Source organism: Equus caballus, chromosome 27 (assembly GCF_041296265.1).
Source record: "Equus caballus isolate H_3958 breed thoroughbred chromosome 27, TB-T2T, whole genome shotgun sequence".
NCBI lineage: Eukaryota > Metazoa > Chordata > Mammalia > Perissodactyla > Equidae > Equus > Equus caballus.
The window spans coordinates 20426696-20529880 of record NC_091710.1 but is presented as its reverse complement, the minus strand read 5'-3'; the positions used below and the strand labels follow the sequence as shown (position 1 = coordinate 20529880).

The window sequence follows — 103185 nt, the reverse complement described above, 5'->3', positions numbered from 1 at the left end:
ACCTTGGGAACATTTCCACGAAGCCTCCCCAGGATACTAGGAAGCCCTCTTTGATCTCTTTTTCTTTAACTCTATAGTTTTTGTGGTTTCTACTGCACAGCCTAGAGCTTAGTTATATATGGTTTGATGTTATCCATTGAAGGCATCTGTAACCATAGACATATCCCCAACTGGATTGCAAGCTCTTCTAGGAATTTCTGTGGCCTCTCAGTGCCCACCATACCAGAGTCTGTGGTAGAAATTCATTAAAATCTTATCTTATTGATTTCTACCTTCTAAGGAGATAATTAGCTAATTATGCTAAACTAACTCCTGCTACCGAGGAAACTGTCCCTACCAAGTTTACTCTTCATGATCCCTTTTCACTGCACATCCCCCTTCCCCTGGCAACCCTACCGTGTTTTAGTAACTCTGGTAGGAGTTTCAGACTGGGTAGGAGAAGGTGTTGCAAAAAGGGGAAGACGTTTGGGCCTCCTTTCCTTCCTACCTGGCTAAGGTTGGAAGTTGACAGAGGAACACTCTCACAGTCCCATGGGAAGTGGCTGGGGCTTTGCTCTTTTGGCCTCCTGTCCAAACTTCTCACTGAAAGAGAAGCCAAACGTGTATGTGGACAGGGAGGAATGGTAGCAGAATCAACTTGTGGGCAAAGGATTTGTGGTATCTCCCCACTCCTTTCTGTGTCTCTTCACCCCGTTCTTATCTTTCCGAGCTGATGTTCGAGTTATTACTCATGGCTGCTTAGGTTAAGACTCAGGATTGTAACAACTGGGGATTTTTGTGGTTATAAAATATAATGCTCCTACATTTCTGATGGTACTGGCAACACCGGTTGCTGTCAGATACTCTTGCATCAGCAGAATATATAAACTTTTCAGGACCAGTACCCCCTTTCCAAGTCTGTAGACACAGTATGGGAAACGCTTTCAGAAACCACTTGGTTAGAACTTTAGGGCTAAGCTAGGCAAGATGTGGACATTAAAATGACTCTTTCCTATAACTGCCTGTATTAGGTAACCACTCTTGAATACTGAGCCCACCAAAGCATAATTGAGAGGGTAGCAGTTAATGTCGATGCCTGCCTTCAAATCTTCACTAAATCACATGTGCTAATTAAGATGCTTGTAATTCTAAGTCTTTATGGAATGAACCCTTGACTTGGAGTCAGGAGACTCGGAACCTGATCCATGCTTTGCCACCGACCAGTAAGTCACTTCACCTCCCTAGTCCCTTTTTCTAAAATGTGGATAATCGCATCTGCTTTACCTGCCTCCCAGGTTTGCTGTGAGGATGAGCCTGAGTATATGGTAGTGTGCCCTCCCCCCATTGAAAAGACCTCTTAGAACCATCTGGCTGTTTTCATCTTGTGAAGGAGCTCCTCACCTTCTTCTGGTCTGCATCATTATCACAAGAATGGCTGGAGGAGAGTGCCACGGTGAACTCAGTAGGAAGAGGAGGTGGGCCAAAGGCCAGCCTGCACCCTGGCACTCCCTTCTTTCCTGATCGCCTCAAATTTGCAGGCTTTCCTTTCTAGTCATGGTTCCCCCAGATCCCCCTGGAGAGTTGGAGACTTAGCACCTGATGGATACTGACTGTTAGCAGGCAACATCCCATGTTTTCAGGGTGGCAGAGCGATGTGGAGCAACGCCCATCCTGAGAATCTACCCCCCAGCATCCCCTGCACCTTCCCAGGCAGCCTGGCGCTTCCATTTGACTCTGCGCAGCCAGGCTGGTTCACATGGGCTTCCAGGCTCCCCAAAAGGTTGAGGCTTCTTCCCACCCCAGGCTCTCCCACGGCATTGCCCGCCAGCCTGGCTGGGATCCTGCATTGTGGGAGCAAGGAACTAAGTGTTGGTGGGAAATATTATGCAATTCCTAGGCATTATGGTAATATGTATTCATCCTCAATTTAATCACAAGTAGAGACAGTTAAACACTAGATTATAGGCATCAGAAGTTGTTGATTATTTACTAAAAATCAAGAGGGGCAGTCCAGTGCGATCCAACAGTACATATTCATTAAGGGAGAAAAAGGAAGTGCTTTCAAACGTCCCCATTGCATATAATTTACTCTGATGAATACCCACAGAGTATGTGTTTCATGTCAAATACAAGTTAATTTTCCCTCTGGCTCTTTCCCATGAACTTGCCACTAGGCCATAACTACTTAATCTCGCTAGCACTGGAGTCCCAGAAAATCCTCACTAAATTATAGTGCAGGAACAATGCCCTCTCACCCTGTCCCTCCCCTCGTTCTGTCAGCTCCGGGTGAACATCACTGTGGCTCTGTTAGACCCTGTCTTCCCTGGGGTCCCACACACGGGACAACCTCAGTCATCTCTCTGTGCTGTTACGTCCTCAACCACCTTCTTCCACGGGTCCTTTGACCTCCAGGGAACCCATTCTCATTTCCACATCATAGAAAAGCAAGAAAAAAACCCCAGCAATGAACCCAGATATGTTTGCTTAAATGCTTTTGCACACAACTTTGGGGGTTTACCATTAAAGTCTATTCTTCAATATTTGCCTGTTGCGTGGGGTCCCTCTGATTTACATCTTAGACGAGAGTCACCACCTTTCAGTGGGCATTCTAAGTCTCATCAACAGATGAGTGATGTCTGCTCTGAAAGAGTACAGAACTGCTCATTTTAGGCAGAGAAATTAAAATTCAGGGTGTTTAACTGAATTATTAAAATATAATGAGATGACACTGATGCTGGAAAACCGTTACCTGATTATATAGTTGAGGAGGAGGGGGTCCCTGTTCTACCCAAGGCCAGCCCCTCCTGCCACATGTGCTCTGGATCCTTCTTGCCTTCTCGAAATCTTCACTCTTGCAGTTTCCACTCTCTATTTTGCAGCATCATCTTCTCTCCCTCTCTTGGATCATATACAAAACCAAACAAACGTGCTGAAGTATCTCTCACCTTTAAAAAAGCAAAAGCGCCCCTGACTCCAGGACCCCTCCAGCTGTTGTTCCCTATTTCCTCTTGATGGTTTGTCTTTAGCCACTTCCTATTCTCTCCTTAAACTGCTCCACTTGGGCGATGGAAAATGTAGTCTCCGGCGGGGTGCCCGTGTGCCTGGCTAAAGGGCGAAGTGGGGGACCTGATACTACGAGAAGGGGAGGGCACGTGCGGGGGACAGTTAGCAGTCTGCCACATCATACTTCTCCAGAATACTAACTACAAGGGCCTTGGAATTCTTTAATTTGAGTTAGGGTAAAATTGCTTTTTTTCCTAAACTGTCCTTGTTTTTGAATGAAAGGATGTCTAGGTTACCTGGGTTGACAGTTATTTTTTTCATACTTGAAAAATATTATTCTTCTGCCTCATTGTTGCGAATAAGAAGTCTGCTGACAGTATAAATGTTCTTCCTTTGTACGTAAACTGTCTTGTCTCCTGGCTAAGATCTTCTCTTTGTCTTTGGTGATCTGCAGTTTCACAATTATGTGGCTTGGGGTTTATTTCCTGTTATTTAGCTTGGGATTCATTTAATTCCTAAATCTGGGGATTTGTATCTCTCACCAACCCTAGAAAATTTCCAGCTTTTTAATGTTTGAGAATTCTTTTTCCTTTTATGGAATTCCAATTCACTGTGCTGTAAACCTTCTTACCCTCTCTTCACCATGTCTCTGTCCTTCTCTTCCATATATTTCATTTCTTTGTCTCTCTGTGCTGCAGTCTGGGTAAGATCTTTGGGTATTTTTCTGTTCATAATTCTTCCAGCCTCTTATGTTTACAGCAACATTAAAAATTCTATTAAAGCACGGTAAAGTCTTACTTAAAATTTTACACACACACACACATACACAAATACTGATGCGCTGGAGCGGATTTCAGCATTAAACAGCTGTACACATCCAGTTTCAGATCTTTATTTATTAATAAGGTAAATCCCAAAAGATATACCAGAATGATTTTGTGCACTTAGGGGAAAATATCATCTCCTGTCTAAGTAGAAAATTGTGTGGACAGATTCTGAAAACCCTCCTTCTAAGTAGCTTTACAAAAGGAAATTTTTCATTTAGAAATCGGAGCCCTCCTTCATTTTGCTGCAAGCTATGGGCAGTGAGAAGAATTTCTGCTAGTCATGGAAACTTTAAGGCTAGGATTTATTCCTTCTGTCCTGCTTGACAAAAGGATTGAATGTTCCTTCTGTCCCACGTGACGCGCAGCGCTGCTCCGGTACTCCAGCTCCAAGAGGAGCCAGAGCGAGTCGGATACTCACGGCCTGATCGTAGCAAAGACACAGAACTGGATTTTCCAGGGCCAAGAATTGAGGGTCTCTTCCAATTCTTTCAGCTGTGTCTAGTCTGCCTTTTAACCTATCCACTGAGTTTCAATTTCCATTATTATTATTATCATTATTTTATTTTATTTTTAGAAGTGTTATGTTTCTTTTTTTCACATCTGCCTGGTCTTTACGATAGTATCTTATTTCTAGCTTCTGTTTTTGACTCCCTCTCTTATTCCTTTATGCCCTGTAAAAATGCTCATTTCAGATCCTATAGGGGATAATTCCGACGTCTGACGTCCTTGGGGGACCTCGCTCTGCTGGCGCCATTTCCGCTGACTCCTGCTCAAGTACCTTGTTTATTCGTGTTTTGTGGTTGGGCTTGTGAGCGCATGTCCTGCTTTTTGGGCTGTATTTGTGGAATCTTGGGAAGCTTTGGTTGAGTGTGCAAACCTCCAACAAGGTTTTATCTTTAACTGCCAGGGGCCCTCAACCCAAGACCAGTCTAAGTTAAAGTTCTCAGCTCTGGGTTTCTGGACAACCCAGGTAAGGTAAATTCATTCCCCAAATCCATATGAGGGAAGGCCATGGTTATACATTTTCAGGGGATTTTTTTCCACATCTAGAGTCAAGGTCAAAGCCGATAAGTTTCTTTGTCACTTCTTTGCGGGCGTGCAGTTTTTCAGGTGAGGATGTCTTATATATGTGAGGGGTCTTATTTCCAGCTTCCCAACCGGTACGGACCCACAGCCTTGTCTCCATACTCCATGAGGCCTTTAAAACCCACTGGTCTTGGAAAATGAGATTGGCAAACTCCTTCTTGGAGGGTCTCTGCATAGACGCTGCCAGAACCTGAATACCACTGTGGTTTCCTGGTCTGTCTTTAATTTTGACTCCTCAGAATTTCCCCTGTTTTCTTGAAAGTGCAGTCCCATATATTTTTAAAAGCTTTTAAAATTATCACATCCAATATTTTTAGTTGTTTTACTTATCATTGTTTTTGCAGATATTTACTCCACCATATTGCTGGAAAAGGAAGTTTCCTCCCATATTCAAAATAACTTACCTTTAGGAAAAAAAATCTTTTGCAGAAAAAGAAATATTACTATAACCAGAAAAAAAAAAAGCCTAGAAGTCAATGTGCCTTGATGTCTGAATGTTGCTTACATCTTGCATTGGGCTACAAACCCAGACATGGTGACAAGGGAATGCCTAAAGTAGGCTGCACTCTAGTTAGCCAACTGTATCTTATATAATTTCATTTAAATTATATACCTTTGTCTCCCTAACATGCATTCCTTTCTAGCGTTAGTGTAGTTATAAGAGCCAAATGGAAGACTGGTTAAGAAATATGCAAGACAGTAGATGAAAAATGATATTGCTAAGTAAGAGAATGAGTTGTGTTGGGTGGCTCAGAAATCTTTGGTACATTTACTGTCACTCATTTGTGGGGAATGGGCATCTGGATACTGGATGCTAACCAGATCAAACCCACTCTTAGCCTAATTTAGTTGACACCTAGAAGAATGATGTGTGTGGTGCCACTTGCAATTGCTGGTGCATGATTGTCCTACTACAACTAAGATCCTGTGGTTGCCTGGGCATAGAGAGCTACGCTGGCGAGCACAGCTCTCAATTTCCAGAGCACGCATATGCTTAAACAGCTAGCTCCCCAAACCTGATCTGTTGACCTTGCAAAACAGAAACTGCTTCAAGCGTGGGAGCAACAATGGGGTTCTTTAGAACAGCTCTAATTACCTGATGGAAAACTTCTTTATCTAGTCTGGTGAGAGCACAGGCTTAGATGCCATCTCAAGGTTGTGGGGAATGTGTTCAGCATTTGTGGTTCATTGGATCTGCTCCCTTCGATCCTGAGTGGTTCAACTGGTATATGTGTGTGTGTGTGTGTGTTTGCCATTGCCATAACTTCCCTCTGCCACCTAGGCAATGGTCTTGGGAGGCGGCAGAAAGTAATAGTTGGGCTTTGATGTCACACAGTGTAAGTTAAAATCCCGGTGCTGACACTTACCCTCTATGTGAACTTGGAAAATTACTTATGTCTCTGAGCTCAGCTCCCTCAAATGAAAATGGGATAATAATAGTGCATATCTCATATGAGGACTGAAAAAGAAAAGGCAAAGCCTTTCACACATTTCTTGGCACACATTAAGTGCTTGAGAAATGTAAGCTCCTAATCCTATGGTGGTGGTGTGAGTAAGGGTGGAACAGCTGTGGAAAAAGTGAGCAAGAGAAGATGCCTCGGGCTCTGGTTTCACCTGACCTGGCACTGGCTGGTTCTTTTCTTCCTCCTAATTAATTCCTTGCCCATAGCACAGGACGTGGAGCTGTCTTGTTTCCTGCTTATATCCTGGTCCTGCCCTTTACTAGTTAAGTGAACTTAGAAAAGCATAGTACTTAGAATGGGTCCTAGAGTAACACATCTCTGGGCTTGACATGTAAAAGTTTATTTTTCGCTCATGCAAGGCTGGCTGTGGGTCCTGGAAGCTGTCCTCTCTACAGCGGCTGGGCAGTACAGGCTGTGCACATTTCGAGCCTCCCAACAGCAAGTCTCCCGGTTGTCCTGGCAGAGGAAGAGGGTGCTCGGGAGCCCGCTCCCTCTCCTGAGCGCCCTCCCGTGCGGCTTCCAGCAGCCCAGAGGCCAGAACTCGTCCCACAGCCTTTCCTATTGCCGGGCACTGGGATGGAAATGGAGGGGGCATGATAACTGATAACCATTGCTGTTCCTGCCACTGCAAGTCTTTTAGCCTCTCTGTGCCTCATTTTCCTTACCTACAAAATGGAAATAATACCTCCCAGAGCTGTCATGAGGATTAATAGTACATAAAGAGAATTCATAGTAACTTTGTTATAGTCCTGGCAGGAAACAGACCACACACTGACAAGAACTTATTGTTCCCAGAAGACAATGAGCGACAGGATTGGGTACAGAGGTGCGGGCAGGGTTAAGGGAACCGTTAAGGGATGATGTCTGCGGCCCAATTCCTTAGAAGGAAGTCAAGCCCAGCTCTAAACCAGCCCCCGGGCACAGACAGGACAGATCTGAGAGGGGGTTAGCAAATAGAGAGTAACTCGCACAGTACATAATAAATATTCGTTAAATCTAAAACACCCAACCCACATCACCATTCACCTGGGCTTGTAGAGTGCTGTGACTTACCCTACCCCACGTTGGTCTGGCTTCCTTCTCTAGTCTTTGTCTCCCCCTTCACTGAAGCATCTAGAAGAACGGGTTGAGATGGCAGACCCAGATTATAACACAAATCCAGAGGAACGTGTGTCAGTGACATCTGTCACAGTCGCCACACATGGGAGGCCCTTGGATGGCGCTTGAGTCCAGTGTTCTTGGTATAGATAGAGATGTTGTACCTCCATCTAATACTCTGGGCTCCCTGAAACTCACCTGGGAAGAATGAGGAATGACTAGGAACCCTAGGAATTCAGTCACCATGGTTCAGGGCCTCATCTCCTCTCCCCCGGACTCTTGCAGTAGCCTCCCAGCTGGCCTCCTCGCTCTGTGCTGCCTCCGTCCTGACAGCACTCCTTCTGCTTTAAAAACATTCAATGCTCCCTCTTTCACAGAGGGCGAAGTCTGAACTCCTCAGCCTGCTATCCAGGCTGCTGTTCCTTCTCACCTCCCACCACCTCCTCCACCTAAGCACTACTCCAGCCACACCTAAATAACCATGGTTTCCTTCATTTCCCCTCCTTGGATCGTGGCTCCAGATGGAATGCCCCTCCCACACCATGGTCACTTACTGAGGTTGTACCCTTCCTCTAAGGTTCAAGTCAATACCAACCTCTGTCAAACTCTGTCGGCTGATCCGCCTAGAAAGAAATGTCCCTTTGTATCCTCCATGTTCTTGTATGACTGTTGTCTGCCTGATGCTTGTAATTTATGTATGTGTTTGTGTCCTTTACTAGGTTAGAAGTTCACTGACATCATCCTTTCTGTATCCCTCATGATGTTTGGCGTGGTGTTTTACATGCAGTAGATACTTATAAGCGCTGGTCGAATTGTAGCAAATGCTTTTTGAATCTTTTTCAAAAGTAACTCCCCTAACAGCTGGAGAAAGAGAAGCTCCATTGGCAGCCCGTGATTTAGATAAATCTCCTTTTTTCTATTTCAAAACCTCAAATGTCTACCAATAGAGGGCTATGGAGGCATAGGAGACATGACCTGGGGTTGGGTGGCAGGGTTTGGTTTCGGAGGCCTGCAGGTCTTTCCCCTGCTCCCAGGAGAATGGGGACAGAGTGTGAAGGACGCTGGGCTGCTTTAGTTTGCGCTAGAGTCAGGGTTCTGGGTGGTGGCCCCCCCGGCCTTCTGCTTTGCACAGCAAAGACAGGAGAGTCTAGTTCCTGTGTGGCTTGCGCCCTTCCACATGTAAATCAGTGTGGGCACGGAGACAGAAGGCCTGGCTCTCCCCAAGGTGCCTGTCAAGGTGGACTCAGAGATTCTCTTCGGGGAGTTTGCATACACAGGGCTCCCAGGAGGGAAGCACGCGCTGCCAGAATCCCTGCTCCCTTCTGCAAGCCTCTAGCCAACGATTTGTTTGCCAGAATGTCTTCATCTTTATAACTGGATTGCCAAGGAGGCTTTGCTTTCTTCCACCACAGGCTGGAAAATGTGGGCAGCCTCCTTCACCGAGATGGCTCAAAGCCTCATCTCCCCGCTGCCCGGCTCTCTCCAGCACTCTGGGAAGCCGCTGGTCATCTCCTGTTTCCCTGACCTGCCCCCTGCCGCTGCCCCGGGACTGTAGGAGATGGCTCCTCCCTGTCTCTCCTTCTTTAAGCAGCAGCTTAGAAGCAATATCCTGTGTTTGTGTAGTGGGTTCCAGCCAAGCCTTCCAAAGCCCTTTGCAAACATCAGCTGTCGTGACCACATCTCTCCCTCCTCTCACCATGTCATGGCAAGGAGACCACTGAAAGGGCACAATGCTTTGTGGAATGGGGAAAACAGCACTGGGGATAGAAAATAGGAGGTTAGAAGATGGAAAAGGTCAGAAAGCCTCAACTCCTGGTTTCAGAATAAAATTCACTTTGGTTCTAATCAAAATTTTCCCTTCTTTTAGATTCCAACCACCTGCCTGCTTTCCTGGTGACATTTCAGTATGGTGCAACCCTTTTGGGGGAGGGCAGGCTCACTGTGTGTTGATAGCCTGACGACATCAGTGAAAACACGACTTGATTTTGTGTAGAACAGACTCTATGCATTTGTGAAGCGTGTTCTAATTCTGGCTCAGCTGGTAGGAAGTAAGCACATACTATGTTTATATATTATATAGATATATAGTATATATATACCATGTTTATATATATATGTTAATTTGTTGATCTTCCTAATAAACTCTCCACTTTATGGATGAAAAACTGAGTTCTCAGAGATGAGCCAGATCCCCTACTCCGCACGCAGCTTGTTCCGCTGGACCACAGCTCCACGTTCTGCTGAATTTGATGGGACCCGTGAAACCTAGGATTTGCAGACCACGAAGCTGTCCATCCGCCTCTCCCCTCGATTGCTCATCTCTGGGCCTGTGAACAGTTGGTCGGACTTCTCCAGCTTCTAGCTGCGTTGCTTTCTACCTTGGCCCTGGCACTTCGAGTGTCTCTGAAGGTCAATCCCAAAACTTTATTCTCTCCCTCGTCTCTCCCTCAGCCTTTGCTCCCTCATCCTCTCTTAGAACTCAGACTTGGAAGTTCACCTGCCTCTTCTTGCAAACTCCATCTGTCCTGCCCAGCACAGCCAGGTAAGGCCTGTTATAAGACTAAGCTCAGATCACCATACATACCTGCCAAAAGCAGGGGCCTGGTGCCCTCCCACAACCTACCAAATAAGAAACGTCTTCCCTTTCAGCACTCCGTAACAGAACCTCTGTCTGCCCAAAGCCTCGTTCCCACGGTTCCTTTGTACATAGCCCGCGCTCACACTCCAGCCGGGCGTCTTGCTGGTACGTGAGACACACCAAACCCTGCCTGACCTCGAGTTAGCATTCACGTGCACTATTTCCTCTCCCTGGAACGTCCTTCCTAACCCTCAGTGCCCCCAGCCAAATCCTAGTCTTTCTTCAAGGCCTATTTCAAGTGCCACCTCCTTGATGATGCCTCCCCTGAAGCCGCAATTCTACATGCCTCCTTTGACTCCCCAAACACTATATTTCTCTCATACGATTCATCATATGGTGTCCTGTAGCATAATTCCTGTTGTTTTATCCAAATGCTACTTGTATTGTAAATTCTGAAAACAAGTCTGAGTCTCCTTTCTTTTTGGTATTTCCACAGTACACAGTGTGATCCTTGACGTAATAGGTGCTAAGTAAATGCTTGTTGATTATGTGGACGAGTGCTTGCACCAGGAGGTGCGCAGCAAATATCTGTTGAAACTGATTTCCCAATGATCCCCACTCTCCTTCTGCAGCATCTATACTCCAGGTTTGCATTCTAGTTGCCTTCAAGAATGTATCCGGTAATGTCATACCTTTACCCGAAACACAGCACATCAAAACCTGGACCACCTGTTCCCCTAACTGCCCACCCCCAGCTTCATTACTTTTGTCTTTTTGCCTCACGAATGCTCCCAGCTCCTACTTCTGTAAGAATTGCTTCCTATGGGGCTGGATCAGCATCAGAAGCTGTTCCAGTAGCCAAGTTCTCAGCACCCGGTATCTGTGGATTAATCAGAATCACAAGATGATAGAATGTCAGAGCTGGCAGTGACCTTGGCCAAACCCCTTCACTGCAGATGAAGAAACCAAACCCCCAAAGGGATTTGCAAGAACTAGAGGCAGAACCATCACAAGACTCCCATCTTCTCGCTCTTGGCCTAGTCTCCGTCCTCGTGAGATTTGGCATGACCTTCCTAAGCTCCTCTGCTTTTCCAGGAGCTTCAGGTGGTTACTTTTCAAGTGACTGCATGTTTCAGCAGCTCTTTTTCTCTGACTCCCACGGGTGAGATTGGACGATCCAGGTCTTTAGAATCTGCGGCACAGGGCTTGAGCCAAGCTTCTGCCTCTCTCAGAACATCCTGCCATAATGTTAAGCTCATGAACTCAGCCCCAGTGTGTGGTGAGCCTGTTTCTCAAGGAATTTCCTAGCAATTAGCTGGTAGAACTAAATTCCGCTCTAACCAAACAGCAAACTCAAATTCTCTCCATTTTATCTAACATCCCCTACAAGGCTAAAGATAACCCAGGATGCATTAGGACTTTGCATAGTTAATCAGTTCAAAAAGAGTTATTTAGAGCATGATTAGAAATGACCAGAAGTCCACAGAATACAGTTTGAATCAGACAATATGCACTTGGGCTCAATCATCTAAACTCACAGACAGCCTCAGAGTGACACTGATTGGAAATTACTCATGCACATCTGCTCTGCTGAGCCAAACAGGCCAGCGAGCTCTTCCAGCTGGCCCTGCTCTCTCCCAGGCAGGGAGATGGGAGACAAATGCCGCTTCTGAGCACTCGCTATGCACTTTACATATGCGATCTCTTTGAATTTGATCCTCTCAATAACCCTGGTGGTAGTGTCCTCATTTTACAAATAAGAGAACTGACGCAATAAAAAGTGTGGTCACTTAGGCTGAAGAAAGTAGAAGCAGCGTCAGCTGTGTCTCTGTCTCCAAAGACCAAGCTTTTTCTGTATCACCGGTGAGCTCCTTCCTTCCTTCCTTCCTTCTTTCTCCCCCTTTCAGCCTTCTCCCTTTTCTTCCCTCCTCCCTTCCCCCCACTCTCCCTTTCCTTCCTTCCCTTTTTCAAGCCAAACGCTTTTTTCAACTGAAATGATACACAAACCCGAGTATATGAAACATATAAGAGCCAAGCCGCTTTGCTTTCTCACAATTAACAAGACTGGAAACACCTCAAATGATCATCAGCAGGTGACTAGATCAGCAGACTGATCTACCCAGTGGACTACAACTCAGCAATAAAAAGAGATGAAGCACTGAGATCCCCAGACCATGGATGAATCTCACAACAGTTGTGCTGCGTGAAGGACGGCAGGTACAAGAGTGCACACTGTCTGACCCCACTTACACGGTAGTTTAAAAAAAGCAGAGCCGATCTACGCCGCTGGAGAGCAAATCAGTGGCCGCCTGGGTCAGCGGCCGGAAGGCTTGTAGCAAAGTGGCTGAGGGAACTTTGGTCCACTTTGGGGGTAATGAAATGGTTCTGTATGTTGGTTGTGGTGGTGGTGTATATATTTGTCAAAACTGTTTGAACTTCACACTGAAAGGGGTACAATTTAGTGTGTGTAAATTATACCTCAATAACATAGGTTTGTTTTTTGTTTGTTTTGTTTTGTTTTTTAAAGCAGACATGCTTTAGCTGAGGAAGGGACGCCCAATCCCTCAGTGAGCCTGTGACCCCCAAAGGGTCCCTGGGAGTGCCCTGTGGAAATTCACCTCTTCAGGAAGCTGTCTGCCACACCAAGCTGCCTCACGCAGCCGTAAATATTGCTCAGGCAGTCAAGGCCTTGTAAGGGCATAAGATCTGTTCATTCTCGAGTAAACCACTCAGCATTCTTTCTGAGGGCCGCACAGTTCCAACAAAATCCGTGACAAGCCCCATCCCCAGCAAGAAAGAGGCTTCTGGTCTAGTTGTATTCTCTGTGCTATAAAAAGAATGATAATGCAGAATTGGGAGTTAATAAATGAAACTAAGGAGTTTTATGAGCGTGAGTATGTGTGTGGTGTGTAATGGGTATAAATTTGCTTCCCACCACTTAGACTCAGGAAATGTTGTGTTTTATTTTCCTAAATCAAATTACATCTGGCTCCCAGTCTCCACGGACCAGAGCGATGGGATGCACAGTGTCAGTTTTCACCGCCTCAGGGCCATGCAGGAGTCCTGGAGGGAGTATCAGTCCAGAGGATTTGAGGAAGTAGCTCCGTCCTTGAGTCCACCCTGGTCCCAGTAAGGCATCCAGTACCCAACCTCTAGTGGTCCATTTCAAAGGTCAGCGCCTTGGATCCCTGACTGGGGGGGGACCTTGCACCAGGCCCCCCAGTGGACATGCCTAGTATAGCGCCTCCTCAGCCCTCTTGAAATCAGACCCCTTGGAGCGCTGGGCACAGGAGGGCATGGTCACTGCTCCCTCCAGGCCCCCAAACCCCTCCCTTCTCTCAGGACTGAAGGTGAGGATCTCCCTTCTCCACTTTCCTCCCTCCCCCAGGCTGCTGTGATCTCCTCCGCTCCTTGGATCCTTCTCCAGGACTATTCACCTTAATCTACCTATTGGGTCTGAAACCAAAGCTAGCAATGGTGGGCTGAGGCAGTGGAGGGGAAAAGTGGGGGAGAGGGCAGCAAAATCCGTCATTCCTTCCTATGGTCAGAGCTGGTAAAGGAGGTCTTTACCCCGCCTTGGTGAATCCACAGCAGGAAAAGAAAGCTGAGATGGGAGTTAGTTTCTTTATTAATAACTCAACCAATTGCATATGAGAGTTTGTATGCGTATTTATGTAACATCCATGAGTTAAAGAACAGTGTTTTACTCATCATAATTGTATCCCGTGCACTCAGCTTGAGACTATATAGGTGATGGACAAATATTGGGTATTCATGAATGAGTGAATGAATGGGAAATGGCGCGGAAGGACACACCCCACACTAGAATCCGTTACCCTTGGGAAGTGGAATTCTGCAGCAGACTATCAATTACTACTATTTATACTTTTGTACTGTTTGCATTGCATGAAATTGTGTTTAGCGACGTTATAATGTTTATACAGTTTGTATTAAAAACCTTTCAGACTGTAAGTAATGAGCACACACAAAAGTATTGTTATAATCTTGCTGGAAGAAGGAAGCCACCCAGCAGCCACCCTTCACATTGAGTAGGGTTATGTTACTGGATAAGGAAATGTTAAGATTATCAACATTAGGCCAGATTCAGAAAGGTCAGAGTGTTTGGTTAACTGTCACTAGATGTGGAGTGACAGTGGAGTGGGGGACTGAAGTTAAACAAAAAAATTCAACTGAGTAATTTAAAAGATTAAATCGGCTTTATTGAATGATTCATGAATTGGGCCACATCCCATCTAGCAAATAGAAAGGAGCTCCACTGAGCTGCAGAAAAGGAGAGGTTTTTAAAGGGAGAGAGAGAGGAGAAAAAAGGAAATTATTAGCAAAGCATGCATTGGTTTAGGCAAGGCTGCCCTCCTAAGGGGAACAAAAGGGGTCTATCAGGGGATAACCTTGTAGGGCTAACCAGGAAATTCCAGGTTCACTGGTTAAAAGTCACATTCCTGGGGAAGGTTGAAACTGTCTTTAGATTATGTATTAAGTCTTGGTTTGCTGGGCCTAACACAAGTGACTCCATTTTGGGCCTGGTCATCTCCTTTTTAACACTGGTTTCTCAGAACACATCTTAATATTTCTAAATTTAATGAGAAAGTTATTTAAGCATTTTATCAGGAATAAATGATATCCCCAGTGAATTTTGCCTCTTCCAGACTAGGTTATGAACAATCATTCTTTTATGTTTTTGAGGTGTTAGTCATCCTGTGGGAGCCCAGAAGAGAAAGAAAATGAACATGCAAGCTAAAATCAACACAAATCAAAGGAGCCTCCCTAAAAGCTATGGGTGTTGGAATGGCATTGCCATGAAAGCATTTTATTTCCTCTTAACTGATTAGACTATTGTTGGGGAAGATCTTTGGTTTCTCTGAAATGCCCAGAGAAAATGATGCTGAAGGGTTGGTGCCAAGGTGGCAGCACAGGCCAACTCTGAACTCACCTCCTCCTGTGGACACAACCAATTTACAACTACTCTTGGAACAATTACACCTGAGAGAGAACTGAAAACTGGACGAGAAGAACCCTGCAACAAGGGACAGTCCTGCCTGATGTGGAGAGACGGAAATTCCTTTCTGAAGAGAAAAAAGCCACCTTGAGTTGCAGCACTTCATGGCAGGCGGGGAGCAGGAACCTGAGCAGGGGAGCATTACTGCTATAAGCAGCTTCTGGGCTCAGCACAACTGAGACGAGTGTCACAACATCAGGCTTTGCTGGTTACTAACTACAACAGAGAATACTCCTAGAAAAGCTATCAGACATTAAGGGGAAAAAAGCCAGCTCTTAAAGGGCCCATGCACACATTCAACCATTTCAGAAAGCAACCTAAAGTCACAAAGTCTTTTGTGTGCAAAAGACCTAAAGGTGCACAGTCCTTTGGTGAAAAGAGACTCACCTGATAGGCTCTGGGTGCATCTTGGTGAGAGGTGAGACCTCTCTGGGGACTGAGACATTGGCAGCAGCCATTATTGTGACCAAGTACAGGTGTGCTGACACAGACACTGGCAAACGCCATTGGAGTTCTTCCCCTGGCCTGTTAGTCCAGGGTCCACCCCACTCAGTAGAGTACTGATTTAATCCAGCTCAGCCAGGGCAGGCAGCCCACCCTAGGGACTGGCCCCACCCAATGGCAAGCCCTTGGGTGACTTGTGGGCCTGCATAGGCTGGGTGCGTGGGTCCTCAGTAGCTGGGTGAGAGGGTCCACCTTCAGAGTGTGGGTGTGCATGAGGAGAGGGTGGAGTGTGTGGGTCCTCTGCAGTGGGGTGACTGGGTCTGCTTCAGGGGTTGGGGCATGCGTATAGGGCAGGACTGTGTTGATGGTGTGTGGGCAGTGGAGCTTGTCAGCTGCAGAAGACTTGTGCTTCTCAAACAGCCACATAGGGGATCAGCACCTCCTTCCAAAGCCTGAAACTACTGAATGCTCCCATGCCTGGGGCCAGCCACACTCAGCTGCAGTTTTGAGAGAGCTGATAAGAGCCTTGCAGGCTGGAAGCCTACAGCAACTGTAAGCTTCTGAGCCTACCAACTAGCCATGCTGTGGGCCTACTCACTTAACAGAAAAACTGCAACAGGAATGTGCTATTAGTCCTTGCATCCAACTGTGCTGGGGCTCGCCAAACATGATAAAGTGATTGAAGGGTCCATAGCAGCCACACGCAGCTAAGAATTACAACCAGCTGGACAGGGGGACAGCCTACCCTCCCTGGGCACCTGCAGCAAGAGCAACCAGGTCACAATAGAAGGACACATGTAGCCCACACAGGGGCACACCTGAACATTTGGAACTGGTGACAAGAGGGAAGCTACCTAAGGCATCTCTTACATAAGACCATCTCTCCAAGATCAGGAGACATAGCTAACCTATGCACAGAGAAAGAGGCAAAGTGAGGAGGCAAAGAAATACATTCCAAGTAATGGAACAGGACAAAACCTGAGAAAAAGAACTAAACAAAACAGAAATAATCTATGTGACAAAAAGTTCAAACAAAAAGTCATAAGGATGCTCACTGATCTTGGGAGAAGAATGGATGAACCCAGTGAGAACTTCAACAAAGAATTGGAAAATATAAAAAAGAACCAATCAGAAACGAAGAATACAATACTGGAAATGAAAAATTCACTAGAGGGACTCAATAGCAGAGTAGATGATACAGAAGAATGGATCAGTGTGCTGAAAGAAAGACTAGAGGAAATCACCCAAGCTGAACAGATAAAGGAAAAAGAATTAAAAAGAATGAGGACAGTCTAAGAGAACTCTGGGACAATATCAAGCACACTAACATTCATATTAGAGGTGCCCCAAAAGGAGAAGAGAGAGACAAAGGGGCAGAAAATCTATTTGAAGAAATAATAGCTGAAAACTGTCCTAACCTAAGGAAGGAAACAGACATCCAGGTATAAGAAGCACAGAGTGCACCAAACAAGATAAACTCAAAGAGGCCCACACCAAGACACATTATAATTAAAATGTCAAGAATTAAAGACAAAGAGAGAATCCTAAAAGCCACAAGAGAAAGGCAACAAGTTACCTGCAAAGGAAACCTCATAAGGCTATCAGCTGACTTCTCAGCAGAAACCTTACAGTCTAGAAGGAAATGGTACAATATATTTAAAGTGCTGAAGAAAAAAACCTACAGCCAAGAATACTCTACCTGGCAAGGTTATCATTCAGAATGGAAGGAGAGATAAAGAGTTTCCCAGACAAGCAAAAATTAAAGGAGTTTATCACCAAGAAACCAGTCTTACAAGAAATGCTAAAGAGACTTATTTAAGTGGGAAAAAGAAGACCACAAATAGGAATAAGAAAATTATCAAAAAAAAAAAAAACGCAATAAAAACACTGGTAAAGGCAAAAAATACAGTAAAGGTAGCAGATCAACCACCCATAAAGCTAACGTGAAGGTCAAAAGACCAAAGTACTAAAATTACCTATTTCCATGATAAGAGGGTGACAGATACACACACAAAAACAGGTTAGATATGATATGAAAAATATAAAATGTGGGAGGAGGAGAGTGAAAGAATAGAGCTTTTAGAAAGAGGTTGAACTAAAGAGATCATCAACTTAATATAGATTGCCATATACTTAGGTTATTATATATGAACTTCATGGTAATCACAAACCAGAAAACTATAATAAATACACAAAAAATTAAGAGAAAGGAACCCAAACATAATACTAAAGCAAGACATATGCCACAAGGGAAAAGAGCAAGAGAAAAAGAAAGGATCAGAGAAGACCTCCTAAAACAGCCAGAAAAAAAGCAACAAAATGGCAGTAAATACATACTGATCAATAGCTACTTTAAATGTCAGTGGACTAAATACTCCAATCAAAAGGCATAGGGTGGCTGATTGGATAAAAAAAAAAAAAAAACAAGACTCATATATATGCTGCATACAAGAGACACATTTCAGACATAAAGACCCTTACAAACAGAAAGTGAAGGGATGGAAAAAGATATTCCATGCAAATGGCAATGAAAAGAAAGATGGGGTAGCAATGTTTATATCAGACAAAATAGATTTTAAAACAAAAACTGTAACAAGAAACAAAGAAGGGCACTACAAAATGATAAAGGGAACAATCCAACAAAAGGATATAACACTTGCAAATATCTATGTACCCAACATAGGAGCACCTAAATATATAAAGCAATTATTAACAGACATAAAAGGAGAAATAGACAGTAACACAATAATAGTAGGGGACTTTAACTCCACTTACACCAATGGATAGATCATCCAAACAGAGGATCAATAAGGAAACATTGACCTTAAATGACACATTAGACCAGATGGACTTAGTAGATACACACAGAACATTAGATCCAAAAACTGCAGAATATAGATTCTTTTCAAATGAACATGGAACATTCTCCAGGACTGATCACATATTAGGCCACAAAACAAGTCTCAATAAATTTAAGAAGATCAAAATAATACCAAGCATCTTTTCTGACCACAACGGGATGAAACTAGAAATCAATACAGGAAGAAAACCAGAGAAGTCACAAAAATGTGGAGATTAAACAAAATGCTACTGAACAACGATTGGGTCAATGAAGAAATCAAAGGAGGATTCAAAAAATACCCAGAGACAAAGAGAATGAAAATACAACATGCCAAAAGTTATGGGACACAGCAAAAGTGGTTCTAAGAGGGAAGTTTATAGCAATACAGGTCTACCTCAACAAACAAGAAAAATCTCAAATAAAAAAATCTAACAGTGCACCTAAGGAACTGGAAAAAGAAGAATAAACAAAGCCCAAAATCAATAGAAGGAAGGAAATAATAAAAATCAGAGCAGAAATAAATGAAATAGAGACTAAAAAAAAAACAATTAAAAAAATCAATGAAAGCAAGAGCTGGTTCTTTGAAAAGATAAACAAAATTGACAAACCTTTAACTAGACTCACCAAGAAAAAATGAGACGCCTCAAATAAATAAAATCAGAAAAGAAAGAGGAGAAATTTCAATGGACTACAAAAGACTATAAGAGAATGCTACAAAAACTATACTCCAACAAATTGGATAATCTAGAAGAATTGGATAAATTCTTAGGATAATACAACCTTCCAAAAATGAATCAAGAAGAAATAGAGAATTTGAATAGACCAATCACCAGTAAGGAGCTTGAAACAGTAATCAAAACCTCCCCAAAAATAAAAGTCCAGGACCAGATGGCTTCCCTGGTGAATTCTACCAAACATTCAAAGAAGTCTTAATACCTATCCTTCTCAAACTCTTCCAAAATTGAAGAGGAGAGGAAGCTTCCTAACTCATTCTACAAAGCCAGCATTACCCTGATACCAAAAGCAGACAAGGACAACACAAAAAAACAAAATTACAGGCCAACATCACTGATGAACATCAATCCAAAAATCGTCAACAAAAGACTAGCAAATCAAATACAATACATTAAAAAGATCATACACCATGATCAAGTGAGATTTATTCCAGAGATGCAGGGATGGTTCAATATCTGCAAATTAATCAATGTGATACACCACATTAACAAAATGAAGAATAAAAATCACAGGATCATCTCAATAGATGCAAAGAAAGCATTTAACAAGATACAGCATCCATTTATGATAAAAACTGAATAAAATGGATATAGAAGGAAAGTACTTCAACATAAGAAAGGCCATATATGACAAACCCACAGCTAATATCATTCTCAATGGAGAGAAACTGAAAGTTGTCTCTTCAAGAACAAGAACCAGACAAGGATGCCCACTTTCATCACTCTTTTTTTTTTTTTTTTTTTTTTTTTTGAGGAAGATTAGCCCTGAGCTAACTACTGCCAATTCTCTTTTTGCTGAGGAAGACTGGCCCTGAGCAGACATCCATGCCCATCTTCCTCTACTTTATATATGGGACGCCTACCACAGCATGGCTTTTTTGCCAAGTGGTGCCATGTCCACACCTGGGATCCAAAACAGTGAACCCTGGACTGCCAAGAAGCAGAATGTATGAACTCAACTGCTGCACCACCGGGGTGGCCCCACACCACTCTTATTTAACATAGTGTTGGAAGTCTTAGGCAGAGCAATCAGGCAAGAAAAAGAAATAAAAGGGATCCAAAAGGAAGAAGTGAAACTGTCACTATTTGCAGATGACATGATTTTACATACAGAAAATCCTAAAGAACTCACCAAAAAACTTTTAGAAAGAATAAATGAATATGCATAGTTGCAGGATACAAAATCAGTTGCGTCTGTATATACTGACAACAAAGTAGCAGAAGGAGAAATTAAGAATACAATCCCATTTACAATTGTAACAAAAAGAATAAAGTACCTAGGAGTACACTTTCCCAAAGAGGTGAAAGATCTGTACATCGGAAACTATAAAACATTGTGGAAAGAAATTGAAGAAGACACAAAGAAATGGAAAGATGTTCCGTGCTTTTGGATTGGAAGAATTAAAATAGTTAAAAATGTCCATAATTCCTATAGCAATCTACAGATTCAGTGCAATCCCTATCAAAGTTCCAACAACATTTTTCACAGAAATAGAACAAAGAATCCTAAAATTTATGTGGAACAACAAAAGACTCTGAATAGCCAAGGAATCCTGAGAAGAAAGAACAAAACTGGTATCCTACTCCCTGATTTCAAAATATACTATAAAGCTATATTAACCAAAACAGCTTGGTACTGGCACAAAAACAGACACACAGATCAGTGAAACAGAATCGAGAGCCCAGAAATAAAGCCACACATCTACGGACAGCTAATTTTCAACAAGGGAGCCAAGAACATACAGTGGAGAAAGGACAGTCTCTTCAATAAATGGTGTTGGGAAAACTGGACAGCCACATGCAAAAGAAGGAAAGTAGACCACTATCTTATATCATACACAAAAATTAACTCAAAATGGATTAAAGACTTGAATGTAAGACCTGAAACCAGGAAACTTCTAGAAGAAAACACAGGTAGTACGCTCTTCAACATCAGTCTTAGCAGCATATTTTCAAGTCCCATGTCTGATCAGGCAAAGGAAACAATAGAAAAAAATAAACAAACGGGACTACATCAAACTAAAAACCTTCTGCATAGCAAAAATCAACAAGATGAAAAGACAACTGGGAGAAGACATTTGTAAACCATATAGCTGATAAGGGGTTAACAACCAAAATATGGAAAAAACTCATACATGTCAACCACAAAAAAGCTAACAATCCAATTAAAAAATGGGCAAAAGATCTGAACAGACCTTTCTCCAAAGATGATATACAGATGGCCAACAGGCACTGAAAAGACGTTCAAGATCATTAACTATCAGGGAAATGCAAATCAAAACTAAAATGAGATATCACCTCATGTCTGTCAGAATGGCTATAATCAACAAGACAGGAAATAAGTGTTGGAGAGGATGTGGAGAGAAGGGAACTCTCATACACTGCTGGTGGGAGTGCAGACTGGTGCAGCCACTATGGAAAACAGCATGGAGCTTCCTCAAAAAAATAAGACTAGAACTACCATACGATCCAGCTATTCCACTGCTGGGTATTTATCCAAAGAACATGAAAACACAAATGTGTAAAGATACACGCACCCCTCTGTTCATCGCAGCACTATTCACAACAGGAAAGACTTGGAAGCAACCTAGGTGCCCATCAAGGGACGAATGGATAAAGAAGATGTGGTATTTATACACAATGGAATGCTACTCAGCCATAAGAAATGACGAAATCCTGCCATTTGGGACAACATGGATGGACCTTGAGGGTATTATGCTGAGTGAAATAAGTCAGCTGGAGAAAGTCAAATACCATATGATCTCACTCATAAATAGAAGATAAAAACAATGACAAACAAACATATAGCATTGGAGATTGGATTGGTGGTTACCGGAGGGGGTGGGATGACAGAGGGGAGGGAAAGGGGTGATCAGGCACATGAGTGTGGTGATGGATTGTAATTAATCTTCTGGTGATGAACATGATGCATTCCACACAGAAACTGAAATATAATGATGTACAGCTGAAGTTTATATAATGTTATAAACCAATGTTACCACAATAAAAAATAAATTAAAATAAATAAATGAAGTAATTAAATACATATAAATATACATGTAATATTAAAAAAAAAGAAAAGAAAAATGATGCTGGAGAACCAGGAATAGAGATGCAGCCGATCCAAGGAGAGCAGCAGAGAGCAGCAGGGGTCCCGGAGCCTCCCGGGCCTCCCTGGGGGACTCACTCAGTGCGTCAGGGCTCTGACTCAGCCTCGGGGACTCTCTGGGTGGCTCCAAGCATCCCACCAAGAGGAGCCGCGCTTCTCAGAGGCCAGCATGCGTCAGAATCACCTGCAGGTTTTTTTTTTTTTTATTTTTTAAAGATTGGCATCTAAGCTAACAAAGGTTGCCAACCTTTTTTTTTTCTTCTGCTTTTTCTCCCCAAATGCCCCCAGTACATAGTTGTATATTTTAGTTGTGGGTCCTTCTAGTTGTGGCACGCAGGGTGCCACCTCAGCGCCGCCTGACCAGCGGTGCCACGTCCTGGCCCGGGATCCCAACCAGCGAAACCCTGAACCACGGAAGAGGAACGGTGAACTTCCCACTCGGCCACGGAGGCCCCTGCAGGGCTTTTCAAACACGTAGTGCTGAGCCGCTCCCAGAGTTTCTGATTCAGCAGGTCTGGGGTGGGGCCTGAGAACGGGCATTTCTAAGTTCCCAGGTGCTGCTGATCTGGAAGTTTCTCTCCTTGGGCTGGCACATTGGAATCGCTTGGGCACTTGTTTAAGTTATAGACGCTGACTTAGAACTAAAATTGAAAATGGGATGTGACATGATTCGTTTACACCAAGAGGGATCTTTACTGAACTTGAACTGGACTGCAGGACAAAAAAGAAAAGCTTATCCTGTGTTACTCATGATTGCTTATTGCACATCGAACACGGCAGAATCTTTACGGAAAGAAAGGGTGCAGGCAGGGGAGAAGGAGAGTGTGGTCCAAGGACAGAATTAGCAGGGGAGTCTGGGCAGGTGGACATGTCGTGGGCCACAGTCTCTGTGGCCGGAAGAGGAAGCTAAAGCTTCTGCACGCTCGCAGAGTGAGACGGCTGCTTGGTTGATGTCGCCCGTCATCTGAGCACTACTTACGGCAGAACGAGCAGGGCCAGGACCGGGCAAGGCAAGCGAGGCACTTACATAGGGCTCAAAACCGAAATGGGTGCCAAAAAATTCAGTAATTTATACAAATAGTTATTTTTTTAATTTTTAAATAAACTCACAAGAAGTTGCAACAACAGTATACCCAGCTTCCCCCAGTGTGGACATCTTATGTAGCTACAGTGCAATACCGCAACCAGGAAACTGACATCAGAACCTTCTTGCTAACTAATCTACAGGTGGCCATTTTTTTTTTTTATTAAGATTATGATAGATTACAACCTTGTGAGATTTCAGTTGTACATTATTGTTAGTAATGTTGTGGGTACACCACTTCAGCCTTTGTGCCCTCCCCCCACCCCCCCCCCCCCCCTTTTCCCTGGTAACCACCGATCGGTTCTCCATGTCTATATGTTAACTTCCACCTATAAGTGGGGTCATATAGAGTTCGTCTTTCTCTGTCTGGCTTATTTCGCTTAACATAATACTACAGGTGGCCATTTTTAAAGGCTGTGTTCATGTGTAACGTGTTCACGTGCACTCAGCTATAATGCAATTTAAAATGAATAATATTTTAATGCAATAATTCTAAAGCTCAAAATTAATGACAAAAATCCATGATGAGCAAAATATCCAAATTTTAAAATAAAGATTAGTAAAAGCTCTGCTAACCACATTGGAGCCTGAGGCAAAAGGAAAAATTAGTAACGTCTTGTTCATGGTGGATTTTTTTCCGTTAATTTTGATTGTTTAAAATATTGCATCACAAGATTCGTTGTCTTGACCGCTGAGTTTTCTGGGCCCCTTGGGTCCTGCGCCTCCGGAGCGTGGGCGCCGCGGGCCTGCGGAAGGCGGGCTGGGAGCCGGGCGGGCTCTTCGCCGCCGGCTGCTCTGCCTTCGGGGCGGGGCAGGGTGGCACTGGCACTGGGACTCAGCTTAACTACATGCTGCAAGACGGAGGGCTTCCTTCTTGAGGCCAGAGACGCAGGGAGCCAGCGGCTCTGCCCCTCCCTCCGGCCTCTGCGCCCAGCTCAGCCGCCACCCTCGATCCAGACCCCTCCCCGACCCCTGCTTCTCCTCCCGGACGCTAACCGAAATCGCAGACCGTCCCTCCCCGCCCCCCCCGCCCCTGTCCTCCCCGGAGAGCAGCCTGCCACCTACTTTAGCGTGGGGCTGGGAGTGAAAGCGGGTCTTGACTCTGAGGGGAGGCTGAAGGGTTTGGTAGACGCGTTCGGCTGAGCGTGCTCCTTCCCGGGACCCTGCAGTGACACGGAGCTGTGCATCTAAGAGAGAGCAGAGGAGTCAGGGGTCTGCGACATTCCATCCATGGCCAGGGACAACTGCCTTCAGCGGACACGTTTAAAAGGACAATGGGAGAGAAAACCAAGTGTGTTTTGAACACATCACGTGTCAGCAGTTAACAAAAGGTTTTAATGTAATGGTGTTAATAGCGAAAGACCAAAACACAAGTACTACGGAAGTACCTTTTATCAACATAAGGCATTTACTGAGTGCTTGCAAAGCACTGTCCTGGGACTACAAATATTTATACCTGTCGTCTTTGACCCCTGGGGCTGGCAACCTAAAGAAGGCAGACCAACGCAAACTCGAGTAACTCTAACCCGGGTTGACCAGGCGGACAGCTGTCCGTCAAGGTACACACTTCCTGCGACGGAGAGCGACGACAGCAAGGCTGCACTCCGACAGGGGCGGGTCGCAGCCGGGGAACCAGGCGCTCACGCTTCTTTCAGCTATGTGTTTTCCATCCTGATATTCGCAGGTACCTATACTTGTGTTTATTTTATCGCTTGCTGTTGTTTCCCAAATAGAAAGCCAAGTTCCTATTCTTCTGAACAGGCCTTTTGCGAGCTCATCAAGAAGAAATTAAAATCTTCTGGAGGCTCAGAGTAATTCCGAGAAGATCATTGTTAGGTAGCCCCAACATTTTTGAGACACAATTTATTTTTAAATCCAAATGACACAGAACATGGGAAGAGGGATCCGAAGGGAAAGGATTGATACTTACACAGTTACTGTCTTCCCACAAGAGTTTGGCTAAGTCTCCGGACCCACCTTCGCCTAGTAGAGGCAAGAAAGAGGGAGGCAACCTCCTTACTCTCTATTCACCCTGTCCTGACCACGCCCAGCCACGCTCTCTCCAGGACCCCAGCTCTCCTGAACAGCATCCATCGCATGCTTAGACCACATGAGACCAGTACACGAGGGTATGGGCAGGACCCCCGAATTCTGAGCGAAATAAAGAACAATCTAAATGCAATGGGTGAGGTTCCATCTGAAAAACCCTGGAGACGGTGTGCTCTGGGCATGTGTGACTGTGGAGGGTTACTGAAAGCACATCAATTATTGAGGAAAGACAGAATGAGCAGGAGGGATGGGTCATCCTGAAGTCCCTGAAAAGGGGCTGAGGCCCCAGCTCTGTGCAGGGAGAAGGTGCCATAATCAGCCAACAGGAGCAGTATGTGGCTTTGGTGGGTACAACCCCGTAATGAAGCCGCCTCGTTGCGCTTTCACAACAAGAACCACAAGCCAGTCACACTGAGCAGATTCGCCTTCCCCTGTGTGAGCTTCCTGCGGCTGCTCTAACAGATTAGCAGAAACTGGGGAGCTAAAACCAACAGAAATTTATTCTCTCACCGTTCCGGAGGCTAGAAGTCCAGACTCGAGGTGTCGGCAGGGCTGTGCTTCCTCCGGGGCCTCCAGGAGAGAGCCCTTCCCAGCCTCCTCCAGCATCTGTGGCTCTGGGCCTTCCTGGGCTTGCAGGGGCATCGCTCCACTCTCTGCCTCCGTCTTCACACGGCCTTCTTCTCTGTGTCCGTTTGTCTTCTGTCTGTCTGTGGCCTCTCCCCTTCACATAAAGACACAAATGTTGGGTTTAGGGCCCATCCTAATCCAGTAGGACCTCATTTTAACTTAACCAATGACATCTGCAAAGACTCTTTCTAAATAAGGTCACATTCTGAGGTTCTGGGCAGACAGGAATTTTGGGGACACGGCTTACCGTGACTCTCCATTTACCGAGCAACATTCTGATCTTGTTTTGCAGAGCTGACTGCACTGATCGGTCACCTGGCAGTTATGATTCCCGACACAAACGTAAAGCATCATCCGGCTTCGTACTGCGGATGTGTCTTACTGAACCTCACGGCCACGTTCCCAGGAGGGAAATCCTGGTGTTCCTCAGATGGGAATTTTGACCCATTGCACTTATCCTTCCCCTGGCAGCACTAACAAGAGCTTCATGAAGACAAGTGTCCCGTGTCAGTTTATCTGCAGATGTGTGTCCACACACCAGCACAGTGCCTGCTACACAGCAGCTGTTCAATCATTCTGTTGAATAAATTAATTAAAACACTTAACATTTGATTGAGCACTGTGCTTAATGTATTCACAAATGATCAGTTTGATTATGATAGTGGCCTTTTGAGATAAGTATTGCTTTCCAAATCATTTGAAAATAGGGAGGGGCCACCCCGTGGCTGAGTGGTTAAGTTCACGCACTCCACTGCGGCCACCTAGGGTTTCACTGGTTTGGATCCTGGGCGCAGATCCAGCACCGCTCATCAGGCCATGCTGTGGCGGCGTCCCACATGCCACAACTAGAAGGACCCACAACTAAAATATATAACTATATACTGGGGGGATTCAGGGAGAAAAAGAAGGGGGGAACAAAAGGAAGTTTGGCAACAGTTGTTAGCTCAGGTGCCAATCTTTTAAAAAAAAAAAAAGAAAGAAAGAAAATAGGGAAACTGAAGCTTGAGAAAGCTGAGTGGCTTCCGAAGCTCTGGAAACAGGACTCAGGCCCAGGGAGGGGCCACGCGGGTTAGCGTAAGACACGCGCTCTCAGCCGCGTCAGTTCCGGTCACTGACAAACTGACTTCTAAAACAGGGCTGAGTTCGGAGCCCTTCACCTCCAGGAGCCACAGGGAGATGCTGTCTGTGAGGCACCAGAGACCAGCCTGTTCAATCTCTCCACAGCTACAACACTACTTTCTGAGACTGAGTCGGCTAGGAAGATTCTTTGTATTTTCTTCCCCTGAACATTTCTCTGTATATTCTCTTCTCTTTGCCTTTTTTTCCACAAAAAGAAATACTTCCCCGTCTCTGCAACTTTTGATCCCTTCTAACCCCTCACTGTGCTCCATCAATTATTTCCTCTTCCTCCCCCTTCAGTTTCTCCCTCGCTGCAGTCCGCAAACATGCTCAAGTCTTCCCACCCTAAAAGGAATTCTTTCCTTGATCTTGCCACTCTCTCAAGATGTCATTCCTTCTTTCCTCTTCTTGACAAGAAGAGTGCTGTGCTGCTGTCAGCAGGAGGCAGCCCTGGTCTGTTGTGAGACATCATCTGTGGGGCAGGAGAAGGGATGGGGAAGACAGAGCCCGGAGAGGGAACGCCCAGAGGGCAAGAACACTCATTTAACTCCTACCTTCTGACTCCACCTGTATGTGGCTTTGACCCTTACCCCTTTTTCTCAGTGGGTGGGGGGGAGGTCTCCTAGAAGCTAACATTTACCACCCACTCATTCCTTTAGAGTCTGGCTTCTGCCCATGCCAGTCTTTCATTGGTGTCATTACTCTCATAAACATCAGCACAGGTCTGTTGGAACCATTATGCAATATTGCTTCTCCAAGTAATTCATGATTTGGTAGGGAGAAGACACTAGAACAGTTGGGAGTTCATCTCATTCCAAGTGATAGAGTACTTGACTTAACAATGTCTTCAATATAAGAACATATATTGTTACTTAACAAGTATAGAGGTAGGCTGTTTAGGACTTGTTGAGCAATTCAGCAACATCATCAAGGATCCAGGCACTTTCAAACACTCTCAGTATGTTGACTTTCTGTTCTCATGCTTGTTGGATACCAGTCACAAAATGGCTGCAGTTGCACCAGGTATCATAGCCTCACACTGCATTCAAAAGTAGGAAGCAGCAAGGAAGGAGGTGGGCAGAAAAGAACTTTCCTTTTAGTAGGCAGAAAAACATCTTCACAGAAGTCCCTCAGTAGTTTCATTAGACAGAACTGAGACATGGCTACTGGCCTTGGCTTCACCTTTTTCTTTGGCCTCCTAAACATGAACATTTCTTCAGGCAAACTTAAAAGGTCTTCTGTGTATCCATTGTACTTCTTGTGTATCTTGATTACAGAACTTAATGCTTTCATATCTTTCAGTGCCTTTCTTCCTTAATAAAACCCACCTTTCATCTTTTCATCCCCAGGTTCTGAGATCTTATGAGTACTTACCTCATATATTTTTGAATGAGTGAGTAGATGAAGGAAGGAAGGAAGAGACTCTCTCTTAAGTCCTTGTCTTTTTCTTTTCTGCCTGTGCTTTTTCTGCTGGTCACGTCAGCTACTTCCACAGCTTCCACCCTGATATGTCTTCCACCCTGAAGCCTTGTCTTTTCAACTCCTGCTTGGAACTGGGAATCTCAAACTCAACACATGTAGGATGGGACTTATCATCTTCCATCAAAAAAAATCTTCTGAAATGGAGATAACATTTTTGGAAATATGTCAGTTGCTTTTCTCTATTACAATCCTTTCTGTGTGGTTTCTGACCGTTCATTTGCCTCCAGGAAAGTTAGGATGGTTGTAGGAGGAATGCAAAGAGGAGGAGGGTAATATTCAGCTTTTGATGTCCAGCGTGGGCTTTCAAAAACAATAATTTATTCTGGAAAATTCCAAACATGTGCAAAGTAGACAGAAGAGCATAAGACTCCCTGTGTGCTCGCTGCCCGGCGCCAACAGTTCTCAATCCATCAACAGTCGTGTTTCGTCTATGCCCCACTTACTACCACCCCCCAAATCATTAAATAGCCAGTCGGTAGTCAAGTTCTCCTAATTGTCCTTGGTTGTTTTACGGTTTGTTTGAATCATGATCCAGTTAAGATCCATTCATTGCAACTGGTTGATAAGTCTCCTATTTTAAAAAATTTACTGATTCCCCTCAACACCTTTTTTCCCCTTGTGATGTATTTGTTGAAAAAATCTGAAGCTTCTGGTTTTGCTGATCACGCCTCTAAGGGGTGCTTTGACATGTTCTTCTGTCCTCCATATCTCCTGTAAGTTGGTGGTTAAATCTGGGGCTTGTTCGGGTTCGGGTTGGACTTCCTGGCGAGGACACACGCTCTTCTGGTGACATCAGCAGATGTCGATGACCATTGCCCAGAACCATTAATTAGGTGTTGCAAAATTATGACTTTCTATTATTCCTTCTTCATTTGTTAGCTAGACTACTTCAAAGAGAAACTTCCCCTCCTCAACTAGTAGCTTATGATGAGGTACAATTTGATTAGGAAAGGCTGGAGAAATGAATTCTGCCCCTGGTTCCTTTCAGTTGGAAATGGTATTTAAATACCACACCCTGGGCGCTTGGAGTGCTCAATCTTAGTGGAACGATCGTTGTTTCTAGGTCTTTTCAATGGACAGAATAAATAAATATTTTTTGAAAAGACAAAATACATGATGAATTCATATTTATGTATCCAAATTAAATTCAAGACCACATTTTTTTTTTTTACCAGTCTTATATCTATAACTCCTCTTCCCATGCCCAAATCCTGGTTCTCAGTGACACCACTATAATTACTGGTTTGCGTCATCTCATAATCCATATACAACAATCTCAAAATAATAATACTAACACTATCATCAACAATACAATTACTGAAAGCAGGGTTTTTTTCCTTTTGGTATTTCTTTGTCCTTAGGATCCATCTGACTATAGATATACGGTCAAATTACTATGAGTTAAAGTCCCATGAGGGGCTGGCCCAGTGGTGCAGCAGTTAAGTGCATACGTTACGCTTCGGTGGCCTAGGGTTCGCTGGTTCGGATCCCAGGTGCGGACATGGCACTGCTTGGCACGCCATGCTGTGGGTAGGTGTCCCACATATAAAGTAGAGGGAGATGGGCATGATGTTAGCTCAGGGCCAGTCTTCCTCAGCAAAAAGAAGAGGATTGGAAGCAGATGTTAGCTCAGGGCTAATCTTCCTCAAAATAAATAAATAAATAAATAATAAAGTCCAGTGAAATATCTCACCTGTGTGCACTGTGTCACTGGCTCAATAGACAGATTCATTTGTTTCATGGCTTTCAATTTTTAGGAATTTCATCTTCACTTTTTAAATTTAATTTTTAAAAATAATTGTACAAAATAGTCACCTGGTTTCAAAATCAAATCTACCAGACAAGGTACGGTCAGAGAAGACCAGCTTCTATACCTATTCCCTCAACCCTATTCCCTTTTTTCTCCCTATCAGTAACCTTTCCTCTCTTTATGGTTTATTTTTCCATTTAAAAAATACAAGTTTAGATATATTCATAGAAAAATATATATGTGTGTAGGTATATATATGTATATTCACATCCCTCCTCTTTATCACGTAAATGGTATATTAACATTTCTCCACTTGCATTTTCCACTTATCGATATAATCCAGACATAACTATGTAGTAGTAGTATATAGCAATATTTCCTTTTCCTTTTCTCTCAGTTGAATACCTCTCCATTGTAAATGGAAGTAATTCAATGAGATCCCTACTGGTGGACGGTCGGCTTTTTGCCAATCTTTTGTTAAGTAGAGCTGCAAGGATAGCCTTGTGCATGTGTCTTTTCATATTTTTGCCACACTATCTTCGGGATAGATACCTAAAAGCAGGGAAGCCAGTTCAGTGAGTAAATGCACATGTAATTTGCTAGATATTGCCAAAGTCCCCTCCAAGGAATTATACCTTTTTGCAGTCCCACCAGCACCATGTAAGAACGCCCACTTCCCCCAGGCTCAGCCAACAGAATAAACAGAATATGTCGTCAAACATCTTGGCTTTTGTCAGTCTGCTATGTGAGAAATAGCATCTTGCTGAGTTTTAACTTGCGTTTTTCTCATTATATGCAAGGTTGAGAATCTTTTTTAAATGGTTAGGGGCCATCTGGATTTATTTCATTTTCTGTGACTTTTCTGTTTCTATCTCTAGTCCATGTTTCTACAGATTTGTGGCCTTTTTCTTCTTTAATTTAGAAGCTATGTATATATTAGGGATAATAATACTTTATCTATAATATTTTTCCCCAGTTTGTTATATTGTGTTCATGGTATTTTTGGCTGTGCAAACTTTTTTCATGTAATTAGACTTATTAATCTTTTCTCTCATTGCTTCTGGATTTTAAACTTTAGGAAAGTTTTCTTATTACATAATTTACAGAGGAATTCACCCATGTTTTCTTCTCGCAGTTGTAGGGCTTAATTTTTCACATTTAAGTCCATTTGGAATTTATCTCAGTGCACCATATAAAGAATGGATCCAATTGTATCTTCTTCCGCACGGCTGCCCAGGTACCCTAAAACAACCTAAGACATCTATCTTTCCCCTGCTCATCTGAGATGCCTCCTTTTCATAGACTAAGTTGCCATACGCAATTGGGTCTTTGTCTAGATTTTTGAGTCTGTTGCTTGGTCTGTGTATCTATTTATGTGCCAATACCACACTGATTTAGGCAGAGAGGTTTTATAATATTTTCCTCTTTCCCTTACCTCTGTTGGTTTTTTCCAGGGACTTCCTGGCTATTCTTGCTTTTATGTTCCATTAAATAAACAAGCAATTCATTTTTTTATAGTTTATACAATTACAAACTTTATAATCAACTTTACCTCCATGAGATCAAGACCCCAGGCATTCCAGCTGGTTCCAATGGCCGACCCACATCAGACGCCTCTTGGAGAAAAGGCAGCTGGGGTGGGTGGTGGAAACTAAGCATTCACTCAAGAGATCAAATCATCCAAAAGAGACTGAGGTGCCACTCTTTGGCAAGCTTAAATTTCAAGTGTACTTTCCTGTTACCGAGAAGGTGAGGTCTCACGTGAAAATTCAGACTGGTTATGGAGAAATAAAGAGATGAATTTTCTTTACACGTTGCCACAGGAGCGCGAGTCAGTTGGTGATGCTGCTCCTCTTTCTCTTGATTGTCTTATTTCTCTTAATAGCATAAGCATTCTCCTTCTCATCCTCAGATGGAAAACCTCAGGGTTATCTCTGCACCTGCTCCTTCATGCTCCTCACCCAGTCAGCCATCAAGCCTGAGGTCCCACCTTCACCCCGTCTCCGTGTTCTCCAGGATAATAGATCAGCGGGCTCCCAAGGCTTTGACCATGTTGTCCCACAGGAACCCAGCTGTAATTTTCAAAAGAAACACAATCTTTCCAGAGCCAGCTCCATGTACACACACATGGATTCTCTTCTAACCAATTAAATTTAACCAATTAACTTTAGGGGGCAAAGTACACCAACTCCCATCACGGTCTCCTCTGTTCGTGATGCAGCATAAATATGGATGTTGTTCATCACGTGATTTGAGAACAAAACAGCGTGTCTTCTCCAGACTGGGGCCAGTCACAATGAAAAACACTCTGTGGGCTGCAGCTAGATCTCTCTTTAATAAATATCTGTATAAACACCGAGAGATAAAAACTAGTGTATTTTATCTACGAATATTTTTAGAATCTAAAAATACTATCAGATTCTACTCCTGGATGTACAGCAAGAGTAATAAGCACACATGTCCGCCAGAAAATACGTACAAGAATGTTCATAGCAGTCTTAGTCATCACAACTCCAAATTGTAAATAACCCAAATGTCCATCACTGAGAGAACGGATAAATAATTTGGAATGTGTTCTTTAGTGGAATGCTACGTGGCAATAAAGAGATCAGGCTGCTGCTGAGTGCGTCGATCTGGATGATGGGCAGACAGAAACATGAGACAAAGGAAGACGAAAAAGAGCACATACTAGATCATTCCATTTTTATGAGGTTCAAGACAAGTAAAACCAACTTATGATAAAGTCAGAAGAATGCCCATGGGAGGGGGTATGGTCTGGGAATTGCTCTAGGAAATGGAACTTTCTGGAGGGTTGGAGAGATTCTATATATTCATCTAGGTGGTGGTTACCTGAGTGTATAGCTATGCAAAAGTTCATTAAGTTGTATATTTAAGATTTGTGCACTTTCCTTGATGTATGTACTTTAATAAAAAAAAATCTCAAAGAATCTCGCCTCGTGAATCCCCAAAGACAGCAAACTTCTCTAAAATTCCCTGATTCCCATGTATCTGACACAAGAAAAGCCATGTTCTCACCCAGCACCAGAGTCACAGATCTAGGTGTATTCTATGTAATGGTGCCCCCTGGAGCACGAGACAGATCTGCATTTTACATTCCAGTTGAAATGGAATTTCTCACCCTTTTATTTCCCATCTACCCCAACCACTATGTGAATGAAGGAAATCTGGCTCAGTTTTTGGATCAGAAACATGACAGCGTGACACTGGAACTCCCATATGGGAAAGCAGAAGTTCTCAGGGCAAGCACATAGCTGGCTTCCCAGGCAGTCATAAATTCCTTGAGGGTGGGGAATCATCATCCTGGCTATTGTTTTATCCTCTGAGCCTTTAGCATTGTGCCTTTCCTGAACTGAGTAGAAAGTCAGAACAAATGAGTAAATGAATGGATGGATGGACGGATGGATGGATGAATGGACAGATGGCACCTATGTCCTCAGCAAAACAGTTTACTTATCATTCTTAAATGCATGTTTTCTCTGTGGTCAGTCCTCCTCAGGGCTCCATGATTAGAACAAGCCTCTCTCATCTCCTCCCCTCCAATTCTATTGTGTCTTTGATGAAATATAATTATATCTAAGTGGTATTTTTCTCAGTGTCGCTCCCTGTTGAAATATGTCCTGTTCTCATGATTTGTGTCCCATGGTGAAATTTTCCAGTGATAAGAGCTGGCTTACAATCTCACATTTTCTTCTCATGGGAATTGGCAACATTAATAATTAGAGTCAATTTGGTTTAAAACACACAAAATGTATGGATATTGGGATTTCTCAGCAAAGGCTTAATGTAGAAATCAAATTGTCAAGCACTTCCGCCAGAGAAGAGTGAGTCTCTCTTCGAGGGCCAGCCTCGCCAGTCTGGGAGCAGGGCAAGTGAAGGCCCTGGGGCCAGGGCACGAGCCAGATAAAAGGTGCAGGTAGACTGGGATGGCGTTGCAGCCTGGTGGGGGCTTAGCCTGGGACTGCCGAAGGGAATTGTTTGGCCCAAGGCTGCTGCTGCGTTTCTGGAGTTTGTTAGATCAGGAGTGTTTTGAAGATGCCTTTTTCTATCCCCACTTAAATGTCACTGATGGCCTTGGGCCGCAGGCTGAGGGAGGAAGGTCCTTGGGTGCACTCTCTTTGCCCTCCTAGAACATCCACAGCAGTCTTTCCACTTTATCCCACACCTGTCCTTAACCCTCCAGAGAACTGGACTCCTACTCCATGCTGGATTAGAACCAAGACTTAACCTTAGCACACTGACATTTTGGGCAAGATAATGCTTTGTTGTGGGGTTCTCCTCTGCACTGTAGGGTGTTTAGCAGCATGCCTGGTGTCTACCCATAGAATGCCAGTAGCACCCCTCTTGCCAGTGTGACAACCAAAATGTCTCCAGACCTTGTTAACTGTCCCCTGAGGGGCAAAATGGCCCCCAGTTGAGAAGCACTGGATTAAACTGATTAGATATGAGGGCCAACATTCAAAACCCAGGAACCCAACTCCCACTTGTCTCTGCCCGCCACAACTTCCAACACTTCCCTAGTGATAAAGTCTGGGAAGGGAGCAGTAAAACATTAACTCAAGGACTCCACAATAGCCATCCGGTGGGGTGGGAGTAGGGGCTATCAAATATAAGAAAGAGAAGTAACAAAATACAAATTTATGACAATATTTGGGGTATCCAGGACATCTTCTGCCCAGAGGCAGACCAGAGAGGACTCACATAGGACTGCAGAGTTGGTGAGATCAAGGAGTATGTTTAATAAACCTTTTAAAATAAAATCTATGAACTACAGTATCTCCTTTGTGGTCATTCTGATGCAGAAACAAGGAACCTGTGAGCTCCCTAACTAAATGTTTCCTGTGATTCCAAGACTCGCCAGTGTTTCTGCGATGCTTGAGTAGCCAAAGAGCCACAGTGGGGTGTGGTCACCACGAGCAGGCCACACAGGCTAGAAGATGACCCCAGCCTTGTATCAATTGCACACTTCCTTGGCCCATGATGGCATGCTCTTGCCACTGCTTCATGTCCATGAGTCTGATCTCGCCAGAATGACTATGTAGTGACTTGATTTTGTCTGACACCAAATCTTTTCTCCTTCTCATAAAGGACCCTACCTAGTACCCTTGCTATAGAGCTGGGCACAGGACCCAGGCTGGGTCCATCATAATACTTCATCCCTGGCCACAGTGACCAATGGCCAAATTTCTTTTGCGACATTTTCAAAGTTGGGAGAGAAACCTCCTTTCCTCTCTGGTCAGGGACCTGTCAGAAGGCACACGGGAGGCTGGATGTGCAGGAGCCACATTGCCTATCACATGGAGAAACCCATCTTCAGCCGGAGAGGCTAAAGCGACACCTGGGAGGAAGTCCTGGAGGCTTGAGTCCCTGGTCCTGGTCTGCCTGGTGCCCAGAGGGTCCCAGTTCCCAGCTTCCTGAGCCTGCATATTAAGGTCCTCATTTGACTCCACAAGCCCCCCTAGAATGCCTCCAATAAGTCCCCCCTCCAACTTTTTATTCTAAGCAAATGTGAGTTGGAGTTTTGTCCGTTGTAACCAAGAAAGCGCTGGCAGTTACACACTGTAAATTCATCGTGGTCAAGATTCTGTCTCGCCATTTTTGTGCATCACTCACAGTTTTATCACAGATGACCTCAAAGCTGGTTTTCAAGAGATATTTGTTGATTAATTGTGAATATTGAAGCCTGAACAGCAGCAGTTCTTAAACAACAGCTTTCACGTTGTTGAACAGGCCAGAAATGTACCTGCTTTATTCTCCCCAAACCTACATACCTTCATCTTGCCTGTGAGGGACTGTGCTGACATAAACAACTTTCACATTTAAGAATGACCTGTCTGTGTCATGTCACCCTGCTCATCTCCACGGTAGTTTGGCTCATTTCTCAGGGCCATGGTGTCATTCCTCCCTTCACCAGTGTCACTCCTGGGGCTGTTTAGTCAAAGAGGATAATCTGAGGCATAGAAGGAGTGTTCTATCTCGGGTACATCTGTCTGGAACAACTTGCCAGAGCCTATATTAGGTGGATAATATTACCTTCTTGACCCCTATATTGGTATTTAATTAACAGTTAATAATTGCATATGTATGCATATAATTATATCAGTAGATGCCACAGGGAAGTTGAGAACTCATTCCACAACTCTCAAATTCCAATTATTTGAATGGTCCTCATATTATTCATGGGGGCCAAAAAGCACGGGTGGGTGGGTGTCTCTGATCTGGCTTCCTCATCTGATGTGGCTCCTCTAGGCACGTCCTTTTGTCCACTGTTGTGATTTTTGCCTCGAACCCTTAAGGGACAGAAAATTCAACATTCTCAGTCTCATTCTCAGTGGTCAGTTGGGTCCTCTGGATATCTCCAAAACCCATAACTCACAAAACCCTCTATTAACTGTGAGGACAAAGGACAACCTTTGTTTCCTTTTCTGTGGGCCACTATCTTTGTTTTTCTGATATTTACATCTTACCTTCTTCTTGCTTAATGCAAAGAAGCAGCAATTCTAATATCTGTGGCTCGGACCTGTCTCTTCAGCCCGTTTATCTGCAGGCCATACTGGATTTCCTGTGTGATCCCACCAATCTCTCCTCCTAGTGACACAGGCCAGGATCCAAAACTCTAAAGTTGTGTGCCGTTAATGCATCTGCCATACCTTGATCATTTAGCCTAATATCCCAATAAGAGGTGTGTTTAGTTAGTACTACTTGTGTTTAATGGATCTGTGGTGGATCTCAGCAATAACTGTTAACTATGTGTCTAGTAAGCCATTTTGTTCGGGATTGGTATCAAATTTATAGGTCTGAAGTTTCTAGAATACATTCTGTCCTTTCTTTTTGAAATATTTCAGCCTGGAATCATTTGTTAAAAACCCATAATCCCCCCAAATTGGAGTAAAGGTCACAAATTTGCTGAAGGGTTAATTGCTTGATTTTCAATACAATTTCTGTGGTTCCAGATGTCTTCACAGAGCCCTCGTCTCGGCCCACCCAGGCCTCCTTGGGCATGCAGGAGGGACTGCGACCCTGCACCGTCACTCAGAACTAGCGTTTGACACATTTATCCTTCTCAAGGAGGGGGACACACGGCATTCGCAAAATTTGTAGAGGGCCTTCCTGATGGACACACCCAAGCTCATTTCTGCATTGGCCCTGTGACACCTGCTCATGCAGGGAGCCACAGATGCTGCGTCTCTCTGAGTCACTCCCCTCGTGAGCGTCAGCCCCAAGTGACCATGGGGATGTGCTCACCCAGTCACTGTGATTACAGGGGAGTGCGGCTGGCCCAGCCCTGCTCTCTTTGTGCCCTGGAGCCTCAAGGAGGAATGTAGTGTCAAGTAATGTCTTAGTACAGGGGGAGAAAACAGACAGACGGAAGCACTAACAAACTCAGGAGAGAGAGCCAGCTGAGGGGGGAGGGAAAAGGGGAAGAAACAGAAGAAAAAAAAAATTTCTGTGGGTCCAGCCATGGCCAACGAGAAGCAGCAAGCGAGACCATACTTGGTTATTCTGTGCCATCTTTCCTAAGAAGAGCCCTTTTCTTGGCCAACACACCTGAAGTTTTATGCTTGCCAGGTAGTATTGCTTCAGGTAAGAACTCAGTAAACAAGAACGAAACCAAAATAAAGCTTATCACAAGCTGGAAGGGTGATACCTTCAACAACAACGAAAGGAAGAGAATGACTTACTTTCCAACGTTGGAAAACTGCCCAGGGAACTGAAAATCATCTCTAATTGGTCTCTGATGAGCTGTTAAGAGGAACACACCTAACTTCAATTTATAAAACCTAAACGCTGCTTTCCTTAACACAGGGAGCTAACTGAGGGCCGGGGGAAAAAGCAAGAAAAAAAGGCCCTCTGAGAATTCAGGAATCCTCTCAGGATGTCTGTTTTCCTCCAGGATCAAGTCCCGCATCATGGTGACTACAACCCAGTTTCCCACAGCAAGGGTTCTACAGCAGAGCAGAAAGTTTGCCAATTGAGTCAAGAGACCTGAGGAACCAAAATTGAGGGGAGCTCAGGGGCAGCAAAGGCTGGCTCCCCAGGCCCCCCTTACTCCCAGGCCAGGCTCCCCCAAGGCAGGAGCAGTAAAACAACGTGAGGCTTGCTCAGTACTTTCCCAGCCATTAAAGAAAGGGAGTGAAATGGAAAGTCCGTGATGAACAGAAGTGCCCTTCTGTCTCAACCTCTCTGACCGGGAATTTGGATAAAGGGCACAGTGGCCTCAGGATGGACTCAAGCAGGGCAGTTTTATAGTATCAGAACCACATCCTAATAGGAAATCATACAGGTTCAGTTCTTTTAGGCAACCCTTATCAATAAAAAGGCGTTCACATCCCCAGGCACTCAAAAAGCTGAACTGAAAAGCAGGTATAAAGCAGGCTTAGGTTTGCGCCATCCTCATTCAACAAACATTTTGAGAGTTTTCCATGAGCCAGACAAGCTTCTTCCAAGAGGAGTAAGATACAGCCTTCGAGGAACTCACGGTGCACCGGGAACTTAAAGCCGACTGGAAATCTGGGAGTCAAACCAAAACAGAGAGCCAGAGGATCGGCGTATCCACCCTCACGCCTCGGACGAGGGCAGGAGGAGCAGCTGGGGTGCACGAGGACCAGGTGTCGTGGACTTTGAGTGCCGAACTTGCAGCGGGGGACGGAGTTCTGTCACGTTACTTACGGGCCGTGTTAAGGGCCGGCTCAGGCCCTGGACTAACTGGAGGCCTAATTTTTGCTGCTCAGGGGTTCCTGCTAGTTCAGGGATAGAAGGACCAAAACAGGAGACTGAGGTTTATGCTAGTGGCAACCACACAAACAAAAGCAAAGCACACACCTTTATGGAAAGGCCCTGGCAGATCTGCATTCAAACAACAGTCACTTGGATAAGAGAAAGTATTCAGATAGTTCTCAGCAGATGCAAAGAAAAAAAGTAACACCTTGGACTCCCATATATCATGCCTGCTGCAACTTTTATAAACCAAAGAACAATCACTTTGTCATTTTGGAAAAAGATGGGTGTATTTTAAGAAGCACCCAAGAACTCACCCAAAATTCCACTGCTTAAAATCTGATGGAGAATTTAGTTCATTCTGCCTCTTGGCTCAGAAAGATTCCAGTAGTTCTGAACAGAAACAGCTTGTCACGTGGGCAAGATGATCATCTATATGATGGGGGGTTGGATAAGAGCTAACGAGGAATGCACAGAGATGGGAGCAAAATTAAAAAAAAAAGTAAGAACGGAGAGTAATGGTAAAGGGAACGGACAGCAGAAGTCTCAGTGAAACACAGGTCAGAAGATTTCTGTTTCAAAGTACATTTATCTTCTCTCCCCCATTAAGTTCCCCCTAAGGATTTTTAAATACTACAATTTCACAATTTTCCTTAATTGTGTAGCTTAAAAGCCCACAGCCCAGCATGGCTGCTATCAAACAACCCAGAAAATAACAAGTGTTGGTGAGGAATCGGAGAAATGGGAGCCCTTGTGCACTGCTGGTGGGGATGTGAGGTGGTGCAGACACTATGGAACACAGAACGGAGGTCCCTCAAAAACTGAAAACAGAACTACCATAGGATCCAGCAACGTCACTTCTAGGTATAAATCCCTAAAAATTGAAAGCTGAATCTCCAAGAGATATTTGTACACCTGTGTTCATAGCAGCATTATTCACAATAGCTAAAACATGGAAGCAACCCAAGTGTCCATCAACAGAGGAATGGATAAGCAAAATGTGGTATATCCATACAACGGAATATTATTCGGCTTTAAAAAGGAAGGAAATTCTGACACATGCTACAACATGGATGAATCTGGAGGACACTGTGTTCAGTGAAATAAGCCAGACACAAAAAGACAAACACAAGTATAACTGTATGATTCCACCTATAAGAGACACTCAGAGTGATCAGATTCAGAGACAAAGGTGAATAGTGGGTGCCAGGGACTGGGAGGAGGAGGGGTGGCGAGTTATGTTTAATGGGGACAGAATTTTGGTTTTGCAAGCTGAAAAGAGTTCTGGAGATGGATGGTGCTGACAGTTGCATAACAATGTGAATGTACTTATCACTATTATTAAAAATGGTTAAGATGGTAAATTTTGTTATATGTATTTTACGACAATTAAAAAAAAATAAAGCTCATAGCCCAAGAGTCATGTTCCTGTCCTGGAGCCCAATGTCCCACCCTGCCAGCTCTCCACGCATTGCTCTGGAATGCAATGCATGACACCTGGGACCTTGCTGGAAACGCCAATTATCAGTCCCACCCCAGACCTCCGGAATGAGAAATTCTGGGCCCTGGAATTAGAGTTTTAACAGGCCGGCCAGGAGATGCGGCTGCCCCTCCAGTCTGGGAGCCACCGCGCTCAGGTAGAAGTTGGGGCACTTAGAGCGGCTATGTTTTCAAGATGGACAAAAAATGGCTTGGTCGGGGACTGGATGCAGGGTGGAGAATGAGAAGAATCAATACGCAGACGTTAGACAGACACCTGTTGAATGAATGAATGTCTTTTAAAACTGTTCTGCTCTTAATGTTTCTTTGTTTTACTAGAGTTAGAAAGGAAAGAAAAGGCATACTTCTGAATGCATCAGGTTGGAGAACGGGAAACAGGCTAGGATGTTGATATATAACTGGAAACAGGCTAGGATGGTTGATATATAATCTTTAGAAATCCATGCAAGGTAGGCGTTTCCCAAATGTGTACTTAACTAGGCACATGGCAACTATGTAGCAAGTGAATAGCAGAGTCATAAATTTGCTTCCCGACAGGCCTGGTGAAGTCACACACAGAAACACACACCTCAGGGAGTTCTGAGCATGCTCTCTTCTTTCTTTTTGTACTGATGTCGGAGAGGAATGATGTGGAATGTGACCCAAGACTGAAGGGGCTTCTGGGAGAAGGGACTTTCAGTTTTAAAACTGGCACAATCCTGGACAAACTGGGATGGTTGACCACCCTAGCTGTAACACAGACTCATCAAATTTTCAAACCCAAAGGAAGCATCGAGTTCACCTAGTCTGTGGTTCGACACTCTGGCTACAGATTAATTTTAGAATTACCCAGAGCTTAAAAAACACATGATCCCGGGGCCCCACAGTGGACCAGTCACAGTTGGCATCTCGGGGTGCAAAACTCAGGCTTCAGTATTTTTTGAGAGCTCCCAAAGGGAGCATCGGGAACAACTGATCTAATCCAGCTTCTTTACCCCATAGATGAGGAATCTGATGCCACAAAAGGTCACTTGTCCAAGGTCACAATTAGTCAGGGTCAAAACTTAGGTTTCCAGACTCTAGACCAGTGCTCTTCCCGCCCACCACAATCCTTTTATAGATAATTACTGATTAGTTACCTGCAATCAACCCTCTGCCCAGCGCTGTTAATTAGGGTAAAGCCCACACACCACCTGTCTGGCCCGCAACAAAACAAACCTTGGAGCTTCCCGCTGTGCATGCACGGTTGAAACCCAGGACTCACTTTCGCGCTCCCTTCCAACTTCCCCCTTCCACCTCCTCTGTTCCTAAGTGCCCGCAGCTCCCGTGGGACTCAGATTCAGCCTCTATTCCTGGCCCAGGGCTCCTCTCTGCTCCTGGTTGCGGATCTGGCCTCCACTGTTTTGACCCCAGGACGCTCTCCCCTCACCTTCTGGCAGTCCCTTAGCGCAGGTGCTGCGGGCACCTGGGGGCGCCCACCTGGGTCCAGCAGCCCGCCTCGGCAGCAGCACCCTCACCAGGCGGGGGTAAGACAAACCTGCTTTAACTGCAGGTAAACTCCACAGCGGCCTGCGACGGCAGCGCCGCTCCCCGATGTCCTGCGGGGCGAGCCTGGCTGCAGAGGTAGCGTCGCCAGGGAAAGAACTCGCCTCTGGAAGCTTGGGGCTGGAAACCCAACCCTCGGGCCTGGCAGGTCTGACCGGGACCCGCTCCACTGTTGCTCTGCAAGATGATGGTGGTGATGGTGACGATGGTGAAGGCAGGGTGCGCCATTCAAATGGATGAAGTAAAGCCTCAGAAAAGAAAGAGAAAGAACGAGTGAAGAATGACACGAGGGGCGCCGTGAGAAACCCCTCCTCAGCCGGTCCGCGTGCTGGACTCCCGCCGCCCTCCCTCCCAGGATCACGACGTCTTCCTTGTGACACCGGGGTCTAGGGCCTTCTGCGGCTTTGGGCCCTCGTGGTCATGGGCGCCCGCGGGCCCCCTCCTCCTTGTTGGCCATGGTTTAATGTGGTGTGCTCCCCTGTCATCCAGCGTTTTCTCTCCGCCCTTGTGGCGGCTTAACTTGGAACAGGATGAGAGGCAGGGACGTGTGGTCTGTAAACTTGGCTGCTCGACAGAACCACGAGGGCCCCGTTCCAGACCCACGGAACCAGAATTCCTGGGGAAAGCATCTGGGAATCCGTTTCTCAAACGCTCCCCAGATGATCGGGAAGCACGGGGAGGTTCGGGAAAGCGCACGGTAAGCTTGGAGACGGCTTCCCTCGGCTCGGCCCTCCTTCCTGCAGCACGCGCCAGGCCCCGTGACCCGCCCGGTCCCGCCCAGTCGTGGGCACCCACTCACGCACCTGAGTAAGTTCCCCAGGCTGTGAGGCTGGGGCTCCTCTCCATCTGCAGCCCCGCCTGAGGGCTGTGCGTGGGCAGACGGAGTCACCCCAACAGCCCCCTGCCTTCTAGTACTACGTTTTGGATTTAGGCAAGCTGTTTATCTATCTATCGCGTATGTATCTATGTATCCATGTATGTATTTATCTATATCGTCATCACCACCACGATCTATCTAGTTTAGTTTAAAATTCAAGGAACAAAATCTAAAGCGCACATCCTTTAAGGAGCCTGTCGGCACAAGTCTGCAGTACGAGCTAGCGACCACCAGGGGGCGCCCAAGTCCCACGCGGCACCGTCCGCGTCGCGGGTCCCAGTCACCTGAGGCCAAACCCGGGGAAATCGCGAAGCATTCCCAGGAGCCCTTGGCTTCTATGGTTTGATCTCAGGAAAGAATTTGACACTCACTTAAAAGCCACGACTTCCAAATCTCTGGAGATCATGCGAAATGTTACTGTTGGGAGGATGGTACGCTTGTGAACAGCGCAGGGGAAGAGAAAGGGTTTGAGACATTTCAGATTAAAATGCTCTCCTTCCCAAGGTCTCTGGATTTAACAAGTTTTAAGCCAAAAGGTTATCTTGAGCGTGAAATGTAGCCATCAAAGGCTGCGCGATTATTTTGGAGGGCAGGGAGACTTTCAAATTCAGACCCTATGACGTTCCAGACCTTCTGACTCCCGGGAACATTAACACTCACCCCGGAGCCCTCCCACAAACGTGCCCGTCGGCGGTCAGAAGACGACGTGAGTATCTGAAGGCCTAGTAACGCTGGCCGCCGCGGGGGCAGACGAGCTGCAGCAGGCATGCGGGGTGAGGCATCGGGGGGCCCGGAGGAGCGAGTGTGCACATCCTCGACGCGGCCTGAAGAGAGAGTTTCCGCCCTTCGGAAGGCGGTGCGAGTTCTCCCCACTGTGGTTCCCCTTTGCACCGAAGCGCTGCGGTGAAGGGGGTAACTCAGCCAGGGGCCTGCTGTGTGGTTCAGGCCCGGATTCTGCCGCCATCTAGCTGTGTGACGCCACTAGACGGTTCCACCTGGCACTGAGCCCACTTCCCTGGGCTCCAGTGTCCTCACCTGTAAGATGCGGTTGGCGTGGAGAGGTTAACTGTCTCGGGTAAACTTCTCATAGCAAAAGGACAGTTTCCTAAGACTTCTTGTTTTCTAATCTGAGCCCCTTGCTCTCTAATCATCTCTCATAAAGCCACCTTTGTACACCCCCGGTCTCTTGACTCCCCCTGGATGAGCATCTTTAGCTTTCTTAAAACATGGCTCTAGACGTCGACCCGTGGCCGAGTGGTTAAGTTCGCGCGCTCTGCTTCGGTGGCCCAGGGTTTCGCAGGTTGGAATCCTGGGCGTGGACATGGCACCGCTCATCAGGCCATGCTGAGGTGGCATCCCACATGCCACAGCTGGAAGGACCCACAGCTAAAGGTACACAACTACATACCGGGGGGCTTTGGGGAGAAAAAGGAAAAATAAAATCTTAAAAAAAAAGCACACACAAAAACATGCTGTACTAAACGAAGACTGTTCCAGACAGCCCTGGCACGGGAGAGCCGCTGCTCTGGACACCATCCTTACGGTGACCAAGATACTCTCAGTGTCATGTGATCGTATTATTTGCAATAGAGGCAATTAATTAGATGAAGACCTCAATATGATTTAGTTTTTCTAACTTTGTAAGATTTTTTTGTAGAAATAAAATCATAAATAAGAGGATGTATTTCATCCCAGTGCACACAGACAAGGTGGCTCTAAGCTCTTCTACCCTCTTGGGATGGGCCCCATGTCTCAGCCTTTTGGAGCTGTTCTGGACCTTGATTCTGTCGCACACAGTGGATGACAAGGTTGTGCAGTTCAGTATAGGAAGCGACCTCAGCAGTCAAGTTGATCCCCTTATTTTGTGTGTTTGCAAATCTGATAAGCATATCTTCCATGACTTTAAGAAAGCACGAGAGAGAGAGAGAGAGAGAGAGAGAGAGAGAGAGAGAGATGTTAAATGAGTCACAGCCGCGCTGCCGTAGGGGAGAACGCCACTTAGAGACCTTATTCTGGTGGCTGCTCAACCAGCTCTGAATCCACTCAGTTGTCCTATGGAACCATCCCCAATTTTGCCTTTTGTCTCCCTAGAGATCATGAAATAACTTAAAGTTTCTTCTTTTCTCAAAATTGATGTCAAAACATTCTCCTTTTTGGTGGTGGTGTTTTATGTTATAAATAGTAACAGTTTAGTTGAAAGATAAACTTGTATGAACGCTAGATAAAAGCTATACGATTTTGTGTGTGTGCGTTTGTGCTTCTGAGTGTATGCACAGGAGCACAAGAAGGCATGTGTGTGTGGTAGGAAACAGACCAAGATTGTGATGGAGGGTAGACTAGGAAGATGGATTACGAGTGTTTTTAAATTTACTGTTACGATTATACTCCTTTCACAATTTAAAAAGTGCTCAACATGATTTCTACGTCTTCACTTGGAAGTGCATCTATTTTCTCTCACCTCCGGTTTGTTTTTGTCGCTCTCAGGAGTTCATGTGAAGTCGTCTGGGCAGCATTCCGCAGCTGTGGGAACGAGAGCTCACTCTCCCTCCCACCAGCGCTAGGACACTGATGACGAGCAGGGGTTTGCTCGGGGGTCCTTGCAGGCAAGCTTAGCCTCCGTTGATAATGGAGCCCTTCTGATTATTTCTGCTTTGATGGATACAACCACACCCCAGGCAGCTGCCCAGCTGATGTTTATCACCTGGTTATGGAACAGGTGATGCATAAATGAAAAGCAGTACTATTTACTGGAGTACACGAGGGAGCCATTTAGTGTAAAACTAATTCAGCCTGGCCTTGTTTTTCCAAAAGGGCCTGACGTGGCCTGTTGAGCATGCACTGTATATCTGCTTTAAACATTCACAATGTCTCAGAGACAAGAATGATGCCCTTAAAGATAGGGATGTGGTTTCCTGCCACATCGACATTTCCTTAAGGATAAGCATCTCTTCCTAGAAACTAAGGATTAATTATTAACCTGCTGTGCTCACCTTATGACCACTGACCTGCTGACCACTGAGCTGCTGTGCCAGCTCAGCACCTCGTGACAGTAGTAAAAGAGACATTCCTGTCACATGTGATCTAGGCTCTTTGTTCTAAGATGGTATGTAACCTCTCTGTCCACCCCACTTCTTGGGTGTGCTTCATTCCTTGGAGAAGAAAGGCCCCCAGGCTATAGGCCTCAGCTCTGGTTCATAATAAACTCACCCCAAATTTTGATTTATGGATTGATTACGAATTATTTGCATCCATACAGGGGAGGGTGAAAGCGCACACTGGCTCAGAGCAGGATGATTTTTTGAGATAAGAATTTGTATTTTCTTCTTTGTGTGGTTTTTTTCCCCTCCATTTTCCAAGAAAGGAGCTAGCCTCCTTAAGTTTATAGAGACCAAAAGCAGAAGCTGCTTAAAGACGTCTCTCCCTGCTTGTTCAACGTCTGCCTTCACGAAAGTCAAAACTCACTGACAAGATTATTTGAGGTCTGCAGAGGGGGGAGACGAGGTGAGTGTCTTTTGGGGGAGAAAGGAGGCTATAAAGAGAGATGGGGAGAAGCTCCCAGAGGCTGGCTGGTCCCTCTGGCAGCCAGGGCCGTGCTGCGGCGGCAGCACCGTGTGGAAGTGGCTATGCTCGGAGGCAGCGGCTCAGTGGAAGCTCAGAGGGGGATCCTGCCGCCCAGACTTCCAGTCCTGGCCAAGGCCTGGGCGTTTGGCCAGGCAGTGGGTAGCAGAGCTGTCGCTTCCAAGGGGCCACGTGGCTGGCCGCTGACCCCTCTGCTGTGGTCCAGATGGACTGGAGATTACAGGGTCTTCCGTGTGCTTGGAGGACCACCAAAGCCTTCCCGATTCTTTCCCCACTCTGGGGAAGGGGATGGAGCTCCTGAAATGACTGAGAGTGAATGTCCTGCCAGCTCAGTGGAATGGCAAGCTTCATTTTACTTGATTTATTGAAAATAATGAAAGGCGCTCCTTCCTGCCCCCCTGGGTTAGTGGCTGATTTATTCCTGGGACAGTTGTCAACTCGCTGTGGGCCTGGAACACAATTCACTGGGATAGGCAATCAGTGTCTCATTGTTTCCTTCCTTCTTTCATTCAAGCAACGTTCTTAAGAATTTGCAGTGATAGGCACTGATGAAACAGGGATGAGAGAACACAGTGTCCTCATCCTTCCTCGGGAGCCCTCGGTCTAGTATGGGAGACAGGCAGGCGGGTAAGCAGCCACGTGGTGTGAGGGGTTCTCTGAGCAGCACAGAGAGGTGGGGCATGAGGAAGGGACAGTCCTGCCTCCTAGGCTGGGGCTCTTTTCATTATATGTTGGTACTTTACTCAGCACCAGCTGGTGCTTGGAAAGTTGGTACACAGTGGGGCCTTAATGAGATGTCACTGAGAAGTGTTAAAATTGGTTAAATCAGTGTTGCTCAAGTCAAGTTCAACAGTGCCCTCGTCCCCGTCCAGGTAACCCTGCTCCCACCTGGCCTCTCCTCAGCCCTAACTTACACTTGCCCGTTCATTTGATGTGCATTTATTAGGGGCCCTCTGGGTGTGGACAGCGCTGAGCGAGATGAGAATCTGATCCACTGTGAAGAAAGTGCATCAAAGAAAGAATGTCATTATCAGTCCCCAAGTCCCATAAGTGACACAAAACAAGACTAACCCCCCATCCTTTCTCATATAGGAAGGGTAAGGTGGACCCGGTGGGCTCAAGGGAACCACAGAGGATGCTCTGACGTTAAAATATGGGAGAACCATTAGATGAGAGAGCTAAAGGACATGTTCATTATCCTCTTTTTTTTTTTAGTGAGATATAATTGATGTATAGCATTCTATTAGTTTTAGATGTACCACATGTAATTCGATATTTGTATATATTGTGAAATCCTCACCACAATAAGTCTAGTTAACATCCATCGCCATGCATCATTACAAAATTATTTTTTCCTGGGGCCTACCCCGTGGCTGAGTGGTTAAGTTCGTGTACTCTGCTTTGGCGGCCCAGGGTTTCGCCAGGTTCGGATCCTGGGTGCGGACATGGCACCACTCATCAGGCCATGCTGAGGCGGCGTCCCACATGCCACAACCAGAAGGACCTACAACTGGAGTATACAACGGTGCACTGGGAGACTTTTGGGGAGAAGAAGGGAAAAAAAAAAGATTGGCAACAGATGTTAGCTCAGGCGCCAATCTTTAAAAATAAATAAATAATTTTTTCTTGTGATGAGAACTTTTAAGATCTACTCTTTTAGCAACTTTCAAACATACAATACAGTATTATTAACTGTCGTCACCATGCTGTACATTACATCTCATGACTTATTTCTTTTATAGCTGGAAGTTTGCACATTCATATTCATTATTCTTAAGCTCCAAGTCCAAAATGAAAAGATAATAGAGGAATAATGTGTATGAGAAAATGATGCATGTCCTAAAATGCAGTTTTTCTTCTTTACGCAGATCTCCAACCGTAAGAAAAATACCACAGAACATTCGGAAGTTGTCTAGCTTCATCCTTTCTCTGTTGCTCTGCATCTCTTTGCAAGAGAGTAAATTAATAAGTCAGGAGTTAGGACCCAGAGATATTTCTTGGACTTACACGATCTGACAGCTGACTGGAAATCAATGAAGTGTACTTGAAGCAGCACCGCACTCGGGCGAGATGGTCTGAGACGATTTTCTCCCACTTCAGGTGTCTACGTTCCCCTTGCCTTCTACTTCGGACTTTGAAACACTGCATTTTCTTTTCAAAGCCCCCCTTTCCAATGGAAAGACTCCGTTGTTAGAAAAAGGAAGAAACCGTCTCTCTAAAACTGACATCATGACGCTGGCAGACTTCATCCTGGTGCTCATTGTCCTTGGTGCCACCCCCCCAGGTAAGCCCAGATTAAATTAAATTAAAACTTTGTAATTGTAGAATTATTTAAGCAAGAGAGGTGAAACTCTGGTGTTGATAAAGTTAGAATTACAAAATGTAATATTTAGGTATCTTAAGTTAACCTTTGAAATGTGGCTCCAATGAGTAATTCTCTGAAATCTATATATTGCTAAAGAAAGCATATCTATGAATTCCATAACGTTTATGCTTTTGTCATTGATTGTGTTATTCCTTTTGAATCATATGAGCTTGGTAGGAAGATATAAAAGCAGGAAAAGTGTTACCAAATGCACTGAATCTTACTCAGAGAATTGTTAAATTATTTGACATAGAAATTTACTATATCAACATTTTTGTCATATCTGCTAATAATCATTAAATCTGTGTGTAGATATTTAATTTTGTCCAATGTATCCTGTAGATCTATATAAATACTTTCATAAATTTGTGTATGTAGGTAGATTTAGTATGTTTGTATATCACAATTAAACAAAAATATATATCAAATGTCTATGAACATGTGTGAGTTTTATGTGACTATTATCCAATGGAAAATAGAGGAATTCTTAATAAAGAAACAAGACAAATAACAGGAGAGAGATGGAGAGAGCAGGAGAGGGAACAAAGGGAAAGGGAAAAAGGAAGAAAAATCCAAAAAGTTTAGGAAAAAGTGGTCATTTACACCTGAAAGTTTTCTGGGTTTGGGAATCATTTCACTTTTTTTGTAACTTGAGAATAGAAAGCTCTTCTCTTTGCACCAGAAACCATCTAGAGCCAGGAGCCAGAGCGTGAGAAAGCAGTGTTGTTCCATTAGCAACTGCATTTGTTTCTCACTAGTGTTTTTGCCACATGTAATTGTTGGAACTTTCAGATGGAGAACCAGAGGCACTAAGATATTTGCCCAAGCCCTGAAATAAATCCTGGATCACAAGTCGCAGGGCCTAATGTTCCCCTCCTGAACATTATCATGTATTAAACATGTAGCCTTTGCTCGTTCCAAACACTCGAAAACAAACAGAAGTTTCTAAGTGCACAGAGCATCGAACCCACTTTCAAATACCACAAGACTGGATCTCTGCAAAGTCTTCGATGCAATTTGGCAATGATGAAAATAAAAATCAACTTCTGTGTTTTAGCGTACGATTAATGTACATGTGTCTAATGTCTTTCTGCCTTAATTTGCTAGAATATTCTATTTACCATGAGAGAATTAATTCTTACTGTTCTTTCCCCAGAGAAATCATCTCCCTGGCTGGCAGGGGGAGTTAGCTTAAACCCTCTTGGTTCACCTTTCATCCTCCTCTGCGCACGGTAGCGGATATGTGAGAAAGTTGGAATTAGAGAGAGCCTGGTCCTTGTTATCCACTGTGTAGGCTGCAGGAGTTTGGGAATGTGTACTGAGCTGTACACATCTGCCACAGATCTGGAATAAATCTATGGGGTAACTCACATTTGTGAATATTTCTAGATCCATTGGAGTTTATTTCTGTTTTCAGATCTTACCACTTTTCCTTAAGTTCTTTAACTTTACTACTCATTGCAAAGAAAGTAGTTTCTTTTCGTTATACGAAACTATCTTTTTCAAACTGCTGGGGGCAACTGCTCATTTTTATGTTTTTGCGTTGGTGAAAAGGATAATTGTGTATGGCCGTGCGACAGCTCTTATATTGCTAATTCATGCTCTCTGTGTTTGTGTCTGCTCCCAGAAATAGGGACTGTGTCTTATTCATCTTCCCATCACTCTTACCACATGATGACGCGTGTTTATTCATTCAGTAAATATTTATTGAGGACCTCCCGTATCCTAGGAATGGTTCCAGCGTGTGGGAAACAAGAGGGAATTTAAAAAGTCGTCCTAATAAACTCTCTAGCAAGAATCCAGTAAATATTTATTATTTGATTTCACCCTGAGGGCTCACTCTATGTGTTGACAGAAGAGGCTACCATATCTGTGGTATGATTTTTTTTGGACAGGTGGTGATAATGGAAGGCAAAACCAAAACATACCACAAGGTGTCAAAACAAAAAATATGCCTCTCCCAAACATACTTGCTGAGGTTTGAAATTCTTCAATTATTTCTTTCCTCTCCTGGCTGAGGATACCCAATGGTGCTGTCTTCAATAAAACCATAAATAATCATGGGAAATTTCATCTAGTAAGTCTTCTCAGTTATTTATACCTCGGTGTGAGTGAGTTTGTCAAAATTTTCCTGAAAGTGGGTGTTGCTATGGGGGTAGAAGAGAGTAGAGGTCTGAGAGCCTGAAGAAAGGAAAGGAAGCATGATCTAGAAGGTCAAGTCATAGGTGCCAAAGAAAAATTCCCTTGTCTCAAGCTCATGCTGGGCACCTCATCCGAGTCTCTCATGATCCCACTTCCTGGGGTTGAGTGAGCCCCACCCTCCTCACAGGGAGGGAGTCCCGTCCAGTCCCCGGATGGCTTTATTCCCCTTTACCTGGACGCTTTCTCTGTTGCAGTAAATGGCAGCCAGGAGAGAGGGCTGTTCTGCAATCAATGGCGCATCTTAAACTTGGGCTGTCTTTTGTATCTTTGAAACAGCGAATATCTGGCACAAGTAGTTCACATTTTGTGGCTGTTTCATGGACGTAAAGATCATGGACGCACGGGACGTATGAGTTGCTAGGAGCCTTAGCAATCATCCCCTCCCGATTTTTTGGGGAGAGGTTAAATGCCTTGCTTAAGATTACACAGCTTGGAATCAGGACCAGAACTCATGTCTCTAGACCTGACCCCACTGCCTCTCAATGTTAAATAAATATTTGTTGGGTTCTCGTTCTAACAAGTGACATGTTTGGCAAGAGACCCAGCACTCTGAGCCCAGAGCAGTGTGCCCTCTGGAGCACTTTCCCAGCCTGGGTCCCTCGTGGAGGAAATAACTAGAATCAGCAGAGTGCTCACCATCTCTGTGTATGTGTCTGTCTGTCGGAATCACTTGCGTGTGCTCTCCAGCTGGTTTTTCCTTTTCTTGCTCTCTGCCTGTGGAGTTGCTTGTCTAGTCCTAAGGGAAAGATTTTGACAAAGAAACCTGAGACGAAGATTAAGTAGAGAGAGGAGAACTGGGGTTTATGGAAGGAAAAAAATTCCTTCTTTACTAAAAGAGATGGCGAAAAGCTTTGATAGGTAGCACACATCCTCTGAAGATAGGCACTAGACTGAGTGTGTTGCAAAGCAGGACCCAAAACAAGAGAACATGGGAGTCCTTGGTCAGTTCTGAAGCAGGACCGCTCCCTCAGCAAAGCACTGGGTGTCCACCTCCAAGGAGAGTGACCCGGGGGGGCCCAGTCAAGGGGCCCCTGGGCAAAGCAGTCTGCTGGATGCCAGCTGCACACAGCGAGATTCGAGTAGGGTTACAGAGCACTGTCGCACTGTGGAGTGTCCCCCTACGACCAAACAAAGATGACCTGGTTTAGGATTCTTCCGGGTAGCAGATTGCTTTAAACAACAGTGAAGAATTTGGGAAAATGTAATGCTAACAACAACACAGCAACGAAAACAGCAATAACAACAGACATATGTTCAGAGAAGAGAGTTGCTGGAAGAGTTTTTATGAGGCAGGAAAGAGATCATAGTGGAGGCAACAGTCTTTTGCGTCTTCAATCCTCAAAGAACCTCATGGGCTGGTGGAAAGGTGGCTGACCAGAGGGTCAGAAGACCACACCTGCTGCTCATTCGCTGGGTGATCCTGGGCAAGCCACTTCCCCTCTGCGTACCCCAGGATCTTCCCTTGTAAAAGGAGGGGCTTAGATAATCTTGGAGGTCCTTTCCAGCTCTCTTGCCTTCACTTCTTTGTCATTTCACATTTCCTTTCTCTTTAATTAATGCTGAAATTATTTACGAATACAAATGATCTCCCATCCCTCCCTCGGGAAGCTGACTTTGAAAACTCCAAGCGCCCACGGCAGGGGGTCGCTCATCTTCCAAAAGCAGCTTCTTGACTTGGCAACGAGTCGCTGAGACGTATCTTGATATGTTGGCCTTGCCTAATGAATTTTAAATATAAGTCCATTTGCAAAAACTTAGTTTACACACAATTTTTCGGGAATTTATTTATTCTTTAAAACACAGACCATGTGTCCTGGAAACCCTGAACGTATCTGTGACTCTGTGTCCTCTAGAACAGTGGGCCCGGCCTCTGCCTCCTTCCCCTGTGCACAGAGGTGCCTTTTGTGGCCTTTTGAGCGTTTATTCCTTCATCTGTGCACTCAGCAAACATCGTCACATATTTAAGGAGCCCCTGGCCGCAATGAGCCGGTGCAAGCCCTTGCCTTTCCTCCTCATGCTCTATTTTACAAGAAGGACGCCAGAAACATCTCCAGGCCTGTCGTCTGTGTCTGCTCCAATGGCTCAGAGACTTCAGCTTCTGCTTTGGGAAGATTCAGGAAGCTTGGAGATATTAGGCAGAAAGTGTTAAACCTTTGGCCTTTTTATTTATTCACTTTTGGTAAGGTCAGTTTAGGTCAATACAGATTTGTGCTAGTCAGCTTGGGCTGTCATAGCAAAATGCCGCTGACTGACTGGCTTAACAGCAATTTATTTTCTCACAGTTTTGGGGGCTAGAAATCCGTGATAAAGATGCTGGTAAATTCAGTTTCTGGTGAGGACTCTCTTCCCGGCTCGTGAACAGCAGCTTTCTTGCTGTGCCCTCACGTGGTCTTCCTCAGTGTTTGCATGGTGACGGAGAGAGAAGTGTCTCTGGCCTCTTTTCCTCTTCTCATGAGTTCCGTGGGATGATGGCCCCACCCTGATGACCTCAGTTAACCTTCGTTACCTCCCTACAGGCCCGTCTCCAAATACAGTCACCTTGGAGGTTAGGCTGCCACATGGGAATCTGAAGGGAAACAAACCTTCAGTTGGTAACGGAACAGATTTGTGCTTTTCCCCCTCGATTCAGGCATCTCACCCTCTGACACTGGCGACACAGGTTGAAAAATACACAGGTCCCTGCAAGAGCGGACCTGCTTGTTTCCTTTGGATCCTGGGAAAGGGTGTGGCTTTGTGGGTGACAGATCTGGGGAATGTCCGGGTTATCATTTTAGAAGATCCCTGCCAACGTGCAACTCCACTTCCCTTCAAAGTGACAGGAAAACTTCCAAGTTCGAGGGTGCAGTCTCCACCCTCGGTAGGCTCCCTCACATAGGTCCAAAATTATAAGGTCGCAGGGTTGTCTGAGCTCGGAAGCGTGTGTGTGTGGATTGGCTCAGACGTTATTCAGTTGGTCTCAGCCTTCCTGGGGTGTCTCCATCTGTTGTGAGATGGTGTCTTCAGTATTTGTACCCGCTGGGTTAACAGAGACACAAGGTCTCTTGGGGAAGGTCAGGACTCTGGCGCTCTCAGAAGCTGGGACTGGCCTCAGACACAGGTAACAGTGGCTACAGTGGCTTAGTCAAAAGAGGCGAGTGTTTTCTCACCCATCAAGAAATTTGGAAGCGGGCAGTCCAGGGCTGGCATGGCAGTCACCATGCTAACAGGGATGCAGTCTCCACCTGTCTATCTATTCGGCCACCTTATGTGTGTAGCCTTCACCAGGCGTGCAAAATGCTCAGGTGGCCAAATCTCTAGACAACATGTCCCAGTTCCGGGCAAGAGAAGTAGAAAGGAAAAGGGTATAAGCGGAAGTACATGTTGGGTTGAGTCCATCCTATTCAACAATGTTTCCTGTAAACCTCACCCAGTGGCTTCTGTTAATACCCTCCTTGGCCACACATGTGTCATACAGCCATCCCTAGCTGTGAGGGAGCCTGAGAGGGGAGCATTTTAAGCTGGCATTGTGCACTCCTGAATAAATTTAGCCTCTGTTACCAGGAAGAAAGGGCAATGGCTGTTGGCCGGTAACTAGTGTGTCTGCCGCAGTGCCCCCAACAGCATTCTTCTCTTTGGAGGAGGGGCTGCCTGGGTGAGGCAGGCTGGAGAAGGACAGCTGTGGCCTCCTCACTTCTCTTTTCTCCAGAGCAATTCATCTCTGGCCCAAACCCTCCAAACACCACTCAGCAAACAAAAGCCAGGCAGCTGACTGCACTGTTACCCAAGTGTCGTTCGCTCAGCAGCCATTGGCTCAGCAGCCACACCTGCCAGGCACTGCCCCAGGAACTGGGGGACAGCAGTGTGGCGGACAAGGCCCCTGCTTCCTGGAGCTGCATTTTCTAGCAGGGCAGACAGACAATAAACGTATAATAAGATCAAGTGCTCTGATGGAAGATAAAGTATCATAAGGGGACAGAATATCATAAGCGGATTTTTAGATGGAGTAACCTGGAATGACCTCTTCAAGGAGATGACATTGGAGCAAAGATGGGACAAAGGAAAGGAGCAGGGATCTTTAGGGCAAGAGCCTCCCCAGAACAGAAGCTTACTGGAATGTTCTGGAAAGAGCAGATAGGCCTGCAGCACTGGGAGATGGGTTGAGGGCAGAGTGGGAGAGGGTAGGAGCCACGTAGGGCCCGGGAGACCATGGTAAGAACTGGGGGTGTTTTTTCTAAGTTTGGTGGGAAGCATTTGGTGGATTTGAGCAGGGAACTGACATAATTGTCCTCTGTTTTTAAGAGATGGCTCTAGCTGCTGGGCAGAAAATGGACTGTCAAAGGGCGGGAGTGGAAGCAATTGGAAAGCAGCACTCGAATCCAAGAGAGAGATGATGGAGTTTGTGGTTAGGGCAGCACCAGTGGAGATGGTGGGAAGCAGCTGAAGTCGCGATGTAACTGAAGGAAGTTAAGACTGGATGTGGGGCAGGGAAATTCTTCGAGCGCAGCCTGAGCAGGTGAACACCTCTTCCTCAGAAGCCTTCAGGGGAATTTCAATTCCCCCCTCCTCCTCCATTTCCAGGAAGGTTTTAGGGCCCCTTACAGAGTGCCACCCAGCTGACCTGCTCTCTAGTGCAGCTCTGCTCACTAAGAATAGTGGAAGTATCAAAGTCTGAGAACAGCTAGCTTTTTAAATAAGCGCAAATGTAAGGTTGCACCTCTCTCTGTCACTCATTTGCATTTTAATATGCTTTCTAGAGCAGAAGAGAAAGATGTGAGGGCAGAGAGCGCTCCGCAGCCTTCCAGTCCACACCTTGGAATGCTGCTCCCTTAGTGAAGAGCAGACCTCAGGCACCCCCAGGGGAGGTGTGCTATTTTGCTTTTCTTCCTGCTAAGAGTCTTTAGGTTTTGATTGGGTAAATCTGGGGGTGTATCTTGTATGTGATCACTGCCCATCGTGTCTCTCAGTGGGAAAAAAAGATTTTCTATGGTAAAGCAGAGAGTGGAGTGAGTTGTTATAGGATATTTGTAGGGTCGTAAGTATGTGAAAAGAGGAGCTTTATTTAAAGCAACAACGAAGGGCTTCCTTGTTTTAAATTTATAGCATGGCACTGAAAAGAAACAAAAGTTATCTCTAGACTCATTTCTAAACCATTTCTTCGACTTGAGGGTTAAAGCTTGAAATTAGTGTGTTTCTTAGGCTCTCGCAGAGAGGTCGTGGACCATCCCCTTGGGGTCAAGCTATTGACCTCACGATGGGAGAATCCCATGAGAAGAGAGTGAAACTCTGGGTAACTGACAGAGCCTACTTTTAGCTGTGGGCATAGAGAATGGCTAAAGAGAAGCCCGATCCCCAAAACTGCCTGTGCTGAATTAGGCTGTTTAGAAATACATACAGGTTCAGGCCATAGGATGCTAAACCAGCCAATATGCCTCTTCCGTTAATTCAGGTTCCTCCATGATGGTTAAAGCCACTGCGGGATTCAGTTCAATAGCTGAAAATGAAGATGCCCTCCTCAGAGATTTATTCCAAGGTTATCAGAAATGGGTTCGCCCTGTATTAAATGCTAATGACACCATAAAAGTATACTTTGGATTGAAAATATCTCAGCTCGTAGATGTGGTGAGTAATCCTTGGCACAAAGCTAAAAGGAACGCACATTCCTTAACCTCTTTGTGAGTCTAAGATTTTGTTCTGTTTTCTTTCCCCATGTCTGCCATTTCAATTTTAAAAATAACTTACTGTGGGAGAAAATCTGCCCCAAGGAGCCAGTGAAATGACCCAAGGAAAGAATGAGAAGCGTCACGGGATAAATCTTCATCGCAGCGCTCTTAGTAGGGGACCTTGTTGCTGGGGGTGGATGTGGTTGCCAGGACGGGCCTTGCCCTGGTGGGTTTGCTGGAGCACCCAGGGTGAGGAGTGGGGGCTGGAGGGAAGGGACAACTGAGCCCAGGGCTGATTCAATGCCATCCAGGCACCGGAGTGGGTGCCTGGGTGACTCCATCACCCTTCTGGATCCCCCAAGGACCCCATGCTTTTCCCTGACCTCACCCAGACTTTAACATTCTCTGCTAATTTCCTGTTGGGCTGCCGTGATTGCATTCCTGGGAAATCAGTAAACTTTAACAACCCACATTCTGCAGAATCATCCTGCTGTGGTCCCCAAAGTCCCAGAAGAATCCTCCCATGTTGCCCCAATCCCCTGCCCCACCAAGCACGCACCCTCACCCACCCCTGCTGACTCAATGCCCCAGGATGCCTTCTAGAAAAGCATGCAAAGCTCATGTTTCGTTCTATTTTGCACCCTTAACACGCGTTCTCGGTTATGCAATTTTATATAAATATGGCCGTGATGAACTCCTACTTGCTTTAATTATTATTTTTCATTTAAGTGAAACATGCCTAAAATTTTAGGATCCTGTACCATTTAACTGTTCTTAAGTTGAGAATCATTTACACTTTGAATACCTCAAAAGTAAGACTCAGGTCTTTCCGACAGAAAGAATCCAAAGCACGACTTCACTTAATTTGAATTTACATCTTCTTGTCATTTTCTTAGGATGAAAAGAATCAGCTGATGACAACAAATGTGTGGCTCAAGCAGGTAAATGTCGATCCAAGCATTGTATCTGTCAATCTCATTATGTCGATTCTTTTCTATTTAGAAAGGCTCCCATCTGGAAAACAATTATTTTGAAGAGCACATTGGGTTCCTCAGGGAGATATTTGGGAACGGTTGGGAAGATCTCTCATTTTTTATCTTCTTTTGTGGGATATAGTCTTTTTCAGGACCTTTGGAGAGCAGGTCCTGAAGCTCGCAGGCGTGCCTGGTTCTGTTTTGTTGCTCCTGGAGTGGAACTGTCCCCAGGCAGGGGAAGGCGGATTCTCTGACACTGAGGCCTGGGTCCCTGGGCTCCTTGGAGAAAGGGGGAAGGGCCCCAGGGCACCTTCAGAGTACGGCTCCCGGATAAGGGACGAGCGATGTTAACTTCTCCCTCACCCCTACCGGCCCTCCGGGGGAATAAGCCACCCTGTGACATTGCTCCCCAGAAAGAGAAGAGAGGGAACGAAGGAAGGCCGCCGCCTGCAATTTCAGAACAAAGTAATAAATGCGTGTTCTCCCGATCTGACTCAAATGCGTTTGCATGGTTTCCGGCTCCCTGCTCAGATGACTGCTTTGAACTGGCTACCGCCTGTTTCCCAAAGCAGCGTCTGTGCACAGGAGCTCTGGCTAGAGTGTCAGGAAAGAATTACCTTTCGAAACCCAGTTTTGCATATGTTATATAAAGGAGAAAATACTGACACTTTGGTGATAAGAGATGAGAAGTTTGGTTTAATTGCTTATTTTTTGTTTTTGTTAGCAATTTCACGTTTTTTAATGCCTGTCCAGATATTTTCTAATCTCTCATAGATTTAAAATCTTCCTGGTGGGGGTTATGTTAAACATCTCACTTAGCTTTAACATACGTACATAATGCTTTTATTTGCGTATATTGAAATGTGTTAGTCATCTACTCAGGTTGAGCAGGCATTTTTCAGCTCTTTCTGCTAGCGGTTTGTAGGGAGCAGTGACGAAGCAGTGGATGAAAGAGGTCACAAGGAGATCTCCCAGGCCTCACTCGGTGTCATCTGATTGCTCCCACCGAAACCTTTGATCAGAGTTTGAGAATTATTCTAGGTTTTGCTACCGTCTATTCCTCTGATTCTTTAATTGGGAGGGATGTCAGCAAGTTATGAAATGGATCTGCGTATTGTTTTACCTGCAAATGAAAAGTCCAGGAGAAAATGATAAGCTGAGCGTGTGTGTGTGAAACTGCCGTTTAAGTTGGCGTCTTTTACGGACGCCTGTCCCGTCCCTCAGTGGCGCATCCCGCTCCTGTACTCCAGAGGCTGTGCGATTGGAAGGTATTTTGAGTTAATAAAAATCAACAAGAAGTCTGTATTTAAGCATGCTGGGAAGAGAAACAAAACTTTTCTCTTAAAGTATAAACAGTCTTTGGAAGTCAAGAAAAATATAAAACAGCAAACAAACAAAACCCCACTGCTTCCCACACACCTCCTCCTCCAGCTGCTCCTTGGGATTAATCTCTCACAGGGAGCCTTGGTCCAGGGATCCTGGCCTTTAATGTTGAGAGAGTAGAGGCCAAAGTTAGGCCTGGTGAATGCCTCCAGATCAAGAGGGAGTCAAATCCTAAAAATTTCCAACACACAAAACAGAGCAAGTAAAATCTGTAGGAGGAGGGCGAGCTGACAGTGGGACAGCCAGCCCGCTCACGTGGGTTCCCGTTTCCTAGAAGGGATGAGAGTAACAAACTTTGCTTGCATTTAATTTGCAAAGAGTTATCATATCTCTTCTCTCATTTGCATCTCTCAGCCACCCTGAATTACCAAAGTGGGTATCACTACCCCCGCTTACAGAGATAGAAGAATCTAGTAACTCATCTGGCTTAGTCTGGGTTTCCTACCTCGTGATTAGGGTCTTCTCTGTCTAGCCAGCCTTTGCACTAAACATCAAGACCTGTTTCTAAGTCCTAGGAGGAGCCAAGGCAGGAGCAACAGCTGCACTTTCATAGAAGCACAGAGAACACCGTCAAAGCTCTTCCACCCACACAGACTGGAGCTGGAGTGGGAATGTCACAGTGGACGATAGTCAATAAGTGCTATGTAATTGGCACAACGTGGGAGCAAGAAGGAAAGAGGGTGGCAGGCAGGGAAGGGTGCATGGAAGAGGGTGTGTTTGAGCTCTGCCATGATGTTACTTTTATGCTTTCTGTTTTTTAGCTTTCTAAAACTAAAAGGATAAAAGAAAGATGAAGAATAAAAGAAAAAATATGGTAAAATCTAATGTTAAAAAACAGGTATCATTGGTGTTTTACACAGATCTCAGTTTTATAGCAGCTAATAAAATACCCAAGATTTACTGAGCGCCTACGAGGTGTTTGGGCACCGTGCTGAGTGTGTCGGGGAATGATCTCACTTAATTCTCATGGCCATCTTATAAGGTGACGTCTATTATTATTCCCACTTTGCAGATGAGAAAACTGAGGACTGGAGCATTGAAGTGACTCGCACTGTTCAGTGGAGTCTGGCTTCTATAAAGCAATCATTCCATTCCCTTCCTCAGACTGAGGGAGCTGATGGAAGATGTCTGGTTCTCCTCTCAGTGCTGTCCCCGTCTAGTCTATTTCCTAACCCTGGTCTTCTAAGGTTGTAATTAGTTGGTTGATTAGTCCCTCAACCCCTGGGACTTCTCATGGAATTGGTGTAGAAAGATATATGGAAGAGACTAAAGTTAGGATTCACTCCATCTTCTGTTCAATCCACAGGATTGATTGAGCACCTGCTAATTGCTGGGTACTCTGCTAGATCCTGGATGTACAAAGAGGAAAACACAGGTCTTCTTTCAGGAGAGGACATAGTCTTAGTTGTGTAAAAAATAACCACTGTAGGGACCGAGCTGGTGGCATAGTGGTTAAGTTCATGTGCTCCACTTTGGCAGCCTGGGGTTCATGGGTTCAGATGCCAGGCATGGACCTACACACTGCTTGTCAAGTCATGCTGTGGCAGCATCCCATGTACAAAATAGAGGAAAATTGGCACAGATGTTAGCTCAGGGTGAATCTTCCTCACCAAAAAATTAAAAAAAAAAAACCTACTATAATATGGTAAACACCATAAGGAAAGTTCACATAAGTACTGTGTTGGTACAAAAATGACAATGAGATAGGGAGAAAATCAGAGAAAGCTTCCAAGGGGAGGAGATATTTAAGTTGGGTCTTACAGGATCAACAGAAGTTCTATAAGCCACGAAGGTGGAGAAGTTGTGAACCACGTGTCTAGTATTCCCAATAACGTGACTTCCCAAAGCTCTTACACCAGGGCAAACCTACTGGAAACTCTTTCCAGTCACCCTGTATACATCAGTCAAAATAAAGACGAAAATGGTCAAACCCTCCTCTTTTCTCATTTCCCTGTCAGACACTCCCTAATTCATATCCACAGGGAGAATGAAATTCTGCCCACTTGGAACAAAAGCATGTTCCATGGCAGCATACACAACGGATGCTTGCTTTTTTGCCCAATTCTCTGTCTTACCCTCTGTTTCCGTAGTTCCTCTCTGGTATTTTTAGACATTCCTCTCCTATCCTCTCAAAGACCTTTATCAAGGACAAATTTAGTGACATCCTGAGAAAGTCCTCTATGTGGGGCTATTTTTATTTCATTGATTTTATTCTGCAAACTCATTTGTCTTCCTCCTTCATACTTCCAGAGAGCAATCAAAACTCTATAAATCGTAAGTAGGTTATTAACATCTACTCAGTAGAATTACATGAGAAAATACTCAATGCCCTGGCTGCCTGGAGTCTGCTTTGTCCCACTCAAGGTCAGGAAACCACATCGCCAGCACCTTGAAGGTGACGGAAAATGAAACCCCGCTTTCCTTAATGACCCCAGGCTTGGACCTTTTGCCTGATGTCATCATGTGAATAACCACTGTGATGACAGATGTCAGATTTACTCATCCAACAAGCGCCTACTGTGCGCCGAGCATCATGTGAGGCACTGGGCTCGGCCCTGTCCAGTGTAAACACCAGTGAGACAATGAGATTCTGAGTGTTGGCCTCCCTGTAGCTGACTGCTTGTCTGCCAAGGCCAACGTCTGAAACTAGTGCTGTTTCTCCCACAGCTGAGTCCTGTTTTTGATAAGAAAAAGTTTAGCAAACATATGAAGGCCTCATTGGGTAGATCCCTGGAGCTGGTCTTTGAGGAGAAATAGAAACCAAGCTCCTGTGGAAGGGGCAGCCTTGCGTGCAGGTCTGGGCGATCTCCCCAACTCTAATTATCTTCCACAGCCTCCAGGGGCACCTTCAGGTCCATGAGTTTGTCTCAGACTTTTACTCCCCATCTCATTTTCCCTCCTTTTCCGCAGCCTCACCCTGATGTTAGCAAAGGAGGCCAGTTTGGTCTTCTTACTCCAGTGGACCCTGACTGAGCATCCGGCAGAGTGAGTTAGGAGCCAAAGGCCTGCTCTATAGGCTTGGGCAAGTCCTTTCACCTCTCTGACCCTCAGTCTCTTCATCTGTAAAATAGAGGCAATGCCTAGCTCACAGTGTCGCTGGGAGGTTAAATGAGATCACATGTGTGAATGTGACTCGTACATTATCTGGCATGTAGTAGGGAATCAATAAATGTCCTTTCCTGGTGCCACCTTTGTAGGCTTTCTCATCCTTAATGACAAGTCCCATTTCTTGGCCTTGTCAACTCATGGATATAATGAGAATATGAGACATATCATACATCATGTTGCTGTCTTTAAGATTAGAATAAATCAACACTAATTTGGTTTTAAGAATTTCTCATCTGACCTTAAGGTGACTGAAATTCCCAGGGATGTCCCAGAGGCTGCCAATCAAGGCAATAGCAAGGAATGTTTGTTCTTTACTATCTTTTGGTCTTAGTATTAAACTACGAATAATCTGAAGAATTTATAGTAAAAAAGTGTTATGATTTAGGTTTAAATGAAATCTGGTTCTGGATTGTGGTAATAGCTAGACATTTATGACTGCTACTTCAGGTAATATTTGTAAGAAAAGACAATTTCAAGGGAATATATATGATATGGATTTGAAAATGCACTTTTCAGAATTACGAACCAGACTTGCAGTGCTTTTCCATTTTCCTTAGTGAGAGATTAGCTTTGACATTTGGCCCTGACCTGCCCTGTGCTCTCCTGTTTCCTGCAATGACACAGCTCGCCCCGGGAGCGGCTGCAAACCAGAGCTGATGTTTGCAAACGGCTTTGCGAGTCTTGGCTAGAACATACCATGTGGACACAGGATATTATTTCTAATCTCTTCCTTTAAGAAGGGAGAGGCAGGGGCTCAACTCCAGGCGGCCCCAGGGTTTCAGAGAGAACAGGGAAGTGACTAGAAATCTCACAGCTCCTTAGAGAACAGGATGGAGGGTTTGGGCTCAGAATCCTCAGCCCGCCCCTGCTGACTCGAACACGGCAGTCATCCTGGGCTAGGGAGCACACCCGCACGGTGAGGGACAGACAGTTTCATGGAAATCCAATGAGCCCCTGTGGGTGGGCATGCCAAGAAGAGCACCCTGCCTCCCAGGTCGCCTACAGAAGGACACAGGGTTACGAGGAATGTCTCTAACCCTGCAAAGGAGTGCAGCTGGTGAAGGACCAGCCCGCTGTGCAACTCAGGGCTTCTGGCTCAAACCCAGGCCTCTTTCTCTTCTGGGTGCACCAAAGTAAGCAGTGCTGACCGAAAGTCCTGCCTAGCCCCTTTTCCTTCTCTGGTCAGTGTCGGGGAGGGAGAAGCCCCCTTCTGCCCTTCTTGTGTTCTTATGGTTAGACTAATAATAAAACTGACGCAAGACCAGATTAACAGGGGAAGACCCAATTTCATTACTTGTGCATGGGAGAAGCATGAACATGATGCTCGGAGAGTGAGGGAAGCAGGAAGGATATCTGTCTTTTATACCAAGAAACAGTAAATTTGTGAGGAATTGACAGGACACAAAAACTTAGGCTTGGGTAGTAAGTGAAGTTTGCTTACACTGCTTCTCGGCCCTGAATGCCCGGCTCTGGGGACAAGGATGCAGGGGGGGCACCTTCCACAGGGGAGATTCGTCTCCCCTTTCAGGGGAGCAGCGACAGGAGGCTCGGAAAGCCCTTTTTGCTTCTCAAGTAGCTTTAATTCAAAATAATCAATATGCCACTGTGGGATATTTTGAGGTGACCGTCCTGGGCCCCGACATCAGGAATGAGACCCGCATCCACTGTAGCTCTCTTTCTACCCTCCTCGAGGAGTCGAATGTGTCCCTCATTCACCCATGCACTCACTTGTCTACCCCAGCGCCTTCCTGCGTGCTGTCTTATCTACGGGCAACCTTCGGCTGGCCGCACCACCGCCCGCTGCTCCTTCCTCCCCTTCACGTCTCAGCTGAGACATCCTCCCCTCAGAACTACCTTCCCTGTCCACTCAGCTGTTCCGTATCATTGTACCCAAACCGCTCCCCCTTCACAGCAACGACCACCAGGCTTGCCGATCATCTGTCTGGTAGTCTGCTTGTTCATTGTCTGAGTCAGCCCAGGCGAGGCGGGCAAGGCGGCACCGCTGGGTGTGAGTACAAGCCTTGCGTGTTTGTGGAATGAATTAATTCCCCAAAAATGTGAGCCTCATAAACCACTACCTCGGTGTTAGCTCTGACCACAGCTGCTGCTCCTGCTGTTGGAGGTCGGGTCGGAGAGCAAGACAAATCTTTCTGACTGAAACGTCCCTCGCCCTGGGGCTCGGCTCGCTTTCCTCGGGAGAATTTGTAAAGCGGGCATGGTTTGCTGGGATCTGCGCAGAGGCAGGGGCCCCAGAATTTTAGCTTTCGCCCTTCCTCCTTTGCGTGTAGAACTGGGCACAGGTAAAGGCCAGCTGCGCCTGCGGAAGGAAGCTGGGTCCGGGAAGCAGGTGATTTTGTTTCCAGCAATCTTTGTTGGACACTGTGCTCGTTAACCCTGTCTTTAGAAGACAGAACTGCGGTGTGACAGCGCGGCTGCAGCCGATCTGCCCGGGTTGCGTCTGTTCCTGGGGCTCATGCCTGCGGTCTCAGTCTGCAGCACTGCCTGCTGGAGACCTACTCGGACTCTTCCCAGGATCAGCTGAGAACGTCTTAGTGGCAAGTGACAGAAAACCCAACCCAAACGGGCAAAAGCAAAAGTAGAATTTATTGGCTCTCCCAATCTGAAAAGCCCCGGGACAAGGCTGGCTTTACCTGCAGCGTGGTCCAGGGGCTCCAGCAGTACGCCCAGGGCCTGGGGTTCCCTCCAGGGGTGCTGGCTCCACGCCCTCTGGGTGACTCCCTTCCCATGCGGGCCCTCCTCTCGTGGCAGCAGCGCGGCTAGTTCAGCTCCAGCCTCAGAATGCTCCCCATGCTCAGGTTCAGCAGAAAGAACAGCTGGCCTCTTCCCGGTGGTCCCAGAAGTCCCATGGCGTCTCATCGATGCCCATCTGGTTACCCCCCACCCCTGAAGATCACAGTGGCTAGGTCTGAGGGCAGGCCCCCTCCTGGAGCGGAAGGAAGAGTCAGCTCCGCCACAGCTGGAGGGGGACAGTGGAGTGAGGTGGTCCCCAAGAGGAGCCTGGGGTGCCTGGCCAGGAGAAGGGCAGGTGAATTGGAGGCAGCAGATGGCATGTGTCCACTTTATTTCCTAATCCAGTTTTCTCCTCTTTCTATAAAGATCTCCTGGCATACCACTTCCTTCGCAAAGCCTTCCTTAAGTGGAGGCAATTAAGGCTCTTGTTATTAGGGTTCATCTTCGTTGCACAATTTTTCTCCCATTTGTCACTGAACTTGAACTCAGGGTAACATGCTTATTTGTATACTATCCCCACCTTTCAACAGATATTTTACTATTAAGGCCAAACAGATTTTCTGTTTTTATGTTGTTTTGTTTTTTCTTTTTTTAACAGGGGAGATAGAATAAGCTAGTGTTTTAGCCTGAGTACACTGCCAATATGCGTTATAGCTGTCAGCACCGGAAATATCCATGAGAACAGAGCCACAGAAAGCTTGACAGAAACGACTGAAGTTGTGAGGAATTTTAGGCAACAAATTTTCCACTGTAATGTATCATGGGGAGGGGGTAAGGCGGTGGGGCCTGGCCTTAGATAGACCTTGGCTGGAACACCATTGCCGCCAGTAGGCTGCACACCTCCCGGAGTTACGACTGCACGGCCTACTGAGTCCTACTGATGCAGCAGGCTTGAATCCTCTTTACTGATTAGCTGTGTGGTTTTGGACAAGGTACTTGAACTTTCTGAGACAGTTGCCTCATCTAATATAACCCTAATAATAGGTAACTTGTAGGTTTCTGAAAAATTAGCATTGATAAATATAAAGCACTTTGGCCAGTGCCTGGCACACCATCAGTGCTCAAGAAAGGGAACTTTTATTGTTTTATTACCAGCATGAACATTATTAGTAAAAAAAAAAACAGTAAGTTTGTAAAATATGCCCCAGTTTTATTTAAATAATCATACAAAGATACCCAAAAGCTGAGGTAAAAAGCATTTCACATTGCTAAGAGGGAAATATATGGGTTGTTTTCCTCTCTTCTGATTAGTCCCGACTTGTATTAGATATTTGGTAAATTGTTACAGTGTATTTTTCACTCCTACAAACAAGATTAAAAAAAAAATGCTTCAATAGCAAAAGCATAAAAGTACATGCCACCTATTTCGTTGCCTTCATCTTTTCTCAAGGAAACCTCAACTGTGTTTTGATTTGAATTCAGACGACGTCAGGAAAACCATTAGAGCAATACTCTCTTTGCCAATGCATCTTCATGCCCTGTAAGGCAGAAGTCTGCCTATTTTTTCTTATACAAGAAGAGAAAGGGGGCCGGCCCAGTGGTGCAGTGGTTAAGTGCACACGTTCCGCTTTGGTGGCCCAGGGTTTGCTGGTTCAGATCCTGGGTGCAGACATGGCACTGTTCATCAAGCCATGCTGTGGCAGGCGTCCCACATATAAAGTAGAGGAAGATGGGCATGGATGTTAGCTCAGGGCCAGTCTTCTTCAGCAAAAGAGAGGAGGATTGGCAGACGTTAGCTCAGGGCTAATATTCCACACAAAAAAAAAAAAAAGAGAGAGAAAGTATCTAAAACTGTGATACATCATGACCATGTGGGATGGGTCCCAAGAATGCAAGGCTGGTTCAACACTTGAAAATCAATCAATATAATTCATCATGTTAAAAACTAAAGAAGAATAACCATATGATCATCTCAATAGATGCTGAAAAGCCTTTTACACAATTCAGCATCCATTCATGATTAAAACAAAAAAGCAGCAAACTGGAACCAGAAAGAATCTTCTTTAATCTAATAAAGGACATTTACGAAAAACCAACAGTTGACATAATACCTAATGGTGAATAACTAAATGTTTTCCACCCCAAATCCGGAACAAGGCAAGGATATCTACTCTCCTACTCCTATTTAGCATCAGACTGGAGGTCCTAGCCAGTGAATTAAGGCCAGGAAAAACAATAAAAGGCATTCAGATTGGAAAGAAAGAAATAAAACTTTCTATTTGCAAATAACATAATTGTCTGTGTAGAAAATCTACCAAAAAAACTCCTTACACTAAGGAGCTAAGCAAGATCACAGATACAAGGTCAATAAACAAAAGTCAGTTGTATATTTACATGCTAGCAATGAACAATTGGATTTTTTTTAAATTTCAAAGTACCATCTATAATAGCATCAAAAAAATGAAATACTTAGGTATAAATCTAACTACGTATGTACAAGGTCTGTAAGCTGAAAACTATAAAACATTGATTAAAAAACATCAAAGAGGACCTAAATAAATGGAGAGAGAAATGATATTCCTGGGTCAGAAAACTCAGTATTATGGTGTCAGTTCTTCCCAAACCAATCTATAGATTCAAATCAATTACACTCAACATTTCAGCAGGATTTTTTGTAGACAGCAACAAACTGATTCAAAAATTTATATGGAAAAGGAAAGGAACTAGAATGTCCAAAATGATTTTGAAAAAGGAGAATACAGTTGGAGAACTCACGTTATGTGATTTTAAAACTTGCTGGAGGGGCCGGCCCGGTGGCACAGCAGTCAAGTGCACGTGTTCCGCTTCGGTGGCCCCGGGTTTGCCGGTTGGGATCCTGGGTGCCGACATGGCAGCACTTGGCAAGCCATGCTGTGATAGGCGTCCCACATAGAAAGTGAAGGAAGATGGGCACGGATATTAGCTCAAGGCCGGTCTTCCTCAGCAAAAAAAAGAGGAGGATTGGCAGCAGATGTTAGCTCAGGGCTAATTTTCCTAAAAAAAAAAAAAAAAAAAACTTGCTAGAAAGCAATGGTGATCAAGACAGTGTGGTATCAAGGAAAGGAGAGACACATAGATGAACCAAACAGAACAAAGAGCCCCACATATATGGTTAATTGATTTTTGACAAATGTGCAAAGGTAATTCAATGGAGAATGCTTAGTCTTTTCAACAAATGGATAGCTATATGCAAAAAAAAAAAAAAAAAGAACCTCAACCCATATTCACATGGTAATAAAAAATCAACTCAAAATGGATCTTAGATCTAAATGTAAAACCTAAACCTATAAACTTGTAGAAGAAAATATAATAAATCTTTGTGACCTTGGATTAGGCAAAAATTCCTTAGGTATGACACAATCCATATAAGATAAAACTGGTGAAATGAACTTCATCAAAATTTAGAACTTGTGCCTTATGAAAGACAGAAGTAAATACTTTATTAGTTTGGGCTCTTAAACTGTCAGGCTTCATACGCATGGTTTTCTGTAAATAGTCATGCAATTCTTGTGTCCTTTAGATTGTAGCTTTTTAAAGACCCATATCTTTTAAAATTTATTTTCCAAGGGTCAAGGCTCACAAATATTGTCTACAATAGACAGTGTCTCATCTGGAGTGTATAGTTCCCTCACTTCTCAGGCATCATGCATCTTCAGTATTTTACCATGTAGTGAAGTCACCCATCTGCTGTCTCCTGAGTTCCTAATGACAAAGTTGGCATCACTGGGCTCCAGGAAGCCTCACAGTGGGCACATCCTTGTAACTTTCTGAAATGTCATTTAATATTATCCTACATCATTACTCAACTGTCCACATGAGGGACAGTGGAAGAGAAGAATTTAATTTTCAGGTCAGATTTCATAAGATTCTGGATCCAAAATCTTTTTAAGAACGTCCACTTCTGCTGTAATTGGGTCATCTGTACATCATTCTCTTTGACCTTCATAATCCAATCAATTAATGGTCAGCTTTGTTAATCTGGATCCATCAGCCCTTGTAAAACATGCTAAATGATTTCATTCTATTATGAGGAAAAATAAGTAAGCATCTGGAGGCTAACAATATTAGAAATATAATTTAAAACTATAATTGGGCACTCACAAAATAAATTCAGTTTAGAACTTAAAAGGAAATTCTTGGAAAATAGCTTTTTCATTGGATAAAAGTTATAATGTCATCAAGAGTAGTCATCAGATACTGATGTTTCGTATTAACATACTGGGTGGATGTTTGTGCAAGACTCTTGAGCAATATTCAAAATCATTTGTACCCTTTATTGTGAGATTAAAATATCACTGGGCCAACTCTCCTAGAATAAACTGAGATCTAGCATTGCTTTTCTTTTGTTGCTTAAGACAAAATAGGCTGAAAAAATAGATCTTGAATCAGTGGCGTTTGTTGCTGAGCCTACTCGTTGGGAGGTGGATATGGTGATTTTGGACATCCCACGCGGGACAGGTGCGGGGGCCTGGGCAAGATCGGAGGCCAGGCTGGCTCTCGCTGTATCCTGAAAACTGCGCTGAGTCCAAGATAGGGTCATAAGACCCAAAGTGGACGAATTTCCCTTTTTAAATAAAACACTGAATTAGTAAATTAATATAAACTTGAAGATTCCAAAGTCTAATACGTTGAATTTTCAGAATAAAATTACAGTATACTGATTTCATGCAGGAATGGACAGACTACAAATTACGCTGGAATCCTGATGAATATGGGGGAATTCATTCAATTAAAGTCCCATCAGAATCTCTCTGGCTCCCTGACATAGTTCTCTTTGAAAAGTAAGTATCCCAAAAGAAAAGCAAGCGCACTGAGCAGATTAGGACTAGAAATAGAAAAGCCTGCTTTGGGCAAAATAATTAAGAGAAATGTACAACTTTAAGTAACAAAAGAATTGTTTCTTTTTAAAAAATTGTTTGACACTCTAGTAGGAAAGTAACAAAATATAGATAGTAACGTAGTGGGCAAGAAAAGCTCAATTAACAAGTGTTCAAGTAACCCTTGAGATGAAACTTACTTTTCCTACAGTGCTGACGGCCGTTTCGAAGGCTCCCTCATGACCAAAGTCATAGTAAAATTTAACGGAACAGTCGTTTGGACCCCTCCCGCCAGCTATAAAAGTTCCTGCACCATGGACGTCACGTTTTTCCCGTTTGACCGGCAGAACTGCTCCATGAAGTTTGGATCCTGGACTTACGACGGTACCATGGTTGACCTCATTTTGATCGATGAAAATGTTGACAGAAAAGACTTCTTTGATAATGGAGAATGGGAAATCCTAAATGCAAAAGGGATGAAGGGCAGCAGAAGAGATGGTCTGTATTCGTACCCGTTCGTCACGTACTCCTTCGTCCTGCGGCGCCTGCCTCTGTTCTACACGCTCTTCCTTATCATCCCCTGCCTGGGGCTGTCTTTTCTGACAGTTCTGGTGTTCTACTTACCTTCCGATGAAGGAGAAAAACTTTCCTTGTCAACGTCCGTTTTGGTTTCCCTGACAGTTTTCCTCCTGGTCATTGAGGAAATAATCCCCTCCTCCTCCAAGGTCATTCCTCTCATTGGGGAGTACCTGCTGTTCATCATGATTTTCGTCACTCTGTCGATCATTGTTACCGTGTTTGTCATTAACGTTCACCACAGATCTTCCTCAACCTACCATCCCATGGCCCCCTGGGTTAAGAGGCTGTTTCTGCAAAAACTTCCTAAATTACTTTGCATGAAGGACCACGTGGATCGCTACTCTTTTCCAGATAAAGATGAGAGTAAACCAGCAGGGAAAGGTAAAGTCTTAGAAAAAAAGAAACAAAAACACATGAGTGATGGAGAAAAAGTCCTGGTTGCTTTCCTGGAAAAGGCTGCTGATTCCATTAGATACATTTCAAGGCATGTAAAGAAAGAGCATTTTATCAGCCAGGTGAGTAAACGGGTATTCTTATAATAATGCTGCCATTGAGGTGTGCAAGAACTAATATTTTGACATCTATTTACAACAAAATGCTGTCGTTGTTTAAAATGTGACATTATCCGCCATCTGCTTTACACATGTAAAATTTCAAACAAGCCCTGACATAAAATAGGAATTTTAGTATGGGTTTTTTGGAAGAAGTTCACGAAAAACAGAATGAGCAAAAAAGAAGCAACTATAGATTAAGCACTATTCCTTTTAACCAGACTTAATACTATTCACAATAATTCTGTTCTACACGTTAAGTTGGTTGTCCTGGTCTCTGGTAACTTAGCTTTCATTTTTCGTGGGATGATGGATATTTCTATCCACAGTGTTTAGAAATAAAAGGTCAGAAAGAATCATATTTTTAAATTAATACAAAAATGTAGTGTTACAAGAGATATTTTGGTGAGGGAAGAGGGGGTAGTGATTCAGCCTACAGATTTTTTTTTAAATGTGGCAAGAGCATGGATTTCAGACTCAAAGCAGTCCTGGCCTCCGACCCTGCGTTCTGATTCCGGTATTCCATGTAACGTGAGACGAGCTGCTCAGCCTGAGCTTCAGCTTTCTGAAACCTGCCTTGATGGGTTAATGTGAGGCCTGAACCACAGAAAGTCTAAGACGCGCACTGTGCGCCCAGCGTGCGTGTTCTCAGCCTCGCGATGACGTGAGCAGTCCGGACGTGATGATCCTCCTCTGTCTTCTCCTCATCTTCTGTCCTTCCTGTAAATGATCCTTCTCCAAGGGGATGAGAATACTATTTGACACAAACATCCACTATTAAAACTGGCCTGTTGCTTAAAACAAGTTATACATTCAGGCCAATTTATAGGATTCAATTATTTCTTCTAAAATCGGTGAAAATTAGTGCCAAGAGCCTGAGCCCACAAATAGACTTACGAAAGAATGCTTTTTTAAGAAATATCCTTCTACATTTTATCCAGACACTGCCTAGTATATCCTCTCTCTTACAGTTTGTCATGTTTTCACCTACTGAAAATAATTTTTAAAGCACCAGAAAAACTAGGTGCTGCTGCAGGACAAACCTTTCAGCTGTTCTGAAGGGGTTTTTTTTCGTTTGTTTCTTTACATCTTTAAAAAATTTGAATAATGATTTGAATAGCTTTTTAAAAAATTATAAAAGTAACACATTATCAATATAAGGGATTTGAAAAATACAAAAAGTGCAAACAAGACAATTAAAATCATTAATAATCCTACCACTTAAAGGTGACACTTTTAATCTGTCTTCTTTGTGCTTTTTTCCCCAAGCTTTATTTCTAAACTTCTGTGTGCGCAGAAAACATTCAGGTTCTACATCAGCACCTGTTCCCCTCTGGAACGGCGGGCTTCCTGTCCTGTTCCATCTTCACAGAATCCCCATATAGGAGAAATGGGACAATTATTTTCCCTTGAGAGATGAGAAGTGGCCCCTGTCCTTCAGACTTCCCCAGCCTGGTCGCTGTTCCTGCTCTGACCGTGCTCTGACGGGCTGCTGCCCTTCTCCCCCCACCTCCCTCCCTCCAAGGGGAATTGGCCCCTCTCTGCCTTAGGAATTCCTGCGTCGCCTGGTCAGCTCTCCTCTTCGCAGTGTCCATTGCTCCGGGGCTGTGGCAGCCAGACCCACGTGTGGAGTGGAAGGAAAGAAGGCCTGTGACGTTTGGCTTTTATAAACCTGCGATTCATTCATAAGATCAGGAAGCATGACAGTCAGAGATCCTGGCTTTTTACTTGTGTGAAAATCAGGCTGTTTCCATGTTGGTCAGTGATGTTTACAAATGCGTAAATGATTGTTGTTTCTATTTGACATCTTCAGTGTTGAGGAAAGTGTCCCCCTAAACTACTTACAGGCTGGGTTTGGGGCCCTGTCAGTGAGTCACGGGAGAGAATCTGAGCCTGGATTGTGGGGGATATGTTAGGAGTGTTTTGAAAAGTAAGTTCTGTAAATCTGAATATTATTCTTTTTAAATGCCTTGAAATGAATTCAGAACAGTTGTGCGGCATCTTGAACGGAAAGCATCTTTTTCTCTTTTGCAGGTGGTACAAGACTGGAAATTCGTAGCTCAAGTTCTCGACCGAATCTTCCTGTGGCTCTTTCTGATTGTGTCCGTTACAGGCTCGGTTCTGATTTTCACCCCCGCGTTGAAGATGTGGCTGCACAGTTACCACTAGGAACCAGTCTCCAGACCAATCTAAAGTATTACCATAAAGACAAAAGTGCACCTTACAACTGGCATCCAGCTGGCATGTATGCACAGCATCCACACGCACGTGCTCCTTCACAGCGTCCTGATGGTGTTGTCCTTAGAGAGACAGCTTCGTGACGTTCATTTGCCGCAGGCGATTCCTGGTCGCCATCACAGTGGCACGCAAGCAGGACCTGCTCAGGCCCCTGCCGTGGCTCCCCACACGTGCGGGGAGGAGTCAGCCGAGGTCCAGGCCCGAGGCTACTGGCCAGGACACACTAGAAATTGTTGCTGGTTGGTGAACCAATGCCCTCAGAATCTGGAAAGAGGCCTCACTAAGGAGGCCCACCAAATTTCCAGGCAGTCCCCGGGTCAAGCTGTTTGTGTGAGCAGGACCTGGATTTCTTGCATTTACTGTGTCATTGCTGGTTTCACCTGAGTTGCAAACTGGGCTTGTATGTAGCGCTTCTGTAGCAGGGTGGGTGAACACATCTCAGCAACCATCTGGGGAATCCCACTGGCACAGCAGCACCTAGCACGGCACCCTTGTTATGACGAAGGTTCCAAGATGCCTGGTCACTGAAGTCCCCAAATAGGGCCTTTGTTAAAATGATGTGGCTTGAATGTGGTAGGGCTGTCAGGCGGGCGTTCTTCATGGTTTATTCAGAGCCTTATAAAGGATTTCAGATGGTGAAACCAGATCCTGCTGGGAGTTGTGACTTGCTGTAAGGTCACGTCGAAAGAACTTGCAATAGAAACAAAGTCATCTGCTACCAGAAGTGCGGTCGGTAAATTCCATTGTCTTCTCTGAGAAAGTTGAAACACTGAACATTCTCTGATAATGGTTTTTTATGTTCCTGCGCCTAATCTAATCAATTTCAACAGTACCCTCTAGGCTTTCCATTCTGTTTCTTTTTCTTTTTTGGGAGAGGGAGGGTGGCAGTGAGAACATTGAAGTTCTGCTCTCCTAGGAAATTTCAGTTGTACAATACAGTGTCATCTGCTGTACTCACCATGTTATACGTTACAGCCTCAGACCTTGTGCATCTTACAGCTGAAAGGTGATACCCTTTCACCAACCCCTCCTGCTTCCGCACCGCGGCCCTGGCAACCACCTTTCTACTGTTTCTATGAGTTTAACTTTCTTTTTTTTAGATTTCGATTATAAGTGATAACGTGAGGTGTCTGTCTTTCTTGTCTGGCTTATTTCTCTTAGCATAATGTCCTTCAGGTGCATCCATGTTGTCACAAATGGCAGGATTTCCTTCTTTCTCGTGGCTGAATAATATTCCGTTGTGTATATACACTACATTTTCATCTATTTATCTGTTGACGGACACCTAGGTTCTTTCCATACGTTGGCTGTTGGGAGTAACGCTGCGAGGAACATGGAGTGCAGATGCCTCTTCAAGAGAATGACTTCGTTTCCTTTGGAGATACTCCCAGAAGCAGGATTGCCGGATCATATGATAGTTCTATTTTTAATTTCTTGAGTAACCTTCATACTGCTTTCCATAGTGGCTGCAACAGCTTACATCCCCATCAGCAGTGCACGAGGGCTCTCTTTCTCCACGGCCCGGCCACCATTTGCTCTGTCTTGTCTTCTTGCTGATGGCCACCCTAACAGGTGTGAGGTGATAGCTCCCTGTGATTTTGATTTGCATTTCCCTGATGTTGAGCACTATTCATGTATCTGTTGGTCATTCGCATGTCTTATTTGGAAACATGTCTTTCCAAGTCCATTTATATTGGGGCTGGCCCGGTGGCGCAGGGGTTAAGTTCGCACATTCTGCTTCAGCGCCCGGGGTTCACTGGTTCGGATTCCTGGTTCGGGCATGCCGCTGCTTGGCACCCATGCTGTGGCAGGCGTCCCACATATAAAGTAGAGGAAGATGGGCACAGATGTTAGCTCAGGGCCAGTGTTCCTCAGCAAAAAAGAGGAGGATTGGCAGCAGATTTTAGCTCAGGGCTAATCTTCCTCAAAAAAAAAACAAAGAGAAAGAAAAAATAGTTCATTTATAATTGGGTTATTTGCTTTTTTGCATTTCCGTTGTATGTGTTCCTTATATATTTTGGATATTAACCTCTTATTGGATATGTGGTTTGCAAATATTTTCTCCTAGTCCATAGGTTGCCTTTTCATTGTCCCGGTGGCTTCCTTTGCTTGCAGAAGCTTTTTTGCTTGATGTATCATGCTTATTTATTTTTGCTCGTTGCCTTTGCTTTTGGTGTCAAATCCAAAACTTATTGCCAGACACTTTCCATTCTGTTTCCATGTGTCTCCCTTCCCCTCTGGGTGAACTTCAGCCCCACCCCACCTCCACTCTCTCTTCAGAGAGTCTGTTCGGATGCTCTTGGCTCTCCAAAATTGCTGCTACCAAATCCTTCCTTGCTGTTAGCTTGAAGCAGTGGTTCTCTTTTCCCAGTTATAATTCCAAATCCCTTTCTGCATTATTTTGTTTTCAGTATTTCTTATAAATGGTTTGCAGTTGGAGCTTTTTTAGAACCCAATTTAAGGGTTTAACCCACTCATGTATATTGTTACCACCGATATGTGCAGTCTTATTCGTGCTGTTTTGTTTAGTGTTTTCTGCAGAATGTTTTCTTCTTCTTCTTTTTCTCCTTTTCAGCTTTGACTGAGTTTTTCGGTTCCTTGTTTTCCTCTAATGGTTTGAAAGTTATGCATCCATTTCTATCATTTATTAATAAAAAATTAATTAATGCCTACAGCTGCCACCCCCTAAACAATTCCTTTAGTACCTTCACTTGCCCTCTTTCTTTATTACCTTTTATATTTTGTCTAAATCATCCAGAATTTTAGTTCCCGATTATTAATTTTTAATATTACGTCTCTTTCTTCAGAATAATTTATTGACAACATGGCCACAACCACATTATGAATAATTGATTGTTTTACTCACGTCTTGGCTCCCCGCTGTTCTTATCCTGAGTTTTCCTCCTTCTCTGACGTGTTTTGTTATTTCAGAGGAGTACCTCTCTAAAGAATTCTTTTAGAAAGGGTTAAGTGTGGTAACCTTTCTGAATCCTTGCATTTCTGAAACTGAAATTTATTCTACTTTCACAGAATAGGTGAGCTGCTCACACACCTCGAGTGCAGATTCATTTCTCCTCAGAGCTCTGAGGACGTTAGTCTGCAATGTCCCGTGTGAGAGACGAGGATGGTGAGGCCATCCTTACTCCTTACTGCTGGAGATTCCTGTTTTCCTTCCTGGAACTCTTAGGCTTTTCTCTTTCTCTTTGGACTTTAGAAACGTCCCCTGTATCCTGCATGTGTCTATGTATAGGACTTTCTCTCTTCTTCTCTCTCTGTTTTGGCACTTGATGACTGATGTCTTTCTCCAACTCGTGCAAATTTTCTTCTTATTTCTTTTGTTATTTCCTGTCCTCCGTTCTGTCTCTTCTTTCCTTTTGAAATTTCTGATAGAAGGATCTTGGTATTTCTGGATCTGTCTTCTATGTTTATTAGCTTATTAACTTTTCTCTCATTTTTTTTTATGCTTTTTTTTTTTTTTGGTGAGGAAGATTGGCCCTGAGCTAACATCTGTTGCTGATCTTGCTCCTTTTTTTTTCCCCCCCATAGCCCTGGACATAGTTGTGTATCCTGGTTCTAGGTCATTCTAGTTCTCCTATGTGCGATGATGCCGCAGCATGGCTTGATGAGCGCTGTATAGGTCTGGGCCTAGGATCCAAACCAATGAACCCCGGGCTGCCATAACAGAGCGGGTGAACTCAACTGCTCAGCCACGGGGCCAGCCCCCTCTCTCGTACTTTTTATTTCGTCAGTTTTTCATATGGTTGACTTGATGTCACAGCCAACTAATCTAATCTCCAGTCATTGTCTTTTCTGCTGTTCAGCCCACCTACTAAGGTGGGGATTTTGTTTGTTTGTGGATGAATCGTGTATTTGACTTCCAAGAACTCTAATTCTTCTTTTTGGGTGTCATACCTTCTGGAATATTTTGGGAAATACTAATTATAGTTGCTTTGACGTCTTCTTCTATTGTTTGCATTCACAATTTTTCTTCAGTGGTTAATTCTTCTGCTGATTTTTGAGACTTTTTGTGGTTGTTTTACTCAAACTTTGGATGATTTTTGATCTGTTTAGTCAGCCAACAGTGAAAACTGTTTCTCATTGCAGGAAACCTGGCCCCAGTCTCTTCCCTTTACTGTCTGTGTCCAGGCAAGCATTTCTCCAGTGTGTGTGAGTAGCTCATCTTCTGCATTTGGGGTCACTCGTTCCTCCGTAGCCAGAGGTAACCTTCGGCACTGCCCTGATTCTCTGACTCCAGTGCCCAGTCTGGATTCTCATGTGTCACAATGCCCACCTTCGCGGGGACGGACAGCAGAAGCCACTGTGAGAGCAGGGAGCTGCCGCAGCTGCTCTGGGTCCTCCACCTCATTAGTCAGTAATCGCACTTCCTCTTTAAGACCCCCCCCCCCCCCCGCCCGCTGTGTATAATCTTATGATTTTTGTAGGGTTTTTCTAGAACGAATTATTTCTTTGATGATCCCATCTTTTCTGCATGGGACCACATTCCACTGCTCTACTAAATTTTACCATAAATTTGATCTCATCTGTGCTACATATTCCAGCCGCTCCCAACCAATCTGGTCTATGAAAGTACGTCAGCCAGCTTTCCAGTGTTGCCATGGATTTGTTTGCATTTAACGTTTCTTCTGAAATATCAATATGATTTGGAGGAAAAAAAAATGAATAAGAAGGAAACACATCAGCCAGCCATTTTATACTAGAAATCTTTTCTAAATCCCGATTCCTATAGACACATCTAATTGTCCATGGCAGCTGGAACACTGAAAAATCGCCAAAGGTGACATTCTACCATGAGAAAAGGGTGGATCTATTTGAAGGACTCTGAATAATCTTGACTTTGCAGACTGCTGAATGCTGGACGTAGATGGGGACTGGAAAGATGTTTCTGTCGAGAATAGAATTGCTAATTTATTGGCAAAAAAAAAAGTGAAGCATGTCTTGAAGTTTATGACCCACGTGTGTTAGACTTGGCAGGAGGGTCAGGCTGCTGGATGTGGTCCTCCCACCTGGCTGTCTGCAGTCTCCTGGACATTTCCAGTAGTCGCCAAGCTGCTTTTCCTGCTTCCGGTCAGATCTCCATTCTGTTCGTACCAACTGGCCCTTCTCCTTTTCATACCTAATCTCTCCTTCTCTTGTGGCCTGGATCCCTCCTCTTGGAAACGCTCCTTTAATTACCCTCCCTGTCTTGTGTCCAGGCCTACAAAGTGTCCAGATCAGCTCTATTCTTAGAACAAACACAGAACCAAAGTGAACAGAAAAAAATAGAATTTTTCCAAAATAGCCTGGACTGCTTTTATAGAGAGATTCATGCCATTCAAATAACTCTCAAAAGCAATTCTAAATTCCAAGAGAGAAATCACGTTTATATTTTTTGTGTTTAAGTAATATTTAATATGGTCAATGTATTTGTTTTCAGTGGATACCAAATTTTGTACTATAAAGCTGTATTTTTATGTACTATCACATTATGGAACATTGGGACTCCTTGTATGATCCACATATTCATTACTTTTCTGCACATTTTATTGAATTTTTATAAAGGAGGCAACATAGTGAAGTGGAAACCAGGACATTAGAACTCTCAGGTTCTAGACCAGCCATTACCTAGCCATGTGAGCTGTGGGGCCTTAGGAGAGTCACCTGCCCTCTCTGGGTTTTAGTTTCCTAGTCAATAACAAGAGGTTATGACTCATGACTTTTGAAGCTCTCTCCTGCTCTAAAATTCTGTACTTCAGAGATTTATGCTAGAGCTTTCACAGTTTTTAAATGACACAACCTCTAATTATAACTTTGTTTCGTAGGGAAAATGTAAGCTACTCCATCACTGCTTTAGGGTAACATTTGCAGGGAAAAATTGTGATAAAAAACAAAAGATTGGGGGCCGGCCCTGTGGCTGAGTGCCTAAGTTCTCCCGCTCCGCGTCGGCAGCCTGGAGGTCACCAGTTGGGATCCTGGGTGCAGACCTCCGCACGGCTCATCAGGCCATGCTGTGGTGGCGTGCCGCACAGAAGAACTAGAGGGACCTACAACTAGAATATACAACTATGTACTGGGGCTTTGGGGAGGAAAAAACCATTCAAAGATTCCCTGCCTCAAATCCCTGATGGGAATGTGGATTCAAAGGGCAAGTCATGGTTTTCTTCCCTTTATTGAGAACACTGTTGACTTTAATTCATTACTTAACTACGTTAAACTCATTCATTTGCTAAGTAAATGACATCGCTAATCTTAGAAAAATGCGTTTAGATTTGAATTCGGCTTTGAATTTTAAAAATGCCGCATGAGACACTTTCCACAGAAAGCCTCTTTCTGACTAGGCAGAAATACAGCAAAGGTCAAACATTTATTCGTGTGCAGGCAGCCTAAGCCTCATTGCGGCTAAGGTGGGAGATGATAAGAGTTCAAATAAAGAAAAGGATAAATACTTATATATCACAATAACCCCAAGGAAGTAACCGTAAAAGAGGACTTTAAACCAGAGCAATTTTAATTTCAAATGTGTAGCAAGAAAAATCTTCTGTGGGCAAAACCTGCCGGCTAATTCCAACAAGTGGATGTTGCAAGACCCATACAAGTCTCACTACACGTGTCAGCACGGGGGACACACACATGCGCAGACACACACACACGTGTGGACACACGCATGCACAGACACACGCATGCACAGACACACGCATGTGTGGACACACAGCTGTCCTAACTTGCTCTCCTGCCTTAGGGTCTCTGCTCACACCTCACCTCCTCATGAAGCCTTCCCAGAACCCGCGGCCCCCACTGAGCTCCCTGCCTCTGAAAGCCTGTGACGTCTTCAGCCTCTGCTCCATGGTTTAGAATGTAATTGGCCTCTATTATTTCACTGAGTGAATTTTATTTCCTTAGCTGTATCATGGCATATCCTCCGTTATAGCCCCAACAGCATCTAATAGAGCGGAATACATGGTCAAAGGTTAATTAATAGTTGTTGATTAATTAAACTAGTACCAGAAAGTTTGGGTTGGGTTATTTGTCTAAAATGAGGTCAAATGTACACTCTTGCTCAGTCCCTCCCAATATTTGCAGCTGTGTGTGTGTGTGTGTGTGATTTTCTGTATGCACTTTTAAAAAACATTTTCTTGCATTAAAACATTTCTAACATTTAACGTATTATCATACGTTAAAAAATTAATAATTCCATATTCAAGTTTCCCTAACTATCTCAAGAATAGCCTAAATTCATAGCTAGCTCATCTAAAGTAGGATTCAACTCATGGTTTTATGCCTCTTAAATCTATTTTAATTTCTTTCTTGTCACTGACTTGTTGAAAGAACTAGATCGGTTTTCCTCAAGAATGTCTCAGTTTTTGGATTTGTCTGGTTGCTTGCTTCTGGGGTCATTTAATTTGTTCCCCCGTCTCCTGTATTTCCTGTAAATTGGAAGTTACGACTGTAATTTCAGGTCAATATTTTTGGTAGAATACATCATAGGTATGATATCGTATTGTCGGGGTAGACATGCTCTCTGGCCATCTCATCACTGCTTTGAAGACCAGTCCCTGGATGGAGATGATGCTGGCCTGCTCGCTCTGTCTGTCCAGAGGTAAATTTAGTGGCATAGCCTGTGGCCATACACAGAGCAAAGCTATAAAGACTCTTACCTATGACCTTGGTCTCTTTAAAGATGGTCTCTAACCAGCTACGTTAGAACACTGTCACTTCCAAACAATAATATTTTTATGCTTTGATGGACCCTTTGGTTGTGTCACAATTCTTTCTTGGAATCACCTACTATTCTGTGTTAAAGTAAATTCATTTAATTAACAGACATGGCAACTACCATTTATATTTGATCTCACATATACTCCTTCTTTGTATTAAGACTTTCTGTTCAGTATGTCAATAAAATAATAGTGAAAAAAAAGTAACATTATTTCTTTGGTTCATGGACAGTCTTAGGTTCGGAAGCACCAGCCGAGAGCAGCAATATACCCACTGGTATACATTGTCACGCCTCCGGGCAAAGCCACCGCTGTTGAGGCAGGGCAGTCCGGCCTGTTGTAGAATTAGGCAAGCCTCTGAACGCTCTGGGATGGGCACAGCTTTGGGCAACAAGAGGAGATCCAGCCAGGCCAGAAGAATGCAGCAGCCAAAGGGAAAGCAGCCATAGGAAAAAATATACAAATTATGAAGATTAACTCAGGCAACCTTCTAAACAGCCCTTGAAGGAAGCACTAACATCATCCTGTTTACAGATGAAGGTCCTGGATCATCACCCAGTGAGGGCATGGCGGGCGTGGTGTGGTGTGGTGTGTGTCTGCCCCTCTATAAGCCTGCTGAGCATGTGCCTTCTTGGGCCTGTGCACCAAACCTACACCCTCCAGAGGGTTCCAATTTTTCATAGGGGTTATGGGCATTTTGATAGGGAGAAGTCTACATTGGCCTGTCCCTCACATTGCAGGATGCTTAGCACCCTTAGCCTCCAGGCCCTGAGTGACAATAGCCTCCCCAGTCACTGTGACAACCACAAAGCCCCTTTCAGACATTTCCAACACCACCTGGAAATTGTGTGTGTGTGTGAGAGAGAGAGAAAGGGATGCAGTAGCACTACGTCTGGTTGAGACTTCCTGGATGCTGCTGAAGGGTTCCAAAGCTGAAGGGCGGATGGGCAAGGGGAGATGCTCCCACGTTGTGCCCCTGTTCTCATCTCCCTGTTCCTTCCCTGCACACAAGAGGCACACCCTAGGCCCTGGGGGAGGTTGGGGCTGGGTGGGGACAGCCTGCCTCTAGTGATGGTGCCTCCATGGTTCCTGGCACCTACCTGTTCCTGCTCCCACGCCTTGTCCTTTGTTCCACCCTGACTTTGCCCCCCTTGTTTGACCTTGCCCAACAGAAGGTATCAAAGCCCAGGTTGTTTAGTCAAAGGCTGCAAACTCGTGGCCTTGCACGCAGCTTTTTTTTTTTTTTGGCTAATGCAGAGACTATTTTTGTTTCTTAGTTGTCACATTTTAAAACTAGAAGATTTTATATAAAAAGGTGGATTTTCAGTTTCTCTTGAAAAATGAGAAGATCAAGCACCCAAGCCCACGTTCCAGCATGATGACAACAGACTGGAGCTCAGAGGGGAGCAAATCAGCCTTTCCTTGAAGGTACCACCCCATGTGGCTCCTGTCAACCCTGCATGATGCCCCGCGCCCCGTGGGGTAGTCTCTTTGCACTTCAGCATCTGCTAATGTCAAAGGTTTTTCTTCTCTGCCCGCTTCCTGCTGCCTCAGCCAAGAGAAGCATGAACTGGTGGAGGAGTTAAGGAGAAGAAATCTTGAGATGCTTCCACTCGATCCATGATTTATATTCCCAAAAATGTCTGCCATTCAACTCAGCAATGATGGATATTCTGAAGACTCATTTTTTTCCACATGAGCTATCTGCATCCCTTGCCCGCGTTAAAATAAACTTGGACCCTGAAGATAGTCCTGACTTTCCTAAGATAAGACACCATTAGCTGCTTCATCCATCTAACCTGCTTGATAGTTCAAAGCTTTCTTCCTCCTTCTAATTACTGACGGTGAAAGATGCTTTCCCCTTACAAGGAAGCCATGCCTTATGAGGTGGGCATGAGAGTGGGGAGGGGACAAGACGGGCCATCTCAGTTGTCTTTTTCTATTTTCATCTCACAAGAGAGACTGAACTGTATAGTGGTCTAGGTGTTACCGAACCAGGTTCATTTTTGCCCATCACTCAGAAAGCCAGTCACTGAGATGATGAGACCACAGCAGAGAGAGTGTTTAAGCACAAAGTAGCCAAGCAAGGAAGCGGCAGGACGAGTCTCAAATCAGCCTCCTGGAAAACGGGGACCCGGGATGTTTGTGGGGGAGGGCGCAAGGTGGTCTGACATGTGGAGATCAGAGATTGGAGGTGAGGAGAGGGGAGGTAATTGATGATCTGTGCAAGGCGTAGTGAGACTCCAAGCCTCTTCACAGGACGCACGTTCACAAAATGGGGGCATTAGTATGATCTGGGGGTGGAGTTTTTAGCCTCTTGATGTCAAAAGGTCACTTAACGGACATCTGCACAGGTCCAGTTGATAGATTGGTGGTCTCAACTGGCCTGAACTGGGCAAGGGGTCCTAATTCCTGATAAACAGCTCAAACACCCATTACCATGGGGACCCAGGCTCCAGGGAGATGTTACCTATAGGAGCCTAGTGGGAGTCGGGTAGCATATTTCCTAAGCAGCACAGTTACATTGAGTGGGTGAACACATAAAAGCTATAATCAGAAATTACAAAAAAAAAGAAAAACACTTTAGTTACTAGCTATCTAAGCATCAATGGCTAACTGTTTACAGGTTTCAAAGCAAATGGCTTAGCACTCAGGCGATGTGGGTTCTAGAGTTGAGTTTTTTAGCGATGTGATCACGGGCAAGGAAGCCACTCTACCTCTTGAGAGAAAAAAAAACGGTTGGGCTACGTAATCTGTGAGTTCCATTCCATCCCGAAATGCTGTTGATTCTGTGGTTCAGACACACAAAGTCACCTCCATGAGTGTGCACGTGTGTGTGCACACACGCAGATATTGATAATGAAATTATAAAAGAATTTCAAGTCAATTCTAAAGTTAAGAATCTCAAGTAACAAAGAGGTCTTTAATGTTTTAATGTTGTCTTCATAACCCTTTATAAATTTTCAATTCTTGCTTCCTTTTGTTCTTCTGAACAGACTCTCCTCTTTTCAAATGCTTATTTCTTTTTAAATGTGACAAGAGGTTTTCACATATTGAGGAATATGGGGTAACTATTCGGGTTCAAAACTGAAGGCTTAAACTAAATAAAGCTGACTTATGGCCTATCCAACATACATTATGTGTCTGCTCTAACCATTAAAGAACGCACCCTCTTAACATAAGAATGCATACTCCCCCTCCTACGCCCTATTGCTAACACCTAATCTCTTTCCTGTCTAGGCTCTTTCTCCACATGGTCCTGCGAACTGGCAACTGAATACCTCTTTGAAGCTTTGATGAATATGTACCATGAGTGTGTTTAATGTGTGCACTTTGTTCTAAAAAGGTATACAACAGTGAAAACCATGCTTCTCCAGAACGCTTTCTTCCTTTCTGGAAAAGGCTTTCCCAGGTTATAATCCTCACTCTGGCTCTAGTAAAACTCACCTATCTCTCTTATTGGTTATTTTGCGTCAACAAATGTAGGTTTGTTTACTTGCGAGTACGAGATCCTCTCTTCTCTGAAGATCGTTGAGCAACTTCTGGAAAGCTGGGCTGGGAAGTCTGAGGTATGTTGGAGTAGAAAAGAAAGTGTTAAGAAGTCAGGATTGGGGTTTTCTTGCCCCAGGCTGGAAGCACTTTCCTCCCATCTCCCTGCTTTGCAGTTCTTAAAAGTCTTGTTTTTATATCCAATGAGGTTAATATCCAGAGTGTATAAAGAATGCCTACAACTCAACAACAGAAAAACAAAATAACTTGACTTTAAAAAGGGCAAAGGATTTGAAAACAGATTTCTCTAAAGAAGATATACAAATGGCCAATAAGCACATGAAAAGATGCTCAATATCGCTAAGCATTAGGGAAATGCAAATCAAAACCATAAGAGGTATTACCTTACATCCATTAAGATGGCTACTATCAAAAAAACAGAAAATAACAAGTGTTGGCAAGGATGTGAAACTCTTCTGCACTGTTGGTGTAGAACGTAAAATGTTGCAGCCACTGTGGAAAAGAGATAGCACTTCCTCAAAAAATTAAAAATAGAATTACCACATAATCCAGCAATTCTCCCTCTCAGTATATACCCAAAAGAATTGAAGGCAGGGACTCAAAGAGATATTTGTACCCTCATATTCATGGCAACATTTTTCACAATAGCCAGAAGGTGGAAGCAACCCAACCCAAGTGTCCATTGATGAAAGAATGGATAAATAAAACACAGTGTATCTGTATACAATGGAATATTTTTCAGCATTAAAAAGCAAAGAAATTTTAACATGCTACAACATGGATGAACCTTGAAGACATTATGCTTAGTGAAATAAGCCAGTTACAAAAACACAGATATGGTATGATTCCACTTATATGAGGTACCTAGCGTAGTTAAATTCATAGAGCCAAAGTAGAGTGGTGGTTGCCAGGGGCTGGGGACAGGGGGAATGGGGGTTTGTTGTTTAATGGGTACAGAGTTTCAGTTTTGCAAGATGAAAAGAGTTCTGGGGGTAGATGGTGGTGATGGTTGTGTCACTGACTAACTGCCCTCAAAGGAAGAACTCAAAGGAAGTTTCAAAAGCACTTAACTATTTCTCAAAGTTGTTTTTCAGTTGTTAAGAGATGCAATTTACCAACCACTCTGAACTGGTGGTCCAAACCCCACCACAAAAGTGATGCTGCTCAGAGGGACTGAGAAGTATCCAAGAGTTACCTGTGCTTCATTTTAACGTTAAGATCTCCACCCCAGGAGGAGCGTAACCTTAGTAACACAACATGCAATGTATGTGGAGGCACGTTTTCAAACTGCACCCATGAGAGTTTATGCCCACCTCTACACGTAATGATGAAACTTACCTTCTGAATATTTATTCCCCATCTGAAATAAAAGGCACATGTTTCCTCCCCCTTGCTCAGGGGCCACAGCTTTGGAAATGTTCCCTGTGGTCTCTTTATCCGCTGCAAATAAATTTTACTTTGTGTGACAACTCCTTCTGGTAAAGGCTTTGATGTCAACTCACCCAGAAGCAAACCTGCTTTGGTTCAGTAACAGTTGCACAACAATGTGAATGTATTTAATACCGCTGCATTGTACACTTAAAAATGGTTAAGATGATACATTTTATGTTATGTATATTTTACCACAGTTAAACTTTTTTAAAAATGAAATTAAATATTGATTGTCTTAATAGGAAAAAAAAAGTATCAAGTACCAACCAAACTTCTGTAAACATAGATAAAATATAGGTACTACAATCACAAATATGAGAAGGATTAAAAGTACTTTAAAACAGAGTCATTCAAATTTAAGACCTCCACCTGGTGTACCACAGACTGCCTTATGCTCCAGGATAGACAGACGGGGAAGAACTGACACGTGGTGATAGAAGTCACAGTGTATCAACACGATGGAGATTATGCAGTCACAAAAATTATACTTCAAGACTATGTAACATCACGCAGAAATGTTGCTGACATAATGTTTTGAGAAAACAGCAAAATGCAAAATTGAAAGGTAAAATGGAAGTGTAAAATTATGTGTGCACATAGACAAGAACTAGAACGCAAAAGGCAGAGAGGAAATCAGTTCCTTTGTTAGGCTAGATTTATTTTTTCTGCTTTAAAATACGTCTTTAAAATTATGTTAATATTTATACAACAAATAAGAGGATAATAAATTAGAGTGGAATAAAATAGATTCCTAAGGTTCTCCCTCTCAGAAAAGGAATTGCTCCAAAAGGTGCAAGATCACGATGTCTTAGAGAAGAAATAATTTTATTTTCAGTCTCAGCTACAATGAACAAATAGAAAGTGTTATAGAAAAGATACCTTTTTGACCCATAACAAAGGTGCTTCCGGTTGCCCGGCCCTACCACATCATTCCGCTATTTTGATTGCTCTAATTATGTTCCCCACATGACACCTAATCTTGGAGATCTTTGTGTTTATGACATTTCCTAAAAAGCCGCAAGTGCTTGGGGACAGAACCTATTTCTGTTACACTTGGGATGCCTAGCATCGTGCTGGGTTCCCACTCAAGTTTCATGCGATATGAATGCTAATTAAACACAGCCCGCTGGGATAGACTCAGACCACCCGCTTTTTGCCTATTAACGTATCAAATAATGTAGAAGTGTGTGAGCTACATCACAGAGACATGCGCGAGAAAGCAAGCACGTAATGCTAGTTCACAAGTGTCGCAAATGTCAGCGAGGTCCAGGCTCCAGAGTTTCACGTCTGGCGTGTGTCATTGTGCTGACAAGCAGCATGAACTGGAGGTACGACAGAACGTCCTTCTAGCATGGGTTGATGCCGTACAGGATTTGCTCTATGGTGGGTCTTTCCCATCATGTACAGACAAGAGAAGCCTGTGAGTGCTGCCAGCTCTGGGCGCCAGTGTTAACGCGTCTTCAAGTGCCCCTCTCTGCTACATAAGAGGGCATTTGGACTCCTAATTTGCAATAATGTCCTCTTTTTTCATCTAGTCATCTACGGGAAAGCTTTATGTCCCTTCCCTTGTGGTAGGAACAGAGAACAAATAAAGCATCTGTACTTTCTGAAGATAAGAGGAAAATACAGCCTTAAGATTTTCCTGTGCTCCCCAGTAGTGGCTGTAGAAACAGCCCTGCAGTTCCAAACACACAGACAATGATAAATAGCCAAAGAAATACTCTGTCCACCACCATGGCCACGTATTTCCAGTCGTCTTCCACCTGAAAGGAAAATAAAAAGTTAAAGCAACTTTTAAAAGCCAAAAGCATAGGAAATATGCTGTTTCATAAATAAGCTGCTTCCTTTTCAAAGAAGATCTCCCTGGCAATTTTCAAAGCAAACATTGGTAGCATTCGGGTTAACCCGTGTCTCCTATACAGAACACGGAAGAAGTCCTGTTTTGTCTGAGGAGGGGGATGCACGCGCCCCTTAGGGCCTCGGGCAGCTGCCGACAGAGCAAGCAGGATTCCTTGGGTCACAAAGGACTTCCCCGACTCCCAAGGAATAGGTGCTCAGAGAGCTCCACTCTTGTCATTGTCATTGTGTTCTGACCTCTCGGCAAGCCTGGGAAACGGGTTTGAGGCGGGGGCGTGGGGTGAGGTATGATGAAGGAATGCCTCATCAGGAGTAGGCAGTCCTCCAGACCCCAAGTCACGCTGGCCGTGGAGAGGTCACTGCGTGTCTCACCTCCTTCTAGTTCCTGACCTCCAACCTTCTGCCGAAGTCTCAAGCTGCGTCTTGAGACCCCTATCTGGCAGTGATGGAGTCAACAGCAACTCTGCCCTGGATTTTATGAAGGTGTCGCCATGAAGGCGAGTTCTGGGCTCACTCATCCTGTGACACAGCCCCCAGCCCCTGCCTGTGTGACATGCAGTCACGGTATCTTCCCCTGCACGAACAGGGCGGACTTCAGGTCTTCAACATCCTTCACTAGGAGATCTGAACGCCAGCAGCTGCAGTATGAGGTCAAACTAGGACACCTGGCATGGGTTTTCAGATGCCCTCAGCTGGTCATCCTTATGGTATGGAAAATTGACATGATTTTTTTAATCTTTTTTTTTTTTGGTGAGGAAGAGTGGCCCTGAGCTAACATCTGTTGCCAACCTTCCTCTTTTTTATTTCCTCCCCAAAGTCCCAGTACCTAGTTGTACATGCTAGTTCTAGGTCTTCTATGTGGGATGCCACCACAGCAAGGTCTGACGAGCAGTGCTAGGTCCGCGCCCAGGATCTGAACCTGGGCCACTGAAGCAGAATGCTTGAACTTAACCGCTCAGCCACAGGCCGGCCCCGAAACGATTTTCCTGAACTCTCCTAGAGGACAGGGGAGGCCCATGTGCTATAGTTAAACTCTGGGCAGCAGGAGCAGAACATGTTGATGCTAAAAATACCCCTAAGGCTCCTTCAGTCAGCACCTAATCCCTGTCAAGCAGAACAAGTGGGACCGGAGCCGGGCAGGCTCACCCGCGCCTCCCTCCACCACTCTCAGATAGCAGGCTGCTCTGCAGCCGTTGCTCCAGCCCCTCTGGGGCGGCTTTCCCCTTTCCACCTTTCTGCCCACGGCTGTTTCTTGTTCAGGGCCTTCAGGTTTCACTCACCAAGGTTGCCCTGAGTGATGATCTTAAGCAATTTCCACGTGAGTTAACATTTCTGGAGGTGGAGATTTGCTCTGGGACCACACCTTACCACCCCCGCCCTAGTCAGTCCGCTCATAACTGTGCAACAACAGAGCTGGACCTTAGAGCAACGCCCCTGAGCTCCTGTGAAGAGAACCCACCCTAGGACCCGCCACGCCCGGAAGGGGCCTGGAGGCCTGCAGCTGGGGGCGGCTGGAGGGGGGCAGTTACCTCCTTCGCTTCATTTTGGTTCTTCATGTTTTCTGCTATGAATCGAACACTGTCAATTACGTCTTCGACCTCAGGCGAGTGCTCTGAACTTCCGGTCGTCCACTGTAAAGGCTGATGACTTATCCTTCTCCTGGTGGCGAGCTCACCTGATCTATGGCAGTGGCAGGATTCTTTCAGACGTTTGGGCTGTCTGCAATGATCCAACTTGACTTTGGCAGGCCTACTGGGAAGGCCTTTGCGCTTTTTCTCAGAACTTGCCTCCCTCATCTTGTCCAGAGGCCTCCCCATCATCAGGATCTGGGGTAAGAGCTGGAGGAAAACCGTCTTCACCCATTTGGGCATGGTGTGTGTTGTCGGGGTGCGATAGTGTATGTTCAACACAAACACAGTCACCACGATGGACAGGGTGACAAAGATCATGGTGAACAGTAGGTACTCGCCCACCAGTGGGATCACGAGAGACGTGGACGGGATGGTTTCTGTGATTACTAGCAAAAACACAGTCAGAGAAAGCAGAACTGAAATGCAAAGTGTCACTTTTTCACCACAGTCAGAAGGCAGGTAAAAGACCAACACGGTTAGAAAGGAAATAAAGAGACAAGGGATGATCAGATTAGTGGTGTAAAACATTGGCAATCTTCGAATATAGAAAGAATAGGTTATATCTGTGTATATTTCTTCACAACAGTTGTACTTTATGTCATGCTTGTAGCCAGAAGCATCAACAATTTCCCATTCACTGTTTTCCCAAAAATCATTCATATCCACTTTAGATCCAATGATTAGAAGATCAATTTCAGCTTTGTCATATGTCCAGGAACCAAATTTCAGGGAACAATTTTGATGATCAAAAGGGAAAAATGTGATATCCATAGGACAGGAACTCTTAAAAATGGCTGGCGGAGTCCAGGTTATCATGCCATCATACGTGAGAAGAGCTTTTGTCTTGCCTTCAACTTGGAAGTCACCAACAGCACTGCAAAGAAAATCAGACAGCATTAGCGACCTGCCTTTGCTATGGGTCAGCAGGTATCACAGGCAACTTTGGAAAGACACTACTGCTGTCAGACTCCCATACTTGTTGTAGAGAACAATGTCAGGCTTCCAGATCTTATCTGCAGGGACGCGAAGAGTCTCGATGCCATCATATTCCATTGGATCCCAGCGCAATTTATAATCATTCCAGATCTAAAGAAAATAGAAGTCAGTTTAAAAAAAAATTCTTAATAACTTTCTTCTAACGTTAATTCTATGTTGGTTCAGTAGTTTTTTTTTTTAAAAAAAAAAAAGGCTCTAATTTGAAGAGTACATTGATTTCTATCAAAAGTTGCGAGATTAAATCCATGGGGAATAGGGGGCTAGGTAGCCGAACTGATTTTGGCAAATATAAATTATCCAATAGATATTAGATAATTATCTATTGATCATTAATTAGCTGACCAAGGTTATAGGCTCCATTTCCATGTTCCATGGACTATATTCTGGAGTAGCAACCCATTTCTAATATTAAAAAGATAATTCAAGTGTACCATGATGAGTTCATTACAAAATCTGTGTAAATGATTAAGACAGTAAGAACGAGATGGTATAAGTGATAAAAGCAGCTGGTGGGAACCTAACCCACACGCTCTCGTGCTCAGCTGCTGACATCCCTAGGCCTGGTGCAGCAGGATCAAAGAGTGGGCGTCTGACTCTGGAGCTCAAGGTATAGACAAAAATAGGAGACTTGAGAAGAGAAATCAGAAAGGACAGAGTCTCTGTATCCCAGAGAACTTGCCACTAGGTTTCTGCACTGGTGAAGCTTGCATCAAGCCAGCTGTTACAGACTGAACTTTAGGCTTTGGAGATACAGCATCTTTTGTGCTCTACCATAAGCTGGAGATGAAAGAGGGAACGCTAGACTTTAGACATTGTTGGAGCTGACACACAGGTAATGCAGGTCCAAGAGCAGGACACACGGGGTAGACACCTACGTGACGTAGCCACAGATTGGTTTCCATGATCTGGTTTACTTCATCCTGGGAAGAAGAAATAATATTTTTAGCCTCAAATGTACTTGCCAATAAGATGGATCTTAGAGCAAGAATTACAATTAAAAAGAGCCAAATCTGAGTTATTCATGATAATGGAGGAAAACAAAGAAGACTGCAAATGTAACTTGTAAAAAGCAACCAGAAATACGATATTTCCACAGCTGGTCCCAACTCTGTTGACTTTGAAAGGAAATATGCCTTTAAGACTGTCTTTCAAATTTGATTTAACCCTCAGCTCTTGTGTGAAGCCTTTCCGATCACCACAGCCCATAAAGATTTCTGATTCCATGAAAGGAAAGAAGAGAGAGAAGAGAAAGCGGGAAGGAGGGAGAGGAAATCTTCCAGATGGTGATAAGTCCGACCCTGGTTCACTGTTTTTGCATCTCCTTCCCCACTCCCTGAACACTTTCTTCCTCGACTATACCTCGGTACTCTCTAGGATCTGGATCCTGAGTCCAGCTGCCCCTGGAGATGTCAGCCTCAGCTCACCGTGGAGTTTTCCAGCTGGAACACACCGCTCCCTACAACACACCCCCCAACCCCTCAAGCCATTGTTGATGCTTCAATCATTCATTACATTGAGTACCTACTATGTGCTCTGTAAACGCTGGGACTACAGTAATAAACAGGATGGAAACATCCCTGCCTTCATGTGTCTTAGTTGTTAGTTGGAGAGACAGAAAATCAATAATAGATATATAATATAATATAAGATAAGATAGTGATAAGTCCTACGAAGAAAAATAAAGAGGGATGGGGTGGTCTGTGTATGTGCAGAAACACATACACACACATGCACATATCCATGCTCACAGGCACACACACACACACATCTATTTGACAGGAAGAGCAAAAAAGGCTTCTCTGAGGAGGCAGTTTCAGCAGGTATCTAAAGGACCTGACGAGAGTCACAGGGCTATCTGGCAGAAAAGCATTCCAGGCTGACATTCCAGATACAGTGTGTTGCTAAGCAGCTGCCAGCTCTCAGTGGGAAAGCTACTAAAGACACATCCAGAGCCTTCAGCAGCCCTACAGCACAACAGGGGGCTCTTGATGGCTGCCCAGTGGCCAGCAGTGGGTTCCCAGAACTTGCAGACCTTGCTTCCCAAGATTCGAGCCCCCTCCAGAGTAAATGGGCTCAACTGGAGCTGTGGCCAGGGCTCGGACCCCAGCCGGCTCTGGTTCACTGAGGCGCGCTGCAGGTCTCCACTCCCCCCGGAGAGCTCTAACTGGAGACCTTACCAAGCTTCCTCCTTCAGATGAGTTTGTGTCGAGTCATGGTAAGCCCCAGGGTTTTAAAACGTCGACAAAAGGAGTTATATTCATAGTTTCCTATTGGTCAAGGAAAGCAAAGAAATGGACTATACTTGTCCATTGGCCAAGCAGTCCATGGCTTTACAAATACCCAAACGTAAAGTCAGTGCCTTCTGCTCATGAGAGGGTCACCTTGTGACCTGCAGATTCCAGCAGAGGTCATGTCAGTAAATCCATTGGCTGTCAGTCAGAAATGGACTAGCTCTGTGGTCCAGAAAGGTCTTGGAGGCAATTGTAGTAAGCATCTTCCAAAGATCACTTCCTCTCTGTACACCAGCATACTGTGTTCAGAGGGCCAATGTACACTGTGAATTACCACATTCTGTTCAGAGATTTAAAATCAGTTGCAATATTGTCCTGACGACATCCCTGTCTCCCTGCTCACACTTCCACAGGCTGGTGAGGCTCCACGTGGTGTGTACACCCTCAGAGGTGTCAGCCACATTTATGGATCAGGACCTGGTCTGGCAAGTCCTGTTCTCCATCCAATTGCAGACCACACCAATGGCTATGGGCACTGCCATCAGACAGCCCAGCTGGAGGAAGCCAGAGAACCACAATACCACTCCACGTTCCTGGGACCATTATCCTATAGTACTATGAACAACTTTAACTTTATCATACATTTGGTAACTTAAAAGAAATGAACGAATTCCTCAATAAACACCAACTAGCCAAATTCAAAGAAGATGAAATAAACAATCTGAATAGCCTATAGCTGTCAGAAAAAATTGAATTTATAATTAAAAATCTCCTGGAAAAGAAATCTCCAGGCCCAGTAAGTTTCCCTAGAGAATTCTACCAAATTAATTCTAATTAATTCATTCTAATTAATTAATTCTTCTAATTAATTCTAAAGAAGAATTAATATCAATTTTACACAATCTACTCCAAAAAATAGAAGAAGAATGAACAACTCCCAATGCTTTTTATGAAGCTAGTATTATTCTGACACAAAATTCAGAAAAAGACAGCAAAAAAAAGGGAGAAAATTACAAATCAATATTTCTCATGAACTTAGATGCAAAAATCATCAACAAAATATTAGCCAACTGAATCTAACAACACATAAAAAGTTATACACCATGACCAAGTGAGATGCAAGCCTGGTTCAACATTCAAAACCAATCAATGTAATTTACCCCATCAACAAGCCGAAAAGAAAAATCATGTGATTGTATCAATTGATGCAGAAAAAGCATTTGACAAAATTCAACATCAATTCATGATTAAAAGCCCTCTGAAAACTAAGAACAAAGGCGAACTTTCTCAACTTGATAAGAGTATTTACAAAACACCTACAGCTAACATTATATGAATTGGTGAAAGACTGAAGATCTTTCCTTAAGATGGGGAACAAGGCAAGGATGTCCTCTCTCACCGCTCGCACTCAACACAGTGCTGGAAGTTCTAGCCGCTGCAATGAGACAAGAAAAGTGAAAAAAGGCACAGACTGGAAAGAAAGAAATAAAACTACCTCTATTTGCATATGACATGGTTGCCTACATAGAAAATTCATGGAATCTATAAAAATACTGAAACTGATAAGTGAGTTCAGCCAGATCTCAGGATACAAGATCAACATGCAAAAATTAATTATATTTCTGTAGACTAACAATGAGCATGGAGGAACCAAAATGAAAAACATAATACCATTTTCAACTGCCCCAAATAAAACAAAATACTTATGTATACACATAACAACACATGTACAGGATCTATACTCCAAAAACTACAAAATGCTGAAGAAAGAAGAGCTAAATAAATAAGAAATATTCCACATTCATGGATTAAAAGACCCAACATAGTAAAGATGAGCATGAAGACTCATTGTTGTAAAATCTATAGATTTATGCAATTCTTATCAAAATCCTAACAAAGTCTTTTGTGGACATATGCAGCTATTCTAAGGCATGGGCCCCAGAATAGCTAAGAGAATCTTAACAAAGAAGAGTAAAGTGGTAGGAATCCCTCTAGCCAACATTAAGACTTACTCTCCAGCTACAACGATCAAGTGTGTGTGGTATGGGTGGAGGGGCAGTCACCTAGATCAATGAAACAGAATAGAAGACCCAGAAACAGAGCCACACAAATGTTCGCAACTGATTTTTCATATAAGTGCAAAACTAATTCAATGGAAAAAGGATGGCCTTTTCACTAAATGGTACTGGAACAACTGGACACCCATAGACCAAAAAAAGAGAAAAAAAGGACCCATGTCACATCTTAGACAAAAATTAACTCAAAATGGATCATAGGCTTAAATGTAAAACATAGTAAAACTTTTAGAAAAGAATAGAAAATCTCCAGGATCTGGGATAAAGCAAAGAATTCTTCAACTTGACACCAAGAGCAAAACATACAAAAGAAAAATGGATAAATTGGACTTCATCAAAATTAAAAGCTTCATGTGAAAGCCCATGTGAAAGGGATGAAAAGATAAGCTACAAACTGGGATAAAATATTTGCCAATCATATATCTGGCAAAGCACTAGTATCTAGAATATAGAAAGAATTCTCAACACTCAACAGTAAAAAAAAGAAATCAAACAATCCAATTAAAAAATGGGCAAAAGGACACGAACATGTCACTGAAGAGAATATGCAGATGGCAGATGAGCTCATGAAAAGATGCTCTATATCATTGGTCACGAGGGCAATGCAAATTAAAACCACAATGGGATATCATTACATACTTCTTAGAATGGTAAAGAAAAAATAGTGACAACCCAAATACTGGCAAAGATGTGGATAAACTGGATCACTTGTACATTGGGATTGGGCATGAACAAGGGTACAGACACTCCGGAAAGCGTTTTGGCAGTTTCTTAACTAAATGTGCAACTACTATATGACCCAGCAATTGCATCCCTCAGTTTTTACGGAGAGAAACAGACGCATGTTCACACAAACACCTGTTCAGAAACGTTCACAGCAGCTTTACTTGTAACGGACCCAAACTGGAATCAGCCCAAATGTTTTTGAGACAACGAATGGTTAAACAAACCCTGGTATAAACGCTGTGAAATACTACTCACCAAAAGAAGAAATCAACTACTGATACAACCCACTTTGATGAATCTCTAGGGAATTATGCTGAGTGAAAAAGCCAATCCCACAAGGTTACACACGGTATGATTCCATTATATATAACTTTCTTAAAATGACAAAATTTTAGAAATGGAAGGCGGGTTCGTGGCTGTGATTGGGGAAACTGGGCGGAGCGTCCAAATCTCTCTATTATTTCTTACAACTGCATGTGAATCTACAATTATTTCAAAAAATAAAATTTTGATTTAAAAAACTACATTTCCCAAGTCTCCCTTGCAGCTAGAGGTCATCAGTGAGAGGGGAAGCAGAAGCTCTCAGTGGGAGTTCTGAGAATAGCCTTAAGGAAGTCACAGGTGTCTGCTATGTGCCCCTTTCTCCCTTCCTCGTACATCTTGCCAAGAATGTGCATATGGTGAGTGAAAATCAGCAGTTATCTTGGACCTTGAGGCAACACCAAGAGAAGAAACCACATGCTAAAGATGGTGAAATAGAAAGATAGAAGGAACCTTGGTCACTGTCACCACGTATGCCTTATGCTTTCAGCATCACAGACCATGTGATTGACATCTCCTGGAGTGATGCAGTGCATAACCTGGGCAACTGAACATGGTGGTGCAACTGCTAATATCATGAAGCCACCTGGTGTTAACCTCCTAGACTGTTAACCTTTAGATTTCTGTTACATAAGAAAGAAACTCGTCTTATTTAAGCTGTGCTATTTTTTTTATTGCTTGATAACAGCCAAATGCGATGTCAAAATCTGTATTCAGCAGTCCCCCACACACCAGCTACAGAACAACGTCTGAAAGGGCAAATCAACCAGGGACTTGAAGTGACATTGTACAGTGACATGACCTTCATGTACTTTAGAGGAAACAGCTCAGTCTTCCGTTCATAACAACCCAATCCATAGCAAGTACGGCTTCCAGCCCAGTAGGAAACCAGTAACCAGTACTAAGCTATTTAGCGGGTGAGGGAGAGGTGGTCAGAATAGACACAAAAGAAATATTTATTAAAGGAATGAGTGGGCCTATCTAGGTGAGAGAAAACATCTGGCTTTTTTTATTTGAACCAATCTGTATCAGTGTCTACACACTTCCAGCCTGGGCCAGAAGCTAGAGGACCAGGCCAGGGTCAGCCTGGTCCACCGGGAAGCATGGGCTGGAGAAAGGTGGGCCCTGACTTCACATCTGCGGTTAAAGTCTTTCCCCGAGTACACCTAGAGAGCCCCACTGTTTTCCGGCAAAGTCTAGGAGAAGGGAGGGCTCGCTCCCCGTCCACGGGCCGGGACTGACCTGGTAAGGGCTCCCTCCGTCTGTGCACTGCTGTCTCAGGAACGCTCTCTCACCCCGGCCTCTGGAGACGCTTCAGACTTCCCTTTCCTCCTGAGCCTGCCTGTTGCTGGAATTTGGTCCCAGTCCTGTGGCTCAGGCCAGCCCTGCCCGCTCCTAGGCCTTGGAGCTCAGAACCCTGCTCGAAGTTAGTGTACCAGGTCCCACTACCTTCTCCCCTAGCAACCAGGGTGTGAAGGTTATTCAAAAGAAAGCACTCTAGTCCTGCTTGCCCTTGAACACGGTAGCAATTAATTAAAATAAGAGCTCTGAATTCTCATGTTTTTTCAGGCCTGGATGGAACCCTATACGATAGAAAGTGATTTTTTCTTTCTGACAGAATGTGCAAGACTTAGAGCAACTCTTTCTCCATGGAGTGAAAAGAGCATGAGCTCTGGGACGGAGCAGGCCTGATCTAAGCCTTGGGTCCACCATCTGGTAGTTGTATGACCTCGGGAACGTTGCTGTACTAAGCTTTCGTCTCCTCGGCTGCAAAAGGCAGGTGACGGCCAGTGAGTGTAGGCAGTGTCTGGTGCATAATAGGTGCACACGGAAGTCACCTTCTTTTGTATTCTCCCTATAACTTCCCCGTCACCTCTCTGTTTCATAAACTCGTTCTGCAAGCACTTCCAGAAAAACTCTGCCTTAATGTGAACAATTACAGCATCGGTGGGGAGAATAGCTCCCTCCCAATGGATGGCTCTGAAGGGCCAGCGCTCATGTAGATTTTTGTTTGTGCGTACTTTTTAAATCCCCTTATATACCGTGTGCACCAGCGGGGACAATGTTCGGGAATGGCTCTGACCCTCAGAGTTGGGGCTCCTTGAGGAGCAGCGGGGAGCTCACGGCACTTACCACGTCAGCTAGCTGTGTGATGGCCACTTCAAAATACACCGTGACAGGGTCAGAAACATTTTCCACAGGCCTGATGAACTGGTTATAATGAGCAAACAGTTTGTGAAAGAGCCTCTCCTCAGATGCACAGCCTGCGCAGCCTGCGTGGGCAAACAGAGGGAAGAGTTAGAGAGGCAGAGAGGGCACTGGCAGGTGGGGAGGTTCTGGCGGCTTCCACCACCGGGCAATGCGGGCAGTGGGGCATCCAAACCCCTTGGGTGCCCTGGCTCCTGCACAGGGCCTTCCCACGCACGTCCCCTGGTGCCTGTTTCAGCTCCTTTCTCGGAGGCTTGCTAGTCATCTTTGCAACAGAGACAGAAGAGTAACGCCTACATCTCAGGCCTGGCGAGATAACTAATAAAATACTGTTCATAAGAGCACTCTTAAAAGTCTGAGGCCCGCAAACACAGGGGAGACCCAAGGCTCGGCCGTCTGCTTAGGTCGCTGAACAGCACTCACAGTCTTACTGATCCGGTAACCCCAGCAAAGGCTGCCCCTCAAACGCTGCGCCAGCTGACTCTGTCTCCGCCACCAGCAGGCGTTTAGCTGGGAAACCTTCACCACGAAACTGGAATTACTAGGAATTCCACTAAGGTCTTAATTAACAAGGCGTACTCCTTTCAAAATCAACTTTGAAATTCAATTATTTTGGAGATTAGTGAGAGTGCAAGGTTTTTAAGGCAAATTTACTTAAAATGCTTTTTAAAGAATTCAAAATTGGTTCTTATACAATAGCATTTTCTGTTATTAAAGTTTAGACAATAGTTTAATGCATATCTTTGTATTTTGTAAGAATGCATTGAAAGCAGGTTACTCGCCCTCATTCGGCATAATTCATTTCCTTCACACCCTCTATATTTTCCCTTATAGCATTCAAATTTGACACCTGAAATATTATTCTACAAATTTCCTAAAGAGATTTATACCCTGAAAGAAAAAATTTAAAGGGATTGAAAAGCTTGTTAGGCAAAATTAATGAAAGGATGGCTCTTATATTACTAAATAAAAAGAGTTGTTTGATGAATGCAGTTGGAAACACTGAAATACAGATTCTACCAGGAAAGAACAATTTTACACCATTCTTAATATCAGAATTAAGACTGATAGAAATATTTCTGCATAGAAGAGACAATTTAAAAAAATCCTCCCCATTACCCATTTTCTCTCTTTGAGACACTTTTTCCCTTGGAGACGTTTTAGCCGAACCGCCGCTGGGTCCCCCGCAGCCGGCGCCCAGGGGCACGGTGTGGCTCAGCAGAGCCGCAGCTGTCCGTGGCTAAGTCTCTTAACTTTTACAATGAACGATCTCAGTCTTAGGACACACTTCAGCACAGTAACATGATACGTTTCCCAGGACAAAGGTGAGTACAAAACGAGGGGGTCATAGACGGAGTAATAGTTTCAGCTCACAAATAAATCACAGTTTAGAGAAAATATTAAATACAAGTAAATATATTGACTACATCCATAGCAGAGATGGATAGAAAACTGCATCATTATTATTACTGCCGTATTTTGATTGGGAAAATAAAATATCATTTACAACATTTCACTGTCCTCCCCATTACACCCCCAAAAATCTCATCTTACGTGTGAAGCCTAATCAATCAATAAATAGCTTAATTAGCAATTGTAACAGCAGTAATTCCTGTGCAGACACTCTATGTGTTCAGCCACAGAATATTGCATCTCTGTGCAGTCAAGACCAACCAGAAAAGGAGAGTAAATACACGTAGCTCGAGAATATGAGATCAAGCAGACATAAAACCTACCTTTAAAGAAAGGTATCAGTATACACAACCAGAGACACAAACCGAAGCGAAGGGACCCCTGGCCCCTGCTGGTCAGCATGATGGAAACACACCTCGATTTCCTTTTCTAGTCGAAAGATTGTGGAAAACAAAGAGCTATCAGACAGCCACACGCATCCGACCTTTCAGTCATCAGAGGCCCAGGGTAATCCGTGCGTGTCTTCCGTGATAAAAACATTCACGACCGTAACCCGGTGTCCCCGTATCAGAGCCTGAGGCCAACAGAAAAAGGCAAATAAAAAGGGCACAATCTCCTGTCGGCTGAGTCATCACATTTCCTGTCACCCTAGATGTCTTTTCGTGCAAGAGCCGTGAAGAAAAGCAGGGAGGCAGTGCTCAGCAGACAGGACCGAGGGGACGGAGAACACCACCGTGACTCGGTGGGCCTTTCTACAGCGCGGGCGCAAGCACAGTCCTGCGGGGAACAAGCACACATTTACTGAGCTCCAACGGCAGGGAAAGTGTGCACCGGGTCCCAAACAGTGTATTCTGATTCAGTGAATTCTCTGCTTAAGCAAGGCTTGTTATTGGAAAACTTTCCAAACTATGAGGCCCTGTTCCTGTCCTAGTATGTGGCTTACAGAGAACAGAACTCACCTGGTTTTCTCTGACTCCAGGGCTGCTGGTGCCTCATCTTTCTGAGTTCAGTGACCACCACCCAGGACTAGACTCGAGGTCTGAGATGAGAGGAGTAAGCGCTGAACACAGGCTGCCACCTGGACAGTTCCATGTTTATTTAAACATCCTTGTCACCAACTGGTTTTCTCACAATTTTCTTCTTTCCTCGACAAATTTAGTATCAATAGGATTCTGATGAATTAGGCCTTCTGGTCAGATTTTGGTGTGGGTTAAAGAGGAGTTAGACCCACAACAAAATGAAAAGGCAACCCACAGAATGGGAGAAAATATTTGCAAACCACGTATCTGATAAAAGGCTGATATCCAAACTACATAAGGAACTCATAAAACGCAACAGCAAAAAACTAATGAGTCCAATTTAAAAATGGACAAAGAACCTGAATAGACCTTTTTCTAAAGAAGACATACAAATGGCCAGGAGGTATATGAAAAGGGGTTCAACGCCACAAATCATCAGGGAAATGCAAATCAAACAACAATGAGATATCACCTCACATCTATTAAGATGTCCATTATCAAAAAGACGAGGGGCCGGCTTCGTGGCCGAGTGGTTAAGTTTGCTTGCTCCGCTGCGGCGGCCCAGGGTTCGGATCCTGGGCGCGGACATGGCACCGCTTGTCAGGCCACGTTGAGGCAGCGTCCCACATCCCACAACTGGAAGGACCTGCAACTAAGATATACAACTATGTACGGGGGGCAGGGGCGGGGGGCGTTGGGGAGATAAAGCAGAAAAAAAAAAGACGAGAGATAACAAGTGTAGGTGAGGATGTGGAGAAAAGGGAATTCTTGTGCACTGTTGGTGGGAATGTAAATTGATGCAGCCACTATGGAAAACAGTATGGAAGCTCCTCAAAAGAATTAAAAATAGAACTACCATATGATCCAGCTATCCTACTTCTGGGAATATGTCTAAAGAAAATAAAATCAGTATTGCGAAGAGATAGCTGCACTCCCATGTTCCTTGCAGCACTATTTACAACAGCCAAGACGTGGAAACAACCTCATCGTCCGTCAATGGGTGAAGGGATAAAGAAGTTGTGGCATATATATATATACAACGGAATATTGTTACATGCTAATTATGCTAAGTGAAATAAACCAGACACAGAAAGACAAATACTGTGTGATCTCACTTATGTGTGGAATCTAAAAAAGTTGAACTCATAGAAGCAGGGAGTAGAATGGTGGTTGCCAGGGCGTGGGGGATGAGGGAAGCGAGATGTTGTTCAAAGCATGCAAACTTTCAGTGATAAGATGAATAGGGTCTGGTGGTCTAATGTACAGCATGGTGACTATAGTTATTTGATACTTGAAATTTGCTAAGAGAATAGATCTCAAGTATTCTTAATACTTAATTGTAGCTAAGTCAGGTGATGGATGTATTAATTAGTTTGATTGTGGTAATCGGTTCACGCTGTATACTTATATCAAATCTTCACATTGTACACCTTAAATATATGCAATTTTTTTTGGTCAATTACCCCTCCATAAAGCTGGAAAAATAAAAGAAGAAGAATTATACCCAAAGATGATCTCTCAGGGCCTTTCCCTCCAAACATTCTATGATATCATCACAAGTATAGTCCACTTTGCGAATGTACAGAGTTCAGACTAGCAACTTCCCTCAAAACTCTGTTAGCCTCCCATCTCTCAAGGCAGCAAGAGGAACTACCACTTCCTTAGCACCACTCTTAGACCAGGCAGTGGGCTGGGTGCTTCAGACCCGCCATCTTAAGATGTTATTCATGTTCTCCCCTTGCAGGTGGGCTTCCGTCCTTTGCTGAAGTGTCCTGTGGAGTTTGGAGAGAGCCTCAGGTGATAAAGAGTCTGGATAACACTTTGCCATGATGGATAAAATGCCACCTCACACCCAAAATGGGGCCATGTCTCACTAGTTTTTAGAGTAAAACTCAAATCAAGTTGGCTATTGTCCAAAGCACCAACACCACCCTCAACCGTCTCTAGTGTTCAGGCTTTCACTGATTTGTTCTTCATACTTTCTTTTCTTTTCTTTTTTCAGTGAGTAAGATTGGCCCTGAGCTAACATCCATGCCAATCTTCCTCTATTTTTTGTGGGGGATGCTGCCACAGCATGGCTTGATGAGCAGTGTGTAGGTCTGCACCCAGGATCTGAACCCACGAGCCCCAGGCAGCTGAAGCAGAGCATGCAAACTTGACCACTACGCCACCAGGCCAGCCCTGTTCTTCATACTTTCTAACAGATACGGATTGCAGTCTTTCAGGAAAACTGTTGTTTCCTGTCTTTGTTTTATCCTATATCCAACAGCCCTTCTCTGTAGCCCCCACCAGTCAGCAAAAAGAACCACCCTAGAGGAAGGAACCTCTGGAATGGGCCCAAAGTCTGCCTGCTTTCTTCCGGGACCACCTAACTCTGTCCCTGGGTGTGAAGGCGCAGAGTGGGAGGACTGGCGGACTTCATTCGTGGAGTCACAGAGGAGCCTCACCAGAGACGACGAATGCAGAGGAAAGAATGTGGACTTCGGAGTCAGACAGACCTGGATTTGGATTCTCGCGCTGACGCTCACCTGGGGGACGTTGGGAAGTTCCTTACGCTCCTCAGCCCTCTCCTCATTAGAAAAATGGGGTTAAACTCAGGAACATCAACCATTTAATCTCTCCCTGCCCAATGTTTCCTTGGTCTCTTACCACTACAGATAGGGAAAGCGATTAAGTAACTTGCGGGTCTGAACTTATCGAAAGAATATATTTTAAACTTTTGTGAAGAAAATATGTTCTCCCACTCAAAGAAAACATTTTAACTATCTCTTCAACATCAGAAAAATGCCGGAGTTTTGTATTTGAATTATGGGTTTATATTCTGCTTCAAACCCTTTTTGAAAATTACAAGATAGAAGTTAAAAACCAAAGATACACAGAAAAAAACAAGCACACTTTCATAAAAAATGTAATAAAGAAATGAGAGAACTAAAAACATTATGTCTTTCCCTGATGTTGTTGG

General features: G+C 44.4%; 3 protein-coding genes and 1 long non-coding RNA gene across 7 annotated transcripts; 1 reads left to right on the top strand and 3 right to left on the bottom strand.

Moving 5' to 3' along the window:
- Positions 1 to 4366: 4366 nt before the first annotated feature.
- On the bottom strand, positions 4367 to 7852 carry LOC138921090 (uncharacterized). The gene is made up of 2 exons (XR_011433358.1): positions 7655 to 7852; positions 4367 to 7471 (listed from the first exon to the last, which is right to left on the bottom strand). It is a non-coding gene; the product is annotated as an uncharacterized lncRNA (long non-coding RNA).
- Positions 7853 to 23724: 15872 nt separating this feature from the next.
- LOC138920988 (uncharacterized) lies at positions 23725 to 43696 on the bottom strand. The gene is made up of 7 exons (XM_070252763.1): positions 43589 to 43696; positions 43146 to 43212; positions 42044 to 42462; positions 25824 to 26034; positions 25195 to 25247; positions 24330 to 24451; positions 23725 to 24115 (listed from the first exon to the last, which is right to left on the bottom strand). Exons 1-7 carry the CDS (start codon positions 43694 to 43696, stop codon positions 24109 to 24111), a joined length of 987 nt encoding a protein of 328 aa, XP_070108864.1. The 3' UTR covers positions 23725 to 24108.
- On the top strand, positions 43408 to 76691 carry CHRNB3 (cholinergic receptor nicotinic beta 3 subunit). Its single transcript, XM_014736519.3, has 7 exons — positions 43408 to 44320; positions 48376 to 48791; positions 56500 to 56672; positions 57610 to 57654; positions 69580 to 69689; positions 69937 to 70819; positions 72890 to 76691. The coding sequence occupies exons 2-7, from the start codon at positions 48737 to 48739 to the stop codon at positions 73022 to 73024; spliced, it is 1401 nt and encodes a 466-aa protein (XP_014592005.1). The 5' UTR covers positions 43408 to 44320; positions 48376 to 48736; the 3' UTR covers positions 73025 to 76691.
- A 9688-nt stretch (positions 76692 to 86379) lies between these two features.
- Positions 86380 to 100411, bottom strand: CHRNA6 (cholinergic receptor nicotinic alpha 6 subunit). 4 transcript variants are annotated; one of them, XM_070252774.1, is made up of 7 exons: positions 100164 to 100411; positions 99528 to 99778; positions 97717 to 97856; positions 91106 to 91150; positions 90211 to 90320; positions 89133 to 90108; positions 86380 to 87509 (listed from the first exon to the last, which is right to left on the bottom strand). In XM_070252774.1, the coding sequence occupies exons 2-7, from the start codon at positions 99604 to 99606 to the stop codon at positions 87378 to 87380; spliced, it is 1482 nt and encodes a 493-aa protein (XP_070108875.1). In that variant the 5' UTR covers positions 99607 to 99778; positions 100164 to 100411; the 3' UTR covers positions 86380 to 87377. The 4 variants fall into 4 exon arrangements, with proteins under 4 accessions (XP_070108875.1, XP_001488629.2, XP_070108876.1 ...); XM_001488579.4 differs by lacking the exon at positions 100164 to 100411 and having other exon boundaries at positions 99528 to 99977; XM_070252775.1 differs by lacking the exons at positions 99528 to 99778; positions 100164 to 100411 and adding an exon at positions 98911 to 99055.
- Between the last annotated feature and the right edge of the window lie 2774 nt (positions 100412 to 103185).

Bases quoted from the DNA above. Each gene is read 5' to 3' on its own strand.
- CHRNA6 (XM_070252774.1), bottom strand. From the start codon at position 99,606: ATGCTGACCAGCAGGGGCCAGGGGTCCCTTCGCTTCGGTTTGTGTCTC. The intron at 97,857-99,527 runs GTAGGTTTTATG...TTGCCCACGCAG, and splicing joins ACTGATACCTTTCTTTAAAG to GCTGCGCAGGCTGTGCATCT. The intron at 87,510-89,132 runs GTAACTGCCCCC...TTTTCCTTTCAG, and splicing joins ACCAAAATGAAGCGAAGGAG to GTGGAAGACGACTGGAAATA.
- CHRNB3 (XM_014736519.3), top strand. From the start codon at position 48,737: ATGACGCTGGCAGACTTCATCCTGGTGCTCATTGTCCTTGGTGCCACC. The intron at 48,792-56,499 runs GTAAGCCCAGAT...CCGTTAATTCAG, and splicing joins CCTTGGTGCCACCCCCCCAG to GTTCCTCCATGATGGTTAAA. The intron at 70,820-72,889 runs GTGAGTAAACGG...TCTCTTTTGCAG, and splicing joins AAGAGCATTTTATCAGCCAG to GTGGTACAAGACTGGAAATT.
- LOC138920988 (XM_070252763.1), bottom strand. From the start codon at position 43,696: ATGCCTGCTGCAGCTCGTCTGCCCCCGCGGCGGCCAGCGTTACTAGGC. The intron at 42,463-43,145 runs GTACTGCAGACT...CATGACCACGAG, and splicing joins CCCCTGGTGGTCGCTAGCTC to GGCCCAAAGCCGCAGAAGGC. The intron at 26,035-42,043 runs GTTTGTCTTACC...CTTTATGTGAAG, and splicing joins TTTACCTGCAGTTAAAGCAG to GGGAGAGGCCACAGACAGAC.